This window comes from Giraffa tippelskirchi, chromosome 10 (genome assembly GCF_054371585.1).
Source record: "Giraffa tippelskirchi isolate mGirTip1 chromosome 10, T2T-mGirTip1v1.2.pri, whole genome shotgun sequence".
Taxonomy (NCBI): Eukaryota; Metazoa; Chordata; class Mammalia; order Artiodactyla; family Giraffidae; genus Giraffa; species Giraffa tippelskirchi.
This window is the reverse complement of record NC_137284.1, coordinates 68611593-68755771: the sequence shown is the minus strand read 5'-3', so window position 1 is coordinate 68755771 and position 144179 is coordinate 68611593.

Genomic DNA, 144179 nt, shown 5'->3' with positions numbered 1-144179 from the left:
AAGTCATATCTTAAAATGATTCAGTAATGTGAATGGGGAAACTTGGGTCCTTTTTTTTTTTTTTTAAACTTAACTTATGTTGAAGTCAATGTCATTGCCGCCTGTAATATGGAATTCGTTAGGACCTGTTCAGCACTGTGCGATTTAAATGAAAAATGTATAGAACTGACACATGTGGTTTGCAGATCTATTAACTGGATATCATTCTGTCATGACTAATTTTTAATTTATAAATTTCTTTAAAAATATGTCAACATTCTCTATGCTTATTTAGTCACTACTTGTCTCTTCGTTAATGCTATGCATTCGATATACCCTAACCAACTATTGAACTTACTCTCCTTAAAGTCCTAATACTCTTTTAATTCTCAAACATAACAGCAAGTGAATAGACAGTGATTATCCTCCCAAATCTATCTGAAGCTTGATGTGGCTGCTGCTGCTGCTGCTGCTAAGTCGCTTCAGTTGTGTCCGACTCTGGGTGACCCCATAGACGGCAGCCCACCAGGCTCCTCTGTCCCTGGGATTCTCTGGGCAAGAATACTGGAGTGGGTTGCCATTTCCTCCTCCCATTGACATGGCTACCTTTCCATTTTCATTGAAAATTACTTCTCTCAAAATATCTGTCTTATTTCTTTACTTATGACTCAGACTATTTCTCTCTTTCACATACTCTATTTTCCCCAGCTTATATTATATGTTCTCAAACGTTCTGTTACTATAACTTTCTCTTCATCAATATTTTCCTTTGCTCATCTTATTCTCTCTTTCAATCTCCTCTGGTATTTTTTAACTCCAGCACCGTTTTCCGTGTAGTAGCTTGTATTGTGTTTAATTGTGTACATTTCCTCTAAAAGATTTATACACACAACAGATTAGTAGACCTATCCTAAATAAGCACAACTCATACATATATTGTCATTGTTGTTCAGTTGTCCGGTCATGTCTGACTCTTTGCAACCCCATGAAATGCAGCACGCCAGACCTCCCTGTCCCTCACCATCTCCCGAAGTTTGACAAAGTTCATGTCCATTGCATTGGTGGTGCTGTCCAGCCATCTCATCCTCTGACACCTTTTTCTCCTTCTGCCTTCTATCTTTCCCAGCATCAGAGACTTTTCCAATGAGTCAACTGTTTGAATCAGATGACCAAAATAATGGAGTTTCAGCTTCAGCTTCAGTCCTATCAACAAGTATTCAGGGTTGATTTCCCTCAAGATTGACCGGTTTGATTTCCTTGCTGTCCAAGGGACTCTCAGGAGTCTTCTCCAGGACCACAGCTTGAAAACATCAATTCTTCGATGCACCACCTTCTTTACGGTCCAACTCTCACAACCGTACGTGACCACTGGGAAGACCATAGCCTTGACTATATGGACCCTTGTCGACAGAGTCAAGTCTCTGTTTTTCAACATGCTGCCTAGGTTTGTCATAACTTTCCTGCCAAGAAGGAAACATCTGATTTCATGGCTGCAGTCACCATCCACAGTGATTTTAGAGCCCAAGAAGAAGAAATCTGTCACTACCTCCACCTTTTCTCCTTCTATTTTCCATGAAGTAATGGGGCCACATGTCATGATATTATTTTTTAATATTTAGCTTTAAGCTGGCCCTTTCACTCTCCTCCTTCACCCTCATCAAGAGGCTCTTTAGTTCCTCTTTGCTTTCAGCCATTGATTGGTATCATTCACGTATCTGATGATTCCAGCTTGAGCTCACCCAGTCCATCATTTCTCATGTTGTGCTCAGTATATAGATTAAAGAAACAGAGTGACAGCAACATGTATGTATAGCAACATTCAAGTTTTCAAAATGTTTTTACATTCAGTTTCTCTTTAGAAGTTAAATACCTCATCATTTTTATATTTTATTTTTAATTTGTATCCAAAACACTGGCTTACATCTCAGACTTAAAAACTAGTCATGGGTAGAATAAAAAAGATAAAGCTCTTTTGGCTTTGAAAGAATTTGATGAGGTTTCAGTCACTTGAGATAGCTTAAGTTACTATTTGTGTTCTCAAAGAAACAAAGACTTTTTCTGTATCTGTCAAATATATTTTTGAGAATTACAGAATCCAAGAGAATGAAAACTTTTAAATTTAAACAGCAGCTTGTTTTTATTTTATCTGAAATATATTATGGCTTATTTTTAATGCAAGTAATTACTCATAGTTTTAAAATAAATTAGAAATTATTTTTATCTTTTAGTAAAGCAATTAATAAACTCTCAACCACACGAGAGCAAAACTCTGACCTAATTCAGTAGCAAATGTTTTTTCCTATTTGTTTTTTTTTGTAGCATTTTTTGTAGCATTTGTAGCATTTTTTTTTTTTTTTTTTTGTAGACAGCATTTTTATGAAACATGTATACTGGAGTCTACTAGGAAATATAAAACAGAAATTTTAAAGCATTATTTACAAGTATAGTATCTAATGGCACATGTAAAAATCTTGAGGAAATAATCAGATATACATATTTAAGGTTAAATATATGCTTAATTTCCTTTTTTACCCTTCATTCAGAATACTCAGAATCTAATATGTCTATTTCATCTTCCTTTCGGTGCCTCTGTATTTACCTTATCTTATCCCCAGAAATATACCTACTTTGTAGATTTTATGATTTCAATATATGCTTTTTAGTTAAGATTTTCTTGTCAAGCTCACTTTTTTAAAAAAATAAAGAAAATGGCATAAATGTCTTTCTTTTTGTTAATGTGTATGACATGGAGAATATTTGAAGTCATTCTAGGGACAGCCAGCACAAAGAACCCCATTCTGATAACAAGCAAGGACTCTGCTGAGAATATCAGGTACAGAAAATAATATAATATACATAAAACAGAAAGACATTCAACTAAATGTGCCCACAATGTCTTTCCTTCCCATCATACCCAACTAAGACTTTTCCAGGTTGTAGAGTTTAGAATCAGAGAAATTATTTCAGAAAGGTGACTGACATACTGTTTAAGGGTTCACACGCTACTTCATTTTTTTGTGCTAATTCTGTCTACATTTACTTGCTGAAGCAGCTCCTCCTCCTATTCTTATTTCTCTTCCTGATTCTCACCCAACTGAGCTGTATTATGTCAAGAAAACACACAAAAGTTGGCTCTCTTTTTATGTTTTTTCTAGTTTTCAGAAAATTAGCTGACACCCAATGTCCCACAAAATGTCTATTGACTTTGGCTAATTCCTTGAACAATGCCTAGAAGTTCTCCCACCTAAGTAACCAGATACAAGGAAAGTTACACTGAAGTTGAAAAGAAAAGAAATGGCAAAGTGCTATGAGGCCCTCAATTTTTACAGGCAGATTACGAGTCAAGGTCAAACCATATGGGAAATATCCTTCAGTCTGTCAGTGAAAATGGAACAGATCTTTAACAGACTGGATCAACTGCTTAAAAAAAGCATAAGGTGACCATATGTACATCTGTTTACCTTCACTTCCTAGCTATTCGCATATCCTGGAGAGAGAAACAAGTTTCATATTAGTGTCTTGGCTTCCATCAAAGTAGCAGCGCTGCTTCTGGAGGGAAGTCTTTGTTTCTCCCACAAGAAAACTATTTAAGTTGCATTTTGATTGAGAAAACAAAAACAAAAAATCCTGAACAACAACAACAAAAACCACCACTGACCTGAGAACCAAGATTAAAAACAGCACAATGGTCATGTATATTAGTGTTTAAATATTTAAAAAATAAGCATTGTAAACCTCAAACTCTCAGGAAGAGTTGGACATGACTGAGTGACTGAACAACAACAGCAACAAATCTGGGATATATATATCCCCAGGAGTATACAGTATGGTACTAAAACATGTACAGGTCCACAATGTATACTTGGAATGTATCCTTGAGCACCAGAAAATGAAATTTATCAGTAACTTAATTGGCAATTGATTTAAAATTCTATTTCAAATTTAAATTAGCACAGATAGGATGCCTACATTGGAAGTACCATCGTGTGGGTGCACGCTCAGCCGCTCAGTCATGTCAGATTCTTTGCTACCCCATGGACTGTAGCCAGCCAGGCTCCTCTGTGCATGGGATTTCCTAGGCAAGAATACTGGGGCAGATTGCCATTTCTTACCCCAGAGGATCTTCCTGACCCAGGGATCAAACTCATTTTCTGCATTGGCAGGTGGATTCTCTACCACTGAGCCACCTGGGAAACTGAAGTAGCACCATCAAATGCTAAATTCTTATCCATGTAATTGGATACCAGGTAAATAAATCCACAGCATTTTTGATTTACACATAAATGTGTAAGTAATAAAGTCAAAGCTTTCTCCATGGCTGAGACAGCCCTGTGTCATTTCATAACAAATTATTCTTTGGGTTCTAGGCAATATTACCCTATTTTTCATCTGTCTTTTATAAAATTTGGTGAACATGATCTCAAAATATAACTGTCCCTAAGAAAGGAGAAATTAGATTTGGCGTGGCCTATCTGAGTCTCTACTGATGACATCAGGAAAAATTTCCATTGACATTTCTCCCTATTTTTTTTTGAGTGACCATTCAGACCCTGGTGTTCAGATGGTCATGGTAACACTGAAGCGGGAGTTCTCCCATCACTACAGTTCCTAAACCTGATTCCTTCCTAGATGAGCTGTAAGCAGGGAGGCTATCCACCCTGAAGCAGATTTTAGAATGGAAGGGGTGTTAATAACTGTGTTGGGACAACAGGGATGTCCTGAGGCGGTGGGGGTTGGGGGGAACTGAGATCAATTTTCAACAGCTAAAGAGAGGGTATGAGGAGGAGGAATTAAAATCTGAGTTAATTTGACACAATGATTTTGAGAGTGGTTTTCAAGACAAAATGCATTAAAATAGAAGAGGCTGATGCTTCTCACACTGTATGTATGTTGCAGAAAATGCCACAGTCACGTCAGATTTAACACAGAATACACAGGGGCTCACAGAATATACTTGTATCTCCAGGGTACACATTAGTTTACTTCCCCAAGACCTTAGGGTTGCTCTTGTATTCGCCTTGACCAGAAGAATTGCTCAATGAAAACCTCAAAACACATTAAGAAACTGTAGGAGACAAATAGTAATCATTTACCCTACTCTGCAGCCCCAGACTTTACAGCTTACTAAGGTAATTCTTGCATAACTGTAAAGGAGGAAGGGGCAACTGGTCATTTGAGTTAACGTTATTTTTATGTCTAACTTAATGATCATCTTGTAGCAGAGTCAGTGGCCCTGAAAAAATGGAATTTGGTATACATATGATTTGGTTGGGGCTTCCCTGGTGGCTCAGCGGTAAAGAATCTACCTGCAATGCAGGAGTTGCAGGAAACACAGGTTTGATCCCTGGGTCAGGAAGATCCCCTGCAGGAGGGCATGGCAACTCACTCCAGTATTGTTGCCTGGAGAATCTCATGGACAGAGGAGCCTGGTGGGCTACAGTCCATAGGGTTGCAGAATCAGACACGACTGAAGCAACTTAGTACACACCCACATGATTTGGTTACTATAAAAGTATGAAAAGTTTGGAGTTATGGGCATTAAAGCAGACTTCCTTTGTAAATGTCATTCCCTTTGTGTGGATCTTCTTTTTCTTTTTTCTTCCTAGGCTAACTCTGGTGTGTCCTTTAGGTTTGATTGGCATTGCCTCATCTAGGAAGCATGCTCCAGTGATATAGATGGTGTTAATTTTAGTGCATTTTTTAGTGTTAAACATATAATCTAACACAGCACAGTTGCCACATCTTTTTATAGTATTTAGCATAAAGTGTTGTGTTTACTTGGCTTTTCAGTTAGAATTTGAGCTCCATTTTCACATTGTTTGCTTCTCAACTCTATCACTAAAGTGGTGGTCCTAACTTCTGAACCCTATTCAATGGCTCTAAACATTCACTGAGGTTTTGAGATTACAGTTCACCCTTTGAAAATCATAAAACATGAAGAACTCACAGGATTAGATGGGATCTGAGATCTCCTAAGATGAAAGAGGATGGTTGATATCTCTCCTGACAATGTTTCTTCACTCATACGCTCCTTCTCTTTGTCATGTGACTGAAAGCGATTGACATCTAATAAGGTGGAAGAGCTGGGAAGGCCCTGGGGATGGTACTACAACATGGAATTTATATAATCTTTGCGAAACCTTCTATCTATGAAATATTATTGAAACCCCCAAGGTATAGTACTTAAACTGTCCTGCGATTCTGTCGAACAGAGATCTTGGTTTTTATTTGTATTACCTCAGCAACTAAGGGCCATCAGAGCAACAGCAAGGAAGACATGGACAGCCATAAGAAATATTGTATGTCCAATACTGCACCTTGTTTTCTTACTTAACATGATGACATTTACACAGATAAATTTGCATGAACAGACACAAACCAGGCACTCTTGCTCAGCTCCCATGGGAGAAGAGAAAGGAGGAGGGTTAAACACAAGTGTTTGTATTCCACTGCATCTCAACTCCTGCTTTATTTTGCCACCTCAATGTTTACTCTTGATATCCCTCCCAGGGCTTTATTGGGGGGGTGGAGATCTGGTCCTTTTAGACAGTGTTGTAATATGGTGAAAATTTGGCCACAGATCTTTTCTGTCACCTCATCTTTCTTAGTCACAGGAATACCTGAAGACTGGTGTCCAAGCCTTGTAATTTACATGGTATGACATACCTATGGATTGATCTGTCAACTCAGCATTCTCCCAGAATCAACTGCCTTAAACATGAGGCTGAAGCTGGTAATTATAGAGTTCTTCAAATGGCCAGCTTCTTGTCTGGGAGGCCTGATTACTAGGGTTCAGTCAAATTAAGTGTTACTTGTTAGTTGATTTGCTTAATCTCAAGAGATGGCCTCTAAATCTAATACGCTGTTATGTTAGAAAACAAGCTTATATCACAAGGGTTGTGAGGCTAGTTCCAGGAGGTGCTGGAGACTAGTGAAAGGTGGTCAAGTGACTAACTCCACAGTGTGTTCATGTTCATCTGAGGTAGACAGGGGCAGTGGTAGGGAAAATAATCTGGGAGGGATATTTTATCAGATGGCTGGGTTCCCTATTGATGAACACAAGTATTGTATGGAGTTGCACATGACTGGCGGCGCAACTCTAAGGCAGAGATCAATAAAAGGAAAATGAGGACCTGCAGCATTCCTCCCAAACCTCTTCCAATGACTAGAGATCCTGGAGGTTCAGGGAGCCTGGGGAAAGAGAAAGAGAAGTCCTATGTGACTTATTCAACCACAGGTCCTAGAGTATGGTTGCCCAACACAGTGCATATGAAGGTCCAGAAATACCACAAGCAGGGTGACATCACAGGACACACTGGTATGGTTAACAACTTCCTTTGAGTGATAACCAGTACTGAATGGCAGCTCTGGTCACAGGAAAGATTACCTTACCCAGGGAGTTCACTATCTGTGGGGTCGTCCCAGGTAGCACTGTGGTAAAGAATCCACCTGCCAATGCTGGAAACATAAGAGATGCAGGTTCAGTCCCTAGGCCAGGAAGATCCTCTGGAGGAGGGCATGGGAATCCACTCCTGTATTCTTGCCTGGAGAAACCCATAGACAGAGGAGCCTGGCAGGCTACAGTCCAGGGGGCCACAAAGAGTCAGACATGACTAAAGTGACTTAGCACACACACATGCCACTATCTGTGAAAGATTCACCAAATAACTCAGAGAAGTCTGAGCGATAATCCTTCTTAGGGGTCTAATAGCTATACAGTGAGACATGCTCATTTTACACCTCCAATAGTTTCAGATATTCCATTCTTACAAGGAAGAGGCTCCCCCCACCTTTTTTCCAGAAATAGCCATATCATTTGGCCCATTCCTTAATCTGTCTCCTTGGCAGAGATCCTGAAGTTATTCCATCCCTCCTATACTCTGTCACCCTCCATGGTCCTGTGAAGTTGGAGTACACGCATTGGCACCCCTCCCAGACTTGTGATAAATAGCACTGTTGTAACTGTCATGCCATCTGGATATAGAAGTATAGTGTCACTGTGGTTGAATCAAGTAACTTTAGTGGTTGGGTTCACCAGTAAAAGTCAGACCAGGTCAGCAGTGACTCCTGGTTTGTATTGACACTCTTAACAAAGAATGTTCTGGACTTCCAGACTTCCAAAGGTGTTAGGATAGAGGAAAGAAAACAGGAGGTATGAAAGCAGATGACTATGTCCAATCACTGCAACTGTACCATGCACAAGTGTTTAGAGCTAGATGTGAGCAAATGAGAAGTTCCATGATATGATTGTATTGGGGTTTGTGGTAGGCAAGAAGCTCAACTCATTTTCTAACCGCTTTCAAAGCTTTTTCCTCTGGCTCTTCTTACAACAGTTTGATGCATTTATATGTGGATGTTTCTGTGTTTATCCTAGTTATTAAGTTTCCTATTGTATGTATTGAGTTTCTTGAATGTGTTTCTTATAAAACGTAGCCAATTTTCAACAATTAGATCTTCAACTATTGTTATGGGCCTTTTCCCTCTCCATTCTGAGACTGTTTTTCTGAATATGTTGGTGTTCTGGTAGTACCTCACAGGCTTCTATGGGTCTGTTCATTTGAAAAAAAAGATAAGTGTCTCTTTTTTCAGGTTAGATTCTTTCTGCTGAAATGTATTCAAGATTTTTGACTTCTTCTGCCATGGGAAATATATTTAAGCCTACCTAGTAAATTTTATGTATCAGTTATTGTACTTTGCAACCCAAGATTTTACATTCCACTTTATCTTAAAATTTCTATTTCTTTTTTTGAGGTTTCCTAAATAATGCTTCATTGTTGACATATTTTCACTTAATTCTTTACAAATGACTTCCTTTAGTTCTTGAACAATTTATAAAAATTATGTTACAGTCTTTGTCTGCTAAGTCAACATCTGGACCTGTTCAGAGACAGTTTCTATATCTGCTTTTTTTCCCCGTAGTATGGATAACAAGACTTTAACATTTTGTCAAAAACTAGGCATTTATATAATATATTCCAGCGGTTTTGAGTTCTGATTACTCATAAGGATTGTTGTATTTGTTTGTTTTTGATTTCTATTTGGTTTCTAGTACATTGTGAGGACTAATTTTGTAGAGTCAATATCTCTTGTTTCATATGCAGCATCAAAATCCTTTGTATGGTATATCTTTTATTCTCATTTTAATTTTAAGCCTAGATTCCCAGGGATTTTTTTGCTCTGTCAGCATAGATTAGTGTTTAGTATTTGGATTATTATTGGCCAGATACTGTGTTCAAATACCTGGAGCCATTAAGACATCCACTCTTTCTCCATGGATCTGAGTATGAGTTGAGGAACACAATAATTCAAGCAATTTTCAAGTCTTCTCTATCTTTCCTTTTTCACTGAGCCTTTTTCATGTTTCATATGCCCATACATAAGGTTTCACATTTAGCCAGGGATGTATGAACAGCCAGGGCACTCTAATTTCTCTACTGAGTGTGCCATATAGCCTTCCAGACAATTAGAGATATTTGGGAGGTTTCCAAGACCAAATTTGTTGGTCTCATTTGCCAGGTAACTGTGATAAACTTCTGACTGGTCTACTGATTTGATGTTTGCTCCACCCAGGTTTTCAGTGTTAGACTTCAGTGTTTGTTTGCCACTGAAATCACTGCTGCTTCTGATATAGGGCTTCTGCATGTTCCTAAAATTCATTTCACCTCCTCTAGCAGGGATACTCTAGTTTACATGGCTTGCCCTGACTGTGATATGGAGGTGCCTTGATGCACCTGAGAGGGCAAGCGTGAATTGGGAGCGAGAATGGGAGTGGTCCTATGTGAACACGCAGCAGAATTCCTGGTTATTATGTGAAGTTCACTGAATATCAAAGTGCTTCTCAAAATCTTCAATGCTTTTGATTAATATCCAGAATCTTGAAATGGTTCTCTGACACTTGACTGTTGTCTTTTGGAGAGAGGATTTGCTGAGTTCCTTCTATCATTCTAGAAATTTTCTTTTGCCCCCTTTAAAGCACTTTGCCTGGTAATAGACTAGGTGCCTCACTTGCTCCATCAACCATCAGGATTTAAATAATTTGAGAACACATTCACCAGGTCTTCTAAAATACACTTACTAGAGGAAACAAAAAAAGTAGCAGGTATAGATTCTGGTGGCTTAGTGGTAAGGAATCCACCTGCAAATGCAGGAGTCACCCGTTTGATCCCTGGATTGAGAAGAACCCCTAGAGAAGAAAATGGCAACCCACTCCAGTACTCTTGCCTAGGAAGTCCCATGGACAGAGGAGCCTGGGGGGCCACAGTCCGTGGGATCTCAAAGAGTTTGACATGACTTAGCGACTAAACAACAACAACATAGTTTCCTTATTATTCATTACATTATTGGGCAACACACATGGATACAGTTGGCTGAATATCAGACTCCAGGAGAGGATCACAAATATTTTTCAGAATGTATGGTTTAGGTTTTTTTGTTTGTTTAAGATAGTTCCTTTAGAGTAAGTGCTGGAAAAGCATTATTGGACTAGTGGCAATGAATATTTTGCAGTCTCTTGATAAATGACATCAAATCGAATTTTAAAAGTTTTATTGCTTTATACTTCCAATCAGCAAATAATGGAAGTGTTTATCCCAGTAGATAAAGCCAGTTGAGACTGGGATAAATAAAGTTAAAGACTTTTTTGCATATTTTTCACAATCTGTATTTTTTTTTATATCATTGCTCTACTTTTTTCATCTTTTGTCAAATTAATAATAAATATATTGTAATTTATTTGACACCATACCATTTAAATTCTCAGTATATTTGCTGATTTGTAAATTTGTATACTTACAAATTAGAGTGAATTAAGTTAATGTGATCCAATTACACAGTAATGATTTTATTATTAAAATATATTTTATCATGTAGGAAAAGAGATAAGATATAAGAACATTTAAATGCTTAAATTTAAGTATTGTTACTTAACTCTTACTAGAATTAATTCAAGTATGAATTAGTACATATTAATCAGACATTCTCTATTTCCAACAATGACAGGAGAAACTGACAGAAGTGTATATTTCCATATATGGTAATTAGATTTTAGAGGAGATAAATTTAAGAAAGAGATTGTGCTATTTCTGTCAAATATATATATATATCTTCTCCAACCACTAAACTATGATATTTTTACTTTAGTGGAAACTTGTAACATAGAATAATACATGTTTAGAAAAAAAATCATTTTAGAAATAAATCAGTGTATCTTTCCACTGTAGCTAAATACTTAACTGTACAAAAACACTTTTTGTTACTATTTTAATGTCAACAGATTTCAATTTCTTGGCTTCCAGTGAGGCTTCCACACATTTGCCCCTCACCTATGACTCAGATTACTTTATTTTCTATTAACATTTCTCTCATTATATGGAAATAGGTAGAATCTGCTTCTACATAGATTATACATAATTTATATGTCTACATGATTTTTCCAATATATTTAATCATATAATATCAGCAATTTTTACAATATTTTCAATGAACATAATCATTTTTCTTAAAGGCTGACATGGACATCTGTTTACCCCTAGAGTCAGAAGGCCAGATAAGTCTTTGGCTGGGCATTCATCACCCCTACTGACTTTAGAGGGAATATCTAAAACTCATCCAAGAACAGAATTTAGCTTATTAAAAAAAAATGACATAGCAAAGAAGATTTAGATTTTATACTCATGGTCCTATTTTTGTTATTTTTAGTTATTAAAAAGTTTGAACACTGGAAAGGAAGAAGCTATAAATACATGCACATAATTATTATTTTAACTTATAATTAATTTTTTTGTTCTAGTAGTATTTCTACTCACTGATCTCCCTATCCTAAAATCATATAGTATATCTATTTCATTATAATATCTAATCTGTTTTAAAGTAGAAAGATGAATATAATAGTTTTTTAATGTTGCTTTCTTGACTATTTTTTGGAAACACAAATCTTTTTCTTAGTTTTATCACCCTTCTTTCTATATATTTATCTATTTTCAGAAATTACATAAAAGCATATTTCACGTTTATAGAAAGAGTTTGACAAGTCTATTTGTATAGCTATTTTCTTTTCAGTTGTTTTATTCCTTCCTCTCTTCCTTTGTTCCCTCCCGATTTCCTTGCTCTGTTTTGAAGCATACTTCTCCATATACAAGTATTTAACTAGATATCAACCTCCATAGGAATTATGACATTTCATACGGCATATTTCAGAGTTGAAATCGCTTCACAGGCAGGAAATGTAAATAAAATATTTTGTGTGCTTTTGTGTTCATGTTATTCATCCACCCATATGTAAAAACTGGCAGCTTTGAGCATACTGGTAGGATTTTAGTCATCTGTTTGTAAGGAGTTTACACAAAACTCAAAAGGGTATTTTTCCCTAGATCTAAATCCTAAGTAAAAGTTATGTAATCAGTTTAAGCTAAGTACACTTGGAGAAGAGAACTGACTTCTTAAAATTAATTCATAATTATTTATTGCATTGTTGCTATCTATAATTATTACATAGTGTTTCTGTATTGCTATATTTCCTTTGGGGAAGAAAGGGCAGTTTGTTCTGCACTGGACTTTGCTGATACTTACCTCCACGATTGGTTTCTCCCTGGATGTATTCCTAATAGACATTTCTGTGCTTTATATTTCTTTCTTTGAAGGGCCTATTACCTAACATGTCTTAACTTTATAAAACCTTATATTCATGGAAATGGTCACACCTGGTGTGTATATGGGATGCAGAGAGCCATAATAATAAAATATCCCTTGAGAAAGAAGCAAGAGAAAGTTTTCAGAGAATGGGTTCCATGCTTAGAGGAGACCATGTCTCACTCTACCTTAGAGTGTTGGCCAGTTGGTAAGACCTCAAATGATGCAATGAACCGAGAAGATGACCCTAAGTTAAGAGTTCATGAATGAGGCAGGGCTCACTGCTGCAGAAACACTGAACTGTGAGAAGACATTTCACCAGGCTACTACCAAACAGTAACAACTGACCACCAGAGGGCCTCTCTGCTTTTTGGCACCGCAGAATATCCTGAGATTTATTTAGAATAATTCTAGGGAAGCTACGGTGAAAATTAATTTTTTCCCAACATATGAGGATGCTTGAAATTCAATTTCAATGGATTTAAAGAAAATTCTTGCTATGCAAGAATCGTATTTTTTTTTTCACCTGGGCACTCAGTTCACATGCACTTCTCATGCACATCAGAAGTGAACCCAGGAGTAGTCCTTATGGTCCTTTTTTCCTTATGGAAAGATGGTTCTCCACCTCAGCTTCCACTGAAACCGAAGACTTTCACCTACTGGAAAGACTATATAACTCCATATGCTCCAAAGCTCCCAAATCCCTCTAATTGCAAAGAAACTAACTTTTCTAGATAACTGTAATAAACAGCTGGCACCAACAACCTACCTAATGGTTCTTGCAAAAGGTTATTTTCAAGCTTGCATTATTAAAAAAAAAAAAAAAAGCAAAAAGTGGAGGTTTCTATGCAACAGAATAGAGTGTCCAGGAATAAACCCAACCACTTCTGGTCAATCAATGTACAACAAAGGAGGCAAGAATATACAATGGAGAAAAGATACTCTCTTCAGTAAGTGGTGCTGGGAAAAATGGACAGCTACATGTAAAACAATGAGATTTAGAACATTCTCTAATATCACATACAAAAATAAATTCAAATAGATGAAATACGCAAGTATAAGACCTGAAATCTTCAAATTTCTATACAACAATATAAGCAAAACATATGACATTGAAATAAATCATAGCAATAGGTTTTGGATCTGTCTCTTAAGGCAAAAGAAGTAAAAACAAAAATAAACAAATGGGGTCTGATTAAATTTAAAACTTAAAACCTTTTGCATAGCAAAGGAAATCATTGACAAAAGTAAAAGAAAACCTATAGAAATGGAGGAAACATTTACAAATTAATATGACAAATAAGGGTTTGATATAAAAAATATATGACCAGCTCATAAAACTCAACATCAAAAATGAATAAATAAATAAACAACCTGATTCAAAAATGGGCAAAAGACATGAATAGAGACTTTTCTAGAGAAGACACGTAGATAGCCAACAGGCACATGAAAAGATGCTCACCACTACTAATCATCAGAGAAAGCTAAATCAAAATACAATGAGTTATCACCTCACATTTGTCAGAGTGGGTGTCATCAAAAAGACCACAAGTAACAAATGCTGGTAAGGAGGATGTGGAGAAAAGGGAACTCTTCTACATTCCTGTTGGAAATGTGAATTGGTGCAGCCACTATGGAAAACAGAATGGAGGGTTCTCAGAAAATGAAAAATAGGGCTAGTCTATAATCCAGCAATACTGCTCCTGGGGATATGCGCAAAAAAGGAAATCACTAATTTGAAATGATACGTGCACCCCAGTGTTCATAGCAGCATTATTTACAATAGCCAGGTAGACAGGATATGGAAGCAACCTAAGTGTCCAGCAACAGATTAATGGATAAAGATGTACTCTGTGTGTGTGTGTGTGTGTGTGTGTGTGTATGGGTTTCCCAGGTGGCGCTAGTGGTAAAGAACAAGGCTGCCGATGCAGGAGACATCAGAGATTCTGGTTCAACCCCTGGGTCAAGAAGAACTTCTGGAGAAGGGCATGGCAACCCACTCCAGTACTCTTGCCTACAGAATTCCATGGACAGAGGAGCCTGGCAGCCTATGGTCCATGGGTTCTGAAAGAGTCCAACATGACTGAAGTGATTTGGCATACACACATGTGTACGTATGCATATATATATATATATATATATATATGTATATGCACACACACACACGGAATATTAGCCATAAAAAGAATGAAATACTGCTATTCACAGCAACGTGTATGGACCTAGAGAATATTATGCTTAGTGAAATGTCAGACAAAGATTAAAACATATAGTATCACTTATATATGAAATCTATAAAATAAAGCAAACAAATGTATATAACAAAACAGAAGTAGACTCACAGATATAGAGAACAAACTAGTTCTAAGAGTTACTATATCAAGGAGATATGAATTACTATGTATAAATTGACATGCAACAATGATATATTATATAATACAGGGAAATACAGCCACTATTTTGTAAGAACTTAAAATCGAGTATAAGCTATAATCTCTGCTATAACCCTGAAACTTATATAATATTGTAATTCAACTAGTTGTTGTTGTTGTTGAGACACTAAGTCATGTCTGACTCTTTGTGATCTCATAGACTGTAGCCTGCCAGGCTCCCCTGTCCATGGAATTTCCCAGGCAAGAATACCGGAATGGGTTGCCATTTCCTTCTGCAGGGGATCTTCCTGACCCAGGGATCAAACCCACATCTCTTGCTTTGACAGGCAGATTGTTTACCGCTGAGACACCAGCAAAGCAATTCAACTATATTTCACCTAAAAGCTGTGTGATGGAAGCTTATGTAAGCACCTGAAAAACCTTGATTAAAAACAGCGTTAAGCCAAAAAAAAAAAAAAAAAAAATGTGGAGGGTTCCACTTGGAACAAAATTCGTGATCTGTTCAGGTCTCACTGGCTCCTTATGAAATAACGGCAGACTGGAGACGGAACTTGACCTTACATGTTTTCCTTTTCTCTAATAGAGCCAAAGCCTTCACTCATGCTCTGTGACACTGTAAAAAGATTTTTTTTTAAATTATTTTGATATCTCAGAAGATAGGAGTCACTATGAACAAACTTACTAAAGCATTTTGTTTTTCAGGTAGAGCTGAATTATTGGACTGATATGTATCTTTGATATATATATATACACACACACACACATATATATATATATACATATGTGTGTGTGTGTGTATATATATATATGACTTAGTTACAAGTAAAATGCCCATCAACAAGAGCGGCTTTGTGAATGAGTACATGGTACCACTGGATACAGGACCTATTATAATTCTATGTTGTTGTTCAGTCACCCAGTTGTGTCCAGCTCTTTGCGACCCCATGGAATGCAGCATGCCAGGCCTCCCTGTCCCTCACCATTTCCTGAAGTTTGCCCAAGTTCACATCCGTTGCATCAGTGATTGCTATCCCACCATCTCATCCGCGGACACCCTTTTCTCCTTCTGCCTTCAAGGGACTTTTCCAGTGAGTCAGCTCTTTGCATCAGATGACCAAACTATGGGAGTTTCAACTTCAGCATCAGTCCTTCCAACGAGTATTCAGGGTTGATTTCCCTCAAGATTAACTGGTTTGATCTCCCTGCTGTCCAAGGGACTCTCAGGAGTCTTCTCCAGCACCACAGTTTGAAGGCATCAATTCTTCGGCGTTCCACCTTCTTTATGGTCCAGATCTCACAACTGTATGTGACCACTGGGAAGACAATAGCCTTTACTGTATGGATCTTTGTCAGCAGAGTAATCTCTCTGTTTTTCAACACATTCTCTAGGTTTGTCACAGCTTTTCTGCCAAGAAGCAAATGTCTTCTGATTTCATGGCTGCAGTTACCATCTGCAGTGATTTTAGAGCCCAAGGAGAGGAAATCTGTCACTACTTCCACCTTTTCCTCTTCTATTTGCCATGCAATCATGGGGCCAGATTCCATGATATTTGTTTTGTTTTTTATTTTTTTTAATATTTAGCTTTAAGCCAGCTCTTTCACTATCCTCTTTCACCCTCGTCAAGAGGCTCTTTAATTCCTCTTAACTTTCTGCCATTAGAGTGGTATCATTCACATATCTGAGGTTGTTGATGTTTATCCCCCTTATCCTGAATCCAGCTTGTAACTCATCCAGCCCATCATTTCTCATGATATGTTCAGTGTATAGATTAAACAAACAGAGTGACAGCAGACAGCCCTGTCACAATTCTTTCTCGATTGTGAACAAATCAGTTGTTCCATACTGGTTTCTAACTGTTGCTTCTTGACCCGCAAACAGGTTTATCAGGAGATAGGTTAGATGATATGGTATTCCCATTTCTTTAAGAGCTTTCCACAGTTTATTATGATCCACACTGTCAACGGTTTGGCATAGCCAATTAAACAGAGGTAGATGCTTTTCTGGAATTCCCTTGCTTTCTCTATGATCCAGCAAATGTTGGCAATCTGATCTCTGGTTCCTCTTCCTTTTCTAACTCCAGCTTGGACATCTGGAAGTTCTTGGTTCACATAATGCTGAAGCCTAGCATGCAAGATTTTAAGCATGACCTTACTAGCATGGGAGATGAGAGCAACTGTCCAATAGTTTGCACATTCTTTAGTACTACCCTTCTTGGAAATTGGGATAAGGGTTGATCTTTTCCAATCCTGTGGCCACTGCAGGGTCTTCTAGATTTGTTGACCTATTGAATGCAACACCTTGATGGAATCATCCTTTAAGGATTTGAATGAAAAGTGAAAGTTGCTCAGTCGTGTCCAACTCTTTGCAACCCCTTGGACTATAGAGTCCATGGAATTCTTCAGGCCAAAATACTGGAGTGGGTAGCCTTTCCCTTCTCAAGGGGATCTTCCCAACACAAGGATCGAACCCAGTCTCCCACATTGCAGGCGGATAGTTCTACTGGAATTCCATTGTATGCACTAGCTTTATTAACAGCAGTGCTTTCTAAAGCCCACTTGACTTCACTTTCCATAAGGTCCGGCTCTTGGTGGCTAACTACCTCATTGTAGTAATCAAGTTTATTAAGATCTTTTTTTTTTGTTTACAGTTCTGTGTATTCTTTCCATCTCTTCTTGATCTCTTCAGCATCTACTAGGTCTCTACCATTTCTGTCCTTTATTGTGCCCATCTTTGGGCAAAATATTCCCTTGATAACTCCAATTTTCCTGAAGAGATCTCTAATCTTTCCCTTCCTGTTGTTTTCTTCTAGTTTTGTACACCATTCATTGCAGAAGGCCTTCTAGTCTCTCTGTGCTGTTCTTTGGAAATCTACACTTAGTTAGATATACCTTTACCTTTAACCCTTGCTTTTCACTTCTATATAATTCTATGTAGTAGAGTGTTAAAAATAATTGTAGACAGAAGATAATTAGCTTTAAGTCTTAGAAAACTTTACAGAGGCTTTAAAACAGAGGTTGGCAGATAATTTTTTTTTTTTCCATTTTTAAAGTCAAAAAGAGAATAAAGCAGAAGGGGAGGTAGATAAAGAGGAGGAGGAGGAAATAGATAGGAGAAGTAATAGAGATCAAATGTGGCCACAAACCTAAATATTTACCATCTATCTTTTTACAAACAAAACCCCGCTTTAGAGTAAATAAATCATTTTTTTATTTTAGATAACAATTTAGTATTTTCATAGGATTGTGTATGTGCATTTTATAGGAACGAGAGAAGTGTGGATATATTGCTGCCAAAAAAAATATATTGTATCCCCATCTAGTCAGCATGATAAACTGTAGAGCAAAGTGGATCAGGACACATAGAGGAGGTAGCCAACTATCAGTCTAAAAGCTAATTTGCATTTTAATAAACTTAAGTCTTGAACCCCTTGTCTTCACAACACTTCCTCATGTGCATCAAAGCTCAAGAAGGCTCTCTCTTACCAACACTATGTTAATATTTTCAAATGCTGTCTAAAATAACTCTGTTTCCCTCTCCTAATCCTTCACAGCAATTCAAGCCCTCTTTGTAAATGATGGCACGTTCGGCCCCATGTTCCCTGATAGCTCAGTTGGGTAAAGAATCCACCTGCAATGTAGGAGACCCCAGTTCAATTCCTGGGTGGAAAAGATCTGCTGGAGAAGGAATAGGCTACCCACTCCAGTATTATTGGGCTTCCCTTGTGACTCAGCTGGTAAAGAATCCGCCTGCAATGCAGAAGACCTGGGTTTGATCCCTGGGTTGTGAAGATCTCCTGGAGGAGGGAAAAGCTACCCACTCTAGTATTCTGGCCTGAGAATTCCATGGATTATATAGTCCAAGGCGCCATAAAGAGTTGGACACAACTGAGACTTTCACTTCACATCACTTCAGCCTTATTAGGTTAGTATTTTCAACAGTTAAGTCTAGCTTTAAAAGGCTTCAAATGGTAATAATTGTTCTTTAGGCTTCCAAAATATGTATTTCCTAGTCTTTTGACAGTATTTTCAGTTAGGATATAGGAACATATTTCTTATCTGTTCCCTACCCTGTTTCCAATCTTCTAGAAGGATGACTTTGAATCTTCTCGAAGGATGTATTTGCTAAGTTGCTTCAGTTGTGTCTGACTCTGCGACCCTATGGACTATAGCTTGTCAGTCTCCTTTGTCCAGTGGGATCCTCCAAGCAAGAATACTGGAGTGAGTTGCTGCTAGAAAGATAGGTGGCTTCTATGCTCCCATTTTTGTTAGCAATAGTCCCTGGAATCTTTGTTTCCTAATCTGAGACCTGAACTTTTCTTTCTGTCTCCTTTGGATGACCAGATCTTATAGCTTAGAATTTATTAGGTGAATAAATAGTTTAGGATCCAGCCTTTCCTAAAGCTTAAACTATATGAGCATTTTTTTCTTAATTAGGTACAATGTTGGGCCATAATTTTATGTAACAACTAACACAGTTGAATTTTAGTTATTTGAAATTCATATAGCATTATTTCTAAAATCTGAAGTGTAAATTTTATTTAGAAAACTATAATAAATTTAGCTATTTATTAAGCCAAATTCAATAATTATTTTAGGCCAAAGCTGTGTCATCAATTTTAATCTATTTTAGTGCAGAGTACATAGAATAGGACATTGATAGCTTTTAAAGTTGTTCCACATTTTGAGGTATAGATTGAGTGAGCATTTTTATCTCTTTTTGGAAAATAGAAAATGAAATAAAGTGAGGGAGTATGACTCATCAATTGCCACTTGGAAGGTCAATATATTAAACCTGAGAATGTAATATTTGGTTCATATTCTTTCCCAGAAAGAAAAGGTAGCAGGTACTTTAACCTTACTAATATATGTACTGCTACTAATAAGGGATTAGAATTCTTGCATTTTTTTCTCAGTTAATCAGTTAAAACAATTAAATACAACTAATGATGTTGACCTTGTATATGTAGTTTCTAGATTGAGACTATAAAATCCAGTATACTTGATACAAAAGTAAATGCAGGTCTAGCATATTAGTGGCATGTCAGATTTCTTAGCTGACTTGCAAATTTGATGCTCATCAAGTAACATTCAATTGCTGTTCCTAAATTTGAGTGAAAATCATATGTTTTAAACTTTTAGAACTTGATACTATGTTTAACCTGACATAGGAAGAGTGCTGAATTCACAAAAATATTCCTAGCATTTTCCATTTTCAATGTTTTATATTTGTACAGTCTTCACAATTATTTCATCTGAATTATTTCATTTGATTCTCCAAAAGTCTTAGATGGTAGTAAGGGTATATATATAATTTCCACCTTGCATACAATTTAAGGTACACAGTAAGGATGTATATATTGACTCCAATTATTTTTTCCATTAAAATCCTTTTCTGAAATGGCTCCATTGTATACTTTCCCAAATAATTTGAAAGAAATTATGAAGAACAATTCTTAACATTTTTGTTAATTGAAAAAATAAATTAGGGACATGCATTTAGATTTTAACTGTATTTTTTATTAAAAATATGAAAAAACAATGAAGTTGTTTTTGAAAGTCAGAATATTTAGTTAGATTGCAATGCTGTTAACTGACAGGTGTTACATAGTTCAAGATCTTTTGGAGCTGAAACGTAATGAACAATGAGGAGATTATGGGCACCAAAAATCCATTTATAAATCTTTATAGTTGGCTTTCCCTCTATGAGGCTCCTCTATATAACTGGCTCCTCTTTATGTGTGTTTGATGGCCTAGATTATGCATGATGGTTGTTCTAATTAGAATTGTGAGACACTAAAAAATCAAATCCCTTATGATTATACAGTGAAAGTGAGAAATAGATTTAAGGGACTAGATCTGATAGACAGAGTGCCTGATGAACTATGGACGGAGGTTCATGATATTGTACAGGAGACAGGGATCAAAATAATCCCCATTGGAAAAGAAATGCAAAAAAGCAAAATGGCTGTCTGAGGAGGCCTTGCAAATAGCTGTGAAAAGAACAGAAACGAAAAGCAAAGGAGAAAAGGAAAGATATACCCATTTGAATGCAGAGTTCCAAAGAATAGCAAGGAGAGATAAGAAAGCCTTCCTCAGAGATCAATGCAAAGAAATAGAGGAAAACAACAGAATGGGAAAGACTAGAGATCTCTTCAAGAAAATTAGAGATACCAAGGGAACATTTCATGCAAAGATGAGCTCAAAAGGACAGAAATGGTATAGACCTAACAGAAACAGAAGATATTAAGAAGAGATAGCAAAGATACACGGAAGAACTGTACAAAAAAGATCTTCACGACCCAGATAATCACGATGGTGTGATCACTCACCTAGAGCCAGTTATCCTGGAATGTGAAGTCAAGTGGGCCTTGGAAAACATCACTACGAACAAGGCTAGTGGAGGTGATGGAATTCCAGCTGAGCTATTTCAAATCCTGAAAGATGATGCTGTGAAAGTGCTTTACTCAATATGACAGCACATTTGGAAAAGTCAGCAGTGGCCACAGGACTGGAAGAGGTCAGTTTTCATTCCAGCCACAAAGAAAGGCAATGCCAAAGAATGCTCTAACTACCGCACAATTGCACTCATCTCACATGCTAGTAAAGTAATGCTCAAAATTCTCCAAGTCAGCCTTCAGCAATACATGAACCATGAACTTCCAGATGTTCAAGTTGGCTTTAGAAAAGGCAGAGGAACGAGAGATCAAATTGCCAACATCCGATGGATCATCAAAAAAGCAAGAGAGTTCCAGAAAAACATCTATTTCTGCTTTATTGACTATGCCAAAGCCTTTGACTGCGTGGATCACAATTAACTGTGGAAAATTCTGAAGGAGATGGGAATATCAGATCACCTGACCTGCCTCTTGAGAAACCTGTATGCAGGTCAGGAAGCAACAGTTAGAACTGGACATGGAACAACAGACTGGTTCCATATAGGAAAAGGAGTACGTCACGGCTGTATATTGTCACCCTGCTTATTTAACTTCTATGCATAATACATCATGAGAAACGCTGGGCTGGAAGAAGCACAAGCTGGAATCAAGATTAATAGGAGAAATATCAATAACCTCATATATGCAGATGACACCACCCTTATTGCAGAAAGTGAAGAGGAACTATAAAGCTTCTTGATGGACGTGAAAGAGGAGAGTGAAAAAGTTGGCTTAAAGCTCAACATTCAGAAAACTAAGATCCTGGCATCTGGTCCCACCACTTCATGGCAAATAGATGGGGAAACAGTGACTGACTATTTTTTTGGGCTCCAAAATCACTGCAGATGATGACTGCAGCCATGAAATTAAAAGACGCTTGCTCCTTGGAAGGAAAGTTATGACCAACCTAGACAGCATATTAAAAAGCAAAGACATTACTTTGCCAGCAAAGGTCTGTCTAGTCAAGGCTATGGTTTTTCCAGTGGTCATGTATGAATGTGAGAGTTGAACTGTCAATACAGCTGAGTGCCGAATAATTGATGCTTTTGAACTGTGATTTTGTAGGAGACTCTTGAGAGTCCCTTGGACTGCAAGGAGATCCAACCAGTCCATCCTAAAGGAGATCAGTCCTGGGTGTTCATTGGAAGGACTAATGTTGAAGCTGAAACTCCAATACTTTGGCCACCTCATGTGAAGAGTTGACTCATTGGAAAAGACCCTGATGCTGGGAAGGATTGGGGGCAGGAGGAGAAGGGGACGACAGAGGATGAGATGGCTGGATGGCATCACCGACTAGATGGACATGAGTTTTGGTAAACTCCTGAGTTGGTGATGCACAGGGAGGCCTGGCGTGCAGCAATTCATGGGGTCGGAAAGAGTTGAACACGACTGAACGACTGAACTGAACTGAAAAGATCTCGTATACACTTTAGATATACTGGCTCGATAAGAACTGTTTTAATACAAGCTGTTCCTTAAAGATGCCGTTCAACAGTATCTTTCTGTGCCTTTTTCCTTCTATAACTGCTGAAGTCTTCATTTACACTGAACAAATTATCCTGAGCAAAGAGTAGGAAGCAGTTAGCAAGGTATAGTTGGGAAAAGGTCTATTTTCTTTTCATTACAGGTTGGAAAGGGCCAGGGGACGTGACATTTGTCCAGCCTGGTAAGGAAGTACTCTATCAAAAGGAAAAAAACAGAAAACAGAAACAAAATGAAATAAACACTGTTAAGCTGCTGTCTTGCTGAGAACACAGATAAAGGAAATTTGAGAGCATGTGGTTTATTCTGCAAACATTTTCTGCATATGATGGCAAATTAAGACAAGTCTTTTAGGGCAGATTTTCTTTTCTCTTTTCTATAGGTAATTTCAATTTTACTTTCTCTTAGGGATGCAACAAATTACATTTTTATGTGTAAATAGAGGGAAAAACAGTGGGTAAAGAAACAAATATTCAAAAGAAATTTAGAAAGAATATTTTTCAAAAGATGGATAGAGATTTAGTTCTATTTCTGATAAAAGTAAAAATATAAAAATTAAATTATAAGGTTGATTTGATACCCAAGGCTGCTGACTTCTTTCTGAGCTTTTCTGAGTAACAAGATTGCTTATTCTTCATTTGCTACAGTAAAGAATAACCAGTCAAATCCTGGAAACACTTCATTTCACCATGGTAAAAAACCCACAAAATCTTTTACCCCAAAGTATGAGTAGAAGGGTTGATTCATAACTTTTAGAAATACTACAACTTTTTAAAGTTCATTTTATCGAATTTTTCTATATGAGTTATAGAATCATTATTCTAATTAAAGTAAGAAGAAACCACCAATACTTATTTGGGGTGAATATATATTTTTTGCTCATCCAAGACAATGCAAATTTACTTAAAATGGACATGATAATAGACTATGCTTCATGTAATTCAAGTATCATGTCCTACTATTTATATGGTGAATTTAAAGAAAATTTGTAGGTATTAAATTACACTTAGTGGTAGATTAATCTTCTGTTTTAAGATTTAAACAAAGGAAATTCACATTGAGAGCAGAGATAATTCTACCTTTCTGAAAGCTATTCCAGTATTGGATGGTATTGAACACCAAGTAACAATTTGCGAATGACACTCTACTAAAATACTCTATTGTTTAAAAAGGATTATCTGGAATAACTAGTCTACAAAATTGCTAAGACTAGTAAATGAATCAGAATTTATATAGCTGATTCCTTGTGTTAGTGGCAGGAATTGGAGATAACACTGGATTATTTAGATACAGAGAAAGTCAAAATTGTACTTGTGCTACGTTGATAACTTTAACAAAATTATCTATACTTCTAATTGATATAATTTTATTCCCTGAATCTGATCAGTGACATGAGAAATGTATTCATCATGCCTATTACTAAATTTTCAAAATTTCTTACTATTTCAATCAACATTTCACTTCATTTATATTAGGTTGGGAAGAACATAGCCAATTTCATTTTTATAAAAACTAATTAGTTTTATTCTTTTCATATTTGATATGTGAAGTTACTGTTTGAATGTTATTTTTGTTGTTTTCCTTTTTCTTTCAATAGAAATAATTTTTTTTTAATTCTGTTTAATGCCTTGAGGAAGGAAATGGCAACCCAATCCAGTATTCTTGCCCAGAAAATTCCATGGACAGAGGAGCCTGGCGGCCTACAGCCCATAGGGTCACAGAGTGGGACATGACTGAGCAACTTTCACTTCATTTCACTTCATAACAGGGTCTAGGTTCATGAACAGGTTCCACCTCAGTTCAACTGACTCAAATTCATTCCTTTTTTATCGGTTGTCACAAAGACTCGGACACAACTGAGCACACATATACACATTTAATGTCTGTAGCTGACAACTGTTAAGGAATTCTAAATTTTGTTTCACTGTTTCTTTAAAAAAATGTTTTCAACTTAATATTTTTCTTCATAGCCTTTGTGTCTTATTATTTTAGAAATAAGTATACTTTTATTTCTATAAAACATTTTTATTGTGAAATCTTTTAATTCTATATCAAAAAGCACAAAATGAAATATACACTCAATTCAGTTCAGTCCAGTCGCTCAGTCATGTCCAACCCCATGGACATCAGCATGCCAGGCTTCCCTGTCCAGCACTGGCTCCTGAGGCCTACACAAACTCATGTCCATCGCGTCGGTGATGCCATCCAACATGCTCAATAAATTTTTACAAAGAGAACACATTTCAATCATCACCAAGATCAAGAAATAATATATAATTTACTGCAGATTATATGTGACTAACACACAGAGATTATAGGTTTACCAGCATAAATATACACTCCCTAAATGCTATGGTTTAGTCTCACTTTTACATTTCATATACATGATGCTTTAGAATACATATTATTTTGTATTTGGCCTCTTTCACTCAAAAATTTTTAAAATAGCCATGCTATTTAATGTAGCTATAGTTTGTTTACTTGAATTGCTCCATTGTATTTCTTAAATGAATATCTTACACCACAAATTCTTTATCCATTATGCCATTAATGGACATTAAAATTGTTCCCAGTATTTGATTATTGTGAATAATGACTCATTAAACCTTCTTTTCTTTGGGCACAATGGATATGCATTTCCTTTGTTTAGACCTGGGAGTAAGTTTGCTTGGCTGCAGAGAATACATAGGACAATGCAATAGAGAAGACCAAATGAGTTTTACAGAGTGACTGTGCCAATTTGTACTCCCATCAATAAGACAGAATAGTTGCTTGTGCTAGATCATTTGTCCATATCTGATATTGCTGGACTATTACTTTAATCATTTGGATGGATATGTTGTGGCATTTTATGGCTGACTTTTGGGTTTCCCTGGTAACTAATGATGTCAAAGACCTTTCCATATGTTTATTGCCCATATTGATGTCATCTTTTGTGAAGTACCTGATCAAGTCCTTAGCCATTTTCCTAATTTTGACTAATTTCTTTTTCTTATTAATCTGTAGGTAATCTTTAAAACTTCTCAGTAGAAACCCCTTTTTGGCTGTATATTTTGGAAATGTCTTTGCTTGCTATTTCCCTTTTCATTATTTTAATGGTGTCGTTGGTGAACAGAAATTTTTGATTTTAAAGAAAAGAGATGTATAATTTTGACCTTTAGGTTAGTGTTTTTAGTGTTATGTTTCAGAAAATTTTTTCCGAGGTCATAGACACTTTCTCTTGTATAATCTTCTAGAAGGTATATTGTTCTTTCTTTTACACTATTGTTAACAACCTCACTAGAACTATATTTTCTATGTTACAAAGAAGAGATCATATTTCATATTTCCATGTAAACATCCAAATTCCTGAGTAATAATATTGAAAATACCAACCTTTTCTCACTAATCTGCAATATTTCCTTTGTCAAAAATCACAGATACTTGTATCTGGGATCTGTTTCTAGATTCTTTTTATTGTCTATGACTTATTTCTTTTTATAATTTTATACTGTCAATGATTGTACAAATCAAGTCTTTGTATCAGATAGAAGAAAGACCTCTCACTTTGTTTTGTTCAAAAGCATCTTGATGGTGATGGTGATTTTAATTTTCACATATATTGTAAGTTCATTGAAGTTCAAAAAATATTTTAAGATAATATTGAATTTTCAAATCTATATAGTATATCCTGTTTTATATCACTCTTCTTTAATTTCAGTATTTTATATTTTTATCCATATGGGCTTACATATAATTTATTTTTCATATATATTATATATTTGTAAATTATTTCCAATGTGATCTTTTTTAAATGCAATTTTCTGTTTCTTGTAAGTAGAAATGCCATTTACCTTTTTATTGCTGAACTTGCAACCAGCAATTAAGGTAAACACACTCAACTACTTCACCTGTTGGTATTTTCTGGATTTTATATGAGCATAATAATATCATATCAAATGAAGAAAGCCTCATTTATTCCTTTTCAATTATTTTACCATTAGTCTCTTTTCGCTTGCCTTATTGCACTGGGTAGATTTTACACGTTAGTAACAAGAGCAGATGTTGTTTGTCTGTTGCTTAATCTCAAATATTTTAATTATTCTCTATTAATTATGCTAATGATATAGTTTTTAAAAATAATTTCTTAGATCAGATTTCTCATTATTTCTAGTTTAATATGAGGCTTTGCATAAATAATACTGGCCTTAATGCTTTTATTCTGTAACTACTAAGATGTTATGGAATACTTTCTCCTTTATTTAGTTAATGTGGATAATTACATTTATTAATTTTGAATGTTAAGCCAATCCTACATTTCTACAACATATATAATTAGGCTGTGAAATATTACTAGTCTCATTTCACATGTATAATAATTTAAAATTAAAGATAAAAAATGATTTTCTGAGGGATGGAACAAAAGCATAAATTTGTTTCTTAATCCTTGTTCATTTTACTATTAATTTGCACAGTGAAATCAGCAGAATCTTTATAATTGCATTCAAATATCATATTTGTATATTATAATTTCATAATTTAGGTAGATTTCATCACTCACAGCCTAATTTTTTTTAAAAAATGAGGTTTGTGTTTGGTATTAAAAATAGAAAAGATATAATACATAAGAAAGTAGATATTTTAAAATATATTTTTTATAAATTATGATGGTTTTAACTTCAAATGTAGATATTTTATTTTTAATAACCTAGTAATTATAGAAAACAAGGTATAGTTCTCACAAATGTAAATGCTCCTCCTGTGATTTTAAAATTATATCATCCTTTTTTTTTCTCCTCTTCTATGCACAGATTTTTTTCTGTGCTGAGTTTTTGCTATACCTTATATAGACACTATTATTGTACTATAAGGCACTTTGTCAAAAAAGTGTTTTACACCTTTTGCAAAGACCCTGTAATACACTATGAATTGTATATCACTCAATTGAAAACCAAATATTCTTGGGTGAAATAAAATATAGAAACACTGTGTAAAAGTCAAGAGAGGAAAAACAAAATGAGGTGGGTGATGGGCAACAAGTCAAGTTCACTGATTGGATGACTGAATATTGCTACAGAGGCAATACTACCCAAATTAATCTATAGATTCAACACAATCTCCATTAAGATTCTATGTACCTATTTTGTAGAAATTAACAAGATGATTATAGATTCATACAGCAGTGCAAGGCAACTGAGATAGCCAAATAGTACTGAACAAGAAGAACCAAGTTAGAAAATTCATAATTCCCATTTTTGAAACTAACTACAAAGCTATAGTAACCAAGACAGAATGGTACCACCACAAAAATATACATATAAATCAATGGAATAGAGTTGAAAGTTCAAAACAAAACTTACATTTATGGTCAAATTATTTTTGACAAAGATGCCAAAGTAATTTAGTGGAGGAAGTTATAGTCTTTTGAATAAATAGTTCTGTAACAACTGGACATTCACAGACACATGAATGAAGTTGGATTCTGTCTCACACCATGAAGAGAAATTAACTCAAAATTGCTTGGGATTTAACATGAGTTAAAGCTACAAAACTCTTAGAAGAAAATATTGAAGTAAATCATTATGAATGACCTTAACTTAGTCAACGGTTCTTAGAAAGGAAAACAAAAGCTTAGGATTAAAAAAGAGAGAGCTGATCTTGATCAAAAAAAAAGAGAACAATTTGTGCTCTGAAGGACATTATCAATAAAATGAAAAAACTATAGAATGGGAGAAAATATTATTTGCAATTCATACATCTGGTATGGGACTTGAAAAGACTATATAAAGAATACTTAAAACAATAATAAAATACAAATAACCAAATTTTAAAATGGGCAAAGAATTGAAATAGATATTTCTCCAAAGCAGATATACAAATAGGCAATATGCATAAGAAACAATGCCTGGTAACATTATTCACTAACAAATCTCAAATCTAAAAAATTTGCTATGAAATTAAGTCTTGTGTAAAGCATTCTTACACACACACACACACACACTCACACACAAAACCACACAAGTAAACTTTTGGTAGTGATTGATGTTTATTTACTTGGTTATGGTGACAATATCACAGGTATATACATATGTCTAAACTCATCAAACTGCATTGAACATGTGTAGCATTTTATTCTGCATCTCAAGTATGCCTCAGTAAAACTATTTAACAAGTTGCAAATCAAAACTACAATGGAATACCACTGGCACCCATGAACAAAGAAAAAGAAAAAATATCAAGAGTTGACAGATATGAGAAGTTAGAACCCTCATTTATTGTTGGTGGGATTGTAAAATGATACAGACACTTTAGAAAATTTTGGGGACTTCTTCACATATACAGCTATATTAACCAGCATTTCTAGCCCTACAGGATTGAAGAGAATTGAAAATGTCTCCCTCTACAAAAACTTCTACACAAATATTCATGGAAATATTATTCATAATAGCCAAAATTGGAAATAACCCCAAATCACATTAACTGAATAATGATTCAGCAGAATGTGATATATCCATAAAATGGAAAATTATTTCATCATAACTATGCTCCAATGTAAAATAATTTTTTTTAAAGCAATGAAATACTGACATGTGCTACAGCCTTGAAAACACTATGATAATTTTAAGGATCCAAAAACAAAAGGCCACACTGTGTGATTTCATTTATGTAAAATGTTTATAATAGGCAAATCCATAAAGCAGAATAGTAATTGCCGAGACTAAGGAGGAGGAGGAAATGGGGGAATAATTGTTCAAGGGAACAGATTTCTTTCCAGGGTGATGAAAATGTTCCAAAATGCAATGATGATGGTTGCACAATTCTGTGAATATAATAAAACCATTTCAAAGTGTAAATTTTATTGTATGTAAATTATATATCAATAGAGCTGGGATTTTCAGGGGGAAGGGTGGATTTTTTAAGTGCAGTGAGAGTAGGAAATGTGGGCTTTTGAATTACACAGATTTATTTCATATCCTAGATCTCACCTTATCAATTAGTATTAGCCAAGTTTATTGATATATTTGAGTTTTACTTTATAAAATGATACAATATCTATATGAGAAATAGAAATTTAAATGAAATCTTTTCAATTTTTCCTCCAACTTCCCGATTCAAAACTCACTGCCATAAATGGATAAATTACAGATTTCTAGGTACCCACTCCTGGAGTTGATTCAGTGAATCTGAGGTAAGGATTACACTTTTGTGTTTAAACACATGCCTTTTTTTAAAGATAAATCAGCTTTATCTGATTTAGCTTATGATCAGACAAAGCTTAGGTAAATAATGATAGCCTTGAGCCTTGCTAAATGCCTGCTCAATAAACACTAGTTTTTCTCTATCTTCTCCTATGCCAGTACTCCTGCAAGAAAATATGTGTGACTAACAATGGCAGCCCACTCCAGTACTCTTTTTTTTTTTTTTTTAATAAATTTATTTATTTTAGTTGGGGGCTAATTACTTTACAATATTGTAGTAGCTTTTGCCATACATTGACATGAATCAGCCATGGGTTTACATGTGTTCCCCTTCCTGGACCCTCCTCCCACCTCCCTCCCCATCCCATCCCTCTGGGTCATCCCATTGCCCCAGCCCTGAGCATTTGTCTCATGCATCGAACCTGGAATGGTGTTCTGTTTCACATATGATAATATACATGTTTCAATGCTATTCTCCCAGAACGTCCCACCCTCACCTTCTCCCTCAGAGTCCATAAGACTGTTCTATGCATCTGTGTCTCTTATTCTGTCTCGCATTTAGGGTTATCATTACCATCTATCAAATTCCATATATATGCATTAGTATACTGTATTGGTGTTTTTCTTTCTGGCTTACTTCACTCTGTATAATGGGCTCCAGTTTCATCCGTCTCAATAGAACCGATTCAAATGTATTTTTTTTAATGACTGAGTAATATTCCATTGTGTGAGATGTCCAGTACTCTTGCCTGGAGAATCCCATGGACGGAGGAGCCTGGTGGGCTGCAGTCCATGGGGTCGCTGGGAGTCGGACACGACTGAGCGACTTCCCTTTCACTTTTCTCTTTCATGCATTGGAGAAGGAAATGGCAACCCACTCCAGTGTTCTTGCCTGGAGAATCCCAGGGACAGGGGAGCCTGGTGGGCTGCCGTCTATGGGGTCGCACAGAGTCGGACACGACTGAAGCAACTTAGCATTAGCAGCAGCAACATAATATAATTGCGCTTCCCTGGTGGCTCAGTGTTAAAGACAGGCCTGCTAAGCAGAAGACCAGGATTCGATGCCTGTGTCAGCAAGATCCCCTGAAGAATGAAATGGTAACCCACTCCAGTATTCTCCAGGTTTTCCTGGAAAAGGAAATGGCAATCCACTGCAGTCTTCTTAACTGGGAAATTCCCTGGATAGAGCAGTCTGGTGAGCTACAGTCTATAAGTCACAAAGATACAACTTAGCAACAGATTTTCACTTTTCATTTTCAACATAATATTGCATGTCAACTATATTTCAATAAAAAACAAAATGTGTTTGATGTGTATGTTTATTATGTATATTACATATGTGATTATACACACATTCATATACATCAGAGTTTCGATTTCAAAATTTCTATAAAACTACACGTTAGAGGCTTAAGAAATTCCAAGGTTGAAAATGGACATATACAACTTTAGCTGATATTTTTTAGAGCCTAGAATATGCAGATGTGATGTAGATCAACCTTAGAATGTAACCACGCCTTGCCGGTGGCACATTTTTTTCTCTTTAAAAAAGGCGAACAACTTTGTAATAGGTTTTAAGCACTGCAATCTTAAGCACTCCTTGATCAGATACTTGCTTTCTATATATACTAAATAATTTAGTAACATTAGCAGTCTTTGCGCAATAGATGTCAAGTAATTGAAAAGCAGGGGTGTTACATATTTGCTACAAAGGTCTGTGTGAGTAGAGATTTGTGAACAAACCTGAAGAAGAGCCATATGCAGTTTCCCAAACTTTACTTAGGATTATCAGGACCACACACTCTCATGAGCACCAAATTTTATGAAATTTATTTGTACATAATAAAAAATGTAGAGTCAAATATAAATAGACCAGAATAAACATCTGTGATTACTGAAATCAACACATTTCCTCTATTAAATAGGTTTTCCCTAAAGAACATCTTCCTACAGAGCAAGAAAATTATTCCAAATTCCCTTTAGGTTTGCATATGAAGAAATAACCTCTGTCTTTTCTCAAAGATGCTTGAATGTCTATCAGAAACAGTATTCATTTTAAAAAACACAAACAAAAAATAACATTTCCAAGTTAGTAGTTTCTGGGCAATGTTACAGAGAGAAATATACACAGTGTTCTTTTTTGAAATTCATTATCATATTATATCTGCTTTTAATTAGCTTTATCAGTTAATATAAACAGAAGTGTCTGGATGCATATATCAGGCCTTCATTAACATTAAGCATTCATCTGCTCTGTGGCTTGCTTAGTTTCTGCCATTTGGTTAAGTACCATACTTTTCTTTGCTTTCACCACACCTTCCAAAAAATGTGCTGCATTTTGTGATGCTTGCTTAAAAACATTGGACACAGAACATCAAGGAAACCTGTACATTAGAAACACTGTAGAATGAAGACAAGTGAATCACATGGAAAATTGTGTAATTTTTATTTCGACTGAAAGTCTTCTAATAATCCCTGTATTTTTTTTTTTTTACCAGATTTCAATTATCTCAACACCATTTTCCTCCCTGAACTCACAGAAAAACAATCTTCATAATATGGAAAATCAGAATACAGGAGGTCTCCTACACTATGACTAAAAATATTAAATCCAATTTCATATCATTTGTGCTTTTCTATGTAGACAGAGCCAGAAGAAGCCACACTGAGTATATGCTAAGGGAAAAGTGAAAGTGAAGTTGTTCAGTCGTGTCTGACTCTTAGCGACCCCATGGACTGTAGCCTACCAGGCTCCTCCGTCCATGGGATTTTCCAGGCAAGAGTACTGGAGTGGGGAGCCATTGCCTTCTCCCCACTGAGTATATAACCACACTTTAAAAAAAATTATTTTGACAGATACTGCTTTAAAGCAAATCAGACTTATTTTAAACAGAAAATTGCCTACTCACTCTTTGTAAAATAGGCATCATGTTTAGGAAGGAAGAATATTAGATTATTTAGGATGGAAAGGGAAATTTTAGGTCAAATTATAGAAAATTCACAGTGTTACTAATATTGAGCTTTCCAATATATCTTATTGCTCATTATTAGAAATTCTTTATATCTATTAAAACGGTTTGATCATTAATTATGATCCCTGGGTTGGGAAAATCCCCTGGAGAAGGAAATGGCAACCCACTCCAGTATTCTTGCCTGGAAAATCCCGTGGACAGAGGAGCCTGGTGGGCTACAGTCCATGGGGTCACAAAGAGCTGGACATGACTGAATGACTTCACACACACATCATTAATTATAGACAGCTTTAAACTATCATTAGAATATGTAGTAGGAACAAAGATAGAGATCTCTCTCTCTATATATATATATGTATGGTGTATGTCTTCACGCTAAGTTGCTTCGGCTGTATTGGATTCTGTATGACCCTAGGGACTATAGACTACCAGGCTCCTCTGTCCATGGGATTTCCCAAGCAAGAATACTGGAGAGGGTTGTCATGCTCTCCTCCAGGGGATCTTCCAAACCCAGGTATTAAACCTGGGTCTCTTATGTCTCCTGCATTTGCAGACAGGTTCTTTACCACTAGTGCCAGCTGGAAAGCCCCATATATACCTGTTCAGTTCAGTGCAGTTCAGTCGGTCAGTTGTGTCCAACTCTTTGTGACCCCATGAATCGCAGCACGCCAGGACTCCCTGCCCATCACCAACTCCCTGAGTCTACCCAAACCCATGTCCATCGAGTCGGTGATGCCATCCAACCATCTCATCCTCTGTTGCCCCCTTCTTCTCCTGCCCCCAATCCTCCCCAGCATCAGGCTCTTTTCCAATGAGTCAACTCTTCACATGAGGTGGCCCAAGTATTGAAGTTTCAGCTTCAACATCAGTCCTTCCAATGAACACCCAGGACTGATCTCCTTTAAGATGGACTGATTGGATCTCCTTGCAGTCCAAGGGACTCTCAAGAGTCTTCTCCAACACCACAGTTCAAAAGCATCAATTTTTCGGCACTCAGCTTTCTTCACAGTCCAACTCTCACATCCATACATGACTACTGGAAAAATCATAGCTTTGACTAGATGGACCTTTGTTGGCAAAGTAATGTCTTTGCTTTTAAATATGCTATCTAGGTTGGTCATAACCTTCCTTCCAAGGAGTAAGCGTCTTTTAATTTCACGGCTGCAATCACCATCTGCAGTGATTTTAGAGCTCAAAAAAATAAAGTCTGACACTGTTTCCACTATTTCCCCATCTATTTCCCATGAAGTGATGGGACCAGATGCCATGATCTTAGTTTTCTGAATGTTGAGTTTTAAGCCAACTTTTTTGCTCTCTTTCACTTTTATCAAGAGGCTTTTTAGTTCTTCTTCACTTTCTGCCATAAGGGTGGTGTCATGTGCATATCTAAAGTTATTGATATTTCTCCTGGAAATCTTGATTACAGCTTGTGCTTCTTCCAGCCCAGTGTTTCTCATGATGTGCTCTGCATGTAATTTAAATAAGCAGGGTGACAATATACAGCCTTGACGTACTCCTTTTCCTATTTGGAACCAGTCTGTCGTTCCATGTCCAGTTCTAACTGTTGCTTCCTGACCTGCATACAGGTTTCTCAAGAGGCAGGTCAGGTGGGCTGGTATTCCCATCTCCTTCAGACTTTTCCACAGTTGATTGTGCTCCACACAGTCAAAGGCTTTTGCATAGTCAATACAGCAGAAATAGATGTTTTTCTGGAACTCTCTTGCTTTTTCGATGATCCAGCGGATGTTGGCAATTTGATCTCTGGTTCCTCTACCTTTTCTAAAACCAGCTTGAACATCTGGAAGTTCATGGTGCATGTGTTGCTGAAGCCTGGCTTGGAGAACTTTAAGCATTACATTACTAGCGTGTGAGATGAGTGCAATTGTGTGGTAGTTTGAGCATTCTTTGGCATTGCTTTTCTTTGGGATTGGCAGGAAAACTGATCTTTTCTAGTCCTGTGGCTACTGCTGACTTTTCCAAATTTGCTGGTATATTGAGTGCAGCACTTTCACAGCATCATCTTTGAGGATTTGAAACAGCTCAACTGGAATTCCATCACCTCCACTAGCTTTGTTCATAGTGATTCTTTCTAAGGCCCATTTGACTTCACATTCCAGGATGTTTGGCTCTAGGTGAGTGATCACACCATCATGATTATCTGGGTCATGAAGATCTTTTCTGTATAGTTCTTCTGTGTATTCTTGCCACCTCTTCTTAATATCTACTGCTTCTGTTAGGTCCATACCATTTCTGTCCTTTATTGAGCCCATTTTTGCATGAAATCTTCCCTTAGTGTCTCTAATTTTCTTGAAGAGATCTCTAGTCTTACCCATTCTGTTGTTTTCCTCTATTTCTTTGCATTGATTGCTGAGTTAGGCTTTCTTATCTCTCCTTGCTATTCCTTGGAACTCTGCAAATGGGAATATCTTTTGTTTTCTCCTTTGCTTTTCGTTTCTCTTCTTTTCACAGCTATTTGTAAGGCCTCCTCAGACAGCCATTTTGCTTTCTTGCAGTTCTTTTTCTTGGGGGTAGCCTTGATAACTGTCTCCTGTACAATATCACGAACCTCTGTCCATAGTTCATCAGGCACTCTGCCTATCAGATATAGTCCCTTAAATCTATTTCTCACTTCCACTGTATAATCATAAGGGATTTGATTTAGGTGATACCTCAATTGTCTAGTGGTTTTCCCTACTTTCTTCAATTTCAGTCTGAATTTGGCAATAAGGAGTTCATGATCTGAGCCACAGTCAGTTCCCAGTCTTGTTTTTGCTGACTGTATAGAGCTTCTCCATCTTTGGCTGCAAAGAATATAATCAGATTTCGGTGTTGACCATCTGGTGATGTCCATGTGTAGAGTCTTCTCTTGTGTTGTTGGAAGAGGGTGTTTGCTATGACCAGTGCGTTCTCTTGGCAAAACTCTATTAGCCTTTGCCCTGCTTCATTCTGTCCTCCAAGGCCAAATTTGGCTGTTACTCCAGGTGTTTCTTGACTTCCTACTTTTGCATTCCAGTCCCCTATACTGAAAAGGACATCTTTTTTGGGTGTTAGTTCTAAAAGGTCTTGTAGGTCTTCATATAACTGTTCAATTTCAGCTTCTTCAGCATTACTGGTCGGAGCATAGACTTGGATTACTGTGATATTGAACGGCTTGCCTTGGAAATGAACAGAGATCATTCTGTCGTTTTGGAGATTGCATCCAATACTGCATTTCAGACTCTTTTGTTGACTATGATGGCTACTCCTTTTCTTCTAAGGGATTCCTACCCAGAGTAGTAGATACAATGGTCATCTGAGTTAAATTCACCCATTCTAGTCCATCTTAGTTCGCTGATTCCTAGAATGTTGACATTCACTCTTGCCATCTTGTTTGACCACTTCCAATTTGCCTTGATTCATGGACCTAACATTCCAGGTTCCTATCCAATATTGCTCTTTACAGCATCGGACCTTGCTTCTATCACAAGCCATATCCACAATTGGGTATTGTTTTTGCTTTGGCTCCATCCCTTCATTCTTTCTGGAGTTATTTCTCCACTGATCTCCAGTAGCTTATTGGGCACCTACAAACCTAGGGAGTGCCTCTTTCAGTATCCTATCATTTTACCTTTTCATACTGTTCATGGGATTCTCAATCCAAGAATCCTGAAGTGGTTTGCCATTCCCTTCTCCAGTGGACCACATTCTGTCAGACCTCTCCACCTGGACCTGTCTGTCTTGGGTGGCCCCACAGGGCATGGCTTAGTTTCATTGAGTTAGACAAGGCTGTGGTCCGTGTGATCAGATTGGCTAGTTTTCTGTGATTATGGTTTCAATGTGTCTGCCCTCTGATGCCCTCTCGCAACACCTACCATCTTACTTGGGTTTCTCTTACCTTGGACATGGGGTATCTCTTCATGGCTGCTCCTGCAAAGCACAGCCACTGCTCCTTACCTTGGACGAGGGGTATCTCCTCACAGCTGCCCCTCCTGACCTTGTACATGGAGTAGATCCTCTCAGCTCTCCTGTGCCCAGCACAGCTGGCACTCCTTGGACGTGGGGTAGCTCCTCTAGGCCGCAGCCCCTGACCTCGGACGTGAGGTAGCTCCCCTCAGCTGCCGCCCCTGACCTGGGGCGTGGGGTAGCTCCTCTCGGCCTCGCTTCTGCACTGTCCTTCACAGCCCCCGCACTTCATGCTTTATACATGCTTTAATATATGTATTACCGCTACATATTACATATAATTATATACATTATATTTAACATGTTATTACCATTATGTAATACCATCCTAAAGGAGATCTGTCCTGGGTGTTCATTGGCAGGACTGATGTTGAAGCTGAAACCCCAGTACTTTGGTCACCTGATGCGAAGAGCTGACTCATTTGAACTGAAATGAACTGAACCATTATGTATCATATTATTTTTATATATCATATATATTGCTCTTATGATTAGGCTTATAGTCATTTATTAAATAATCTGAACATCCCATATCTTAGATATCCTAGGTGGGCATTACATATCATGGAATGCTATTCATTTTTGTGCATTGTGCTTACGTCATTGTAATTACCTTAGTTGAAAAAATATTTTTGTTACTACTTTTGGGACTTTGTGTGTAGATAGCTATAGATCTGGCAAATAATCAAGTTATTAGAGTATTGTATGCCAGCTTTTGATCCACCCACTCTATTTTCTGTGTGATAATATGTGTGAAACTCTGAAAACAAGTGTTTCTGCTTTGGCATCTGACTTCCAATTTGGCTCTGTCAATAGACAGAGCTAGATAGAGCCTGGGTAACTGGTGTAGGAAAAAGGAATATACTCTTTTGTGTCTCTACACTATTCTTATTTTATTTTTAATTTTATTTCTCTATTAATATTTCATTACTACAGTAGTAGTTAACCTTATCTGTGGAAGCAACTTATTTTAGTTTGCAACTTTCTACTTTTCAGATACATTTTCAGAGCTCTTGGTCCACTTATAGGATCTCTCCTCTAAGTTTAGAAAAAAATAGTAGTAGTCAAGTTGTACCATTTCACAGAGGTTTAAAGCCCATTCAAAATTGAAACAAAACAAAACAATTTCATTCCTTCATTCTTCAATCCTAATTGTGGTAATTAGAATTTCTGCTCTAATTACTGAACATAATAGCTCATTGCAAAGAGATCCAACCCGTCCATCCTAAAGGAGATCAGCCCTGGGTGTTCATTGGAAAGATTGATGTTGAAGCTGAAACTCCAATACTCTGGCCACCACATGCAAAGAGTTGACTCATCGGAAAAGACCCTGATGCTGGGAAGGATTGGGGGCAGGAGGAGAAGGGGACGGCAGAGAATGAGATGGCTGATGGCATCACCAACTCGATGGACATGAGTTTGGGTGAACGCTGGGCGTTGGTGATGGACAGGGAGGCCTGGCGTGCTGTGATTCATGGGGTCACAAAGAGTCGGACACGACTGAGCAACTGAACTGAACTGAATAGCGCATTGCATTCCACATGTGAGTTTTATCTCTTAACTAAATCCAAGCCTACATAGTATGGATACATAAAGATTATCTGTAAGCTACTTTTCAATTCTTCCAAGTCTTGGCTCTAAATGGTGAAAAATCATTATTATCTTAATGTAGAAACTGGAAGTAAACTGTAAAAATTCTTATTGGTGTTTTCTTCATTATTATTTTGATTATTTGATGAAGGTAATTCCTTTTATTTCCAGCTTTCACAGTTTTTATTCTTTCCCTTTCTTCTTTTTCTTTCTTACTTTTTTAGTTTAATAAATAACCACTGACTTACATTGAATGGATGATTAATTTTTGGCATTTATTTGTATGCTTTTTATCTCATTTATCCTCTAAGTTGAATAATAACTCTAATTCTTATTTGTCTACTCATATGTCAATATCACAATGTCTTAACCACTCTCCCTTAAAATATATCTTGATATTTGGTTAAATAACATTCTCCATTTTATTTTTCTTCTTTACAATTGTCAAAGTTATTCTTTATCTTATCAGTTTCCTTCAGTTCCCTTACTCTTAAACATGAGTCAAAAATATCTGATTTTGTTTGCTTTTATTCATCTAATGTTATTCATTTAACACTTGTCTTTTATAAGACTTGATATGTGGTATTTATATTTTACTTCAAAAATCTGTAATGATCTTTGTGGCTAACTTGTTCAAAATGAATAACAAGACTTCATTTTTATAATTTTTGAGAAATTTAATCTTTGTTTTATTGTATTTTACTTGTATTTACTTGTTTATTTGTATTTTACTAGCTTTTATATTGGAGAAGGCAATGGCAACCCACTCCAGTACTCTTGCCTGGAAAATCCCATGGACGGAGGACCCTGGCGGGCTGCAGTCCATGGAGTCGCTCCAAGTTGGACATGACTGAGCGACTTCACTTTCACTTTTCACTCTCATGCATTGGAGAAGGAAATGGCAACCCACTCCAGTGTTCTTGCCTGGAGAATCCCAGGGACGGGGGAGCCTGGTGGGCTGCCGTCTATGGGGTCACACAGAGTCGGACACGACTGAAGCGACTTAGCAGCAGCAGCAGCAGCAGCAGCTTTTATATATTGATTTTAAATGTGTTGACTGAATTTGTTCTTGTTGCTCAATAATTATTTTCTCCGATGTATCTTTCAGATCACTAATTCTCTTTTATGATTGTCTATTCTTTTACTTATGTTTTTTAAAAAGTTCTATTTGAACTTCTTTTCATATATTCCAATTCTTTGGAGAAACTTTAACAAAGTTAACTATATTGTAAAATATCTTGTCATAGTTTCACCTATTTTTGAACATTGTAATTATATTTCATTTGAAGTCAGTGACTGATAACTCCAACATATAAAATTTATGTGAATCAATTTCAGTTGACTTTATCTTCTTAATTTCCTGATATTTTGGCCTAGCCCTTGGCATGCCTAATAATTTCTTATTTACTGATGGCCATTGCCTATAAAAATAAATGTAGAGGCACTGGAACCATTATATTGCATACAGGATTTAATTTGCTTTTGTCAGGAAGATAATAGCAGGTAAGTCTTCTAAAGGAGATGACAGAGGATGAGATGGTTGCGTGGCATCACCAACTTAATGTACATGAGTTTGAGCAAACTCAGGGAGATGGTGAAAGATAGGGAAGCCTGGAGTGCTGCAGTCCATGGGGTCGCAAAGAGTCGGACATGACTGAGCAACTGAACGACAAGTCTCCTGATAGAGGCAAAACTGGTCTATTTTAACATTTTTCTTACTTCTAGGAATACAACCTCCTGGTTGCAAAGGTCAGAGTATGTTTTTTTTATTTCCCGGGCCATAGCTGTAAGCGACCATTAGCCTTTTCTTCTTTAACCTTATCTTCAAAAATAACTCACCAACCCCTCCTCCTGCTCTGGCTCAGAGAGTAAGGTTGGTTCTGACTCCTCTTCTCTAGGGTAGTCCTTCAAGTCACCTTTTCCAAATGTGGAAAGTAATATCTGTTCACAAACCCCAAACCCTGCTGTTTAATAACCTTTGTCTCTAAAATCACTGTGTTTGTTCTGGTTCTAGGACATGAGTGAAATTATCTTCTTTTCCCAGAAATATTTTCCTAATTTTTCTCTGTGTATTTTACCTGCCCTTACTTTGTGTTTTAAGTAAATCCATGGTGAATAATGTTTTGCATGCTCATTTTTCTATTCCATCTCCTTCAGATCTTCTAAACTTTGAGGGTGGATTCAGATATACTTTACATGAAGTTTATTTATGATTATTCATTATACCTATTACATTATTAAATGATGCATTTAACAGTATGGTTATATAAGTAAAATTCTAGCAAACCAAATTCAACAGTATATTAAAAAAGATAATATACCATGATGAGTAAAATATGTTCCTGTGATTCATGATTATTAAAACATATGCAAATCAATCAATGAGATACCTGCATTTAAAAATGAAACATAAAAATTGCATAATCATCTCAAAAGGTTCAGGGAAAATATTCAACAAAATTCAACACTCTTTCATCAGCAAATTAAAGAATGAAAGTAACTCAACACAACAAAGGCTGTATATGAGAAGCCCACAGCTAACATTGCACTTGATGGGGAAAAATTGAAAGTTTTTCCCCCAAGATGTGAAATAAGGCAAGGATATCCATTGTCAATATCCAGCATAGTACTGGAAGTCCTAGCCAGAGCAATTAGGCAATAAAAAGAAATAAAAGACACCTAAATTAGAAAAAGAATGAAATTATCTCTCTCTGCAGGTAACATGTTTTTTATGCAGAAAACCCTAAAGACTGTACATACAAACACACACACAAACCTATTAGAATTAATAAACAAATTCAGTAAAAATTCATGATACAATATCTATCTATCTATCTATCTATCTATATATATGTATATATAATAGCTGAGTTTCTATATACCAACAACAAACAATCCAAAAGGAAATTGAGAAAACAATCTAATATACTGTACCATCAAAAACAATAAATTATGTAGAAATAAACTTAACCAAGGGTGTAAAATTCTTTTACACTGAAACTAAATCAGTAATGACAAAAATTAAAGCAGACTTAAATAAATGGGAAGATGCTCATGCTCATATATTAGATTGGTAGAATACTGTTAAATGTGCATAATACCTAAATTGATCTATAGAGTCAATGATATCTCCTTTGAACTTCCACTGCCATTTCTCAGAAGTAGAAAAAACTATTCTAAAATACAAGTGGAACTACAAATGACACAAATCTTTTAAGAGAGAAGCACAAAGTCCAAGGCGTAGCTCTTTCTGATTTCAAACTATATCACAAGCTATATTAATCAAAACAGTATGGAACTGGCATAAAACAGATGCATAAAATCACACACAGATCAATGGGACAGAAATGGAGAGACCTCAGATAAATCCATACATATGAGACCAACTAACCTTCAACAAGGGCACTAAAAATACACAAATGGGAAAATAATAGGCTCATTAATAACTAGTGTTTAGAAAACTGACTATCTACATACAAAAGAATGAAAGTGGACCCTTATTTAACATGTTACACAAAAATTTAACTCAACATAATTAATTTTGAGTTAAATGAAAGAACTGAAATGTAGGAACTAAAATCATAAATTTAAGAACTGAAACCATAAAACTCATAGAAAGAAACATTCCTTGAAAAAAAAATCTTGGCAATGATTCGTTAACTATGATACTATGGCACAGGCAACAAAAGCAAAGATAGATAAATTTGACTAAACAAATTAAAAAGCTTTCACACAGCAAAGCGAATAATCAAAAGGGTGATTTATAACCTACAGAATTTAAAAAGTATATTTTAGGCTATATATATGATTAGGGGTTAATCAAAACATATATTAAACTCCTAAAACTCAATAACCAAATGCCAAACAATCTGATGAAAAAAATGAGAAAAGCAGCTCAATACACATTTTTCCAAAGACAAACAACTGGCCAACTGGTATATGAAAACATGTTCAACCCCAGTGTTCATCGCAGCACTGTTTACAATAGCCAGGACATGGAAGCAACCTAGATGTCCATCAGCAGACGAATGGATAAGGAAGCTGTGGTACATATACACAATGGAATATTACTCAGCCATTAAAAAAAAATACATTTGAATCGGTTCTATTGAGATGGATGAAACTGGAGCCCATTATACAGAGTGAAGTAAGCCAGAAAGAAAAACATCAATACAGTATACTAATGCATATATATATGGAATTTGAAAGATGGTAATGATAACCCTATATGCGAGACAGAATAAGAGACACAGATGCATAGAACAATCTCATGGACTCTGAGGGAGAAGGTGAGGGGGGGGCGTTCTGGGAGAATAGCATTGAAACATGTATATTATCATATGTGAAACAGAACACCATTCCAGGTTCGATGCATGAGACAAATGCTCAGGGCTGGGGCAATGGGATGACCCAGAGGGATGGGATGGGGAGGGAGGTGAGAGGGGGGTTCAGGATGGGGAACACATGTAAACCCATGGCTGATTCATGTCAATGTATGGCAAAAACTACTACAATATTGTAAAGTAATTAGGCCCCAACTAAAATAAATAAATTTATTAAATAAAAAAAAAAAGAAAACATGTTCAACATTCTTAATCATCAAGGAAATGCAAATCAAAATCGCAATGTGGGGAAAAAAACATGTTTTAAAAAAATTCACAATATGATATCATCTCATATGTATTAGGATGGATATTATAAACAAACAAACAAAAGAAAAGCCCAATGAAACCAACTTTTTGTAAGAATGTAGAGAAAAAGTAATACTTTATCCTTGCTGGGAGAAATGTAAACTATTACAGTCATTATGAAAAACAATATAGGGATTCCTCAAAAAATTAAAAAAAGAACTACTATATAATCTAGCAATCCCACTCCTGGATGTTTATGCAAAGAAATTAATATATGGATCCCTAAGAGGTATTTGCAACCCATGTTCATTGCAGCATTATTCCCAAAAGCCGAATATGGAGTCAAATGTCCATTAGAAAGCAAATATAAAATGTGGGATATACCAAAAACTGGAATATTATTCAGAAGAAAACGTGCCAATTGGTCAACAACATGGATGAACCTAGAGAGCACTACATTATATGAAGCAAGCCAGACACAGTAGACACCAGACACTTCATGGCAAATAGATGGGGAAACAATGGAAACAGTGACAGACTTTATTTTCTTGGGCTCGAAAATCACTGCAGATGGTGATTCAGGCATGAAATTAAAATATGCTTGCTCCTTGGAAGAAAAGCTATGATCAACCTAGATAGCATATTAAAAAGCAGAGACATTATTTTACCAACAAAAGTACATCTAGTCAAAGATATGGTTTTTCCAGTAGCCATATATGGATGAATTGAAAAGGCAGAGGAACCAGAGATCAAATTGCCAACATCCGCTGGATCATCAAAAAAGCAAGAGAGTTCCAGAAAAACATCTATTTCTGCTTTATTGACTATGCCAAAGCCTTTGACTGTGTGGATCACAATAAACTGTGGAAAATTCTGAAGGAGATGGGAATACCAGACAACCTGACCTGCCTCTTGAGAAACCTGTATGCAGATCAGGAAGCAACAGTTAGAACTGGACATGGAACAACAGACTGGTTCCAAATAGGCAAAGGATTACGTCACGGCTGTTTATTGTCACCCTGCTTATTTAACTTATATGCAGAGTACATTATGAGAAACGCTGGGCTGGAAGAAGCACAAGCTGGAATCAAGATCGCCAGGAGAAATATCAATAACCTCAGATATGCAGATGACACCACCCTTATGGCTGAAAGTGAAGAGGAACTAAAAAGTCTCTTGAAAGTGAAAGAGGAGAGTGAAAAAGTTGGCTTAAAGCTCAACGTTCAGAAAACTAAGATCATGGCATCTGGTCCCATCACTTCATGGCAAATAGATGGGGAAACAGTGGAGACAGTGTCAGACTTTATTTTGAGGGGCTCCAAAATCGCTGCAGATGGTGATTGCAGCCATGAAATTAAAAGACGCTTACTCCTTGGAAGGAAGGTTATGACCAACCTAGATAGCATATTAAAAAGCAGAGACATTGCTTTGCCAACAAAGGTCCATCTAGTCAAGGCTATGATTTTTCCAGTAGTCATGTATGGATGTGAGAGTTGGACTGTGAAGAAGGCTGAGGCCGAAGAATTGATGCTTTTGAACTGTAGTGTTGGAGAGGACTCTTGAGAGTCCCTTGGACTGCAAGGAGATCCAACCAGTCCATCCTAAAGGAGATCAGTCCTGGGTGTTCATTGGAAGGACTGATGTTGAAGCTGAAACTCCAATACTTTGGCCACCTCATGTGAAGAGTTGACCTATTGGAAAAGAGCCTGATGCTGGGAAGGACTGGGGACAGGAGGAGAAGGGGACGACAGAGGATGAGATGGCTGGATTGCATCACCGACTCGATGGACATAATTTTGGGTAAACTCTGGGAGTTGGTGATGGACAAGGAGGCCTGCCGTGCTGTGGTTCACGGGGTCACAAAGAGTCGGACACGACTGAGCGACTGAACTGACTGACTGACTGATGTATGGATGTGAGAGTTGGTCCATAAAGAAGGCTGAGCGCTAAATAATTGATGTTTTTGAACTGTGGTGTTGGAGACAACTCTTCAGAGTCTCTTGGACAGCAAGGAGTCCAAACCAGTCAATCCTAAAGGAAAGCAGTGCTGAAGATTTATTGGAAAGACTGATGCTGAAGCTCCAATACTTTGGTCATCTGATGCGAAGAACTGACTCACTGGAAAAGACGCTGATGCTGGGAAAGATTGAAGGCAGGAGGAGAAAGCAATGACAGAAGATGAGATGGTTGGCTGGCATCACCAACTCTACGGACATAAGTTTGAGCAAGCTCCAGGAGTTAGTGATGGACTGGGCAGCCTGGCATGCTGCAGTCCGTGGGGTCGTAAAGAGTCAGACATGACTGAGTGACTGAACTGAACTGAACTGAAACACTATAAAACAATAAACCAGGTATTTATTTAACCAAGTAAGGTTTGTTGAAAGAGGGAGACTTTGAGCCATTTGAATGAGATATTATCAACATGGTTGACTTTAAACATAATGGGCATCATAGAGGGAAGAGATTGAAACCAAAATAGATAAATCTAAACCCCCTTACAAATTATAGAAAGCCTTTTTCAAACCTAATTTCTGCTATCGTTTCAGACCCACCTCTAACCATAAACTTCCTTAAACACATTTGCAATGTTTCACACTCTTAATGAAGACAAACAGAATAATTTAAACTAAACCCAATGATTTTAAAAAACAACTACTTGCAATTCCAGAACACATCACACTCACTTATCTCTCTGTACATTTTCCACTTGAAGATTTCTGTTAATCTTTAAACATACTGTCAAGTGTCAACAAAAATGCAACCTCCTTGAACCTGTTCTTAACTTCTTAACTCATTCAGTCAGACATGGGAGCTTTTTTATTTTTATATTTTCATCATAAAGTGATGCCATATTTATCACTATTGAGGCAAATTTGCTCTGTAACTGAGAAAAGTATTATTATTTTAGAGGGATTTCTGTGAGTATTATAAGGAAAAGATAAATTTTGAAAATCTGCAAATATAGGCATTTGGTTACTGATGAAGAATAAATATTTAAACTATAAGCAAATTTAAAGTACTCGTTTTGAGATCAAAATATATAAAGTGACGATACAATATGACATATGTGGAAAAATCAACTGAGGAGCACATGTTCTTGTTGGGATTCTAGTTTTTACTTTGATCTCAATAGTTTCATTTCTCTTTCTAGTTCTACTTCTTGTTGTGTTTCTAACTCATATCTGACTCTTTGAGACTCCACGGACTGCAGCATGCCAGTCTCCTCTGGGCCCCACTATCTCCTGAGCTTGCTCAAATTCATGTCTGTTGAGTCAGTAATGCTATCAAACCATCTCATCTTCTGCTCTCTCCTTTTCCTTTTGCCTTCAATCCTTCCCAGCATCAGGGTCTTTTCCAATGAGTTGGCTCTTTGCATCAGGTGGCCAAAATATCAGAGCTTCAGCTTCAGCATTAGTCCTTCCAATGAATATTCAGGGTTGATTTCCTTTAGGATTAACTGATTTGATCTCCTTGCTGTCCAAAAGACTCTCAAGAGTCATTTCCAGCACCATAATTTGAATGTATCAATTCTTCATTACATAAGTGTTCACATATTTATGAATATACAATACATTCATATTTGCATAAAATTTGTCACTTAGATAAAACTTCAAGTTTCTTTGCTTTGAATGTTTAAAATATTTTGAAACTGTTATAAAAATATCATTTCCTATATTGAAACTGTGTTCTCAGGAATAGATACTCATTAGTCAATTAGTATCTGTGAAAATTCCTTTATTACAATTTTTATCTATAACTCATTCCATCTCTATATTATAATTCCTTTCTATACTATAATTCTTATCAATATTATGAAAATCCCAGAGTAAGCATTTAAGCTGGAATTTGGGGGGTTATTTATAATAAAGTTTAATTTGCTTTAAAAGGAATATACAAGCTAATTGGAATAGGAAATGGCAACCCATGCCAGTATTGTTGCCTGGAAAATTCTATGGACAGAGGATCTTTGTGGGCTACAGTCCATGGAGTCGCAAAGAGTCAGACATGACTGAGAGATTGAGCATGCAAGTTAATATTTAGTACCGTTGTTGTTTCATTTAGACCTCCTAAGTTTACCTCATTTTAGTTTTCTTTTCATTTAAGTTGTTAAATTTATTATTTTGTGTTTCACTCTTCTGTTATCAATATAAAGCAATAAATCTATAAAGAAAATTGTGAAAATAAAAAAGTAGAGAAAGATTCACATATAATTTGCAATAACATCAGTCAGTATTTTTATGTATCTAATGCATCCAATTATTCCTAGTCCTTTTTTCTATATACCCACTGTACAAGATATAGACACTCTCAAGCTAGCTTCACACTGAGAGTTCATGAAAACTTCAAACACAGTGTTCATTACAGCAAGATGTAAGCACAACTGTCAAAACCATAGAAAGTTGTCCTCTTCCTTTTCTTACAACTTTTTAAGTTATGAAGGTAAAAGAAAATGTAATTAGAATAATCCACTAAGAGCTTTATTTGCCACCTGCCATTCTCTGAATGCCTGCTGATAAAAGTGAGTTTTTAACTTGCAGATTTTCTTTGATAGACTGGAATTAGGAAAGTTTTCCTCTAAAGTGAGTGCTCCAGCTGCCACATGGGGATAAATATAGAATCAATCAAATCAAAGTTTGGCAATATGGAAGCAAAAACTGCATTTGATCTGTCCCAAAGACTTGTTATTTGCATAGAAATAAAATCATTAACTCATTTGCTTTTTAAATTTTCCAAAGCTTAATTATAGCTTATTTGTTATTTGACCTGATTGTCTCTCACCTTTGGCTAGGAGGGCAGATATAACTGTTCTTATAATTTTCACTGCTTGTGAGTGGAATTACTTTCCAGGCCATAAACCCAACTGCTGATGTATCACGTTTTTTCCAGGTCTATATAGCTACAAGTCACATGATTTTAGCAGTTCTGGTCATGGTCCTGAGAACTCACATTAGAATGAACAAAACTGTCTCATTGTTTCAACAGCTACAGTGTGCAACCTAAAGTTTTGTTTTTGTTTTTTAAATCTAAACAGTAACTCTTTTAGTTTTGCTACTAGGAAAAAATAATCTCTACAAGTGTGCGGATCCCATTCTTCAGTTCTTTTTTAATTTATTTATTTTTTAATTGAAGGATAATTGCTTTACAGAATTTTGTTGTTTTCTGTCAAACCTCAACATGAATCTGCCATAGGTATTCATATATCCCCTTCCTTTTGAACCTCTCTCCCATCTCCCTCCCAATCCAATTCCCCTAGGTTGATACAGAGCCCCTTTTAGTTCCATTCTACAGTTCCTAAAAAGCAAATGAGTGGCATGAAGAAACAGATTCTGTCTGCATCATAAAGCACCATACTTTGAAGCTTTTTAAAATTAAGAAGCCATCTCTAAGAGGCAAGTTGCATGAAGGTATATATGTGTCAATTACTTGTCATTACTCTTGACATTTCTGGATATCATGACTAATATCAAGGCTTCTATGGGGGAAGATGCTCTGGGTTGATTACAGCTAAGAAAATTAAGTTCAGATGTTAAATTGGATACAGATTAGGTAGTTTCCAATGAGATTGGACCTAGTGACTCAGAGTTCTTTGGGCACTTGGCTGCATTCCCTGCTATTTCTCAGAAGCTGCTGCTTCCTTACCAAGCTGAGCACTATTTCAGGAAGTAAACTTTCCTGTGTGTGCGTGTGTGTGTGTGTGTGTGTGTGTGTGTGTGTGTGTTTATACACTATCCTCCCCTTTCCTCATCCCTAGATAAAAGCAAATGAAAAAAAACAGAAAATCTTTACATTTATTTTGGCCTTTTTTAAACCTTTTCAGTAAAAACTGTCAAGATGAACACATGTTGTTACTTATCAGTTATTTTTAAAACTAAAAAAATCTAAGTTATCTAAGTGCTGGTAAAGAATTCACCTGCACGGATTTGATCCTTGGGTTGGGAAGATGCCCTGGAGGAGCAACTGGCAACCCACTCCAGTATTCTTGCCCGGGAAGTCCCATGGACAGATGAGCCTGGCGAGTTACACTCCATGGGGTCACAAAGATTCAGACACCAACGAGCAGGCACACAATCACCACCACATCTAAGTACCCAGAAACAGGAAGTATTATCTTGTTATCATTGCTGTTGCTACAATTTTCCTCCTGTAATAAAGATTGTTTGCTTTTTCTACTCATGTGAGTAAGCACTCCAAGTTCACGTTCTCAGAACGCAGAGACAAGGAAGCAAAGAAATAGAGTTAGGAAATGGGAGAGGGAAAAAGTAGATGGAAAAGAAAGAAGAAAATCATAGGAATATCCTTAGATCATCAGTAATTTCCTTAGGAGTCAACTCTACCAAGAATATAATGTGCCCTATCACCTGGAAAATAATATATTTTCTGTTTCCATGAGAAATTATATGGGGCCTCCAAAAGCACTAATTTCTAGTAGTATCTGTCCTAAGATGTGAAACTTGCTTCGTAAAGTTCAAGACCTGAAATTTTGTGTAGTTGATCAATAATTCATTTCAGTTCACAACACCACTCTGCAATAATGACCCAGGAATTGTCTTCTCTTCATGCAGAGACTTTTAATACATGGATTACACTTTATGACCAATAACTCATTAATCTTTGCAATAACCATAGTCAGTTAAACATTATTATCCCACATTGTAGGTAAAGTGATTGAGGGGAGTTTTTGACTTGCTAAAGGTCAAACTGAAATCAGAAGAAGAAGTCAGATGAGGTATGTGAATGTGATTCCATGACTCTAAATCCTAACTCATGATATTACTTAGAAAAGGACAACATTTTTATTTTTAAATTCTTTTTTTGCCCCCTCAAAACTTGCCCTTATCAGATAGTTATAGCCAAAATGTCATCATGTCATATTAATAAACTTTTAATTGGGAAATCTGAACTAGAGGCTTCAATACTAAACATCATTGCAAAGTAAAATTATATTTTTTTCCATGAGCTTTACATTTTAAAACAGCAACCACAGTAAATGAGGGTTTATATTAAAACATACAGAAATCAGTTTAACTTCATTCTGTTCTTAAAATTACTGACTAGGTACTAGAGAATATCTATATGGGGAGATGCTAGGATAAATGGAAAGTATGACAGAGAAATGCCTTTGAACTGTGGTGCTGGAGAAGACTCTTCAAAGTCCCTTGGACAGCAAAGAAATCAAACCAGTCAATCTTAAGGGAAACCAACCTTGAATACTCATCGAAAGCACTGTTGTTTACGCTGAAGCTCCAGTATTTTGTTTATCTGACACGCACAGCTGACTCACTGGAAAAGACCCTGTTGCTGGGAAAGACTGAGGGCAGAAGAAGAGGATGTCAGAGGATAAGAAGGCTGTATGGCATCACTGATGCAATGCACATGAACTTGGGCAAACTTTGGGAGATGGTGAGGGACAGGGAAGCCTGGTGAGCTGTAGTCCATAGGGTCATAAAGAATTGGACACAACTGGTCAGCTGAACAACAACATGACAGAAATAGTAGGAGAGAGGTGGAGAAAGGGAAAAAAGAAAAGAAAAAAATATCATGAGTTTCTTTCAAACCTTAAAAAAAAACTGTGGAAAAGTTTCTCTCACTGATGAAATGAGCTCTTTACATATAAATGATATTGTAATAACAGAACTCCTGGGTGGAAAAGAGTTCCTTCTCCTGCTGGCAAAAATTAAAATAATCACAGATGGCTAATGATCAAAAATACTGACTGACAGCTCTGAAGTATAAAACACAGAGTGTATTCTTAGAGGAGTGAGAATACTCTCAGAGTTTCTTGAGCCAATACTCAAAGTTGATTTTAAAAAATCTATAAAACTTTTTCCCACTGGATATTCACATATAGGGAGCTCTTCTATTTTGGAAAGTACCGTATAGATCCCTGAGTTGGGAAAATCACCTGGAGAAGGGCATGGCAATCCATTCCAGTATTCTTGCCTGGAGAATCCCATGGGCAGAGGAGCCTGGTGGGCTCAAGTTCATACGGTCGTAAAGAGTCAGACACCAATGAAGTGACTTAGCACGCACGCACCCAGAGACCTCTTTCAAGGAAATTAATGGAAGTCTTTATGATTACATTAGCATTTGGGGATAAAAATGTAAAGAACTTAAGGGGAGCACACAGTACTTTCCAAAATGGTATGAAAAAACCTTTATAATTCAGGCATCAGGAAATATAGGTAGAAAAAAAAGGAGTCTATGCACAGCTGAATCATCTAAGTCTTTATAAAAAATGCCAAACAATACTAATAATAGCAATAACTAATTGTTATTAAAGACTCGTTATGTATCTAAAACTCTTTGAGGCATGTTACTTATTCATCTCAGTTATCCATGGGAAACATTATTATTCACATATTTTAGACAAGGAAACAAACTATAGAAATGTTTAAAAACGACCAAGTTCACACAATCGCATGTACTTAGTTAAAGATCGGCTCAGACTAGCTTTCTAGGTATTCCTTAATTCTAATACAGCTATTACATTAATTACACTATTAGGATATAAATTTAAGAGCATCCATGACGAGACGAACAATCAAATGTCATGTTCTACTCAACTTCAAAAATATTTAAAGACCATTTGATCTCACAACTACTCAGTAAAGCAAGTATGATATTACCAATGGTCAATTATATGATCATTAATTATAGGATTAAGTAATCATGTTCAGTCACTTATTTAAAAATCAAAAAATAAGTAATATATTAAAAACCAAGAAGTTCAGGCTTTTGGAAATCCAAATATGTATGACAGAATCCCTGCTTTTTTAATATTTATATTCTATATGGAGACATATGTGGCATGTATGTAGCATACATTTACGTAAATGGATGATTCACTTAAGATGTGTGTGCCAAGGGCTATAAGTGCCAAATGGAGAGAATAATCCTTTCTACTTAGGGCAGAGTTATCAAAGGATGCAGTGTCGCATACAGGTAGGGACAAAGTAAGGACATAAGATGTAGAAAAGCATTTTGATAAATGTGTGGAACTTTGCTACAGAGAAGGCTGAAAAGGGATTATCTTGGTGCCTGAAATAGTTCTACACATGCTAAACATGCTTATGGAATTAATAATCCTATTATATTTCTATCTGACTTGGCGATTATAATCATAAATATTCAAATCCCTTTGTAAGTATCGTCACATTGCTAACAAAACAAACACTGTGGAATTTCATAAGCAGAAACCCTTTTTAAAGAAGTTTTTTTAAAGGGCTGTTTCAGGTCTTTGGGTGGCAAAGAATATTTGGAGGGGGAGGCATTGTTCTCAGCACCGGCTAAAGGAAATGCAAGTAAATAGCCATTTATATGGTTTCTTTTTTATATTCCTGCCAGAATTGCTTATAATGTGTGATTTCTTCATTTGGATGTTTCTTATTCTGACTAAAACATTTCCAAGTCAATTCACTGTACTTCACAATACACTGAAATGAGTAAAAGTATTAAAAGCATGCCTGAGGCAACAGAAACTTTGAGGTTCATTTCCATTTTGTCAAGTGTATTTGATGAATGATGTGACAAAGGAATCCTAATTAAGGTTGAAATCCTGAATACTAAATAAATGAGAAGTGCCACTACATTCATCTTCCACAGTGATAATACTGCCACTTCTGCTTCTCTTTAGCCTAGCCCTTGACTTTTGGGGAAACCTTTTTTTTGTATATTTTCTTCCTCTATCATTTTTTGAGGGTAGATCATGAGTATCCTACCTAGTTTTAGTCAAGCCAAAAATCTGAAAATCTGTCTTTGTTCTTTCTTCTCACTTACTCATCTATAGCAAAAGCAAATATTTTATTTTACATTTATTCTCAAAAATGCCTTCACTTCTAATATGGCAATCGCTGTTTCTTCTTACGATATCTGAAGGAAAAATTATAAAATGAACATTTTAACTTCTAAGAGATAAAATATAAAACAGCTGGAGTAGTAGTACAAGTTAGCTATTTCATGATATCATACTCACTGTCACTAGTATTATTATTATTACTACTATTATTATGAGTCAACAAATAATGGTTAAAATTTATTCATTTGTCACTCACTGCAGAATCATAGGCAATTACTTGATATTTATGTAACTCTGGTAGCTTGATTTTAAACCACCTCTGCCAATCATGACAGAAAACCCATTAGCCCTGATATTTTGGTTGAATTCTATCCATTTTATTTTGAATATTCTCACCGGAAATGAGATTGTCTCCCTAGATAATTTAGTCTAGAGAAATGAAAACCTACATTCACAAAAGCAACAAATGAAAATGCTTATAGCTCCTACGTTCGTAATTATAATCATTAAATGTTGGATTGAACAACAATGTCCTTCAAAAAGTAAATGGATACACAAACGGTGACCCATCTATACAATGAGATACTTTCCAACATTACACAGGATGAGATTTTGTAAAAACTTGATTCATTTCAAACTAGTGCAAATTCAACTATAAACCCTGATATTTGATTCCGTTATTGTAATGTTTACGTTTTGACAACTTGGCTATATTATTATTCTCTTACAAATGTAAATTTTTAGACATCTCCTATATACATGATCTAATTTCACTTGTTGCATTGAAATGACCTGTAACTGTGAAATACACTGTATTTCAAAGCTAATCCCCCCAAAAAAGAAGAAAAGATATAATGTACCTTATTCATCATTCTAATGTGGATTACATTTTGAAATGATAATATTTGAGATTCAACAGAAATGTTATACAACTCTCCAAAAAGAGATTGTCCCTATTTTCTGCTCTGTTTATTTTAGTCAGGCTCTGATTGAACTTATATTACTTTTATAAAATAATCTGAAGCTTTCCTGCTTTGTTGCTATTGTTTAGTCGCTATGTTGTGTCCGACTCTTCGTAACCCCCACAGAGTAGAGTCCACCACGCTCCTCTACCCTGAAGTAACTGTCCTTCAAAATTAAAACAGCGTGTGAAATTCATCTGATCCTAGTGCCCTGCACCAGTTTGTATTGTGGTAATAGATTCATTCAGGTTTTTAGAATGAATGAACAAGAATCATTGTTCTAATAGAATTGTGGTAATAGAATCATTTCAGATTCTTGTTAGGTCAATATTGAACATTTGCATTTAAATGGAAAACCAGATATTTCTCATGATTTTCAAATTGCCAAGGGTTTGCAGGTAATATTCAAACATAATTCTTTTAAGTTCTTCTGTATTAGAAGTGCTTGTTTTTACATTCCAAATTTCTTGTTTTTCATCTCTCTCTCCTTGTTTAAAACTATTCTCAAGAAGTGTTTATTTTATTCATCTTTTCAAATACCAGTCTTTGAATTTAGTCATTATTTCTGTTTTATTTATTGACTTAGCAAACACATAGCATTTATTCTGCATTAAAAACTGCTTTAAGCACCTTACCAATATTGTTCAGTCACTAAGTCCTGTCCAGCTCTTTGCGACGCCATGGACTACAGCATGACAGACTTCCCAGTCTTTCAATATTTCCCAGAGTTTGCTCAAACTCATATCCATCGAGTCAATGGTGCCATCCAACCATCTCATCCTCTGTTGCCCCCATCTCCTCCTGCCCTCAATCTTTCCCAGCATCAGGATCTTTTCCAAGGAGTTGGCTCTTTGCATCAGGTGGCCAAATTATTGGAGCTCCAGCTTCAGCATCAGTCCTTCCAATGAATACTCAGGGTTGGTTTCTTTCAGGGTTGACTGGTTTGATCTCCTTGCAGTCCAAGGGACTCTCAAGAGTCTCCTGCAGCACACAGTTTGAAAGCATCAATTCTTTGCAGTTCAGCCTTCTTTAGGGTCCAACTCTTAACATCTGTACATGACTGCTGGTAAAGCCATAGCTTTGACTATGTAGGTCTTTGTCGGCAAAGTGAGGTCTCTACTTTTTAATATGCTGTCTAGGTTTCTCATAGCTTTTTTTCCAAGGAGCAAGTGTATTTTAATTTCATGGCTGTAGTCACCATCTACAGTGATTACAAATATTAACTCCTTTAAATCTTTATAATAATTCCATGAGATACTATTATTATCCTCATTTGATTTGTAAGGATACAAAGGCACTGGCTCCTCTTGTATTCCTCTGTTAGTGTCATGCTTTTCTATTATTGATTTCCACCACAAGCAATGTCTAAATGCTCTACAGGCTCTGAGATATTTTTTTTCTATCCACACCTCTCTGCACCACTAATGTCACTCCGCTGTCTTCAGCTGATGTCTTTTACTTTAATTTGTTTACTAACTTTTAAAAATTCTACAAGTATAGTATTAAGGTCCAAAATTACTTCATGTTTTCTTTGGCCCTTAAGTTCATTTATTGTCTATCCAAGTTTTCCTGTGTCTCTTCCGATTGGCTCTCTGTGAAAGCTGAATTTCCTCTCAAGCTACCAAGCTCCTTATTTGTGTTGTTATTTTTTGTTGCTTTTGATGTTATCACTGCTGTTGGCTTCTGAGACTGAGTAATATGAAGTGGGAACAGCCTGTATGGAATATCTCTCAAAAGATGAAAGGATATGGGTTCTGTGTCCCTTTAGCAGTTGCCTACTGTCCTTGATCCCTAGCCTACCCCAGCTGGAGACCTACCTTCCAGGTCCTTATGTTCCTTCCACTATCCAGTCTTGACAATGGGGAACCTAGACTTTTTCATGTAGGTTCGATATACATCCAAGTTGTGCGTTGTGTGTGTGAGACAGAGGGTTTTTTGGATTTGGTGTCCTCAAATCTTTGAGCATCTACTTTCTCTATTAATATATTTAGATCCTAATACTGGAGCTTCTCAGACTTCCCAGGTCATGCTAGTGGTAAAGAACCTGCCTGCCAATGCAGGATACATAAGAGACACATGTTCAATCCCTGGATTGGGAAGATCTCCTGGAGGAGGGCATGGTAACCCACTCTGGTATTCTTGCCTCAGAGAATCCCATGGACAGAGGAGCCTGGCAGGATGCAGTTCATAGGGTGGCACAGAGGTGGACAAGACTGAAGTGACTTAGCACACATACACACATTGGGACTTCCAATAGACCATGGTCTCTAGACTTTTCTCTATAAAGTGAAAACCCCCAAATCCTCCATATCTACCCCATTGATTTCTAGGATGATCATGCATTTTAGGTCCACTAGGTCCACCTAGTTCAGTAGTGGTAGGCAATCAGATACGGGAGAACAGAAACACATTCAGAACAGGCTCCATATTTCCAGAATCCTTCTTCTCTTTTTAATACATATTAGAAGACACATCATAAATATGTATTTGTAATATTATGAATCCAGAAGACCACAATACCAACAAAAACTAGAAAGTAGTAAGAGAGGTGGAAGTATAAGAGCACTAATTTCCTTCTTTTGCATGAGAGAGAATCAGTTCAGTTCAGTCGCTCAGTCGTGTCCGACTCTTTGCGACCCCATGAATTGCAGCACGCCAGGCCTCTCTGTCCATCACCAACTCCTGGAGTCTACCCAAACCCATGTCCATCGAGTCGGTGATGCCATCCAACCATCTCATCCTCTGTCGTCCCCTTCTCCTCCCGCCCCCAATCCTACCCAGCATTAGGGTCTTTTCCAATGAGTCAACCCTTCGCATGAGGTGCCCAAAGTATTGGAGTTTCAGCTTCAACATCAGACATTCCAATGAACACCCAGGACTGATCTCCTTTAGGATGGATTGGTTGGATCTCCTTGCAGTCCAAGGGACTCTCAAGAGTCTTCTCCAACACCACAGTTCAAAAGCATCAATTCTTTGGCGCTCAGCTTTCTTCACCGTCCAACTCTCACATCCATACATGACAACTGGAAAAACCATAGCCTTAACTAGACGGACTTTTGTTGGCAAAGTAATGTCTCTGCTTTTAAATATGCTATCTAGGTTGGCCATAACCTTCCTTCCAAGGAGAAAGCGTCTTTTAATTTCATGGCTGTAATCACCATCAGCAGTGATTTTGGAGCCCAAAAAAATAAAGTCTGACACTGTTTCACTGTTTCCCCTGTTTCCCCATCTATTTCCCATGAAGTGATGGGACCAGATGCCATGATCTTAGTTTTCCGAACGTTGAGCTTTAAGCCAACTTTTTCACTCTCCTCTTTCACCTTCATCAAGAGGCTCTTCAGTTCTTTTTCACTTTCTGCCATAAGGGTGGTGTCATCTGCATATCTGAGGTTATTGATATTTCTCCCGGCAAACTTGATTCCAGCTTGTGTTTCTTCCAGCCCAGAGTTTCTCATGATGTACTCTGCATATAAGTTAAATAAGCAGGGTGACAATATATAGCCTTGACGTACTCCTTTGTCTATTTGGAACCAGTCTGTTGTTCCATGTCCAGTCCTAACTGTTGCTTCCTGACCTGCATACAGGTTTCCCAAGAGGCAGGTCAGGTTGTCTGGTATTCCCATCTCCTTCAGAATTTTCCACAGTTTATTGTGATCCACACAGTCAAAGGCTTTGGCATAGTCAATAAAGCAGAAATAGATGTTTTTCTGGAACTCTCTTGCTTTTTCGATGATCCATTGGATGTTGGCAATTTGATCTCTGGTTCCTCTGCCTTTTCTAAAACCAGCTTAAATATCTGGAAGTTCACAGTTCACGTATTGCTGAAGCCTGGCTTGGAGAATTTTGACCATTACTTTACTAGCGTGTGAGATGAGTGCATTCCAAAGAAGAGACTCACGCAGTTAATGATTAGGGAAACACAGTACAGGACTCTTAGTTCCTTCTGTATGAATATAGATAATAATCTGATGAACATCTTTGAGTTGTTCTACAGAAACCAAGCTCCCCATTCAGGTGGAGGATGGTGACTGCATGCTGACCACAAGCATGCAGACCCCAGACTGGTTGGAATCAGAAGGTTGAGATTCCAGAAATATCACCCTGTTACCTCACCACCAACCAATCAGAAGGGCCGTGATCTGGTCATATATCCTGAGACTTTCTCCCAGAACATTGTCCTTGAAAATCCTTGCCTGAAAGCCATCCAAGGAGTTCAACCCATTTGAGCATGAGCTGCCTGCTCTCCTTGCTTAGTCCTTGCAACAGATCTTTCTCAACTCAAAACACCAGTGTTTCAGTTTGACCTCACTGTGCATCAGGGACATGTGAACTTGGGTTCAATAACACACTAACCAGTCATTGTTGGGTTTTTTTTTTTTTTTGAGCATACAAGTTGTCTCTTGTGATGCCTTTCAATTGTGGTACTGGAGAAGACTCTTGAGAATCCCTTGGAGAACAAGATCAAATCAGTCAATCCTAAAATAAATCAACTCTGAATATCCACTGGAAGGACTGATGTTGAAGCTGAAGCTCCAATAATTTGGCTACCTGATGCAAAGAGCCAACTCATTATAAAAGACCCTGATGCTGGGAAAGATTGAGGGCAGGAGGAGAAGGGGTGACAGAGGATGAGATGGTTGGATGGCATCAGTGACTCAATGGACATGAGTTTGAGCAAACTTCAGGAGAAAATGAAGGAAAAGGACGCCTGGTGTTCTGCAGTTCATGGGTTCTCAGAGAGTCGGACAAGGCTTAGTGATTGAACAGCAACAAAAACACATATACACACAAAATAGTTATCAATATGTGCAAAATATTTCTAAACATATAAAAAAAGTAATGAGAAATTTTCATTCAAAGAGAAATGAAACATTTTACACTTATTGCTAACCCTGGGTTCAATCCCTCAGTTGGGAACATCCCCTGGAAAAGGAAATGGCAACCCACTCCAGTATTCTTGCCTGAAGAATTCCATGGACAGAGGAGCCTGGTGGGCTGTAGTTCACGTGGTTGCAAAGAGTCAGACACAACTGAGTGACTAACACTTTCACTTCATGTTTCAAAATGCATTTCACATTTCTTTCTCCTCTCTTTTCCCTCCCTTTGATTGTGTGTATAGATGAAGGTAATGATGGTTTAAAAAAACAGATTAGCATAAGAAAACATTTCCCAATTAATCCATTATCTAGTTTCGACTTTTGCTGGGGAGACAGGAAAAGAAAGAGAGGGAGAGGAGGAGACAGAAGGAAGGGGGCAAGGAGAACATCTCAGTACTTTCCTAGGTGGATAAAATATTCACAGGATTAGGGGGCTTTTTAGCTTTGACTATACAGATGTTTGTCAGCAAAGTAGTGTCTCTGCTTTTTGATATGCTGTCTAAGTTTGTCATAGCTTTTCTTCCAAAAAGCAAGTGTCTTTTAATTTCATGGCTGCAGTCAAAATCTGCAGTGATTTTGGAGTCCAAGAAAATAAATTCTGTCACTATTTCCATTGTTTCACTGAAATTATACGACAAAGGTCTGTATAGTAAAGCTGTGTTTTTTTCTGTAGTCAAGTATGGATGTGAGAGTTGGACTGTAAAGAAGAATGAGCATCAAATAATTGATGCTTTTGAACTGTGGTGTAGGAGAAAACTCTTGAGAGTCCTGTGGACTACAAGGAGATCAAACCAATCAATCTTAAAGGAAATCAATTCTGAATATTCATTGGAAGGACTGATGCTAAATCTGAAGCTCCAAAACTTTGGCCGTCTGATGTGAACAGCCAGATCACTGGAAAAGACCCTGGTGGTGGAAAAGATTGAAAGCAGGCGGAGAAGGGGATGACAGAGGATGAGATGGTTGGATGGCATTATGGATTCAATGGACATGAGTGTGAGCAAACTCTGGGAGATGGTGAAGGACAGGGAAGCCTGGCATGCTGCAATCTATGGGGTCACAGAGTCAGACACGACTGAGCAACTGAACAACAAAAGAAAACTTTTGCCTCCTGAAAGAACTGTAGTTTGTAGGTTTGAAGACCATCTTAGCTTTGCTCAGTTTCAAGATTAGTATTTGTATGAAATGCTGCTGTCGCATTTAATTTGGAAAAAATATTGAACTATGTATAAATGTGAAACCTTTGAGACTGCACCATCTGGAGCTAATATTTGAAGTGATTTACACATGAAATAGAAAAAGAAAGAATCCACGTGAAATTATGCTCTTAATTTTTTTAAACTAGATTAACAATATACCTACTGCCTCCATGTTATACATAGATTGTGAATAAAAATTGCTCCCTTACATTCCTGGCTGTTGGAATGATCACTAAACAAAAGTGTCTCACATTTTGAGGTATGGAGCTATTACTTGACTCCTGCCTTTTGGCATTATTTGTTATCTGACTATCTCCTAACTCTATTATAACCTTTCCCCACCCCAGTTCATCCAGTATATATTGAGCCTACTAAATACCATGTATTGTGCTAGGATTTAGAAAGTCAATAGTGTTTCTAGACAATCATGTCTGCCTTTTTGGAATAAGAAAATAGTTAATAAAATAGGCATTAGCCAATTATTCTCACAATTATACAAAACATAGGCTAGGAAATAGTTGTATAGGATGCTATAATAACAAACGTTAGAAGAAAATGACTTATTGAGAAGTCACTGGAGGCTTTCCAAAACTGGTCATTATTATGCTAAAATTACTGTCTCAATCTTATTATCCTTATATCTTTCTACAGACAGAGGGTGTCAGAACCAAGTCAAGCCTCAAAGCAGATGTTGCCACTGTTATTAAAAAACAGTAAAACCTTATGAATGAAGACATGTCAGCTGTCTTAGGAGCCACAGGTCAACTTGAAAGTGTGGACCACAAAGCCATCATTTATTTTTATAAGAATTTCAATGAAGACTATAAATACTGATGTCATATAGTAATATGTTCATCAAAATTACATGATCATTGAATGAATAACATCCCTTTAGTGAACTGAAAAATTCCGTATAATTTTCCAGTGGTCATTCTTCCTCTTCAAGTGGAAAATCCCAGGAGAAGCATAATATGTGATTACCAATCCAGTAAATACTTAAGTTTTCAATGAGTCACTATCATTGTTCCATACTGATTCCCCCTAAACCATGGATAGGTACCCAGACATATCATGCAATTTATATTTTGAAACTTAAACTTCTAGCTGGAATTCCAGAACTCTAGAGTACTTCAAAGGGGGCTTTTCCAGAGGCTCAGGAAAGCTTAAGGGACTCAGTTTCAGTTCCAGTATCTTGTCCACACTCCCCCATATTTGTTTATTACTAAGGTTTGCTATCTGCATTACTTTATGCTCTCTTTCAGGAGTGATTGGAGCTTTACATTCTTTCTTTTGCTTGCTGACAGAAAGGTAGTTTTCTGGCTCATGATAATAGGCAAAAGTCCTTATATTCATCTTAATGGGATCAGGTTCCATGTCAATGACTGTCCTGGGGAATGAGATGGGTTGATTGGTTGAAGGAATCAAGCCCACCTCCAGAAACGTGAAGGTTTCCTGAGGAAGATGAAAGCCTGGAGGGAAACCTAGATGCTGTTAGAAAAGGGGGAGGGGTAGAATGCATCCTGTATAGGAATTCAACAACATCCACTACACCAAAGAAATGATCTGTTCTCAAAAGCAAAGGAAGGGAGGAACTCAAGTAGTAGATACAACACTTTCTTCCATCATCTCCCATACAAGGGGGAGCCCAAATTAACAGCTACATCTACCTTTAAACTCACTGGATACTTTTTTTAAAAAATTCTCTCTGACCAAGCCTGGTGGTAATCAATGCCATATACAAAATAGCCAGTTATTGAGGGTCACTGGCAATTTTGAATGGGGAAATGTCCAGCCAGATTTTCAGTAGCTATAAAATGGGATTTACAAGATACGTAGTCATTATTTGGTGGGGAGGGGATTTGAAGAATTCATTCTTTACCTGATAGAGACTGGGCATCTATCCACTACAGTATTGCATTCCCAAGGAATATACCAAAGAGTGGCCTTGGATTCCAAGGATGTCCAGGACAGCTGGACAAGTAATGCCTTGACTACATCTAAGAGAAAGTATTCTAAAGCAACAGTATCATTTTGGTTAAGACTAATAAATCCTATTTTTATTAATAAAAGAGTTAAATTTATCTTTTACAGTTGACACAAGAGAAAGTGGGAAAATTAACACATATGATCCCAGATGGAGAACAAGTTTTTTTTTTTCCCCCAAACTTCAAACATTTTATTTTGTATTGGGGTATAGCCGATTAACAATGTTGTGGTAGTTTCAGGTGAACAGCAAAAGGACTTAGCCATACATACACATGTATCCATTCTCCTGCAAACACCCCTCCCATTTAGGCTGGCACATAATACTGAAAAGAGGTCCATGTGCTATCCAATAGGTCCTTCTTGGTTATCCATTTTGAATACAGCAGTATGTATATGACCTTCCCAAACTCCTTAATTCTCCCTGCCCTCCCCTGGCAACCATATGTTCATTTTCTAAGTCTGTGAATCTCTGTTTTGTAAGCAAGTTCATTTGTATCATTTCTTTTTAAATTCCACATACAAGGGATGTCACATGATATTTCTCCTTCTCTATCTGACTTTACACAGTATGACACTCTGTAGGTCCATCCATGTTGCTGCAAGGGCATTATTTCATTCTTTTCAATGGCTGAATACTATTCCATTGTATATATCTACCACATCAACAGAAATCTTCTTATCTGGTCTTCTGTTGTTGAACATTTAGTTTGTTTCCAAATTTTGGCTATTGCAAACAGTGCTGTAATGAACACTGGGGTGCATGCATCCTTTGGGATCACCTTTTTCTCAGGATATATGCCCAGGAGTGGGATTGCAGGGTCATGTGGTAACTCTATTTTTAGTTTTTAAAGGAACCTCCATACTGTTCTTCATAGTGACTATACAGATTTACATTCCTTCCAGAACGTAAGAGGATTCCCTTCTCTCCACACCTTCTCTAGCATTTGTTGTTTGTGGATTTTTTGATGATAGCTATTCTGACCAAAGTGAGGTGATATCTCTTGTAGTTTTGATTTACTTTTCTCTAATAACTAAGGATGTTGAAGGTTTTCATGTGCCTGTTGGTTACCTATATGTCCTCTTTGGAGAAATATCCATTCAGGTCTTCTGCCCATCTTTTTCAAGTGTTATAAATAACAGTCTCTCCTGGGAGCATTGGACAGGTGGACATTATGAAACTAGGCAACTAATTTGACCATGGCTCAAAGAGATAAAGTAACTTGCTGAACATCTCATGGATTATAAATGACAGATAGTTCACAACAACCCAGAGACCAGACCTCAGAATGATGCTGACATTGGGGAGCAAGTAGAAAGAAGGGAGAAAAAAAATTGAACTATCTCTACCAGGCTCAAAACTCCATGCTCATGTTAATACACCACACATGTAAATGTTTGCTCATTTACTAGTTAGCTCAACAAAATAGGCCTTTTAAATAATGTGTCTGCAATTGTATCCTCTAGAGACAATCAGCAGCTTATTAACCTTAACCATAATAACACATTATCACTATTTTGTTTCAATTGGTTAATTTGCAAAACAATAGTGAAGATCCTACCCAACATGTAAGAATTTATTCCTCAGTGATCAGCACTGAATAAATACAGTGACCCTCACTGGAAATGTCAGGGACTTGGGAGGGAGCTTCAGGATGCTGAGAAGGAGGGAGTCAGGGGGTTCAAGAGCTCATGAGGAAGTCAGAGTTAAAAACAAACATGGGTCAATCCTTAGGCATAAGCTGATGACAATCAGAGCCAGACTCATAGTCTGGGGTGAAGGTCAGTTTGATTTCCTCCAGTGTGATATTCTGCTTTACTAAAGATAGGACGGAATGAGTTATGCATTAATATTTAAAATTATGGTCCATGAGCTAGAAGGTCTCCTTCTGGTAGCTACAGAGAAATTGATGCTGTATTAAGTAGGATATATACCCTCCAGTGATTACTCTCAGAAATAATCAGTTGAAAAATTTCTTTCAAGTCCAACCCAAAAAATAAGTTACTAAGGTTTCCAGACCATATCTTTTATACATTTTTTCTTATTGCTGGCTCAAACTGAAAGCATGGCTCTAAAGCCATTGGCTTTATAAAGCAAATATTTATCTTGTCTTGTCACTAATTGAAAGTCACTGGTCTTTGTGGCAAGCATTTCTCCAAAACATGGTACTTTTACAAAAGTGCAACAAAAATAGCAGTTTCAGCCTGAGGCCCAGCACCTATTTTGCCCTTAGCGGGCTAATAAAAATGAATCAGGAGGATTTAATTTCCTTCCTACTACCTTTCTCTGATTTAGCCAGAAGATATGCATTATTAAAAGGGTGACTTTATATACTCATATTCCATGATATACCAAAGACAACTTTGGAAATTCATTCGAGCAAGTTATTTCTAAAGAGAGGAGTTGTGTACAGTATACTGAATAAAAAGGAAAAAATGGAAGACACTCACAGCATAAGAATTAGAATCTTTGCAGACCATATCCATAAAACACAGATATCGAGACATCTTGGAAAATTCTAGAGGGGAAGCAGATACACATCTGTCTATAACATTTTACCTTGTTGGCAGGCTCCATTTCCACTATTCTCTTGTTTGTTCTCCTCTAGGCAAACTGATTACTTTGCTGTAACTCTAACATGCCACATATTTCTGCATTAGGGCCTCTGCACTGGCTATTTCCTCTGCCCAGAATGTTCTTCCCTCAGAAAATTACTTCCCCACTCTCTTAAGTCTTTTAAGTATTTGCTCAAATATCTCCCTAGTGAGGCTGACCCCAGTCACCTCCCTTCCTGCCCAATTCCCAAGTATGCTCAGGTCTTCAAAAATGTATTCTACCTTTTCTTTATTTCACAGCACTTATCACCATCTAATTTATTATAATTTATATATTTATTATGTTCATTGTTTATTTACCATCTCCTCCTGCTAGATTGTAAGCTCCGAAAGGGAAAATATCTTGAGATGTCCTTTACCGATGTAGTCAACATGCCTACGATAGCCTCATACATAGAAGGCACTCAATAAATATTTGTTGAAACAATGAAATATTTCAGTAGTGTGACAGATAAGAATGTAAGCTGCCTGAAAGCGGGAGCATTATTTTACTCAGCACTATACATTGAGTGCCTATTTCAGTGCCTGACAAATAGTACATGTCTAAGCAGTTTGTTGAATTAACAAGCAAAATAATAGGTAAATAAGTTTTTTTCTTTTTATCAAAGACATGAATTATATGTAATCAAAGATAAAATAAGAAATAATTATATATATATATATGGAAAATGTTTTATAAAACTATTTGAGTTGAGTTTTAAAGTATTCATATAAAGTAAAGTCTAGTAAATAAATAACTAAAACAAAACACCAAGTTTCTATTATAAGAAAAAATGTTCTAAGAAAGCATCATATCCAGCTTATGTATCACTTGCAGTATTTCCAGAGTCATAACAAGTATGAAGCCTACTCAGTTACTATTCAAGAATAGGTCATGAATCCTCAATTCCATAAATTTTGAAAATACATTCGAAAACACAATATTGAAGTAAAAGAAAAGACAAACTGAAACATCACATCTGGAAGAAACCTTCAAAATATGAAATATAATGGAAGTTCTCTCTGGAAAAATCTTCTAAAACACAAAATTAGGTAGCTTTAAGACTGCATGCACTTGAAAAGATGTACTCCTGAAATATTAAGAACACTACCTTAAAAATTTCTTGCATAGTCAAGCAATAATATTTTACTTTTTCTCAGAGGCAATATTTCCAACAATCACAATTTTCCCCCTAAAACTTATGAAGTGTCCACCAAGGCTTTGAGTTTATTATATTAAATCAAAATGTGAAACTGAAATATCAAATATAAAAATCTTAAGCTAAAGTGTTCACCTTTCAGAATCTGGATTGCTTCTATACAAAATGCTTGGCCTTCGATTTTGGGGTGGAAACTTCTACTGACAATGAAATTAAAAAAAAAAAAAAAAGAAAGACAAGATCAATGGAAGCTTCTAGAAACTAAGTCTATACAGTAACAACACTTGGTCACCTCCAATCCCCCCAAACCCTAATAATAGTATCTGCATCCTCTTTTTCAAATGGAGTATTTGAGAGATACACAAGTTATATCACATCATTAAATCTTTCTTCTTTTCTGTCCACCCTGCCTGCTCTCCTAGTTGCAAGCCACTGCTATCTATGCCTAGAGAGCTGCCTGGACTCATATATTCACTGTAAGTTTGAGGTTGTGATTCAGTCAATTCCTTTTCAACAAGCTGACAGCTGAAATTTTTCTAAACACAAACCAAATCACCTTTGCAAGCAACAGTTTGTCAAAGACCTCCGAAGAAATCCACAGGAGTCACCACAGCATGGTTCAGTTCAGTTCAGTTCAGTCACTCAGTCGTGTCCGACTCTTCACAACCCAATGGACACAGCGTGCCAGGCCTCCCTGTCCATCACAAACTCCCAGAGTTTACTCAAACTCATGTCCATTGAGTAAGTGATGCCATCCAACCATCTCATCCTCTGTCGTCCCCTTCTCCTCCTGCCTTCAATCTTTCCCATCATCGGGGCCTTTTCAAATGAGTCAGCTCTTCGCATCAGGTGGCCAAAGTATTGGAGTTTCAGCTTCAACATCAGTCCTTCCAGTGAATATTCAGGACTGATCTTCTTTAGGATGGACTGGTTGGATCTCTGTGCAGTCCAAGGGACTCTCAAGAGTCTTCTCCAACACCACAGTTCAAAAGCATCAATTGTTTGGTGCTCAGGTTTCTTATAGTCCAACTCTTAACATCCATACATGACCACTGGAAAAACCATAGCCTTGATGCGACGGACCTTTGTTGGCCAAGTAATGCCATGTTAGGCGATCCTAAAATGTCTAGCATTATCTTTAAACCCTTCACTCACCATATCATCGTTTATTTGATATAATCACATCACTTGCTCTGTTATTATTTTCTGTTTTCTTGTTTGCCTCACTAACTATGCAACCCTGTTGAAGAGAATATGGTTGTCTTACTCTGGAGTATGATTAAATACTTAGTGCCTAGGGCTTCCCTTGTAGCTCAGGCCATAAAGAATCTGCCTGCCATGCAGGAGACCTGGGTTCGATCCCTGGGTCCTGAAGATTCCCTGGAGAAGGAAATGACAGCCCAGTTCAGTATTCTTGCCTGGAGAATTCCATGGACAGAGGAGCCTGGTGGGCTACAGTTCACAGGGTTGCAAAGAGTTGGGCACGACTGAGTGACTAAAATACACTGTATAAAGAGATGAAGGAACGAGCTGATTTTAAAGAAAGAATTGGTATTTTGTTTTCCTCACTGATTTTACATAATGAAGGGGAGCAGAATATGCCTTTTCCACCTCCTGCAAAATGTACCACTTTGGCACATACATAATGTTCAGTTGAAGGCAATCAAGATCCAGTAGGCTCAGAAAAGCTTTTTGCCTCCCTCTTAGCTGCCTGAAAGAACTTCAGAAGGGGCCCTGTACAAGGAGGAGAGTTATAACCAGAGGTAACTTCATCTGAGAGATTTACCTGCAGAGCAGGGCAAATATTTGTTTACCAAATACATCTTCATCTTTACCAAATACATCTGTTCTCTTCATCTTCCTCTCAGCTGCCTTCTCTTCTTTGAAGTCCAAAACCTATACCCCTTTCCTTAGCTCTGATTGGTATACAAGCGTTACTTGCCTAACTCCCTTTGAATCGCCTATTTTTATGGGCCTCCTCTATGTAAGAAGTTAAATTCATTCCTTTTCTTTTGTTAACCTGTCTTGTGTCCATTTAATTATTAGACCTGCTAAAGGACCTAGAAGTATAGAAGGCAAATTCTTTCCTTCCCTATAATAATCTCTACAGAATGAAAAGACACACACACAAAATTTTCTTATGTCCATAGGAATTATAACAATCATACATTTCTGATTAGATTGAAATTAATCTCTCAGGTATCAAGAATGCTATTTGCCATTATACTGGAACATCTATAAATGAGGTACAGAAATCATCATTTTGAAGATGTACATTGGCTATTGTAAAATCTAATCAACACACAGTGAAAAAAGTTATCTGAAGTTATACCCTGGGTCCACCTTTTTTCATATAGTATTCTTTCATTATTTTTCTTTCTTTTTTTGTATATTGTGGCTAATTTACACACAATAAAATATGGAGATTTTAAGCACAGAGATCAATGAGTCTTGACAAATAATTATACTGTTATAACTAAAATATAGACATCTTCATCATCCCAAGAAATTCCTTTGTTCCCTTTTCTAGTTTGTGGCACAAACTAGAATGTCTCTCATTCCCAGCCCCAGGCAACCACGGCATTGGTTTCTATCATACAGTTTTATTAGTCTGCTTACAAAGTTCATAAAAGTTAAATCATAGAGTGTGGATTCTTGTCTACTACTCTTTGCATGTCCTCTTTAATGCAACACAGCCAATCTGAGATTCCTCCACACTGTCGTTTACGTCCATAGCTCATTTCTTTGTATTGCTGATAAGGATCCCATTGTTTATCCATTTACTCACTTATGGGCATATAGGTTGCTTTCACTTGTAACTGTTATGAATAAAACTGTAGTGAACATCTGTGTACAAGTCTTTATATATACATGTGTTTACTCTTGTCTTGGTTAAAACCAAGGAGTGGAATTGCTGAGTCATTTGGTAGGTGTATGTTTCAGTGTATAAAAAATATCAACCCCTTCTTTTGAAGTAGTTGTGCCATGTTACTTTCTCAGCAGAAACATATGAGTTTCAGTTTCTCTGCATTCTCACCAACACTTCATAATGTTGTTTTATTGTTTGCTCCTTAGCTATTCCAGTGAATAAAGTGTTATCACATGGCAGTTTTAATTGACATTTTCCTGGTATTGTTGATGGATACTGTTGAGCATTTGTATATATTTTTGGCCATTCTTACATCTTTCTTTCAAGTCCTGTGCTCAGCTTTTATTGAGTTATTTATTACTGTTTCTGTTGCTGTTATTACTAACATAGTTCTTTTTATATTCTAGATAAGTCTTTTGTTAGATATTTGTAACACAAATACTCTGCCAGTTCCTGGCTTACCTTTTAATTTTTGTGAACATGAATATTAATGAGTAGATTTAAAATATTTTTCTGATAAAGTGCCTGGCTTTATCTTACATGTAGAATTCTTAGAACCTCAATGGGAATAGTGGAATTGTTCATAAAATACAATTTTGCATTTTGTTTCTTGAACCAAAATTTAATACATATCATCAATTTTTCTTTGCTGGGCATTATTAACATTATACTCTAAATTTTATATAAATTTATTAAATAACATATCTGCTTGTATTTTATGAGGAAAATATAACTGAACAGCACCAAAAATTAAAATCAAGTTCAAGAAATCCATAAAGATTGGGGATTTTCAAAGTTAGACGATCTTTAAAAATCAAGGGACATTATAAAAATTACAGTATATCTAATTGCTTGGCTTTATATATTTTCTTGATACATATTATAAACATAGATCATTCTCAACCCAGTTCTTATAAGTTTTATAATATAATCACTAATGACTACTAAAAAAATAATTTCACATGAAAATGGCAAATAACCTGAGTACTTTAATGTACCAAAATTATCAAGTCGGTAGTTTTAGATGGACTTCTTCCTTTTTCAGAAGTTGGTAACTATAGAAAGAATACAGTTAAGTCATGGTTTATTCCTGCTACTTGGTTAATCAACTATGCAGTCATGGGAATTCTGTAGCCTTCCTTGGTTCTTACTGTTGTCAGCTATAAAATGAAGGCAGAAAAAAATTTATATATATAATTGAAAAAATGAAGGCAGATATCCTCCCAAGCACACATGTTGGGATAACCTTGATAGTTACATTGTAGAAAAATAGCTATTTTCTATCCCTACTATATTTAAATGCATTGTTAAATTCTGATGTATGATTCGCATGTTTAGATAAGTCTTAACACTTAATATGTTTCACAGAGAATTATTAAAAATTCAAATGTATTTTCCAAATGTACCATTCCTTGAATAATAAGCATTGGAAAATGAATGTTTTAACTGAAACTAACTCCTGTAATATGATTACAAGCTCAAAGATGAATATGCTTATGAAATCAAAATATAGTTTTTGATGAAAATAAAGTTTAAAATGTACCCATAAATCAATGCCTTAGAAAAACAGACATATGCATAACTCATTTTAATCATGCACGTGCACCCTTGCCAAAAACATCTGTCTAAGATACACTTCAATATACAATACACCACATATTCATGCAAGAATATGGTGACTAGGGAAAGAGCATCTTTACGCCAATCCTTGAGTTTGCAGTCATTTATTAATAATTACAGGAAATATATTAGAGTTACTGTATTATCTTTTTCATACTTAAGTAGATATCCTCTATGATTATGCTGAAGGACTCTTTTCTTTGAAATTTGTTCACTTAGGCAGCTCAAGAAAAGGAAGAACTCCAAAGTAGAGTGCGCATACTTGAAATCAGAGGTAAGAGGAGTCAGGAGAAATGTCTGTGGGGAGGACTCATTAGGTAAAATCGATTTTATTTAACAAGAAGACAATAAAAATTCTATAACATAATAAAATATTAATTTTGTTTCATATTTCTTATAATTTTCATGTCACACCTCTCTCTAATGTGCTTTTCTTAGGGTATTTTCTTAATATTACCCCCTTTTTCCTTTGACAATCAAAACAGAACTTAACGAATTACTTCTATATAAAACAAGTGAAAATTAGGGTGACGAAAGTCTTCCTTTGGTAAAGTTTAGAGTAAGCTGGAAGATATTTTAGTATTAGAAGCTAGAAGTTTCCAAAAATGTGAATGCTTCACATGAAAATGACAATTACAAAATATGCAAAAATTATTATTATTTATGGGAGAAAGACATCAACTTTGAAAATTATTAAATATACCATCTTTTCTATGAGATTTTCCAACATTGTTGACCAGCAACAGTAACTAATTCTCGGTTAAAATTAATAGCAATTAATGTTATGGTTATTTATGCAATCCATCTGAAAATAGATCAGTTCATTTTAGTATAGCTTCTGAAACACTTTTAAAATTTAATCACTTTCAGTTTCCAAGTTGAAAACCCAAAAGACAACCAGTATATAGTAACAAGTGCAGACTCTCCATGAAATAAGGATGTAGAGTGAGTTTTAATAATTATCTCCAGTTTTCTATGGAAGAGACGGTGATGATTCAAAATCTCTCCTTTCTGGATTCTCAGTTCTAGTCCTTCCTTGACTCAATTGCTGACTTCATGGAGCAAAGTCTTTATGTATATTTTCAAGGGTTTTTCGGGGTTCTCTTAAGGCTCAATAACATGTCTGAAAATGTTGGTTATAGTTCTCCAACTCACCAGTTTTCTTTTTTTTATAAATCTGACTGCTCTCTACCTACATTCTTCCTGCCAATATAAGCATTGATCTATATAATGGCAGTAGAAGAATAGTTAAATATCTTTTGGTAAAAGGAGGCCATTCACCACTGTCTTACTGCTCTTTTATTCACACCCCATACCATATTACTTAATTTCAAAGTATTACAATCTATTGGTTGGTGCTTTAGTGACTAAGTCGTGTCCAACTCTTACAACGCCATGGACTGTAGCCCGCCAGGCTACTATGTCCATAGGATTTTCCAGGCAAGACTACTGGAGTGGGTTGCTATTTCCTTCTCCAGGGGATCTTCCCAACCCAGGGATCGAAGCTGGGTCTTCTGCACTGCAGGCAGATTCTTTACCAACTGAGCTACCAGGGAAGTTCAATCTATTGGTTATGATCATATTATCCTTTTTCAACAGAATGTGGAAATCTCAAGACAAAGACTGTGCCCTATTAATATTAGTATAATTGGGATCTATTCTATTGCTTGGAATTCAGGAGCAACTGAATAATTACATATTATGGTGAGTGAATATATGAATAAATGCATAGTTCTCTAGCCAAAGCAAAACAGAATGAATACATAGAGCTTCCTAATGTTACTGGCCTATAAAATGAGCAGAAAATTCTCTTGATGCCATTGCTTGTATCTATAAATGAGCAATGCTGCTACTGCTGAGTCGCGTCAGTCGTGTCCGACTCTGTGCGACCCCATAGACGGCAGCCCTCCAGGCTCCGCCGTCCCTGGGATTCTCCAGGCAAGAACACCAGAGTGGGTTGCCATTTCCTTCTCCAATGCACGAAAGTGAAAAGTGAAAGGGAAGTCGCTCAGTCGTGTCCGACTCTTAGCGACCCCATGGACTGCAGCCCACCAGGCTCCTCCGTCCATGGGATTTTCCAGGCAAGAGTACTGGAGTGGGGTGCCATTGCCTTCTCCATAAATGAGCAATAGAAGAGGGTAAAATGTTTATTTTATGTTCCTCAATCCCTTCTATTTTATACTTAATACTCTATGGAAAATCATAATGCCCTGGTGAGTCATAATGCTTAGTTGTTGAAAACACAAAGACTAGAAATAAAATACATCTTCTATTCTAGGGACTATATAGAGAATGTTTAGTCTCTTAGGCATTTGTTACTAGAAGAAGGTAGACCATTGTCACTACTAGAAGAAGAGGAAGACAAGGTCAAAAATGAATAAGATTAAGTTGGGCAAGGATGCTCATTGAACAAGCATCTGTGGTCTGTGTTAGGAAGGGGTGGACACAGGCGTGGGCATCTGCCATGCTAACTTGTTTCTTTTCTCCATGAGTCACAATTTGATTGGGTACTTTGGGAAGAAAAGGTGTAGTTTCATCTTCCAAATATGCTTCAAATATGTTTCACTCTCCAAATAGTGGAGAAAGGTGAAGAAGAAAAAGAAAGAATATACAATTCTAAATGAATATTCATTTAGAATTTTTTTCTTTCTCTCCTTCTCTCCCTTCCTTTCCTCCTTGGTTCCTCCCTTCCTTTCTGTCCACTTGTCACTATATTTTTCTCTTCTGTCAGGAAGAATATTCTACATGACAAATTCACATCAATTATAAAGAAGGGTGGGGTGGGAAATCAGCTGATAAGTCTGTCCATTTAATTTAAAGTAAAACTTTAGACCATCAACTCTTATGATTAGGTTAGGTATTGCTTTATGAAACAAACAGAAGGTGCTCACCAGGTTAACTGATTATGTGAGACAGTTTCCTAAATGACAAATAGTGGGAACATGGCATGGAACCAAATTTCTAAGGATAGTTTCCAGCTAATAATTTGAAAAACCTAAGTTGACGGTCAACTCAGAACAATTGACCCTTGACACTGGCTTGTCCTTCCTTTATTCAGTAAACACTGGGGCTAGGTTAGAATAATTGACCTATATTGATTTACAATAAAATAGTAACACGTTACAACATCATAAAAGATTTATGTTTTTATTCAGCGTTGATGTTGATATCTTAAGTAGCAAGCATATCGCACATCGCAATGTAGTGACAAGACCAAATGCGCTTTGGCAGAGCTTCAGTATAAAAATTAGAAGGTGTTGATTTCATTACCACTCTGGCAATACATTTGAAAGAGTGTTAATGACTATTAATGGCCTAGTCCTCAGCCAGAAGAATGCCTGAAGTCAGGGAAAGTGGCGTTTTACCTGCTCTTAAACATTAAAAACAGAGTGGCTCCTACAGTTGCATTTTTAAGTGCCTTTCCTGCTCTACAAGTAATCACATCCCCCACTTAACTGAGCTTTTAAAAATGTTTAAATTCAAGGCAAGCCCCTTTTCTTTACTCTGGAGATTTTACCCCCTTATTCTTATGTCTAACTAATGCATTTGACTTTTGTCAAAAAGTAGTCGGAGGTGAATGAGAAGAAAAGTATTTTTTAAAGGATTTTTGTCTCTTTTCAGCTTTCCGATATAGAAGCTTCATTGTTGTAGGTTTACCAAAAGAGAGTTACTTATTCCCTGTTCTTATTTATTTTTGGAGGCAGATGAGTCCAAACACTCTTATGATGGAATGCCCTATGAATCAATCTGTTTCTGAAGCCCACATGTTTCCACAATTCTCTTTTTTCCCCTCAAATAAGTTTTTTTAGTCCCCGGAGAATCCTAAATCAACACCTTATTAGATGAAGGATGGAAGCTTCTGTTTCAGAAAACACAACTGCAGCTAGACAACAGAAAACAGATGCCAATTATTTGCCAATGGCTGCTGGAAAACAAAACATTTTATGACATTTACTTTGCCTTAGCAGAGCTGCTGCTGATGCCAAAGGAATATAAACTAGTCAAATTACCAGCAGCCGGTTTTCAGATGTGGGGTTTAATGATTTGGAATCTTGCTCTACCTTAGGTCACTTAGTGTCCTACAAATTTCTTTGTACACTGATTCTGCATTCTTGATGTTTTCACAGATGAATAGGAACAATACATATAATCAATATGTCTAAAGAAATATTTGATGTATTTTAATGTTATACCCTATTGTCTTATAATTCCACTGGTTTTTTTAAGGGGAAAGATAATTTTTGATGCTTGCTACTTAAGAATGACTTCCTTGACACATATTTTTATTTCATGTGGCAAAAGCTTCAAATTAAACATCTTTTTTTACATTGGATCCAGCTGAATTATTCATTGTTAATATGATGTCACAAACAATGTTTAAGTATTTTTCCTCCAGTAGTTAACAGAGATTTAATTTAGTCACAATCGATATCCATCTAGCCCCACAAGAATATAAATTTCCCATAAATAATTTTAGATCAAAAGGCTCATCTTTGAAACACATTTCTGAAAAATATCTTGGGCTGACTTCACTGAAACCAGCAGTTACATCAAATAAATTTCTACTTTCATCAGCCATAAAACCATGCTGTGTTAAAAAAAAAACAACTGAATTTGCAAATAAAGTTTCTGAAAGTCTTACGAAATATGTGCTTATATCTCTTCTGTTCTTAGTGATTTGAAGTGAGGATGAAGAAAAGCAATTAATTCACTTTTCTTGATAGCATAAAGTAACCACAAGTAATGGTGTTGTAGAAGTTTCTTAAGTGTCTACATTACCTCCAAGAATCCTGAACAACTGAGGTGAACTAAATTAGTATTTTTATCAATAAGTATTTGTTGAAAGTTTAAGCTGAAAAAAGTGATGATCAAAGTGACAAGAAAAGCCATGCTTCTCACTTTGTAATATGCACATGAATCACCAGGGGCCTTGCCAAATTCAGGTTATGATTCAGTAGTTCAGTGGTGGGGCCTGCAATTCTACATCCAAGGTGATGATTTCAAAGAACTTTTGAAGGCAAGAGTGTAGATGATTTGAGGTGTGCCATTCTTCATTGAGCAACAGCAATTTTCAGAAGCTGTCATAGCCAATCTCAGCTTTCAAGGTAATTGACTAACTCCTAATCAAACATAGGGAACCCTGGGCTTAATGATTGCTATCAATATCCTGGTTCCAGTGTGATGGGCGGATGCTGAATTGATGGACTACATAGAACATGCACCTTATCTTTCTGGATTCAACTGCATTAGGACTTGTATGGTATGTATGTGGGTGTGTGTGGGTGGGTGTGTGTGTGTCTGTGTGTAGAGAGAGTTCAATTCAGTTCAGTTCAGTTGATCAGTCGTGTCTGATTCCTTGTGACCCCATGCAGTGCAGCACACCAGTCCTCCCTGTCCATCACTAACTCCCAGAGTGAACTCAAAGTCATGTCCTTTGAGTCAGTGATACCATCCAACCATCTCATCTTCTGTCGTCCCCTTCTCCTCCTGTCTTCAATCTTTCCCAGCATCAGGGCCTTTTCCAATGAGTCAGCTCTTTGCATCAGGTGGCCAAAGTATTGCAGTTTCAGCTTCAACATCAGTCCTTCCAGTGAACACTCAGGACTGATCTCCTTTAGGATGGACTGGTTGGATCTCCTTGCAGTCCAAGGGAATCTCAAGAGTCTTCTCCAAAACCACAGTTCAAAAGCATCAATTCTTTGGCACTGAGCTTTCTTAGTAGTCGAACTCTCACATCCATACATGACTACTGGAAAAATCATAGCCTTGACTAGACAGACCTTTGTTGGCAAGGTAAAGTCTCTGCTTTTTAATATGCTGTCTAGGTTGGTCATAAATTTTCTTTCAAGGAGTAAGCATCTTTTAATTTCATGGCTACAGTCATCATCTGCAGTGATTTTGGAGCCCAAAAAATAAAGTCTGGCACTGTTTCTACTATTTCTCCATCTATTTCCCATGAAGTGACGGAGCAGATGCCATAATCTTAGTTTTCTAAATGTTGAGCTTTAAGTCAACATTTTCACTCTCCTCTTTCACATTCATCAAGAGGATCTTTAGTTCTTCTTCAATTTCTGCCTTAAGGGTGGCGTTATCTGCATATCTGAGGTTATTAATATTTCTCTTGGTAATTTTGATTTCAGCTTGTGTTTCATCTAGCCCAGCATTTCTCATGATGTACTCTGCATATAAGTTAAATAAGCAGGGTGACAATGTACAGCCTTGATGTACATTTTCCTATTTTGAACCAGTTTGTTATTCCATGTCCAGTTCTAACTGTTGCTTCCTGACCTGCATACACATTTCTTAGGAGGCAGGTTGGGTGGTCCGGTATTCCCATCTCTTGAAGAAATTTCCACAGTTTATTGTGATCCACACAGTCAAAGGCCTTGGCATAGTCAATAAAGCAGAAATAGATGTTTTTCTGGAACTCTCCTGCCCTTTCGATGATCCAGTGGATGTTGGCAATTTGATCTCTGGTTCCTCTGCCTTTTCTAAAGCCAGCTTGAACATCTGGAAGTTCACGGTTCACGTATTGCTGAAGCCAGGCTTGGAGAATTTTGAGCATCACTTTGCTAGGGTGTGAGCGCAATTGTGTGGTAGTTTGAGCATTCTTTGGCATTGCCTTTCTTGGGGATTGGAATGAAAACTGACCTTTTCCAGTCCTGCGGCCACTGCTGAGTTTTCCAAATGTGCTGGCATATTGAGTGCCGCACTTCCACAGCATTATCTTTCAGGATTTGAAATAGCTCAACTGGAATTCCATCACCTCCACTAGCTTTGTTCGTAGTGATGCTTCCTAAGGCCCACTTGATTTCACATTCCAGGATGCCTGGCTCTAGGTGAGTGATCACACCATCGTGATTATCTGGGTCATGAAGATCTTTTTGCATAGTTCTTCTGTGTATTCTTGCCACCTCTTCTTAATATCTTCTGCTTATTTTAGGTCCCTACTATTTCTGTCTTTTATTGAGCCCATCTTTGCATGAAATGTTCCCTTGGCATCTCTAATTTTCTTGAAGAGATCGCTAGTCTTTCCCATTTTGTTGTTTTCCTCTATTTCTTCGCACGGATGACTGAGAAAGGCTTTCTTATCTCTCCTTGCTAGTCTTTGGAACTCTACATTCAAATGGGTGTATCTTTCCTTTTCTCCTTTGGTTTTTGCTTCTCTTCTTTTCCCAGCTATTTGTAAGGCCTCCTCAGACAGCCATTTGGCTTTTTGCATTTCTTTTCCATGGGGATGGTCTTGATCCCTGTCTCCTGTACAGTGTCATGAAACTCCATCCGTAGTTCATCAGGCATTCTGTCTATCAGATCTAGTCCCTTAAATCTATTTCTCACTTCCACTGTATAATCGTTAGGGATTTGATTTAGGTCATACCTGAATGGTCTAGTGGTTTTCCCCACTTTCTTCAATTTCAGTCTGAATTTGGCAATAAGGAGTTCATGATCTGAGCCACAACCAGCACATGGTCTTGTTTTTGCTGACAGTATAGAGCTTCTCCATATTTGGCTGCAAAGAATGTAATCAATCTGATTTCGGTGTTGACCATCTGGTGATGTCCATGTGTAGAGTCTTCTCTTGTGTTGTTGGAAGAGGGTGTTTGCTATGACAAGTGCATTCTCTTGGTAGAACACTATTACCCTTTGCCCTGCTTCATTCTGTACTCCAAGGCCAAGTTTGCCTCTTACTGCAGGTGTTTCTTGACTTCCTGCTTTTGCCTTTAAGTCCCCTATAATGAAAAGGACATCTTTTTTGGGTGTTAGTTCTAAAAGGTCTTGTAGGTCATCATAGAACTGTTCAACTTCAGCTTCTTCAGCATTACTTGTTGGGGTATATACTTGGATTACCGTGATATTGAATGGTTTACGTTGGAAATGAACAGGGATCATTCTGTCGTTTTTGTGACTGCATCCAAGTACTGCACTTTGCACTCTTCTGTTGACCATGATGACTACTCCATTTCTTCTAAGGGATTCTTGCCCACAGTAGTAGATGTAATAGTCATCTGAGTTAAATTCACCCATTCTTGCCATCTCCTGTTTGATCACTTCCAATTTGCCTTGATTCATGGACCTAACATTCCAGGTTCCTATGCAATATTGCTCTTTACAGCATCGGACCTTGCTTCTGTCACCAGTCACATCCACAACTGGGTGTTCTTTTTGCTTTGGCTCCGTGTCTTCATTCTTTCTAGGGTTATTTCTCCATTCTTCTCCAGTAGCATATTGTTCACCTGCTGACCTGGGGAGTTCATCTTTCAGTGTCCTATCTTTTTGCCTTTTCGTGCTGTTCATGGGGTTCTCAAGGCAGGAATACTGAAGTGGTTTGCCATTACCTTCTCCACATTACCTTCTCTGACCACACTTTGTCAGAACTCTCCACCGTGACCCATCCGTCTTTGCTCATAGTTTCATTGAGTTAGACAAGGCTGTGGTCCATGTGATTATATTGGTTAGTTTTCTGCCATGGTAGTTTTCAGTCTGTCTGCCCACTGATGGAGAAGGATAAGAGGCTTACGAAAGCTTCCTGATGGGATAGACTGACTGAGGGAGTTACTGGGTGTTGTTCTGATGGGCGGGGTCATGCTCAGTAAATCTTTACTCCAATATCTGTAAATTAAATTTAAGTTAAGACTCTGTTTATAATAAATAATTATCCAAAAACACTGCTAATGTATGCAAAAATATTTTCTCCCTCATTTTTCATAGGCCCTAGGAATATTTTAATCCTCCTCTTAGGACCTAAGAAATCTGTATACTAGGAAACATGGCAGCTCTTTTTATATAAAATTTTTAAATATAATTTTATACAAAAATTAAAAATGAGTATGTAACTGAATATTTAGATTATGAGATATTCTAATCTAAAATGGGGAAAGATAACATGGAAATTCTTCAAGCAGTGTTTGGATTTTACATCTATCATCAAAGTTAACATTTTAAGAGAAACACTGTGTATCAGTTAAGCATTTTATGAACATGAATAAATATATATTTGCTAGCACTTAGTAAGTTTGAAATTCATATTATGCTGTAGATTTGATAGATATTTTATCATATTTTATTGGCATCCCTACTAAATATCTGCTCATTAAATATTTCTCATATTTATCTCATGCATGTTTATTCAGTGTGTTCTTTCTCTTGGATTTTATTTGTAAAATACATATCATTTACTTGTTTTTCTGAATAAATTATTAACTTTCTAAGATTAAGTTTTACCACTCTTTCTTAATAAGTATTTCTAAGTATCTAATATACTATAGTTTGGCTTATTACACTTTATAGTCACTGTCTAACAGAAATCTTTCTTGATTGCCTGTGGCATAGTTAGTTGCTTAATGCTCTATGCTCTTACACAGAAGCAGAGGAGAGAAAGAGACAAAAACAACTTTTTGAAGAAATAGTGACTGAAAAATGTCGAATTTGATGAAAATAGGCTTGGGCTTCCCTAGTGGCTCAGATGGTGAAGAAACCCAGGTTCCATTGCTGGGTCAGGAAAATCCCCTGAAGAAGGGAATGGCTACCCACTCCAGTATTCTTGGCTAGAGAATTCCATGGAAAGAGGAGCCTGGTGGGCTACAGTCCATTGGGTCACAAAGAATTGGACAATATTGAGTGACTAACACACACACACACACACACACACACAAACACATTCATATTTATACCTATTAAGTTTATCTAATTCTACATAAAATACAAAGAGATTTACATGTAGACAAGACACTTCATAGTTACGCTGGTGAAAGGCAAAGGCAAAAAGACAGTTCTCAAAGCAATGAGATTAAAAACTACTCAGCACATAAAGGAAAATCATAGTAAAATTTACAGCTGACTTCTCTTTGGAGTTTATGGGGGCCAAAACTCAGTGAGATGACATATTCGAATGTCTGAAAACAATCAGCCAACAGTTCTACAACCAGCCAACAGTTCTACAACCAGCAAAACTATGCTTCAAAAACAAAAAATATAAACACTTCTCATATAGCCAAAGAAAATTCTGTATGTAACTGAGATATAGGAAATCATGCATTCAATAGCAGTAGAATATATATTCCCTTAAAGAGCATATATGGGCTTCCCCAGTGGCTCAGTGGTAAAGAAACCGCCTACAGTGCAGGAGATGCAGGTATGATCCCTGGAGAAGGAAGATCCCTGGAGAAGGAAATAGCAACCCACTGCGGGAAATTCCATGGACAGAGGAGCCTGGTGTGTTACAGTTCATGGGTCACAAAAAGAGTCTAACACAATTTAATGACTAAATAATAACAAAGAGCATATGAAAAATTTTCCATGATAAATCATATGCTAGGCTACAACACAGAAATCAACGATTTTAAAGGAAATAAAATATGGTTTTAAACACAAAGAAATTAAATTAGAAATTGACAACAGAGGAAGTCAGGGAAATTCCAAGCATTGGAAAATACATTACATACTTCCAATATAACTTATGGCTCAAAGATGGCTCAAAGGAAAATTAGGAAATACTTTGAACTGACTGAAAATGGAATTACAACAAATAAATTTTTTTTGTACTGTAGTAAAAGTGTATTTAGAGGGAAATTTTTATCTTAAAATGTCCACACTAGGAAAGATAATCTCAAATCCATACAATTCTACCTGAAGAAGATAGTACAAAAATTAAAAAATACAAAGTAATAATGAAACAAATAAGTATCAGAAAAGAATTTGGTAAAATAGAAAAACAAAAAAAATCAATGGAGAAAATCAATGAAATGAAAAGCTAGTTCTTTAGAAAAATTTAAAAATGTGACAAGCTTTATCTAGACTGGTCAAGAGAAAAAGAGAGACACTGATTATTAAAACCAGAAATGAAAGAGGGCATATCATTATGAATCTTACATAAATTAAAAGGACTATAAAGAAATAAGAAAAACTTTATCCTGAAAAAGTGGACAATCTGAATTAAACAGATTAAGTCCTAAAAGGAAACAAACTATCTAAACTGATAGATATAAGAAATTAAAAAATAGAAATAGACCCATAGCAAGGAAAAGAATTAAGCTGATATTTAAAATGCTCCTGACTAAGAAAAACCCAGGCACAGATTATTTTACAGATAAATTCTAGCAAATATCTAAAAAGAGATATAAGTCATTCACAGACTCTTATAAAATTCAAAGTCTAGAACATTTCTAAATTCATTCTATCTGCTACTGTTGGTCTAGTGCTAAAGCCAGATAAGGATGCCACAATAAAAGACACGAATATCAATGTTTCTTGTAAATACTGACCAAAAAAAAAAAAATAGGAATCACAAATTAAGCAACATATAAAAATATACATCATAACCAAATGAAATTTATTGCAAGAATAAAGGTTAGTTTAATGTTCAAAAATTAGTTAATGGAATACAATATTCCTTTGTTAAAGGACAAACCTCAGGCTCATCTCAATAGAGAAAAATAATTTTAACAAATCCATCACCCATTCTTGATTTAAAAAAAAAAAGATCTGTCAATAAAATAGGAATAAAAGGAAATTTTGACCATGGGCATCTATGAAAAACCTGCAACTAATATTCTGTTTAATGCTGAAAGAGTAATCTTTCACTCTCATTAAGATTAGGAATAAGATAGCAGTGTCTACTCTTGTCTCTTTTATTCAACAACATGTTGGAAATTCTAATTACTACAATCAGGTAAGAAAAAGAAATAACAGGTACCTAGTAGGAAGTGGAAGAAATAAAAATGTCTCAATTTGTAAACAATATAATCCTATATTCTTAAAATTTTAAGGAATTTAAAAAATCTAATGGAATTGATCAATGTATTCGGAAAGGTCACAGAATACAAGTTCAATATAAAAATCAACCGTACTTCTAAATACTAACAATAAACAATCTGTATCATAAGGTTGTTGCAGAAAGTAAATGGTTAGCTTAGTTGTTGGCATATAGAAAATCCTCAACAAATACTGTCTTTTACTATTATTGTTTTTGTTGTTACTTGGCATCATGTGTCTACAAATGTTTATTAATTAACTCTTGCATTTAAGATAGTAATACTGCTTATTAAGGACAAATATTTTCTTAATAAACTATGTGGACAGGTCAATAAACTGCTTAGACTCACCCAGGTGATAAGTAGAAGAACAAGCATGTGATCGTAAGCCTATCGGACTACAGAGTTGGGCCTTTCAATCATTCAGCCTTGCTGCCTGAGCTTGTCCTGCTGTTGTTGCTGTTGTTTAGTCACCAAATTCTATCCAGTTCTTTTGCAACACTTTGAACTGCAGCCTGCCAGGCACCTCCATTCACTGAATTCTCCAGGCAAGAATATTAAAATCGGTTACCATTTCCTTCTCCAAGGCATCTTCCTGACCCAGGGATTGGACTGAACCTGTGTCACCTGCATTGGCAGGCAGGTTCTTTACCACGGAGGCACCAGGGAAACCCCCAGCCTGTCCTAGACATGGACAAATGTTTAAATCAGGGCATGCTGTCAAATTATGTGCCATCTGTACCTTCTGCACAATTCCTCTGCTAAGGAAGAATTTCAGAATCCAGAACACTCAAAAAGAGACCCTGTTAATGAAGCCAGGCACATATTGAATCAAACCCATAACCAGAACTCCTAAGGAATTAAAACATTGGCCAACAAGCTTGCATCTCCAAGGCTGCCCTTGAATATAAGCAGTGACTGCAAATTACATTTTTGTTTAAAATATAGTTCATTGATAATGATCTTCATTGACTGTCACATATATCATGCCACATATTTGCAACTTATATAGGAAATAACCAAATCAGGCATTTTTATGTACTTCCACCATCCCAGATAAAATTCATTCCTGATCATGTCTTCATATCATTATACCTATGTGGTTTCTTAGATATAAACTATATTTTATTTTTTAATTTTTTAAAATTTATTTATTTTTAATTGAAGGATAATTGCTTTACAGAATTTTGTTGTTTTCTGTCATACCTCAACTTGAATCAGCCATAAGTATACATGTATCTCCTCCTTTCAGAACCTCCTTCCCATCTCCCTCCCCATCCAACCTCTCTAGCTTGATAACAGAGCCCCTGTTTGAGCTTCCTAAGCCATACAGCAAATTCCCATTGGCTATCTATTTTACATATGGTAATGTAAGTTTCCATGTTACTCTTTCCATACATCTCATCCTCTCCTCCCCTCTCCCCATGTCCATAAGTCTATTCTCTATGTCTGTTTCTCCACTGCTGCCCTGTAAATAAATTCTTCAGTATCATTTTTCTAGATTCCAGATATATACGTTAGAATGCAATATTTATATTTATAGTTCTCTTTCTGACTTACTTCACTCTGCATAATAGATTCTAGGTTCATCCACCTCATTAGAACTGACTCAAATGTGTTCCTTTTTATGGCTGAGTAATATTCCATTGTGTATATGTACCACAACTTCTTTATCCGTTCATCTGTCAATGGACATCTAGGTTGCTTCCATGTTTTAGCTGCAATAAATAGTGCTGCAATGAACAATGGAATATATGTGCCTTTTTCAATTTTGGTTTCCTCAGGGTATATGCCTAGGCATGGGATTGCTGGGTCATATGGTGGTTTTATTTCTAGTTTTTTAAGGAATCGCCATACTGTCTTCCATAGTGGCTGTATCAATTTACATTCCCATCAACAGTGCAAGAGCATTCCCTTTTCTCCACACCCTCTCCAGCGTTTATTGTTTGTAGGTGTTTTGATGATGGTCTTTCTCATTGGTATGAGGTGATATCTCACTATAGTTTTGATTTGCATTTCTCTAATAATGAGCAATGTTAAGCATCTTTTCATGTGTTTGTTAGCCATCTATATGTCTTCTTTGGAGAAATATCTGTTTAGGTCTTTTCCTCATTTTTTGATTGGGTTGTTTGCTTTTCTGGTATTGAGTTGTATGAGTTGCTTGTATATTTTGGAAATTAATCCTTTGTCAGTTGTTTAATTTGCTATTATTTTTTCTCATTCTGAGGGTTGTCTTTTCACCTTGCTTATAGTTTCCTTTGCTGTGAAAAAACTTTTAAGTTTAATCAGGTCCCACTTGTTTACTTTTGATTTTATTTCCCTTACTCTAGGAGGTGGGCCATAGAGGATCTTTCTTTGACTTATGTCATCTAGTGTTCTGCCTATGCTTTCCTCTAAGAGTTTTATAGTTTCTGGTCTTAAATTTAGGTCTTTAATACATTTTGAGTTTACCTTTGTGTATTGTGTTAGGAAGTGTTCTCATTTCATTTTTTTACATGTAGCTGTCAGTTTTCCCAACACCATTCATTGAAGAGGCTGTCTTTGTCCCATTGTATATTCTCGCCTCCTTTGTCAAAGATAAGGTACCCATAGGTGCATGGGTTTATTTCTGGGCTTTCTATCTTGTTCCATTGGTCTGTATTTTGTTTTTAGATATATACTATATTTCTTATTCCGAAAGTCTGCCTTGTATTTCTCTATATCCAGCTTTAGATCTATTTTTACCATACTGGCTATAAATTAGCTTCATTTTCAAGAAACAAGACAAATTCACATGTGTCTTTGATATGCAAAATCAAACCTATACTGTTTTATTTTAATTTCTTCAAAGCTCTTAGTAATTTAATTAGCTGAAACATACAATGGTATTCATTCTGTATTTCTAGTTCCCAAGTTATTATACAATCATAATGACATTCAACTTATTGCAACTTAATTTTGCTTTTATCAGTATTAATCCCAACATACTGATAATATTTTATTAATTATTTTAAGATATAAATCTTATCTATTCTTGATAAAGTACTCAGCTCCTCCTAGTGGATACTCAAGTTTAGCTAATAGTATCAATATTTCTATATTTTAATGATTTATTGTTAGTTTTAAGTATATATTTAAAATTCATACTGCATGAAGCAAATAGTATCTGTAAAGTTGAAACCAAGTTTTGAAAAACATAAATAATTATATTTTAAATAAAATCAGTTGACACTAAGTGGCACTTAATTTTCCCTATGTTATTAAATATATTAAAGAGCCAACATTGAGATTTTGACCAATGAGATATTTCATCTATTTCTTACTCAATTTTACAACTCCCCATCAATGGACAATAAGAGAGAATAATTGGGCTGGATGGGGGGTAGTAAGTGATACTGAATCCTAGATTTTTAAAGATGGGGTAGAAAGGATAAATTTTCTAATTATCATATTAATGAACAGAAATGACATGCAGAGCATAAATTGAAAGAAATACACAGGATAAATGCAATATTCAGCTCTTTCCTGGGGGTGGCGGAGGGGGGGAGTCCCACTTGTGAAGGGAAGCACAGAGCTTGACAACCACACCCAGTGTGCTGGAGGGTGCATCTGCTCAACACAGGCTCAGCCAAAATCTGCAGGTGTCAAGACGCCAGTGGTACACACAAAATGATGGAAATGCAGACAAATTATCTTTTGAAGAGTATCAATATTCCCAAATTTTGTTAATTCTGCATGCATACAGATCTCTCTTGCCTTTCTCTCTTTTATCATGTTGTCCGTGGAGTTTTATAAAAGTCTAAAAATGCACAATGAGAACTGCTCTCTGTGATCAACAGAGCACCCAGAAGACCGGACTGTCACCTCATCCATTCTCCTAGAAAATGCCTGTACAACACCACCACCACCTTCATTTTTCCTAAGAAACAGATTGGAAAGACAAGCTCTCATTAATGATACAGAACTTTGGAAAGATTTTTCTATGATGTGTGCAGAGACTTGCAAATGTTGTGGCCTGTGAAGCCAATCAGCTACAAATTACAGGCCAGATGCCACTCATTCCCTTGCTCTCATGTCTGCAAAATAGTTCCAGATGACTTTGTGAAAATGACAACTTGAATTATTAAAATAAATTTTGCTCCCAATAAACTCCTCTCTAAATCATTAAGATGGGCACTGGATTGAACAGAGATTTGCTATCATACCAGAAAATATAACTTGCAAATGTGGTATCTACACATAGTACTTGAGGCTTTTCTTAAACAATTTTCTAATAAACGCAATATATTTCATATTACTATAATAAAGTTATTCAAAGGTGCTCATTTATTCTTTAATTTTTTATTTGATAGATAGCCTGACATTTGTATTATCTGGTTACAGATGTGGAAAAAATGTAGTGGTTTGTCTAGAGCCACACAGATATAAATGGTAGTGGCAACAACGGAACCCCAGTCTTTCCACTGTTACTCTAATACTCCTCTTATGCTATCCTGTTTTTACTGTAAAGATACTCAATCTTTGTTTTCATAATGTTCATTTGTACCATTCATAGACTCATTATCCAATAATACATAAAAAGCCACCTATTAGGTATACTAATCACATTTATACATTGTCTTTCAAAAATACACAGGCAAATCACAACTCTAGTCAGAAAATGGACCAAACCATCACGAAAACTTAGCAAAGAAGTTAGACAACCAGAAAAGGTTATTTTTTAAAAAAGTGGAATTAGCCATTATTTACTTAATTAGAAGTACCCAAATTACTTATCCAGAAATATCCACTTGTATTATTTTCCTAGGGTGTCCATGACAGAGTTCAACAAACTGTTTTTTTTTTTTCTTTTTTTTTTTTAATTTTATTTTATTTTATTTTTATAAATTTATTTATTTTAGTTGGGGGCTAATTACTTCACAACATTGCAATAGTTTTTGCCATACATTGACATGAACCAGCCATGGGTTTACATGTGTTCCCCTTCCTGGACCCCCCACCCACCTCCCTCCCCATCCCATCCCTCTGGGTCATCCCATTGCCCCGGCCCTGAGCCCTTGTCTCATGCATCGAACATGGAATGGTGTTCTGTTTCACATATGATAATATATATGTTTCAATGCTATTCTCCCTAGGGTGTCCATGACAGAGTTCAACAAACTGTTTTTAAACAAGAGATATTCATTCTCTTGCAGTTCTGAAGGCTAGAAGTCTGAACTCATGATGTCGGCAGGACAATGCTCCCTCCAAAGACTCTAGGTAAAAAATCCTTCCTTGCCTATTCCAGACTGTTGGTGACTTCAGGAGTTCCTTGGCTTGTGACAGCATACCTCCAAGCTTAGCTTCCACCATTTCATGGCCTTTTCCTCGTGTGTCTCTGTCTGGCTCAATTTTCTCCTCTTCTCATAAAGAGACCAATCATACTGGATATAGGGCCCACTCTAATCTAGTATGACCTCATCCTAACTTAACTAATTATATATGCAAAGACGTATTCCTAATTAAGGTCATATTCTGAGGTTCTGGCAAGACATGATTTTAGGGTGGGGGCACAATTCATCCCAGTGCATTCACAACCCTTGCTAGTTACCTACAGGAATTTCTTCTACAACACTGTGATATAGAATATCCTTCTTTCCCTTCTGTCAGGGAGTACTGGAACCCTCTCACATTACAGAGTTCTTTTTAATCTTATTTGATCTAGAGTGTTCTGTCAAGCTACTAAGCAATCACAACATAGGTACAGGAAAACAGAGAAGGAAAGCAAAAAATAAGCTCTTTCTAACAGTACAATTTTTCTATTATTCCAACACATTCCATTTTAAATCCTCACTTCTTCACCTTCCACAAAGTTATCTTTCCCTAAATCCCAACAACTCTTGAGACGTCCTCCTGCTCCTTCACATAACCTACTTTGAAAAATAGCTCAGGATACACAAGAGTAAATCAATATGCATGTTTAAGATCTAACCAAATCATTCTTCAGTAACTATGTACTCAAAGACTCATACATTGTAGTGATTATAGATGGAGAGAAACCCTGACTGGAATACGAGACAGTGGGAGATGAAAGAAGAGAGACTATATCCTGAATGAAAATAACATTTATTTGCTTAAATCAAGCAAGTCTACACACAAACATACAAACCAATCCACATATATAACTACCACTTGTAAAGCAATTATAATGGTTTATGATGTGATCTGAGGCTGTTCTCTGAAAATATCACTCGGGTTTGTGCTGTCTACAGTACTATCATAGACATTAATTCTCAATATAATTCTAGAAAAAGATTCACATATTTAACTATTCTCTGGAAACAACATTCTTGACTCTCTCTCCCACATCCACCCTTTGAATGTCTCTCATGATAGCCATGGAGCTGGAGAAAGCTCTATTCTTTCCCCTCCAAAATCTAGAGTGTGGGGAGATGTGCTCTTGGCACTACAAGCTAGAACAATGAGTGACATTGTCCATGAAAGCCTCAGCACAGTTCAATATGATACGATCATTTTACTTTCAGCAGGATTTTTGAACTGGCCTAGGTATAAGCAATCTAATATACTAAATGTTTTCAGTTTTTAAAAGTGAGACATAGTTTGATAATTTTATGCTATATGTATCTTCTTATTCAACTAAAGTATATGAAGGCAGTATCAAGGACAATGTAAATGTCAATCAACTGTTTTTTGTTGAAGAATGACAAAAGGTTTAATGTTTCAATTGTGTCTTTTCCTAGATAGCAACTGATTTGTCCCACTCAGTTTAATCCTTAAGTACTCTGGTAGTCATTAATATTCTTCAATAACTATTCATTATCTTCCCCATGTATGGCACAGTCCCTGTGAAAGGAACACGCAATAATGTAGGAGAAGAGATGGGAGCAACTTCTGGGCAGGAGTATTTAACTGCCAGTGTGATACCTTTTGGAACTCGCTTTCATTCTTACATAGCCTGGGTTCTGGATTAACTATGATGAGCAGTGCTTTCTACCAACCATCATTAGATGTGTAGCATATGTGTACATGCTCAGTTGCTTCAGTCGTGTCCAACTCTGTGCTATATGGACTGTATGTATATGTAGCTCACCAGGCTCCTCTGTCCATGTCCATGGGAATACTGGAGTGGGTTGCCATGCCTTTCTTCAGGGGACCCAGGGATCGAGTCCACATCCCCTGCATTATAGGTAGATTCTTTACCACTGAGCCATCAGATGTGTAGCATAGAGAAGCAATAAATCTTTATTGTTTAGCACCATAGTTTGAGGTGATGTTTGTTACAACAGAATAATCTACATTTTCTGACTGATACAAATACTACTTAACATTCTTACATGATTATACCTAGGGTCACACAAAAGCTAGTAGATTATGTATTTGTGAAAGATGACAAAAATCTCATATGTTGCTTTTGTCCCAACTGTGACAACTCAATGTTGACAAAAATTTGAGATCATAGCTCAAAACTTTTAATAAACTGAGACTACTTTTATTTTTTAATAATTTCAATTTGATTTTGGCAGTCCTATCTCTCTTTGAAATATCTTCTCAATGTTTTATTTAAAACCCTTATTTTTGAATCACCAAATCCAATCTGCCTAGACAAGAGTCAGTTTGCTTAAGTCTTCAATAGTACAATATATGATTCTATTCCATAATTTGAAGACAGTCAAAGGTGCTTGACTTGTACTTTGTTTCCATTATAATACTACTCAATCATAATTAATTTTGATGATCTTTGGCTAAATTAGAATCAGTGGGTAGCTCTGCAGGAAAGGAAAAGGATAAGGGCACCTTACAAAGTGCCCTGTAGGTAACCTCAACCTAATTTAAGCCCCTCTTGATATGTAGCAATAGACCTTGGTAAAATGACAGGTGATTCCCTGCACAGAATAAAAGTAGCAGTTGTACCCCTGCCCAGACACAGTAAATTTGTATGAACGTGGTGCTTTTCATTAGGCAATCAATAATATATTTTATTGGTTCCAGAACACTGCACAAAGCCCACTAGAAGTCATCTCACTCCACTGTTTTGTGTGAACATGACAATTAACCCAAGAAAAAAATAAATTAGTTTTTTCTTAAATCTGGAGGTTTTCTAATTGTAAAAGCCCAATTCCAAATTAGCAAGCTGTGAATAATCAGATTACAAAATAATCAGCCTTAAAGCAGCAAGTGCTTCACTTGTAAAAGTCTGCAAAGATTCACAAATTTGAAGTTACATGGTAATAATTGATGGCAAATGGAAACAGCAGCAACATTAAATAGAATCACTTTTATCTTAAATGTTAGTAGATTTACTCTATAGATTTTCATATTTATTATTTTGGTTAAAGAAGTACAGATTTTGAAGGAAGGCATATACCAAGTTGAAATAGTTTTTACATATTTGGATTTCAGGTTATTTGGTAAAAAATTACTCTATTTTATGCTGATATTTCCTCACCATTTATCATGTGGTATTATTTGTACAGTATTATTCAACTTCATTTCACATCAGAAAAATCAATTAACAATTCATAATATTGAGGCATATTTGTTCATTTTCCTGTTCATATTATAGCACTGATAAAATTACTCAGTTTGCCCATCATTTTGAATTGTATTACCTTTAGGAAAGAATACATAGGTAAAGGACTTCCCTGGTGACTCAGACAGTAAAGAATCTGCCTGCAGTGTGGGAGATCTGGGTTCAGTCCTTGCATTGGGAAGATCGCCTGGAGAAGAGAATAGCAACTCATTCCAGAATTCTTGCCTGGGAAATCCCTTGGACAGAGGAGCCTGGCAGGCTACAGTCCATGGGGGCACAAGGACACAACTGAATGACACACACACACACACACACATGAAAGTAAACCAAAACTCTTTCAAAAGAAATGTCAAATATTGATACAACTATTTTACTTCCAGTGTTATTGCAAAGGCCTTTGCCCCTGAAACTGGGCTTCCACTAGAAAGAGAGCTTTATTTTTTTTTTTTTCTGATCATTTTACATATTACTGCTTCTGGTGCTTTTACTCTCAACTGAAATACCCTTTCAGATAACGTCTGCCTACCTCAACCCCACTTTTCTTCTGAAATACTACATAATTTTAGGTTGGGTGGGTAGACATGAACAATTACAACTGAATATATGGAAACATTTTGAAATGAAAAAGAAGGATCCATAAATATATTTTTAGAAATGGAATTTTAGATCCCATCTCTAACCTGGAATAGAGATTAAGAATATATTCTACGTGGTTTTGTAATCCATGTTCTAGGGACATAAAGTGGCAATTCTTTACCACCAACCAGAAAATGACAAGAGTGGACATCAGCATTTTAGGAATCAGCGAACTAAAAAGAGTGGGAACAGGCAAATTTAATTCAGATGACCATTATATCTACTACTGTGGGCAAGAATCCCTTAGAGGAAATGGAGTAGCCCTCATAGTCAACAGGAGTCCAAAACGCAGTTCTTGGGTGCAATCTCAAAAACGACAGAATGATCTCTGTTTGTTTCCAAGGCAAACCATTCAACATCACAATAATCTAAGTCTATTCCTCAACCACAAATGCTGAAGAAGCTGAAGTTGAACAGTTCTATGAAGACCTACAAGACCTTCTAGAACTAACACCAAAAAAATAAGAAAGGTGTCCTTTTCATCATAGGGGGTTGGAATGCAAAAGTAAGAATTCAAGAAATACCTGGAGTAACAGGCAAAGCAAGGCAAAGGCTAACAGAGTTTTACCCAGAGAACGTATCCGTCATAGCCAATAGCCACTGCCAACAAGACAAGAGACAACTCTACACATGGAGATCACCAGATGGTCAATACTGAAATCAGATTGATTATATTCTTTGTAGCCAAAGATGGAGAAGCTCTATACAGTCAGTAAAACAAGACTGGGAGCTGACTGTGGCTCAGATCATCAGATCCTTATTGCAAAATTCAGACTTAAATTGAAGAAAGTAGGGAAAACCACTAGACCATTCAGGTATGACCTAAATCAAACCCCTTATAATTACACAATGAAAGTGACAAACAGATTCAAGGGATTAGATCTTATAGACAGAATGCCTGATGAACTATGAAAGGAGGTTAGTAAAATTGTACAGGAGGTGGTGACCAACGCAATAACAAAGAAAAAGAAATGCAAGAGGGCAAAACGGTTGTCTGAGGAGGCCTTAAAAATAGCTGAGAAAAGAAGAGACACAAAAGGCAAAGAAGAAAGGGAAAGATACAGCCAAGTGAATGTAGAGCTCCAAAGAATAGCAAGGAGAGACAAGAAAGCCTTCTTAAGTGAAAAATGCAAAGAAATAGAGAAAAACAGTAGAATGGGAAAGGCTAGAGATATTGTCAAGAAAACTGGAGATACCAAGGGAACATTTCATACAAAGATGGGCACAAAATAAGACAGGAATAGTAAGGATCTAACAGAAACAGAAGTGATTAAGAAGAGATGGCAAGAATACACAGAAAAACTGTACAAAAAAAGGTCTTAATAACCCAGAAAACCATGATGGTGCTGTCACTCACCTAGAGCCTGACATCCTGGAGTGTGAAGTCAGGTGGGCCTTAGATAGAATTACTAGGAACAAAGCTAGGCCAGGCAATGACCAGACTCCAAACTTCCCTAAGTGATAGTTCCTTGATTAGTAAATCTCTTTCTCTCTCTCATTTAGTCACTAAGTCAAGTCTCTTTTGCGACCCCATGGTCTGTAGCCCACCAGGCTCCTCTGTCCATGGGATTTCCCAGGCAAGAATACTGGAGTGGGTTGCCATTCCCTTCTCCACGTAATCTTCCTGACCCAGGGATCAAACAAGCATCTTCTGCTTGGCAGATGGATTCTTTACCACTGAGCCACCAGGGAAGCCCTATCATCTATCTATCTATCTATCTATTCACCTCTCTTTTTTTCTCTCTCTCTATATCATCAAATTTATCTAACCATCCAGCCATTATACCATACTCCTATTTACCCAGACATATATATTAATGATGTGTATAAGAATAAATAAATAAGTGAAAGTGAAAGTGGCTCAGTCGTGTCCTATTCTTTGTGACCCCATGGACTATACAGTCCATGGAATTCTCCAGGCCAGAATACTGGAGAGGGCTTTACCCTCTCCAGGGGGTCTGCTCAACCCAGGGATCGAACCCATGTCCCCCACAATGCAGGTGGATTCTTTACCAGCTGAGTCACAAGCGAAGCCCAAGAATACTGGATTGGGTAGCCTATCCCTCCTCCAGCAGATCTTCCCAACCCAGGAATTGAACTGGGGTCTCCTGCATTGTAGGCAGATTCTTTACCATCTGAGCTATGAGGGACAAAAATCTCTATGTATGGCTTGCGATTTTCCTTTGTTAAGCATGCAGTGCTTTCCTTGAGTGAGAAATTGGAGCCATTGTTTGAAGAGCCTTTGGGCTAAATCATCAATGACTTAGGATTTCCATATATGAAGGTCACATACTAAGGATTTTTTTTGGCTAGGCTAATAAACCAGCCAAATATTTGGTAATATTTTATGACATTGTAAACAAAGACCTATAAAACTCTGCAGGAAAATATCTAGGTTTATCATTTTAAAAAAGGTCATATGACAGCAATATATTGAAAGATTTTCTTTAAATTAAATAATTTATAAGCCAGACAAATGTTGACTGCATCATTTTCTGAACTCCTAAATCTTTAGTTATTAAGTTTAGTTTGAAAATATCATGCTTTAATACCTAATTTGATACACCTACATGTAGTCACGTACTCAATAATTGCTTTACATATGTACTGTTTATAGAAATTGACTGTAAGCTCTTTTCTGAACTGCTTAATTCTTTACTTCACAGCAAGCCAACAGATATGGTAAGATCCCAAAAAATTTGTTAGGAAAATATTGATGAATAATATAATGAGGTTATTGACTATCATTTATAATATTCCTAAATATGAGAAAAAGCAAGCACTGGATACTTCAATGGTAAAACCATAATTAAAGTCACTGATCTTCACAATGATCTTTATTCCTGAGTCTTTGAAAATTTTTCACAATTAAATATTTTTTTCAAAACCAGATTAACATGTGAAACTGAATAGAAAAATATCCCTTTGGAAAGAATGCCTTTTATTAATAAACATAGAACTATAGTCTCCTCCAAACATGCCTTAGAAGTATAATTTTTACTGTGGTCGATCCCAAACATGAGCACTGCTTGGAACAGAGAAAATGCGTCAGTGACAAATAAGATGTTTGCCAATTTCAAGTCATAGTTACATAGTTTCTAATAGCATCATAGCAGGAGGGTATCAGAATATTGAATTCAGTATCCAAGCTACTGGTAAGCTAATTTTGCCAGACTGTAATTTTTTAAGTGCAAGTTATCATAACAGCTCATACAGGCAAAAAAGGCTAACAACTTCTACATTCTATTTTCTGTAGTGGAATCTTGACTGAATATCTCCAGGCCACTGTTCTTGTTTATTTCTACAAAACGAGATTATTTTAGGTTGTGAGAGAAGAAAAGCTTCACTTAATGAACATCATTTGAAGAATACAGTTGCGAGGTGTTTGATTCCGATTGATTGTAAATGTTTCAGTTAGTCACCAGAGGCTACAGACTCACACACAGCCCCACACATGAACATCTGAACTCCTTTATGAGAATACAAGAAGCCTATTATGTTAACCACTTTTTGTGAAGAAAGTCAATTACAGCTAATTCTACGTTGCTCACTGTACAGTTTGGGTAATATTGAGGCAATTGTTGAAACTCTCATAAACTTGAGACTCAAACACCTTGGATTTTAATCCAGGCCCCATCACTTGCTAACTGAGAGACTTTAGGAAAATACAGTTGGTGAAAAAAGAATATCAAGCACTGGCATCCTCAGGTTGGTGTGAAGATTGATTAAGGTGTGGTATACACAATTATTTAAATGTTGAAACTGATAGCAAGCTTTGATTATTGTCATTAAAAGTCTTAATGCTGTCTTGTTTCAAAGCATATTGAGATATCAAAAATAAGGACCTAGAGAGAGAGGGCCAATGTCCCCAATTACCAGGGAGCCCTACAAGGTACCAAAGACTTGGTAGCTTAAAGGACCAAACGCATTTCCTTGTAGTTCTAGATTTCGAAAGTCTAAGATCAAGGTGATGACAGGGTTGGTTTCTTCTAAAGCCTCTCTCCTTGGTGTGTAGCTGTCCATTTTCTCCCTGGGTATACACACTGTCTTTTCATGTGTGTTTATATGTCTGCCCTAATCTCTTCCTTTCATAAGGACATTAGTTACTAGATTAGGGGGCACCCTCATTTTAACTAAATTACCCTCTTGAAAGACCTGAAGTCAAAATACAGTCACATTCTGAAGTATTGGGGGTTAGAACTTCAAAATATGAATTTCAAGGGAACTCATTTAATTCTCCCCAATAATAAAAAATATCACAAATATCAGGGACAAAGGAAAGTGATAAGTGAACTGACTACATATTCCCTGCAAGGTCAATCAGACAACAATCTGTAGCACAATTTAGGACTGAGGGCCTTGAGAACAGAAAATTTATCACAGACACTTTGGAGATTTCAAATATCTCAGACAGTATCTGACACAGAGGCACTCAGTCATTGTTTGCTGGTTACACAGAGCCCAAGTGAACTCAGCACTGATTTGGGTGAGTCCAGATATAAATATATTTATAAATAATAACTTATTTTTCCATGAGTACATATTAGTATATGTACTCATGGAAAAATAAGTTAATATAGGGATGGGAATACCAGACCATCTGATCTGCCTCTTGAGAAACCTGTATGCAGGTCAAGATGCAACAGTTAGAACTGGACATGGAACAACAGACTGGTTCCAAATAGGAAAAGGAGTACGTTAAGGCTGTGTATTGTCACCCTGCTTATTTAACTCATATGCAGAGTACATTATGAGAAACGCTGAGCTGGAAGAAACACAAGCTGGAATCAAGATTGCCGGGAGAAATATCAATAACCTCAGATATGCAGATGACACCACCCTTATGGCAGAAAGTGAAGAAGAACTAAGGAGCCTCTTGATGAAAGTGAAAGAGGAGAGTGAAAAAGTTGGCTTAAAGCTCAACATTCAGAAAACTAAGATCATGGCATCTGGTCCCATCACTTCATGGCAAATAGATGGGGAAACAGTGGAAACAGTATCAGACTCTATTTTTGGGGGCTCCAAAATCACTGCTGATGGTGATTGTAGCCATGAAATTAAAAGACGCTTACTCCTTGGAAGGAAGGTTATGGCCAACCTAGATAGCATATTTAAAAGCAGAGACATTACTTTGCCAATAAAAGTCTATCTAGTCAAGGCTATGGTTTTTCCAGTGGTCATGTATGGATGTGAGAGTTGGATGATGAAGAAAGCTGAGCGCTGAAGAATTGATGCTTTTGAACTGTGGTGTTGGAGAAGACTCTTGAGAATCCCTTGGACTGCAAGGAGATCCAATCAATCCATCCTAAAGGAGATCAATCCTGGGTGTTCATTGGAAGGACTGATGCTGAAGCTGAAACTCCAATACTTTGGCCACCTCATGAGAAGAGTTGACTCATTGGAAAAGACCCTAATGCTGGGAAGGATTGGGGGCGGGAGGAGAAGGGGACGACAGAGGATGAGATGGTTGGATGGCATCACCAACTCGATGGACAAGGGTTTGGGTAAACTCCAGGAGTTGGTGATGGACAGGGAAGCCTGGTGTGCTGCAATTCATGGGGTTGCAAAGAGTCGGACACGACTGAGCGACTGAACTGAACTGAATTGAACTGATGTATGGTATATGATATTACATTAAAATTATATATACACTATAGATAATATTATAGTATTATCTTAGTATGTATAATACATGAAATGAGGAGGGCATGGCAACCTACTGACATATTCTTGACTGGAGAATCCCACGGACAGAGGAGCCTGGAGGGCTACAGTCCATAGGGTCGCACAGAGTCGGATACGACTGAAGCAACTTAGCATATACACTCACACTATAGATGAAATATATGTTACTATATTAAAATTATAATAATATGAAATTACATTGCCATTGTATAATACATATCATAATGTATCTCATATGATAATGGTATTCTGGAGAAGGAAATGGCAACCCACTCCAGTATTCTTGCCTGGAGAATCCCATGGAAGGAGAAGCCTGGCAGGCCACAGTTCATGGGGTGGCAAGAGTCAAACGTGACTTAGTGACTAAACAATGATGATAATGGTATATACATAATATAATATATTAATATATATACTAATGTGTGGAAGTGGAAAGAACTTGCCAGTTGAATAAAAAATGATAGTTGAAAAACTACATTAGCATTTCAAAAAAAGGAAAGCTGCATTTAATTCATATTTAGGAAATAAAGACTTAAAGATGTGTTGGATATTACAGTTCATAAATGCAGGAACCACTCCTACATTTCAGGCTTGTGTAATTGGATGAATGGTGGTGCTATTCCTTAAAAGGGACAAATTGCTGTTCATGAGTACCTTTTAGGGAAAATATACCGAGTTCAGTTTGACACATGTCTTGAGGTACACTTGACATTGTCAAGTGGATATTTTAATTAGGTAGTGTATACACACACACACACACACACACACACACACACACACATATGTGTTTATATATATGTCATTAAAGTAAAAAATTCCTCTGAGCTAAAGAACAATATTTTTGCCTGATCATATATAGTTGTTAATTTTAGGCTTAGACATTTGGCTATCTACCATGTTCAAGAGTACTGTTATGATAGAATAAAAGATAATCTCTGGTGCTGGTCTAGTGACAAGGTAGACATCAATCAAATAATCACGTGAAGAAGTATAAAGTGATACCTATGCTAAGAGTGTGAAGAAGTCCATTAGATTTATTGGTTATCATTGTTATTGATAATCACCCTCTAGAAGTCCCTTCACTCACTATCACTGAACTTACTCCCATAAGACTTAGTGTAAATTAAAGTAAAACTGGTGGGTGACAAAGTAGGTCCTGTGAGTCTCTACATGTTTACACATATTTGGAAGATTTGGCTTTATTCTTCTTTCTCTAGTTACTTTAGGTGTAATGTTAGAGACAAGCAACTCAAAATAATTGTGTGTGTGTATATATGTATTTATGTGTGTATAATATAGATGGCCAGATTGAAACCTCATGAGAACTGCAAACCAAAAATCTACAGTAGATACACACACAAAAAGGAAAATCAACCCAAACACAACACTAAAAATAGTCATCAAATCACGAAAGAATTAAACAAAAGGGGAAGGGAAGAAAAAAGACCTACAAAAACAAATCCAAAACAACAAAAATGATGATAGATATCAATAACTGCCTTAAATATAAATAGATGAAATGCAAAAGACACAATGTGGCTGAATGGATACAAAAACAGGACCCATGTATATGTTGTCTAAAAGAGACCCACTTCAGAGCTAGGGACACACACAAGCTGAAAGTGTGGGTCTGGAAAGAGATATTTCATGCAAATAGGAATCAAAAGAAATCAAGAATAGTAATATGCATATCAGACAAAACAGACTTTAAAACAAGACTGTTACAAGAGACAAAGAGGGACACTACAGAATGATCAAGGGATCAATCCAGGAAGAATATGTAGCAATTGTAAATATATATGTACCCAACATTGAAGCATCTCAATATTTAAAGCAAATACTAACAGCCATAAAAGGAGAAATTGACAGTAACACAGTAATAGTGGGGACTTTAACACCTCACTCTCATCAGTGGACCGATCATTTAGACAGAAAATCAATGGGAAACACAGGCCTTAAATAACACAGTAGACCAGATAGACTTAATTGACATTTATAGGACATTCCATTCAAAAGCAGAAGAATACACTTTCTTCTCAAGTTCACATGGAACATTCTCCAGGATAGATCACATCTTGGGCCACAAATCAAGACTCAGTAAATTTAAGAAAACTGAAATCATATCAAGCATCTTTTCCAACCACAAGGTTAGGAGTTTAGAAATCAATTACAGAAAAAAGGAAAAAAACCTAAAAAACACAAACACGTGGAGGTTAAATAAGATGTTACTGAACAATCAATGTATCAATGAAGAAATCAATGAAGAAATAAAAAATATGTATCTAGAGACAGATGACAACAAAAACACAACAATCCAAAACCTTATGATTTCAAAAATGAGGAGAAAACTGAAAGCATGTAGGTGGAAAGAGATATAAGGTCAAATGAAAGAAATACTTTTTTTGATTATTATTTTAAGGGTAGACATTCTGTGCAACTTTAACAAATTCACTGAAAGGATCCAGCAGAGAACAAAATGAATATATGATAATAGAGAGGGTAATGTTGCTGATAAGTTGTATAGAAATGGGATGCAAAGCCCATTTGAAGAGTTGGCTCTTAGATGGAAAGAAGAGTGCTACCTATTCTAACAAGACAGAAGGAAAATAGCTCATTTGCATGTGTCAGAAGATTTGTATTATGCCTGTAGTAAGACACAGAGAGACTTGCTTTGTGAACTTTTCTAATTAAAACATTTTTTGAAATAATTGTAGATTTACATGGCAGTTGCAGAAAGATGTAGTAAAGAATTCCTGTGTATCATTCATCCAGATTTTCCCAATTGATAACATCATACATAATCAAAGTATGATTAATAAAACCAGGAAATTGGCATTGGCTCATTACTATTAATTACAGGCTTGTTTAGATTTCAACAGCTGGATAGTTCATTCAAATTTTACACATGTATATATTAATGTAAATAACCACCACAAATCAGAACACAAACTCCAGCCATCACCCCAAAGAAATTCCCACAGGTGACTCTTTCATAGTCACAAATTCCACTCCTCATCCTAACCCCTGGCAAGCCATGATCTCATCTCCATGACTATAATTGTGTCTTATCAAAAAAACATATAAACAGATGCATGAGATTCTTTTTGTTTTTCATTCAACACAATGTCCTTGTGATAAATTCAAGTTATTTATCAATAATTAGTTCCCTTTTTTCCCTAGTAGTAGTTCACTGTATGAAGGAACCAAAATTTGCTTATTTATTCACCCAATGAAGAACATATAAGCTGTTTCCAGTATTGGTTATTACAAATAAAGCTACAATGAACACTCGTGCACACTTTATTGTGTGAACATAAGTTTACCATAAATGCAATTTACACACCTGGTAAAATTCCAGGAGTGGGATTGCTGGGTTAAAAATGTAAGTATATGTTTGTCTTTATTATATAATAAACTGCTGAATTGTTTTCCAGGAAAGATTATATGCTGAGAATGAAAGGGGAGATGAGGGGTATGGTGGCAGATATAAGTACCCAAGGTAGGTAAACAAGTTTTGAAACATATGCTAGCTCTCATACAAAACTAATATTTATTATTTACCACTGAGATTATTCAAACATATCCCCACCAAAAATATATACATGTACTGGATATATTCAAATAGTAAATAATTTTGGTGTATGTTTTGTGCCTATCTAGAGTTTATCATGTACCCTTCTATACACACATTGATCACAGAATAAATACAGAAATCAGTGGAAGAGACTCTGTTTTAAGAGATATGTGACTGCAAAATGCTTTTAAAAATATATGTATTCCCAGTTTTTTAAGGAATCTCCACACTGTTCTCCATAGTGGCTGTATTAGTTTCCATTCCCACCAACAGTGTAAGAGGGTTCCCTTTTCTCCACACCCTCTCCAGCATTTATTGCTTGTAGACTTTTGGATAGCAGCCATTCTGACTGGTGTGAAATGATACCTCATTGTGGTTTTGATTTGCATTTCTCTAATAATGAGTGATGTTGAGCATCTTTTCATGTGTTTGTTAGCCATCTGTATGTCTTCTTTGGAGAAATTCCTTAAAAAACTGGGAATAGAACTGCCATATGACCCAGCAATCCCACTGCTGGGCATATACACCGAGGAAACCAGAATTGAAAGAGACGCGTGTACCCCAATGTTCATCGCAGCACTGTTTACAATAGCCAGGACATGGAAGCAACCTAGATGTCCATCAGCAGACGAATGGATAAGGAAGCTGTGGTACATATACACAATGGAATATTACTCAGCCATTAAAAAAATACATTTGAATCGGTTCTACTGAGATGGATGAAACTGGAGCCCATTATACAGAGTGAAGTAAGCCAGAAAGAAAAACAACAATACAGTATACTAATGCATATATATGGAATTTGAAAGATGGTAACGATAACCCTATATGCGAGACAGAATAAGAGACACAGATGCATGGAACAATTTTATGGACTCTGAGGGAGAAGGTGAGGGTGGGACGTTCTGGGAGAATAGCATTGAAACATGTATATTATCATATGTGAAACAGAACACCATTCCATGTTCGATGCATGTGACAAGGGCTCAGGGCCGGGGCAATGGGATGATCCAGAAGGATGGGATGGGGAGGGATGTGGGTGGGGGGTCCAGGAAGGGGAACACATGTAAACCCATGGCTGATTCATGTCAATGTATGGCAAAAACTATTACAATATTGTAAAGTAATTAGCCCCCAACTAAAATAAATAAATTTATAAAAAAAAAAAAAGTTAAATAGAAATGCAGCATGTTAAAGCGAATATTCTAAGTAAAGAAATTGCTTTTATAATTCTCAGAAGTCCATATAGATAATACTACAATGGAAAGTTTCACAAGATAAATAACAGTTACATAATTTTGCTTCTTAAAAATTTCATTATACATACAGCATTACTTTAAGCTAGATTTACAAATTTGAAAGCAGAGAATTAAAACAATTATTTGGAAAAAAATATATATATATGTAAATTTGTTTGGATGGGATCTTCACTAAATTTCAATGTCATCTAAATATTATAAATTCTGAAACAAAAAAATGACTGGTGCTTATTGGAATATACATTTATTTATTTGATATTATTTAACTTCTCAACATTATGAAATAAATATCCTATCTACTTATTAATCACAGTTACAAAATATAAAAGTGACAACTGCATTGAAATGATGGAAGAAATTGAGCTTATTCCAGCCTAAACTCAACTCCTGCTGCTGCTGCTGCTGCTGCTAAGTCGCTTTAGTCGTGTCCGACTCTGTGCGACCCCATAGACGGCAGCCCACCAGGCTCCACCATCCCTGGGATTCTCCAGGCAAGAATACTGGAGTGGGTTGCCATTTCCTTCTCCAGTGCATGAAAGGGTAAAGTGAAAGTGAAGTCGCTCAGTCGTGTCCGACTCTTAGCGACCCCATGGACCGTAGCCTACTAGGCTCCTCTGTCCATGGGATTTTCCAGGCAAGAGTACTGGAGTGGGGTGCCATTGCCTTCTCCGACTCAAGTACCCAGGTACAGATAAATGTATATATTTAGTAAAAGTCAAAAGTGATAAAATGCTTTTGCTAAGAGAATACTCTAAAGAAAACCAAAGTTTGGAACATGTCTCTTCACACAGTGCTCTTTGGTTCTCCAAAAGGCTACTTTACTTTTCAATATAAGTTTCTCAAATAAATATAAAAACAGCTCTTCACCTTGAAAGTAGGATATAGGTCAGTAACACAACCACTTACTGTTTATATTAAAGGCATTGAAGTTTAGAGATGAAGATTACTTGTTCTCTTTTATTGGTTTGCTTGTTTGTTTGTGTTTTAAAATGGTACTGAACAGGGCCGGGATTTTAAGATATTAATACTAACATTTCGTTTTGGTTTCAAGAGTAATTACATCAGGAAAGCCAAGTTATCTACCTGATTACATTAAATAACCTATCAAGGTGTGATTATTAGTTTTAAGCCTGCTTTCTAATATGTGTGTGTGTGTTTTAAGCATACTAACACTAACAGTGTCTTTATGTAACACATATGAATTATAAAGTGTTCTGGATCATGCAATTTCCAGACCACAAAAATTTTTCCTTTTCCATCCAAAACCGTTTTTAATTAAATTTTGGTATCTTTCAATAACATCAGATATTTGCCTATCTCAACATATTTATGATAATGAAAATTATCTTAATCATCTATTAAAAGGAATTGGTAATATAGTCTGTCTCTATTTTCAGTTGCTGTATTATCATTCATCATTTCAGGATACTATATGACAATTTCTTTGCACTGGGCCAATCAAACAGATTTGAGTTTTCTTGAATTCTTTCTATTTTGAAGCAAGAGAACAGGAACTAAGTTATTATAAATAACTTCAAATTGGTTCCTGATTGAAAACTCACAAAGTAAGTAATTACCTTTTGGATCATGGATTCTAAATTGGCATTATATACAAGAGAATTAAAACACTGAAAAACTGACTTTAATTTGGATATCTTTGGAGGTAAAAATGAGCAATCTTAAATATAATGGCTAAACCGTATAGTTCTTAAGAAGTCACTGAGGTCAGAGTGCAATGAAAACTCTTCTGGAACTCCACTGCTTCCCTGTAAATAGGTTCATTAGTACCTTCTTTCTAAATTCCATATGTATATGTCAGTACAGAATATTTGTCTTTTTCTGACTTACTTCACTCTATATAATAGGCTCTGTGGTCACTATTGGGGAAGGAGAGGGTGGGACAAATTGATCGAACAGCATGGAAATATATACACTTTTAAAATTAATTAACTTATTTTAATTGAAGAATAATTAATATACAATATTGTGATGGTCTTTGTCATACATCAACATGAATCAGCCACAGGTAGACATGTGTCTCCCTCCAACACCCCTCCCACTTCCTTCCCCACCTATCCCTCTGGGTTGTCCCAGAGTACCCGCTTTGGGTGCCCTGCTTCATGAATCGAACTTGCCTTGGTCATCTGTTTTGCATATGATAATGTACATGTTTCAACGTTATTCGCTCAAATCATCCCACCCTCACCTTCTCCCATTGAGTCCAAAAGTCGGTTCTTTATACCTGTGTCTCCTTTGCTGCCCTGCATGTAGGATCATTGGTACCATTTTTTTAAATTTCATGTATATGCATTGATATATAGTGTTTGCCTTTCTCTTTCTGACTTACTTCACTCTGTATAAGAGGCTCCAGGTTCATCCACCTCATTAGAACTGACTCAAATGTGTTCCTTTTTATAGATGAATAATATTCAACTGTGTATATGTACCACAACTTCCTTATCCATTCATCTTGCCAATGGACATCTAGGTTGCTTCCATGTCCTAGCTATTGCAAAGAGTGCTGCAGTGAACATTGGGGTACGTGTGTCTCTTTCAATTCTGGTTTCCTCAGAATATATGTCCAGCAATATGGCAGTTCTATTCCCAGTTTTTAAAGGAATTTCCACACTGTTCTTCACAGTAGTTGTACCAGTTTGCATTCCCACCAACAGTGTGAGGGGGTTCCCTTTTCTCCACACCTTCTCCTGCATTTATTGTTTGCAGACTTATTGATGATGGCCATTCTGACCAGTGTGAAATGATACCTCATTGTGGTTTTGATTTGCATTTCTCTAATAATGCATGATGTTGAGCATCTTTTCATGTGTTTTTTTAGCCATCTGTATGTCTTCTTTAGAGAAACATCAGTTTAGGTCTCTTGCCCACTTTCTGATTGGGTTGTTCATTTTTCTGGTATGTAAAATAGATAACAAGTGGGAATTTGCTATGTGACACAGAGACCTCAGCCCAGTGCTCTGTGACAACCTAGAGGGGTGTGATGGGGTGGGAGATGGGAGGGAGGTTTGAGAAGGAGGGGACATATGTATACCTGTGGCTGATTCATGTTGATGTATGGCAGAAACCAACACAATATTGTAAAGCAGTTACCTTCAATAAAAAAATTTTTTTTTAATTCTTCTGGAGGAGTTCTTTCTTACATTTTGGGGTACATTTGCTACAATTATTTAAGGCAGATTTCCTCTTTTAATTTCAGAAATTTTATCATGCATCCTGTTAGAATAATTCACCTTCATCCACTCTCTCACCCTCTACATCATTAGCACCTTGAGGACAAAGGCTTGCTTACTTCTTTATCCTTACACCTCCTGGGCACCTTCCATGGTACTTCACTGATGTTTCCTCAAATGAATGTGTGTTGAATTTGAAAAACTGCACAACAATTTTAAAATGTGTTAAGACTAGAAGTGAGTGACCACCTCCACAGGGACAAAATCTTGTTCTCTCTGGAAGCCTCCCATTCACCATGCAGCCAGGAGTGAGGTTCATCAGCCTTCCTGTGGCTCACAGAAATTCTGTTTCCCCAAATTTGTACTCTTCCAAGGAATGTACAAAACAAAGATCTCTTCTTATATCTAGAAAGATTGTTTCACCTAACATCTCTCTTCCTGGGACTTCTCTGGCGGTCCAGTGGCTAAAACTCTGTGCTCCCAAAGCAGGGGGCGCAGGTTCAATCCCTGGTCAGGGAACTAGATCCCACATATCACAATTAAGACCCAGTATAGCTAAATCAATCAATCAATCAAAATACATAAATAAATATTTTTAGAAAATTAAAATCCCTTTTCCTGAGTTCTCCCATGGGACAGGGAGAAGTCAATGTAAATTATGTTAAGAACATTCCTCTGGAATTCCCACAGTTTCCTCAAGGAGATATCAAACAAACTCTAATACTGGGAAGCATACACATATCTCTACCAGGGTATGTACAGACATACCTAGACATGTTCCTAAAGTTTGATAAATGCATCTATCAGACTGCAAACACTTCCAGATATTTTGCCTTTGCCAGCTTCATTTTTGAAGGAATTTTTAGTTTGTATTTTCTTCCTACAATATCCAGAGTGTGGATAAAATGAAACAAAAGTATCCTCGACTAAAAACAACTTAAAATGTTTCTTAATGAGAGAAAGATTTAATAACTATGATATCATCTCTTTATATCATAGACGCCTACAAACTGAACAGAAATACAATAAAACTCAGGCAGCACTGAAAAGCCATTTGTTAGCTATTTTCAGCTTCAGAGAATGGAGCCAAACCTATGAGGTTGGAATGCATTAAGTAAAATCCTGAAAGCTTTATCAAGAGTTTACTTTGACATGAATATTTTGCTTCCCCAATATTCAAATGAAAGATGAGAGATGGCAATCCAATTGGAGAATCAGAATATAGCTTCCTATATCCCTCATATTTATAATTTATTTTTTAAAATATCTTGCTGCTGAAGGAAGAACAGCAACTAAAATCAACTCTAGAGTCACTAATGTCTATCAACCAATTTCTTACTGTGGCTAACTTACTTCCTCTCCCTAAAAGGAAAATGGACAGATAATGCAAACAGAAAAATTCTGTCTCTATGAATTTTGAATTTATTATCACTCCTAATAAACAAATACATTTTTGGCAACAGAGTAGAAATCCTAAATTCATGGCCCCTGAATCTTTACATAACCCACAGATAAGAAGCAGAGAGGTGAGATTCTGTTGGAAACCTTGGAAAATTTCAATGTATTTGTATATATGCACTTGTCTGAAGAGAAATTTCAGATTTTCAAAATATCCATGATGCAGAATGTTGAGAATCACTGTTTCAGAGCATAATTAATAATTTTTTAGCATTTTAATAATTTGATTTATAAGCTTTTCAATACAGGTTAAGATGAATTTAAAAATTAAAAGGACTTCCACAGTCGTCACGTCCAACCCTCTGAAGGGTTGCTGACATTTAAATCTCAATCACATGTAAACTAATTATAGACTGCTGCTGCTGCTAAGTCGCGTCAGTCTTGCCCGACTCTGTGCGACCCCATAGACGGCGGTCCACCAGGCTCCCCCGTCCCGGGGATTCTCCAGGCAAGAATACTGGAGTGGGTTGCCATTTCCTTCTCCAATGCATGAAAGTGAAAAGTGAAAGTGAAGTCGCTCAGTCGCATCCAACTCCTAGCAACACCGTGGACTGTAGCCTACCAGACTCTTCCATCCATAGGATTTTCCAGGCAAGAGTACTGGAGTGAGTTGCCATTGCTTTCTCCGAATTATAGACTACTGTAGGACAATGTCAGCAAACTTTCTTAAAGGACAACCTAGCAAACCTCTTCGGCTTTGAGAGCCAAGAGACCACATGAAGGACATTACATAGATAATTTAAAACATAGAAATAGTTAATCACTCAGTCGTGTCCGACTCTTTGCAACCCCATGAACTGTAGACCTCCAGGCTCCTCTGTCCATGGAATTCTCTAGGCAAAAATACTGGATTGGGTAGCCATTTCCTTTTCTAGGGGATCTTCCCAACTCAGGGATAGAACCTGGCACTGCAGATTCTTTACCATCTGAGCCACCAGGGAACCCCTTTAAAATATAACCATTTAATAAATGTAAAACTAAAAATAGGCAGTGGCTTCAGTTTGGCCTACATGTCTGTCTACATTTTGTAGAACCCTGCTGTACAAGAACAGTGACAACATTATAATGTGAAATGGGTATTAGCTTCATGGTTGAATTAACAGAATTATTTCAATTTTAAAGGAAAGGAGAAAGGGAATAGTTACATATCTTGTAGTTATGTGAAACGCTGCATTAAAGGTTTTATGAATGTTTTCTATTTAAAAATACAAACAACCTTATTAGTAATGTGTTATTGTTATAGTGAAGTTATACATCAAGAAACTCTGAAATGTTTAGTAATTTCTCCAAGATTATTTATCCAGATTTTTTGAGTCCACATCTTTTGTGCTGAGTGTGAGGGATGCAGAGATGGGTTTGAAACTAGGCTTGACCTTAATGCCTATGAAAGGATGAAAAGCAGGAGAATAGGAGCTAATCCATAAAGAGAGGGCCAGGGAGGCTTCCAGGAGGAGGTGGTGTCAAAACAAGCACGCAGAGGAAGTGTAGGAGTTTGAGAGAATGAGAAAAAATTGTTTCTGACAAATATAAATGTGTCTGTGAATATGTGCATATAAGAGGCATGTTTGGGGAACAGCAAATAGTTCATTACAGATGGAAGAGGAGAGGAAAGGATACTAGTGTCAAAAAGAGGTGGGCTGGACAGGTGAGCTGGCACTAGATCATAAAGAATTTGGCAGGTCTTTGAGGTGGACATCTGGCAACTTCACTGCTGAATGCTCATACCCCTGTATTGGAAGCAGTACTTAATTTTCAATGGACCATCTTTTCTTAATTTCAGTTCATGGATTCAAGTGAGTTCATCCTCATTACCAAGTTTTTGGAGTGGGTCCTTATCCTAGCTTAATAAAGTGTGCATGAATTAAGCTAGACTTTTATGAAACAGTTTGGAAAGAGAGTATTTATACTCTATATTTGAAACTGGTTGACTAAAACCATCAGATTTTCATGTGCATCTTTATCTTCTTTTGAGAAAAACCTTCTTGACAACAAAGCTAGCACAGAGTAAACAGCTATTAGAAAAACTCAATTTAATTGACTGAACATGGAAATTCAATGATGGCTGAAAATTATCCTGGAACTTTTGTGTTATGATAGCCAACAAATTCTCCTTCCCCGCTGAAACTAATTTGAGCTGGCTTCATGGGTTCGCAAAGAGTCGGACACGACTGAGCGACTGAACTGAACTGAACTGAACTATAACCTATAACTGAAATATTTCTCATTACTACAGCCATGATAATTTTTTTAAAAAGTTAGTCCAGAGAAAGCCTCTGCAGGGTTGTAGGCAAACTGTAACATTAAAAGACTTGTGCTTTTAAAATAATATTCTGCAGCATTCTTTGGAAAGTAATGATTAGGTGAGAAAGACTAAACAAAAGAGAACCATTTGATGTCGTGTTGCAGTCTAGACACAAGATGATAGGTAATGGTAGGTAGGAATAAAAGTTACAATATTTATGTAAATACAAAGTACTAATGCTTAGTACTTGGTGACTAATTAGAAATAGGTGAGGGAGAAATAGAGGTCACGGGTGATGCTCAGATGTCTGATTTAAGTTACAGAGTTGCGTTAAGATATGGAACATGTACTAGATGTGGGTATCATCACTGCAGCAATATTAACTGAAGATATAAGAATAGATGGACTTGCCTAGAGAAAAGAGAATCAGAGGAGAAAGGAGCCCAAGCCCTAATTCTGAGGAATATCAATATTTAAAATGTGATGATAAAGAAAAATATTTACAAAGGAAACTGAGAAGGTGACCAGAGAGTAGGGTGGAAAGGTGACAAGGGTGGAAATGGTCAAGGATGATAAATGCTGAACTCAGGGAAACTACAGGATGACACGTCCATTGATTTAAGCAGCACTGTGGTTTGCAGTGACTCGCTTCTTCCTTTTGATCCTGTAACTACCAATATTCCTGGCTAACTCCAACCTGTCCCTTGAACAACAACTTAAATGCAACCTCGGTAGAGAGGCCTTTCCTGCAGAGCTTTACACTGAATTTGCAAAAGCGGTACACCTTCTCAAAGACCTTTGCTAAATTTATACTAATGTCTGCCTTCTGCAGGAGATTCTGTGAAAGTTGAATTATATTTATTTCAGCAGTGTTTCTCTAGTACCTGTTAGATTGCCTGACCCCCAATAACTACTTTTTAAATCAATAAGAGTCAGACATGACTTAGCGACTAACAATAACATGTGCTCAGGCAGTCATTCTTTGCGATCCCATGGAATGTAGCCCACCTGGCTCTCTGTCCATGGAATTTCGCAGGCAAGAATACTAGAGTGGGTTGCCGTTTCCTCCTCCAGGGGATCTTCCCGACCCAGGGATCAAACCCATTTCTCCTGCATCTCCTGCATTGGCAGGTGGATTCTTCACCACTGTGCCACCTTAAATAGATTAAAATTAACCTATAATTTCTGGCTTTTCTAACAGAGTGCTGAATATAAAAGATGGTTTGGGATAGTCAGAAAGTTATCATGTAAGAATAGTCACTTTTCTTGTGGAAGAATGAGGAGAAGGACAAGGCTACCCACTCCAGTAGTGTTGTGTGGGAAATCAAATGGAAAGAGGACCTGAGTGGGCTATAGTCCATAGGGTTGCAAATAGTCAGACTTGACTAAGGGACTAATACTTTTACTTTTTTCACTTGGGGGTCCACATGAATATAAGAATAGAATTAGCTCAACGGTTAATAACAAAAGATGATCTATATTTGGAGGAAAAGGCACAACTTCTGGACCTGCATTTCCTGGATTTAAATCCCATCTTTACCTAGTCGGCTGTATTACTTAGGCTAATTACTTACATTCTCTGAACCTCAGTTTGTTTATCTGTAAAATACAAGGACAAAGATAGTACCTATTCCATAAAATGTTCTGAAAACTAATTATGTAAAATATAAAGACACATATTAGAGAGCCAGAAACATACGGATATATATTCAAATATTTTATGTTATTAATATTACTGATTTGATCATGACCAATTATGTTTCTAAAGGTCTGTCATCAAGATAATTCATTTTTCACTTAGTTTTACATTTTTGGATTACATCTGAATTGTCCTGAAAGAACTGCAGAACTGGCTGATTAGATAAAACAAACGTAGGATTCAAATTTTGCCTTAAGCTTTCCAACAAATATTTATTTTGTACATTCACATGAGAATAAGCCTTTTTCTAAACATTTTTTTTCTCTATCTGTATAAAATAAGCATATAACTATATGATTTACAGAATGTAAAATTCCTTTCCCATTGTCACTACCCAGGTTGATCTTAAACCCTCCATTTTTCTTTCCCCAATTATAAATGGAAAAATGTAGGTCACCTGGCTTCTCAAGATACATATGAATGTTAAAATGCAGCTTCAAGTTTAGATAGTACAGATGGCTATTTCCAAAGACATCTTTTGCTTCTTCATGCTTGGGCAGGAAGCTTTTTAGTATTGTGTTTATTTTAAATGTCTATAGGCTTTTCCCCATAAGAGTATGATTTCATTTTGGTCCTTCTGTAACCATGTGCTTACTCTTTTAGTTGTTCCACTATGAAGAAATTTGGTGAGTGTGAAAACCCTACAAGTCCCTCTATGGCCTGTGGTCCAGAAGGAAAGCCTTGCTCAATCACTGTAATTCAGTGAACATCCAACTGATAGTGCACCAGTCTGAGGATGTTGCTAAGTGACCTCGGCCTGTTGAAAGGTACACTGGTTTAAATCTTGATAGATTATCACCAATCCCCTCGGGGAGGACCAAATTTTCAGTGCACACCTGACAGCCATTAAGCAGGTCTGGCTGCCTAGAAATACTTTACTCAGTTCCTAAGGTTGATGAAATGTCTGTTCTTAGTAGAGTTGATGACATTTTGTGTCTAGCCCATTTTTCATCACTAGTAGAATGACACATGATTTCATAATTAGTTCCGTATCATTCACTTTCCCTTATGTGGCCATTAACAAGAAAACAATAAAACAGCTGGAAACTGATTTGAAACATACATATCGTGTTCTAAGAAACACTTTAACTTAGTGTACATGTTGCCCCAAGCATCTCTAGTGAACCAGGAAATGTGTTCTATTTGTGACTGCTATATAATAAATGCAGGTACACATAACTTAGAGTAAATTTCAATAAACCAGATTAAAGACTTGGTCAAATATTAGGGGCTAATATTCTTAAGAGGAGTAAAAATATTATTCAGCACAAAATAAAAACATTCACCAGAATTTGTTATAATGTGGGGATTAAAATTAACTTCTGCCATCTAGGTAGCACTAGGCTAAGGATGTACTAACAGAGATGTAGAAAGTTGACCCAATGTAGCTGACACACATTTCAGTGGATACTAGTGTAAACCTTTTAAGCCCCCTTTTAAAATGACATTGTATTCACTCAATTCAATTCAACAGATATACATCAAAAATTTTTAATGTTAGGTATCATACAAAGAGAGTCTCAGAAAATATGAATGAGACAAAATTCCTACCCGCAGTTACCCAATAATTTGGCAGCAGTCAGAGAAAATACAAATACACCTATAATTCTGAAATGAAGTGGCTGAAAATCCAGGGCAATGCAAATAGATTTTTTCATTTTATGTTTTTAATACCTCTCATGTCCAACACTAGAAGGTCAAAACAGCTACTCAGTTAGCATTTGTACTATGAAAGGAGAAGTAGCTCATCTTTGAAAGGAGATGGTTTTGAGGAGGATTATTGAAGCTTTATGATTCATGGGGAAAAATGAGAATATCACTAATTTGACAGAAAATTATTTTTTTAGTGATTGTGCACAGATCTATCCTGTTTTCACCAAAACTGAACTGATTATTAAACAGACAGGAGTCTCACTTCTGCAATGTTTTCTAATAATTCTGTATCTTATTCACTGCTATCAGAAAATCCACTCTCAGAGGACTACTGAGAAAAGAAACCTTGTAAACTTCAGTAACAGAGTATTCACACTGCCTTTAGCTACTTCTGCATTCAGGGCAGCCAGAGTTTGCATGCCAGGGCAGTAGGGCATGGATCCAACAGCCAGGCAGAACCCTTAACTCTTGCAAGTTCTGAAAATCCAGAGGGGTAAGGCTAGGTACATGACTGCTTTGAACACCTACGCCTTCAGCTGATTCTGGAAAGTAAGAGAAGTGGTAATAATAAATGGGCATATTTTAAAAACATCCAGGTAGACAATCTCAAGGTATTTATCTTTGGCCCATGATGCTCAATGATATTGTGAACTAGGAACTTGGTTTAAAATTTTAACAATGGAACATACTTGTTTAATAGATGGAGTCGAACACACACACACACACACACACACACACACACACACAACTTGTTGTTCTAGGCTTAATGTCATCCGTAAAAGAAACTCCTAAATATATTCACAAATTATAAAAGCTAGGGTTTGGGGGTATAACCCAACTTCATTTTCTTCATTGTTCAAACATTTAGCTATTATTCTATAATAAGGTCTTCCACTACCACATATGGAGAAGGAAATGGCAACCCACTCCAGTATTCTTGCCTGGTAAATCCCATGGACAGAGGAACCTGGCATTCTATAGTCCATGAGGTCGCAAAAGAGTGGGACATGACTTAATGACAAAACAATGATAAGAATGCATGCTCAGTCATGCCTGACTATTTGCAACCCCATAACTGTAGCCCACTAGCCTCCACTATTCATGGGATTTACCAGGCAAGAATACTGGAGTGGATTGCCATTTCCTACTCCAGGGGATCTTCCCAACCCAGGGATCAAAGCTGTGTCTCCTGAGTCTTCTGTTTTGGCAGGCAGATTCTTTACCACTGTGCCACCTTATATAGATTAATATTAACCTATCGTTTCTGGCTTTTCTAACAAGAGTACTGAATATGAAGAATGATCTGGGATGGTCAGGAAGTTATCATGCAAGAAGAGTCACTTTACTTGTGGATGGACAACTAGGTTAAATTGCTAAAGACCGAGAAGGATAGGAGTAAGAGTTCCTGGCACAGAGAACTCTCTGAACTCTGGCACAGGCTCAGCAAGAAAGCAAAGAGCAATGCTCTGAAAGTACTGAATGTTTTATCTTTACTTTACAAGAAGGTTTGCATTGGAAAATTACAGGAAGAAGACAGTCATAGAGGTTAATATAAAGCTAAGAAGAACCTAGAATTTTGAGCTATGGAATATGGATTTATTGGAAAGTTAAGTGAGGAGATACTAAGGGAAGCTGAACAAAGTGATGATGGCATCATTTAGGCAAATGACTCAGAGAGTAGAAATCAGGATATGTTGAAATATTTTAATTTATGGAGAGACAAACATTTAAATGCTAAATCACTAGTGAGGATGAGTTTGATTTAAAATTATTAAGTTTACTTGCCTGATATGGTCCATATTCAACCCTTAAAATATTTTACACACTCACAAAGATTATTGACACACACATATACCCTAGTTGAGCATAATTCAACATGTTGCAACATATTAAATATATTCCAAATATACCCAGTTTACTATAATATCAAAGGAGTCTACTTATGAAACTTAGCTATAATTATTTTGTTTAGAACTTTCCTCTTTGAGAAAGTTCAAATGGCGGATAAAGGAAAGTATATTCTGTCCTTTTTAACATTTTCGTGGTGTATTATAGCATTCTCTTGATATGCTTTTATATCTAATTCTTCTCTAATCTACTCATCAAGTAGCTGTCAGAAGTATTTTCTTTAAATACAGTTCAAAACCTTCTAGTTATATAAAGAATAAAACTGAAAGTAGTGTCATCTTAGCCTAGGTATTTAGACATGATAATCAAGATAATATCACTTTGAACTTGAGTTTTTAAAAGCACATTCCCATCCCTGGGTGTCAAGCTTATCCCCTAGGTGTCCCCCTTTCCTGTTAATGCCCAAAGCGTCAATGCTAGCAATCAGATCACAAGAATGCACAATGCACATTACTGACAACTGCAATTTTGATCTTTCCTGAAGTGAATCGCCTTTGTACCAGTGATCATTACTTCTCTCCACCTGGAAGAATGTTGCTACAATCTTTCAGTTTCAAAGGAAATTTAACCCAACCATTCTCCTTCCAGCAAAAATATCCCCCATCTTGTAGCTTGCTGCCTCCCTCCTTCCTTTCTTCTTTCTTGTGTCTTTGTCTTTCCTTCCTTCCCTCTCCCCTTCTTCTTTTCTTTCTATTTTCCTAGCTTGATTTGTGGATTTCTGACTTGAATTCTTTCTTGCGGAATTTTTTGTTCTCTTCCTCTTATCAGATTCAACATCCATAACTGCTACAAATCAGCCTTTATTTCAAGTAAATTTCATATCCATCTATGACAGTAAATTGTGACATCCATGAATGTACATTAACCACAGTAGCCTGAAGCTTATTAGTGTTTATTAATAGCCTGTTCTATTATGTGGGGGGGTCAGCTATGAAAAACACTACTGATAAAGTTAATGAGGGCTTAAAAGAAACCAGCTTAGAAATGGTTAAAGTGCTACATAAATATCATTGTTACGCTGTTCATAGTCTTTCCTCAGTATAATCAAATTGCATTTTCATCTATTGACATCATTCCTTCCAAACCACTCGCATACCTACAAATGAGAGGGTGATTATTTATCTGCTTGATTCATCCGTGCAAATGTTCCTTAGCCCACGCAGAGGCTAGATTCAGCTGTGTGGTTTCAGAGATTGGGTGGAAAATATAATGCAGTCCACACATTAGAAAAAAGGAAATCAGAACATTAAACCACTTGTTTTACCATCTCTGATCCCCCTGAGGCTCAATGACATTTGGTGCATTTATCTTTCTTGTTAAAACCAGATTCTCTAATTCCTCATAGCAGGTGGAGGAAAGTTGTAGCAGAATGTTTACAACAAGGAATATAAATCTGTTACATGTGTGTATGTCTGAAGGAAGGGAAGGTCACTGCTTAAATTTCAGTTGACTTCAATTTTCAGTGAAATCTTTGCTCCAGTGCTCTGCAAATTAAATGTCTCAGAGGACTACTCTTTTAAAGAAAAACAAAGACGGACCGGGGGTGGTGGGGGAGGACAGAATCAGAATATAGGAGAAACAGCAAATGTAATGCTGGAATGGAGAATAAAATTCTTTATGAAGTAGAGAAGTTGTACATATATTGCTTTTTAGGGATTTCATTCCCTAAGTTTTCAGTTCACACTTGCTGACCTTTCAGTTTTTTAAGTATCATTATCAATTTTTTACACTTCACTGGATTTGCTTGTACCGGGAAGAGTTAATGGTGACAAAGCTCCTTCCCCTAAGACAGGGGTCCCCAACCTCTGGGATCTAATGCCTGATGATCTGAGGTGGAGCTGATATAATAATAAAAGAAATAAAGTCCACAATAAATGTAATGTGCTCGAATCATCTGAAACCATCCTTGGTCCATGGAAAAATTGTCATCAACAAAACTGGTCCCTGTAAAAAAGGCTGGGGACCGCTGCAAAAGATACTACTCTGCTCTGGGTTAGAGGTGTGACTGGTAACTTGATCTTTCATATTTCAAAAAGCTTTAACTGGGCCATGTTTCAGCTTCCTTTACGAGTTCACATGCTTCTGAGTCCAGATTTTCCTCTTCCTCTCGTCTACTAAAATAACTACATTCTTCCAGGAAGCTTTCAATTTCTACTGCTTTCTCTCACACTTGCTTTCTGCATAGAAATACACAGACCATGTTATAATTCAAGGAACAATCTATCTTTACCAAACAGTCCTCACCTACTAATTTTCTCTTTTTCTCATTCAGTCTCTCAGAAAATTCTCATGACTTTCTTGAATAAGGCTCTTTCTAGGCTTTCCTCAGTGAATGTAGTTTACGTAATCAACTCTTTTTGAGCACGTAAAAATTTATTTGAAAGTAAGTCTGTGCTAGACCCTGAGGAAAAAAAAAATTAATAGCATAATTCATGACCATAGGGAAAGTCCAGACACATAAACAGAAGATTTCAAAGTAATGATATAAAATCTTGGCAAGGTGGTTTTCAACTTTGACTGTTCATTAGCATCACCCAGGATTCTTTCAAATGTCCAGTGCCCAGCCAGCAACCCAGACCCTTTAATAGACAATCGTTGAGTATGGGGCCAAAGCTCCTTACATGATTTCAATGGATGATCAATGTTGAGAACCACTGTTGAATAAATAGGCTTAGGAAGCTAATGGAACACAGGGGTGAGTGTTGTAACTCAATCAGGGTGAGTTAGGGAAATACAAAAAGTATTAACATGCACAGAGCTTGAAAGAATGTGTTGGTCTGTGTCAGCATCTCCACTGGTGGGGGAGGGAGTAGGTGGGGTGATTTGAGAGAGTAGCATTAAAAAATATCCATTATCATGTGTAAAACAGATAGCCAGTGGGAATTTGCTATATGACACAGGGAACCCAAAGCTGCTACTCTGTGACAACCTAGAGGGGTGGGATGGGGAGGGAGGTGAGAGGGATGTTTAACAGACAGGAAAGAAAGAAAGAAAGTGAAGTTTTCAGTCATGTCCGACTCTTCGTGATCCCATGGACTGTAGCCTACCAGGCTCCTCTGTCCATGGAATTTTCCAGGCAAGAATACTGATACCTGTGACTGATTCATGCTGATTTATGGCAGAAACCAACACAATATTGTAAAGTAATTATCCTACGATTAAAAATAAAATAAAACTTAGAAAAAAAAATGGGCAGGCCAATTAAAAGTTTGGAAGAAGGATCTTTGGGATCAAATGTATAGTTTAAGCAAAGTACACAGTGGTGTGTCCATCTATGTGCTTTTAGAGAATTAGAAGGAGGTGCGTCATACTAGAAAATAAGTTATGAGGCAGAACGTTGAGGAATATAAGCCTTAAGATAAAGACAGAGACCTTTATGAAAAGGAGCAGTGAGACTGAATACTGTGAATGAGACTCCAATCTTCCTGAAGCTTTAGAATGATTACTCAACAAAACCTTCCCTATATTCAGTAAAAATCAAGGAGGAGGGGTCCCAGGTTTTTCCAATATTTTCTTATGGACTTTTCAATATTATGCCTCGTAATTCCCAATCTGTTTCTCTGCCTTTGAAATTTGGCTCCAAAATATATGTTACCTCCAGCAGCAGATCCCTTCCAGATATAATCTATTCCACACTAGTCATCCCTTTCCTGAAAAGTTATTTTACAAGTACAAATGGGACAGCATTTATTTTTAAGTTTCCTAGATCTCAAAGAAGCTTTCATAACCAGTTTTTAAGAACTTAGTGTATGCTTTCAGAGCAGGACTTCAGAACTTCTTAATTGCTTTCAAAGGAAGCAAAACTACATTTGGACAATGTAATTATGCTATGTAATGGCTCTATGTATTATGTGTTATTATGTACTTATATCATGTAATTATATAACATAAAACAAACTTTCATACACATTGTCACAAAGATCCATTTGTTGGTTAGGCAGGTAAGTTTGTTTACTCCTGAGTTTAATTCCAAATAACAAAATACAGAATGATATCATGTATCAAAAAAAGATATTTGGAGCCATGAAGTGTTTGGCCCACAGTCATGAAACAATCCATATTTGAATCCCAGCTTCTCTATATTGCTGACATCAACAATTCTAATCAAGTTACAACCAAGAATGTATGAGTGAAAAAAATCTAACACATCTCATTTTTCTGCCTCAAACAAACATAATAAGGTATTATACTGTTTTATTTTAGCACATCGTATGTAACATGAAGTTAAGATAATTAAAAATTAAAAGACTGCAATCCAATTTTATGATGATGCTTATCTAATCAGTATTTGGGTATGGAGCTTCCCTGGTGGCTCAGATGGTAAAGAATCCACCTTCATAGTGGAAGACCTGGGTTTGATCCCCAGGTTGGGAAGATATCCTGGAGAAGGGAAAGGTTGTCCACTTTTGTATTCTAGCATGGAGAATTCCTTGGCCTGTATAGTCCATGGGGTCTCAAAGAGTCGGACACAACTAAGTGGCCTTCACTCACTCACTACTGTATCCCAAAGTCTGTCCAGTTCTTGCAGCTGAATATAGGATGCTATCATGGGAAATCTAGGTGAGTATAAGTCTGTTAGGAGGAAGAGCGCTCAGGTTGCTGAAAAAGATCCCTATGAGTGGGAACACCTGACACTTTGAATAAATAAAGCTTGATTACAGATTTTACAGGGTCTAAGTTCCTATTCTCAGAGGGAACATTGGCCTTTTGAGACATTTTAAGTTGCTATATAACACAGGGAGACCAGGCTGGTACTCTGTGATGACCTAAAGGGGAGGGTTGGGGGGAGGGGAGGAAGACCGAAGAGGGAGGGGATATGTATATAATTATGACTGATTCGCGTTGTTGTATAGCAGAAACCAACATAACATTGTAAAGTGCTTTTCCTCCAATTAAAAAATAAAAATAAGTAAGTGTTTATTTTTTCATTAAACAAATCATCATTAACCTCTTCTGTATGGTCGGCCATAAACCAAATACTTGGGATCCCATTGTGAGAAAGTGAAGAATAAGGACCCTAAGTATTCACACAATTAATTCAACATCACTTGCTGTCAGAGAGCAATCTCTATTCATCCACTCATTCAAAACCTATTTACAAAGTTTCCACTCTGGGTCATGCCCTGAATTAGGCACAGGGGCTCAGTGGCAGACCAATGCCAGTCTTTGATCTGAAGAAGCCTATGGTCTATTGTAGTTTCCCAGCCTGGACATCCTGAGAAACTCTTGGACACAGTAAGTCACCATCTCTAAGGTTCTATAAGAAAAACAAAGAAGAAAAAAACTGTTTCAGATGGCTGATAATTTACTTATGAAATCTTTCTCCAGTCCAACAAGAGAAAAAGAAAATTAATGTTATCCTTTTATTGAAATTTGGCATTTGGAAAATATTTTCCCAAATTTACTCAGATTTTTGTCTCCTATATTTATGACACCTGGCAAATGTTGCAGAGTGGTCATTTTACTGCAATGGAAGTTAAAGTTCCCATAACTTTAACATGTTAATGAGAGGAACAGTTCTTTAACTGCCTGGTAAAATAAGAAAGAATGAAAATATTGTATATAAAGAGGGTTCTGAAAAGTATAAAACAGCATAACATGTAAGTGTAACATATAATTGTTAGTAAATATCTATTTTTATTATGGAATTGGATCAGGTAACAGGATATTTTCCCTGGATTATAAAAGATACCTCTTGGAATCTGAATTCTTGGTTATAGTTCTGATCAACTATTAAATTGTTTATTGGATATGACACTTTCTACCTGGATCCACATTACAACCAACAGCACCTAATTCTTTTCTCTGCATCTGTGCTAATAAAATGTTTCTTTCTATTTCGTTTCAGTCATAACATAAAATTCAAATAAATTAAAATAATTATCTTAAGTAATCAAAATTTTAAGCCTACATTTTTTAACATACCAATTATTTTTTGATGTAGAGGTTTTCAGTGGCATTTACAAAATAATCCTAGGAATCAACGCAAGACTATGTGATACATTTGAGACTCTTAAGCTACTTTGACTCTGGCACATACATATGGTGTTGTGTTTGCAAAATGTTAAATTATCTCGGCAAGAGTTATTCTCCATTCTTGGACAATAACACTGGAAAAACTGCCCAAAACTTGCAACATCGCCCCTGGCATCAAAACTCAATCACTTTGCCCATCTATTCATAGACATTCTTTATTTTTAATCATTTTTTCTTTTAAAATGAGTTGCCAATATGGACTCTCAAGATAAACACTTGAGCAAGAGGGCCAAAATCAGATCCTGAAAGTGTTATATTTTGATGTATCCATTGACTGGCATTTGTTGACATAATTTCATGTAATTTCTAATACATCTGTCATTGTAATGCTACCTGTTTTTGATTAGCTGAAAGGTGAGCAAACATATGTAACACAGGGATGCTAACATCCATAGAGATCATTAATTTCAAGGTATAGGTGAATTTGTTCAAATACTGAGAATTAAGAAATTTGAAACCAGTCTTTCAAGCCTGCAAGGTCACAAAGAATCCATGATAGTGTTAACCCAGGTGCCCTAAGAAACAGGTTGAATTATACTCTTAAGAGTTACAATTAAAACAAAGTGACCTCACTGGAGTTCAATCCCATCCTTCGATTGCTGCATGCTATATTAATTTTTTTTCACCAGTTCAGCTATTCCAATATAACAAATTGGCTTTCTCTGTATCGGTCAGCTTCTTCCTCTAAGGCAGACAACTTAATGGATTTTAGTTCTAAATAGAGTATGGTTTGTTTCTAAGTATTAATTTCAACTTTAGCTATCGTGAAAATTATGCCCTAGCTTAAAATTGAACCACGTTGACCACTAAAACAGAGAAGTCTAATATATGACTCAAATTAGCAAATTTCACCCAGACAGCAAAGTTAAGCTGGCTTGATTTCTGCATCCTTAACATACAATTTAACAAAGCAAGTTCTCCATCTAGTGGTTGCAAAGTTCACAATACGATCCTATCTCGTTATTACTGATTCACTGCATGTTTATCCTTTAAAAGTTAATAAATCACATATACATGATGGTTGAGATTTTTCCCTGCCTTCTACACTATTTTGGTAGAAAAGACCAGGACATGTCCTATTAATTTTATATAAAGCTGGGAACTTTAACATGTTAGTGAGAGGAACAGGTCTTTAACTGCCTGGTGAAATGAGAAAGAATGAAAACATTGTATATAAAGGGGGTTCTGAAAAGTATAAAGCAGCATAACATGTCAGTGTAACATATAATTGTTAGCGAATGTTTATTTTTATTGTGAAACTGGATCAGGTAACAGGATATTTTCCCTAGATTATAAAAGATACCTCTTGGAATCTGAGTTCTTGCTTATAGTTTCGATCAACTATTGAACTGTTTATTGGATACGACACTTTCTACCTGGATCCACATTACAACCAACAGCACCTAATTCTTTTCTCTGCATCGCTGCTAATAAAATGTTTCTTTTCCTTTCATTTTGCTGGTTGAGTTCTCCTTGTGTGTGCATACCCAGTTGTTCATTCATATCTGACTCTTTGGACTGTAGCCTGCCATGCTCCTTTGTCCACGGAATTTTCCAGGCAAAAACACTAGAGTAGGTTGCCCTGCCCTGCTCCAGGGTATCTTCCCCATCCAGGGATCAAATCCACGTCTCTTATGTCTCCTGCATTGGCAGGTGGATTCTTTACCACAAGGGTCACCTGGGAATCCCAAGTGGCTCTCCTTACGATCTACTAATCGACACATCCTAGGGTAGTTTTCATTCCAGAAGATGAAGAAAAAAAGCTTTACTTTTATCCGTAGGAATATTTAACAGTGCTACAGATTTGAAGAGGGTATTGCTATTTTCACACAAATATAAATGCCTATTATTTTTATCTGGAAATGCCTGAAGGATTTCCCCTGCTCACTTGCTAAGTGTTGCTGTGAGAAAGTAAAGATTCCTCCCTGAACTCTGGCAGACTCAGAGAGAATTGAAAATATTCCCTTCTAACACAACAAGGGAAAGTCTCAGAATCAGAGGAGGTCAGAATCCATATTCTCTACTCTGCCCACTGACAAAAAGATGGAGCCGGTACAAAGCAACTAAAGTATGAATCTGAGAAAAAGTGGGCTTCAGACTAAGAAGTTTCAAAATACATACATCTGCCACTTACAAACTGTTATCCCAGGCAGGTGACTTAAACCTACTGAATTACAGTTTCCTGTTTTATAAAATGGGAGTAATATTACCATCATGCTAAGTCATTTCAGTTGTATTCGACTCTTTGCTACCCTATAGACTGTAGACCACCAGGGTTCTGTTTATGGGATTCTCCAGGCAAGAATACTGGAGTGGGTTACCATGCCCTCCTCCAGGGATCTTCCCAACCCAGAGATCAAATCCACGTCTCTAATGTCTCTTGCTTTGGCAGGCTGGTTCTTTACCCCTTGCACCACCTGGGAAGACCCAATATTACCTGCAGAGTATAGTTATTATTTGGGCTTCCCTGGTAGCTCAGCTGGTAAAGAATCCGCCTGCAATGAAGAAGACTTTGGTTCAATTCCTGGGTCAGGAAGATCTGCTGGAGAAGGAATAGGCTACACACTACAGTATTCTTTGGCTTCCCTGGTGGCTCAGATGGTAAAGAATCTGCCTGCAATGCAGGAGACCTGGGTTTGATCCCTGGGTTGGGAAGATCCCCTGGAGAAGAGAAAGGCTACCCACTCCAATATTCTGGCCTCGAGAATTCCATGGACTGTACAGTCCATGGGGTCACAAAGAGTCAGACATGACTGAGCAACTTTCACTTCACTTCATAGTCATTATTTACACAAGGCAAGATATAAATTAAAAAGTGCCTATAATAGGACCTGAGTCATACAAGAGTGTCAAAACAAACAAATTCATTGCAGAGTAAGTTAAGTAGACCCAGGTATTCAATCTGTTTTCTACCTAGAGTTTCCACTATGTCACATGACTAGACTGTGATATTCTAAAGGGTTCATGATAAAATTAAGCTGAGCAAAGAAAGTGCTTATGGCTATTGCTGACTTAATAACTTGAAGTCTTTAAAAGTTAAACAATAAGGAGAAAAATGAAATAACTGTTTAACAATTGAATAAATGTTTATTCTTTTTAAGCTGAACAAAACTCTAAATTAAAAAGTTGCAATGTTTCAGTTATATCTCAATAAAAATTATAACAACTGTATTAGTTTTATACATGTATATACACATGTATATACAATACATCACACATTTCTCTAGGTTATTTCAAAATGTGTCAGAAAATTGTTTATCTCTCTTAATACCACTCTAGGTAAGTTTCCATGTTAAATAAATATTTTCATCATTATGAAAAGTAAAAATGGTAGTCAATAATTAACAGATATATAAGACAGTGTGATAAGCTATTAAAAATATGTATGGAACTTTTTCAAGTTAAGCACGTTTTTCTGTCCATGCTACTCAAAGTCCTCAGTTAATTATCAGTCTTAACACTTCTTTTATGGAGAATGACAAACTGAAAGAACATTATAATCCATGTCTTCAGTTTACTGATATAATTGTGGCTAATAACAATTTGACACTAATGAAGAAAATGAAAATATTTTATTAAACAATTGTAGACATTTAAAAGAGCTGTTTCAAAATGCAAATGTTTCTGGATAGATTTATTTTGCACTTCTTTTACTGGGACAAAATTTGCCCATTCATCTCTTTGTAATTATTTAAAGCCAAAACCATTCTTCTGTAATTGAAAGAGATATTCTCTGGAAACCAGGACTGTAATATGTAAATATGGATATGCAATTGTAAGAAATGATTTATGGTTTATTCTATAAAAATATCCATGAAGTTTTTCTTTTTAATCAGTGGATTTAAAAGAATGCAATTCTTGAAATTTGACTTATAAAGACTGTCATGTTAATGTTTAATATTTGTATCATTTTCTTGGTTCACTCCATTTAAACTGAATGGGATTTCTAACTTTCCAAAATATAATAATGTTATTTTTTTCATAGTCAAATATTTAAAGCTCTTTTGTCCATTTCCTTTTTATAAATATAATAAATTAGAGACACTGGGTATAAAATAATTTCACCAAGAACATATTAAAAATTTCAAGGACCTGGTGCTAGTAACATGATTATGAAATCCAATGTTGCCATCTACTGGCTACATGTGAGAAATGGGATTCAGAAGATTAAAACTACAGTTATTCTTATATTGCTGTTCAGTCACTAAGTCCTGTCTGGCTGTTTGCAGCCCCCATGGACTGCAGGATGCCAAGCTTCCCTGTCCATCACCAACTCCTGGAGCTTGCTCAAACTCATGTCCTTCAAGTCGGTGATGCCATCCAACCATCTCATCCTCTGTCGCCCCTTTCCCTTCCTGCCCTTAATCTTTCCCAGCATAAGGGCCTTTTCCAATGAGTTGGTTGGCTCTTCCCATCAGAGAGCCAAAGTATTGGAGCTTCAGCATCAGTCCTCCCAATGAATATTCAAGGTTTATTTTCCTCAAGATTGACAAGTTTGATTTCCTTGCTGTCCAAGGACTCAAACAATCTCCAGCACCACAGTTTTTCGGCGGTTACCTTTCTTTATGGTCCAGCTCTCACACCCATACATGACTATTGGAAAAACCATAGCTTTGACTATATGGACGCTTGTTGGGAAAGTGATGTTTCTGCTTTTTATTACATTGTCTAGGTTTGTCATAACTTTTCTTCTAAGGAGTAACTGTCTTTTAATTTCATGGCTACAGTCTCCATCTGCAGTGATTTCAGAGCCCAAGAAAACAAAGTCTGTCACTCTTTCTGCTTTTCCTCTGAATTAAGACAATTCAAATAATCTAAACATATTTGGCTGTGCGCATTTTTAAAAGGTGCTGAAGAATTCAGTGGTGGAAAGATAATCTTAAGTAATGAGGTTGGAGCAACTGGACATTCACAGGCAGGGAAAAAAAGGGACTTGCCTTAAACCTCACACACAGAAACAAAAAACACCTCAAAAAAGATCAGACTTAAATAAAAAACATAAACTGCACAATTTTTAGGGGGAAAACAGAGGAGATAATCATTGGGGTTTAGGACTAAGAGTTATTTGACCTGACTCCAAAAGCATGATCCTACAAATTAGACCTAATCGTAATTTAAATATAACACAATTTTAAAAAATCTTTGCTTTTTTGGAAGACAGAGAATAAATTTTATCCTATTAAGAGGATGAAAAACTAAGTTACATAGAGGCTGGGAGACAATAGTTTCAAACCATAAATCTGACAAAAGACTGCTATAGAATATACCAAGGAATCTAAAACTCAATAGTATAAAAATGAAAATATGCAAATAAAATGAGCAAAAGACATGAACAGACATTACACTGATTGAGACAAAGAGATGACAAAGAAGCACATGAAAAAGTGTTCAGCATCATTAGTCACAAGGGAAATGTAAATTAAAACCTCAGTGAGATACCATACATATTTACCAGAGTGGTTAAAATAAAAATGGAGTGACAACACAAATATTGGTGTGGACCTGGGAGACTAGAGCATCCATCCGTTGCCAGGGGAGATACAAAATTGCAGAGCCAATATAGAAAACAGTTTGGTGATTTCTTAACAACCTAAACTTCCAACTACCATACAACCATGCAACTGCAATCTTAGACATTTAGCTCAAATAACATAAACATATGCTCACATAAATATCTATCCACATATATTCATAGCTTCTGGAGGAGGAAATGACAACACACTCCAGTATTCTTGCCTGGAGAATCTCATAGACTGAGGAGCCTGGCGGGCGGCAGTCCATAGGTTTGCAAAGAGATGGACATGACTGCAATGACTTAGCACTCACTATATGCATGTTCTTGGCAATTTTATTCATAATAGCTGAACTGGAAGCATCCCAGCAGGAGACTGGTTACACAGATTGACACATCCTTATCATAGAACACAATTTAGCAATAATAAGTAGTGAACTACTTATATGCACAACAAATTGGATGAATCTCTCGGAAATTACTCTGAAGAAAGCTGATCCAAAATGTCATATACTGTATGCTTCTATTTGTATAACATTTTGAAATAAGAAAATTAAAGAATGGGACAACTAACACATTAGTGGTAGTCCCCTGGAGTAGGAAAATGTCAACCAATATCCTTGCTGGAAAATCTCATGGACAGAGAAGCCTGGCGGGCTACAAGCCATGGGGCTACAAAACATTGAATACAACTAAGCGACTGAACCTACACACACAGAAGATTAGAAAAGGTGGGAGTGTCGGAGAAGAGAGCTGGGAGTGGAATGAAAGGGCAAAGAGGGATCCTGGTCAGGATGAACTGCTCTGTAATCTTGACTATAGTGGTTGATGTGAGAACCTGCATGTGTGATAAAATCATATGAAACATGATATATACACACATGTATACATACAAACACAAGGAAAAAATGGAGCAAATCTGCATAAGACTAGGGGATCATGTCAAAATTAACATCCTGGTTGTGATTTTCTACCATAGTTTAGTAAGACATTACTACTGGAGAAGCTGCATAAAGAGTACTTAGAATTTTCCTGTATTATTTCTTATGTGAATTTGTGATTCTGTGATTCTCATGTGAATCTGTGATTCTTTCAAAATAAAATATTTAATTGAGACAAATTTCTGCCTCAAAAAAAATACAACAAAGTAGTGACTATAACAAAAAAGAGGCAGACTCAAAGATATAGAGAACAGACTATTGATTACCAGTGGGGACAGAGAGGAGGGGAGAGGCAGTAAAGGGGTAAGGGACTAAGAGGGACCAACTATTAGGTACAAAATAAGCTACAAGTTTATACTGCACAATACACAGAATAGAGCTAATATTTTATAGTAACTATAAATGGAGTATAACCTTTAAAAATTGTAGATCACTATATTGTACACCTGTAACTTACACAATATTGTATAGCAATTATATGTCAATAAAAATATTGTAATATTAAAGAAAAAAGATCCTGCCACTTCATTGTTACAGACTAGAAACATGACTTAAAAGGTTAAAAAGCTAATCTCTATTTTAAATCTCAAATAGTTAATCTCTATTTTAGAACATTTCAAAAATCTAAAGATATAAACTTGTGGATACATTGATAAATTAATTGCACCAAGTCCAAAGTTGAAAGTGTTCTTCATGAGTAAAAAAATTTTATGGGAAAGAAATTGAACGTGTATTTTTCATATTCCATAGTTATTTTCCTTTGCACATGTGAGAATTGAGTGGAAACAGAGAAGAGTAATATATTTGATAAATTAGTAGGCAGATAAAGAAGTGTCAATATCCAGACTGCATAAAGAGTAGATAACAGAAGAAATTTTCTAGATGGCTTATGTACATGATTTCTCAAATAATTTACAGTTACGAAATTTCCCTGGGATGAAAATTATTCTCTCTCTAGAAAATGTAGAAATTGGCTTGATTTTACATCTATAAAAATGTCATTCACTCTTCTTAACAGGAAGAATATAGTATATTTTTCTTAACTTCTTATTTTCTTCCCACAGTAAGAAAAAACTATATTTATATTTTCATATTTGAAGTGATATGCTACCAGAATCAGAGCACTTTGGGAAGAATATGCAGGATAAGCACTTTTATTTATGAAATAATATATTAAAATATATAATAATATCTATTTGATAAAATTCTAATTAAATAATTAACTTCTTTAGGGAAGTGATGTGATTTTAGAAATAGGGAGCCTGGCTTCATCATTAATTTATGTGTAAAATAGTAATAAATATGAAACGAACTCTTGACTTCAGTGTAGAAAGCTTAGATTGGAGGTTTAATTAGTATGGAAGTAAACGTATGACAGTGAGCAAGTTCCTTAACCACTCCGGGCATCACTTTCCATGTCCCTTTAAGGAGGGGAAAGACTTCGAAACTCCTAATGCCCTTTCCAGCTTGACTATTACATGAAACTGAGACAGAAACTACTCAATTGGAGAGCTTCATGTTTTGAACATCTAAGTGTTTTGTGATCTTGTCACTACGTTTTCTCCAATGAACATAGGTGCATTTGCAAGAGAGGGAGAAGGAATTTTGATTCAGAGGATTAACTATTTGGGTTTTTTTTCCAAGTTTCATCCAAAGATTCCTTATTGTTGTTATTGTTTAGTCACTCACTTTGCGACCCTGTGGACTGTAGCCCGCCAGGGTCCTTCTGTCCATGCGATTCTCCAGACAAGAATACTGGAGTGGGTTGCATTTCCTTCTCCAGGGGGTCTTCTCGACCCAGGGATTGAACCCACATCTCCTGTGTCTCCTGTGTTGGCAGACAGATTCTTTTCCACTAAGCCACCAGGGAAGCCCAAAGATTCCTTATAAATACATTTTAAATAAAACAAGCCATTATTAGTTGGCATGTGAGTAATTTTGGCATGTTAGTAACTAAATCATCATAAAACACTGGACTATTAAAAATAATTTACATATTAGCACATCAGTGTCTGATGAAAATAAAAAGATACTTTCATTTAAAGAAGGGAGGTCTTTTGAACAGTGGCAGGAGGCCCAGATATCCATGTGAGGGGATGAGCAGACTATTTACTCATTTGGAGAAGCCACTGAAATGAGTGGTAGACAGGTAAGATGAGATCTCTGGCCCATGGAAACTGTCTCCAATGCTAGTAAACCAGGGCCACAAGACAGAACCGCCAAGAAGCGTGATCAGTAAGAAGCTAACTGGGAGGTCAGGACCAATTATTATTTAGAAAAAAGTAACTCTCAGAGGCAACAAGACAACAATCAGAACAATGATGGAAATATTATGAAAATGTTCAAGCACACCTTGAGAATTCCGAGATATCACCAGGGGACATTTTTCGGGGGATTTTTAGGTAGAGACTATCAAGTCAATGAAATATCAACACCAGGAAAAAAGAGAAAATGTATTTGCTCCTAGCTTCTGATTCCTCTGGGATAGCTAACTTTTTGGTATTCAGACTCTCTACCACTGTTGTGAACAATTTTGGCTGACTATAATTTTGTGGATCCTTTGAATTGCATAATAGAATGGGATTTCTTGTTTGAAATATTTGCTATTTTGCTTAGAGTCTTAAGTGGCATGCTTCTAGTAAGTGTACATGCTACAAGACCACTTTTTATATAAGCCTATTTCTTGGTTCTGTTGTATGTCTTAGCATTTTTAGTTCTTGCTTTTGTTCTTCTTTCTTCAACTCTTTACAAGTTATGCTCTTTTCATGCATTTACATATTGCAAGCCATCCTAGATTCTTTCTAAACAAAGGGTGACATAAACAACTCCCCCAATATTCACACTTCAGGGAGGCTTAATGCCCTGCATAACCACTGTAGAACATGCATATGGCCAAGCTACATTTACTAGATAAAAGAACCCCGCTACCCCAAAAAAGCCTGGTAGGGTAACATTCGGTGACAATCTCAGTTCATTGGCCTCTAACTTGGGCACTGCTGTGATGGAGGCAGGTTGGATAGTCACATACTGCCATTGTCCAAAGACAGACCCCTAGCATGGGTGTATTTATCTGATGGGTGCCCTTCCCAAAGGATATAATTCTATGTATCAAGAAATCGAGAGATTAAAAATCAAATACAATATCAAACACTATGCCAAGTATACTCTAACACTGTTATAAAAACATAACTAGGCAAAGTGAAAGACTACTCTTATCATAAATCTATGAGGATGTAAAGTGAAAGCACTAGTTGCTCAGTGATGTCCAACTCTTTGCAACCCATAAATGGTAGCCTGCCAGGCTCCTCTGTCCATGGAATTCCCCAGGCAAGAATACTGGAGTGGGTAGCCATTTCCTTCTCCAGGGGATGTTCCTGACCCAGGGATCGAACCCGGGTCTTCTGCATTGTGGGCAGATTCTTTATTATCTGAGCCACCGGGGAAGCTCCAATTCAGGATACCTGAATGTAATCCCCATTCAGGATTGAAGATACCTAAATGCAATTAAATTTCACAAACATTTTTGAGATCTTAAGACAGATATTATTTAATAACATTTTGATGATTTATATTCATACATTATATGATGACAACAACCATATATTATTATATGGCATATTGTTTCAAACTCAGGCATTATATTAGCAAAAGGTATGCAATTCAGTTCAGTTCAGTCGCTCAGTTGTGTCCGACTCTTTGCAACCCCGTGAACCGCAGCACGCCAGGCCTCCCTGTCCATCACCAACTCCTGGAGTCCACTCAAACCCATGTCCATTGAGTTGGTGATGCCATCTAATCATCTCATCCTCTCTTGTCCCCTTCTTCTCCCGCCTTCAGTCTTTCCCAACATCAGGGTCTTTTCAAATGAGTCAGCTCTTCGCATCAGGTGGCCAAAATATTGGAGTTTCAGCTTCAACATCAGTCCTTCCAAAGAACATTCAGGACTACTGGAAAAACCATAGCCTTGACTAGATGGACCTTTGTTGACAAAGTAATGTCTCTGCTTTTTAATATGCTGTCTAGGTTGGTCATAACTTTCCTTCCAAGGAGTAAGCGTCTTTTAATTTCACGGCTGCAATCACCATCTGCAGTGATTTTGGAGCCCAGAAAAATGAAATCAGCCACTGTTTCCACTGTTTCCCCATCTATTTGCCATGAAGTGATGGGACTGAATGCCATGATCTTAGTTTTCTGAATGTTGACCTTTAAGCCAATTTTTTCACTCTCCTCTTTCACTTTCATCAAGAGGCTCTTTAGTACTTCTTCATTTTCTGCCAACAAAGGTCCATCTAATCAAAGCTATGGTTTTTCCAGGAGTCATATGGATGTGAGGGTTGAACTATAAAGAAAGCTGAGTGCCAAAGAATTGATGCTTTTGAACTGTGGTGTTGGAGAAGACTCTTGAGAGTCCCTTGGACTGCAAGGAGATCCAACCAGTCAATCCTAAAGGAAATCAGTCCTGAATATTCATAGGAAGGACTGATGCTGGAGCTGAAACTCCAATACTTCGGCCACCTGATGTGAAGAACTGACTCGTTGGAAAAGACAATGATGCTGGGAAAAATTGAAAGTGGGAGGAGAAGGGGACAGCTGAAGATATGATGGGTGGATGGCATCACTGACTCAAAGGACATGAGTTTGAGCAAGCTCCTGTAATTGGTGATGGACAGGGAAGCCTGGCGTGCTGCAGTCCATGGGGTAACAAAGAGTCAGACACGACTGAGTGACTGAATTGAACGGAAGATATTTTTCTGGAGTTCTCTTGCTTTTTCTATGCTCCAATGGATGTTTGCAATTTGATCACTGGTTCCTCTGCCTTTTCTAAATCCAGCTTGAACATCTGGAAGCTTCACAGTTCATGTACTGTTGAAGCCTGACTTGGAGAATTTTGAGCAGTATTTGCTAGTGTGTGAGATGAGTGCAATTTTGCAGCAGTTTGAACATTCTATGGCATTGCCCTTCTTCGGAGTTGGAATGAAAACTGACCTTTTCCAGTCCTGTGGCCACTGCTGAGTTTTCCAATTTGCTGGCATACTAAGTGCAGCATTTTAACAGAATCATCTTTTAGGATTTGAAATAGCTCAGCTGGAATTCCATCACCTCCACTAGCTTTGTTTGTAGTGAAGCTTCCTATGGCCCACTTGACTTCACATTCCAGGGTGTCTGGCTCTAAGTGAGTGATCATATGATTGTCATCACCTGGGTCATGAAGATGTCTTTTATATAGTTCTCCTATATATTCCTGCCATCTCTTCTTTACATCTTCTGCTTCTGTTAGGTCCATACCATTTGTGTCCTTTATTGTGCCCATCTTTGCATGAAATGTTCCCTTAGTATCTCTAATTTTCTTGAAGAGATCTCTAGTTTTTCCCATTCTATTATTTTCCTCTATTTCTTTGCACTGATCACTGAGAAAGGCTTTCTTATCTCTCCTTGCTATTCTTTGGAACTCTGCATTCACATGGGTATATCTTTCCTTTTCTCCTTTAGTTTCTATTCTTTTCTCAGCTATTTGTAAGGCATCCTCACACAACCATTTGGAGGATAGATTGGAGTATAGATTCATCATTTTTAACATCCTTCTAGTAAAGGGTCCAGAAAGAGCTAAGAAAGAAAATACTAAAGAAAATAGAAAGTTAGAAATATTTTTTTAATTCCCTAGTGCTGAAAACACATATATATGTTCAGTCAAACCGGATGCCTACCAAGATGAATATTAGTAATAAATTCACAGCCAGACAGATCATTGTGAAAGCATGGAGAAACTGTTAAAAGTTGCAGAGGAGTGAAGTTAAGAAGTGGAGACAAGTTACAAAAGAACAAATATCCAATTTACATAAAGTTTCTCATTAGAAGGCTAGAGAGAAAGAGCAATTGTTACAAAAAATCATTTAAAGCAATATGAAAGAATAGTTTTGACTTCATTCTGCACTCAGCTAAGCTGAAACTGAAGCCCAAACAAGGGGAAAAAGAGCATTGTTAACAATGGCAGTTGCTACATGGTACCCGAACACCGCCCAGAGAATTTTCCTGGAGTTTTCTGTTCCTCACCTCACAAAAAATGGCAGTTTTACATGTTCTTTTCTTCTCAAAATAATTGGGGAAAAACGTGAACATATTCTGTACTGCCAGGTTTGTGTTTATCTGGTCTGTCTTTTATTTAAGACAAAACTGTGTTTTGGTTCAAAGCATGAAATACATGAAACAAACTTCCAATTTTTAGTAGACCTGCTTACTCAAAAATTATTTTTAAGTGTGTCTTCCTTTGACCACCAGGAGTCAGTATAGCTCTATAGGAGAGATGCCTTTTGACACCAGTTGTTCAAAATCTGCTATGGTAACTGTTACTAGAAACCAGAAATAACTGACTGAATAAAGACACACATCTTCTATCTTCCTTCACAGCACTTCTCTCATCAGCTACTCATCTGTACAGGAATCTTCATTAATAGGGTGTGCTAAGTGACCAAGGAATCTTTGTCTTTTATAAACTGTGGGAGCTGCTTTACTCCTGTCCTTTCCAAGGGGAAATGACCGGATGAGAGGGGTGAGTGTAACCGAGAAATGACTAATGGCATTTCCATGCTGGTCATTCCATGAAGTGAAAATGTAGTGGAATATAGGAATTGTAATTCAGGAACATGTCATGTTAGGTTGTGCAAAGCTGTGTTTTGCTGTGGTATGTTATGTTATGCTATGTTCTGTTCTGTTCTGTTAGTCGCACAGTCATGTCCAACTCGTTGTGACCCCGTGGATATATGGCTGGTAGCCCACCAGGCTCCTCTGTCCATAGGATTGTCCAGGCAAGAATACTGGATTAGGTTGCCATTCCCTTCTCCAGGGGATCTTCCCAATCCAGGGACTGAACTCTGGTCTCCTTCATTGCAGGCAGATTCTTCACCGTCTGAGCCACTAGGGAAGCCCCAGTTTAGGAACGGGCTACTTGAAGTACTTCATAGTCTTGATGTGTTGTAAAGGCCCTGAAATACATAATCCCTTCTCTACCAGTTACATCTCATTATTGCTAAGAAAGAGAGGCAGAACATACTGTCACCTATAATTACTATGTTTTTGCAATGAAACAACTATTGCAAAGGACTAGGATTCTGTAGAAATGCACTCCTTCACCATTCACTGACTCCAGTGTCCAAAGCAATCATTTAATTTCCCTGAACTTCATCTCTATAAGAATATGCTCTGTCCTCTCTCTTTCAGGGCTATTTTTTCATGTCCTTGCAATGAAGGGAACTAATTGAGGGAATGTCATTTCTCAGCCCTTCAAAATGCTGCAGGGGCCAGAATATCTCCACGCATAATTCAATCTAAATCATATTCTCTTCCTGCCAGTGCCTGAAGCTTAAAAATGAATTTTGCCTGAGGGAAGCTGCGGGGCAGGTGATTTGAGGAGGGGATGAGTGACTCAGCAGTGTGACTTCAATCCGAGTCCCTCCCCCATGAGCAGGGGTCCCAGTCAGCCTTCTGCTCCTGCTAAAGCACTATGCAGAGAGGAGTCACACAGAAAAGGTTGTTATATTTTACCTACACTTGCTGCTACACTTGGAAAGAGCAAAAGAGTGTAGTAAGTCATTCCTGGAAGTCAGGCAAGAAGCATAAAGAAACAGAGATGGTAGTGGCAGGGAGGGGTCTTCTCCCTAGAAGTTGCAGGATATGGACCACTCCCAAAGAGGTGAAGACCTTTTCCAAGGAGACAACTCACACACTGGCCAGCTATCTATTATTTCAATTCTAAAAAATAGGTAATATTGCCCAGAATTGGGGTGAAAAAAGGGTAAAAATTAAGTCTTGAAAAGCTCCCAAACAATACACTGCCATTCTACTGCTACCACATTTTTTTTTTTTTGCTTCAAACACTGAATTCCTCCAGAGAACTTTGATTTTTTTAAAATTATATCCATTTACCTGAACATGCTCTTTAAAGTACACCTAAATAAATACAACTAAGTTCTATGTTTTCACAAACATAGATTCAGAAAAATTTTTTCCACATTTCACCCAATCTAAACTCTTGGCACCCTTGTATTACATTGGGGAACTTTTCCTCAAGATACTTGGTTGTCTCTTTCCTGGCTTCTCTCACCGACGTGTGTGTGTGTGTGTGTGTGTGTGTGTGTGTGTGTGTGTGTGTGTGTGTGTGTGGTATTGTTGTTTAGTATCAGGAGGCAGTTTTATCTAGGAAAAAATAACCTCAGGTTATTTATAAACCTATTTATAAAAAACTAAATAGTTCGTTAAATACTATTTAACTAACACATTAAACCTTCCACAGTGCGGTACAAATTTGACCTGATAAATGACTCTTCCTCCCCCATGCTAAATAACGTTTGTTGCTGTGATAATATAAGCAAAAATAAATAAGTAAAAACCTTAAGAGGGCAGGGATATTTCAGGATTACAACAAGAACATAATACAAACCCCTGAACAAAAGAACAAGGTTATGATTGAAGGCAAAAGGAGAAGAGGGTGGCAGAGGAGAACGTGGTTAGATAGCATCACTGACTCAAAGGGCATGAATTTGAACTAACTCCAGGAGGTAGTGGAGGACAGAGGAGCCTGGAGTGCTACAGTCCATGGGGTCACTAAAAGTCAGACACAACCTACCTTCTTGAGCATCAACAAATAACAACAAACCTGATGCGTTCTTGCCATAGGCAGTGACACAGGCATACCCAAGCCGTGAGCCCCTTTTCCCGAGGGAAACTCAGGAGACACAGGAAATGCTGCACAAGGCACTGCCGCCCTGCTTCCACTGATCACTTTGGGCTGTTATGAGATACAGGCATTCACTGGGGCCTATTTTACACTGAGTGACATTTTGCCCTAGCTGCCTTTATATAAACTTGCCCTTGTGCAAAGGACTAATCCTGATTTCCCTACTCTTAGTCAAATCTAAGTCTGCTCTATAATGTTCTAAACAGATTTTAGTTGAGCTGAATTTGCGGGTAGGTGATGGGCACTATGACCAGAAAATTTGAGTGAAAGAAAATGCATCGAGAACATTTCCTTTTAAGTTTTTTTTTTCTTTTTTTTCCATCTGTTTTTGGTTTCATTTTTATCCTCCCCAGACTTTAACATGATCCTACAGTGCATGAAACTATGCAGGTCCCTATATACATGACACGCTACTTGAGTTCAAGAACACTTGGACCGGTCCGTGCCCTGTTCAGTGGATGAAGTCACTGACTATGCACAAGAATGCCAAGACGACACCAAATGGCTATAGACGCTTCTCACAGCTTACTTGAAATCTCTGCACTTGCTGAATGCTGAAGACTGAATACTTGTGTCACCCCTTAGCAATCCTACCAAAATTCATATGCTGAAATCAAATCCCCAGTGTGATGGTGTTTGGAGATATGGTTAGGTCATGGGGGTAAGCCCTCATGATGAGATTAGTGTCCTTATAAACAGAGGCCCCAGAGAGCTCCGTCTCTCTTTTTGCTCCATGAGGAAAGAGAGAACACAGCCATCTATAAGCCTAGAAGCAGGTTCTCACCAGATACTGAATCTTCCAGCACCTGATCTTGGACTTCCAGCCTCAGTTCAGTTCAGTTCAGTCACTCAATCATGTCTGACTCTTTGTGACCCCATGAACCGCAGCACGCTGGGCCTCCCTGTCCATCATCAACTCCCTGAGTCCACCCAACCCATGTCCATTGAGTCGGCGGTGCCATCCAGCCATCCCATCCTCTGTCGTCCCCTTCCCCTCCTGCCCCCAATCCTTCCCAGCATCAGGGTCTTTTCAAATGAGTCAGCTCTTCAAATCAGGTGGCCAAAGTATTGGAGTTTCAGCTTCAACATCGTCCTTTCAATGAACACTCAGGACTGATCTCCTTTAGGATGGACTGGTTGGATCTCCTTGCAGTCCAAGGGACTCTCAAGAGTCTTCTCCAACACCACAGTTCAAAAGCATCAATTCTTCGGCGCTCAGCTTTCTTTATAGTCCAACTCTCACATCCATACATGAACACTGGAAAAACCATAGCCTTGACGAGACGGACCTTTGTTGGCAAAGTAGTGTCTCTGCTTTTTAATATGCTGTCTAGGTCAAGAACTAGGCAAAATACACGTTAGTTGTTTTAAGCACCTGATCTATGGTGTTCTGTTACAGCAGCCTGAGCAAGCTGAGACACCACGTCTCAGAGCAGCAGCATGTTGGCTTCAGACCACATATTGGATAGGACCATTATAAGACAACACAAGACTGTGTTACTATTAGACCAAGGTCCAGAGAAGAATCTGCATGGAGTCATAAGAATCTTCTCTAGAATTGCACTGACAGTTACTGGATTCCAGCTCCACTACTTATAAGCTATGTGACTTCAAACAAACTGCCTAACTTTTTAACTTTGGATTTTACTTGTATTATTTATTATTCCAATTTATAAAACTGTGGAAATCATTCCATCAACCTAAACTTGCTCTGAGTGTTCAATGGCTACCTACCAAGAATGCAGAACAATGCCTAAAACAGAATAAGCAATCAAGGATTTTTGTGCAAGGGATTGTTGATGAAGGGAGCGCTCTCAGGGGAAACCTGTAAGAAAGTGAGCAAAGCTGGATGGAGTAGGGGGAACAACTGAGGGAGTCTGATTTCAGCCTGTTCGCACACGGAACTGTGGATGGAAAGCGCACCACAAATTTTTTCCCATCCCCAATATTCCATATCACCGACCGTGGGCTCCCCCTAGCGGATGTACATAAGGCCACAGGAATTCCCCAGATGGGTGACCTAGTCAGTTGAGGGAATTCATGGAGGAGGAATCACGAGACACTGCCAGCCTAGAAAATGTGATTTAAGCTGAGCACCACAGCTAAGACAACACAGACATCACCAATGGGACAATGGTGACACTAGTCATTAGTGAGTAAGAACTCATCAGGACCTCTCTCCTTACTGATGTCGGTTATCTGCCTTCCAGCATTGTGTGTATGAGATGTGGACTTTTATCTGTATTACATTAACTGTAATGTTACCTTCTTATAATTTACTGGTTGCTAAAAAGTCTACCCAGTCATGGCACCCACTGCCAAACAACTTGTAAGAGTGATGATGCCACCTGCTTCCAAACTCCTCCACCTTCTGTCTTTCACTCTTTTCCTTTCTACCATTTAAACAGGCAGAGCTTTCATTCTTTGACACAGTGGTACAGATGAATGCTTCTCCATGGGGCTGAAATACCTTAACCTTGCCTCTACTTATTTTTTTTTTTTCTTGTGGGAAAATGACTTTGATATATACATTTTTAGGGAATGTGCTTTGTCAAGAAAGTGGTTCATGATTTCACAGTGAGTAATATGTCAGGAGGAGAAGGCAATGGCACCCCACTCCAGTACTCTTGCCTGGAAAATCCCACGGACGGAGGAGCCTGGTAGGCTACAGTCCATGGGGTCGCTAAGAGTCGGACACGACTGAGCGACTTCCCTTTCACTTTTCCCTTTCATGCACTGGAGAAGGAAATGGCAACCCACTCCAGTGTTCTTGCCTGGAGAATCCCAGGGACGGCGGAGCCTGGTGGGCTGCCGTCTATGGGGTCGCACAGAGTCGGACACGACTGAAGCGACTTAGCAGCAATATGTCAGGAAGATCCCCTGAAGGGAGGGCACGGCAGCCCACTCCAGTATTCTTGCCTGGAGAACCCCATGGACAGAGAAGCCCTGCAGGCTACAGTCCATGGGGTCACAAAGAGTCAGACACAACTGAAGTGACTTGCCACACACACACAATGTGTACATAGATGGTCATTTAAGGTAGAAATCAATACAAATGGTTCAAGAGATATTGGTACCACATTTTAGAGGAAAGTAAAGATTCTTGATGGACAGTTTCAGAGGATTGTTTGAGGACATTAAATATTCTTAATATGTACATTAAGTAATATTTCCTTATTCCTATATATTGAATTTTTAGAATAGAGCCACTTTAGTGATAAGCAAATATTTGCTTGAATATAGTACTGAAATTTAAATAATAAATACTGAAGACTTTTACATTACAGTGGAAAGGTCTACTTACCATTTTGCTTACTTGCTTTCTTTCCTTTCCCCTGCTGACAAATTATTGCACAATTTCTTGTGCTTATTGAAGCTGTAGATGTAGATAGGTCTTTGACAATTTGACAGGCTAACACGGAGAAAATAAGTTAAATTACAAGGTTTCAGACATGAGTTTATGATGAAATGCCTTTTTTCATCTTCAGATATATTATACAAATTATACATTTTCTACTATCATGGCTCTCTGTAAAGATTTGATACTCCTTATTTATAAATAAGCTGTATATCTTCTTAAACTAATGAACAAATACGTGTGTAATATGAATTTAGGGTTGATTACTACCCTTCTTTGCATTCATTCAACTGACTTTTGCAAAAAAGGAAAATGTCAAATAAATGTGGATGAGAAAGACATAGCCCCCATAAAGGATGTTCCCATAAACACATCAAGGCTAACTATTGTTGTTGTTTAGTCAATAAATCATGTCCAACTCCTTTGTGATTTTGGAAGCCCACCAGTCTCCTCTATCTACGGGATTTTCCAGGCAAGAATACTGGAGTGGGTTGCCAGTTCCTACTCCAGGGGATCTTCCTGACCCAGGGATTGAACCAGTGTCTCCTGCATTGCAGGCAGATTCTTTACCACTGAGCCACTTGGAAATGCCCAAAGCTAACTAGTCCTACAGAAAACCTAATGAAGGCTCATGCATCCAACTTCTACTTAGCTACTCACGAGTTACCCTCATCACCTCAAGCAAATCAAATGATCTCTCTACCATTCAATGTAATCACATAAACAACAAAAATAAAAAAACCTTTCTTTCAGATTGGCCTTAGTAAGACATACATGAGACAATGCATTATAAGATTAAAGTACTACATGAATGAACGATATTACTGTTATTTCATAAAGCAGGGAAATGGTATGGACCTAACAGAAGCAGAAGATATTAAGAAGAGGTGGCAAGAATACACAGAAGAACTGTACAAAAAAGATCTTCACGACCCAGATAATCACGATGGTGTGATCACTCACCTAGAGCCAGATATCCTGGAATGTGAAGTCAAGTGGGCCTTAGAAAGCATCACTACGAACAAAGCTAGTGGAGGTGATGGAATTCCAGTTGAGCTATTTCAAATCCTAAAGATGATGCTGTGAAAGTGCTGCACTCGATATGCCAGCAAATCTGGAAAACTCAGCAGTGGCCACAGGACTGGAAAAGGTCAGTTTTCGTTCCAATCCCAAAGAAAGGCAATGCCAAAGAATGCTCAAACTACTGCACAATTGCCCTCATCTCACATGCTAGTAAAGTAATGCTCAAAATTCTCCAAGCCAGGCTTCAGCAATACGTGAACCGTGAACTTCCAGATGTTCAAGCTGGTTTTAGAAAAGGCAGAGGAACCAGAGATCAAATTGCGAACATCCACTGGATCATCGAAAGGGCAGGAGAGTTCCAGAAAAACATCTATTTCTGCTTTATTGACTATGCCAAAGCCTTTGACTGTGTGGATCACAATAAACTGTGGAAAATTCTGAAAGAGATGGGAATACCAGACCATCTGATCTGTCTCTTGAGAAACCTGTATGCAGGTCAGGAAGCAACAGTTAGAACTGGACATGGAACAACAGACTGGTTCCAAATAGGAAAAGGAGTACATCAAGGCTGTATATTGTCACCCTGCTTATTTAACTTCTATGCAGAATACACCATGAGAAATGCTGGGCTGGAAGAAGCACAAGCTGGAATCAAGATTGCTGGGAGAAATATCAATAACCTCAGATATGCAGATGACACCACCCTTATGGCAGAAAGTGAAGAAGAACTAAAGAGCCTCTTGATGAAAGTGAAAGAGGGTAGTGAAAAAGTTGGCTTAAAGCTCAACATTCAGAAAACTAAGACCATGGCATCCGGTCCCATCACTTCATGGGAAATAGATGGGGAAACAGTGGAAACAGTGTCAGACTTTATTTTGGGGGGCTCCAAAATCACTGCAGATGGTGATTGCAGCCATGAAATTAAAAGACGATTACTCCTTGGAAGGAAGGTTATGACCAACCTAGATAGCATATTGAAAAGCAGAGACATTACTTTGCCAACAAAAGTCCGTCTAATCAAGGCTATGGTTTTTCCAGTGGTCATGTATGGATGTGAGAGTTGGACGATGAAGAAAGCTGAGCACTGAAGAATTGATGCTTTTGAACTGTGGTGTTGGAGAAGACTCTTGGGAGTCCCTTGGACTGCAAGGAGATCCAACCAGTTCATCCTAAAGGAGATCAGTCCTGGGTGTTCATTGTAAGGACTGATGTTGAAGCTGAAACTCCAATACTTTGGCCACCTCATGCAAAGAGTTGACTGATTGGAAAAGACCCTAATGCTGGGAGGGATTGGGGGCAGGAGGAGAAGGGGACGACAGAGGATGAGGTGGTTGGATGGCATCACTAACTCTATGGACATGGGTTTGGGTAAATTCCAAGAGTTGGTGATGGACAGGGAGGCATGGCGTGCTGCGATTCATGGGGTCACAAAGAGTTGGACACGACTGAGCGACTGAACTGAGCTGAACCAGGAGAATGCCACATGAGGACACAAGTTTTTCTTCTAGGACTCCATTCGTTACTTCAGAATTCAGGCAAAGGGACTCACATTCTCTTCAAATAAGGGTACCTTACTAACCTTCCTCAAAACACAATTTAACTAAAACAAAATTAACTACAGAAGAGATGCTGCAACCTACTTGAAGGGATACGAATGTAGTTTTATATTCAAGACAGAACTCAGTAATGAACTTCTAAGCCTCCAATAAAAACACAGGGATTATATTCTCCTAGTCTTAACTGTTTCCTTGAGGAACAAAATTAAAATTAATTTTTTGAATACATGAGTTGGCTTGTAAGTATAGAGAAGCTTAGGAGAACTATAGAAAATAATAGTAAATGTGGCTAACTAGGAGGAAAGAATTTAGATGCCTCTATTTAACATATAATTATAGCAGAAAATGTAAATCTCATTTTGATTGATTTCGATCTTCAATTATCATTCCTAAAAATCTCCCAAGGGCAGGGATGGCTGTAAGAATATTCGTGAAAGTGTAACCATAAAGGAATGCACTTGGAAGAATATTTAGAAGAGTAAACATATCTATTAAATATACACTCATTCAGTGCACACACATAATATGAGCCCTGAGTTCATGTTTGTGAAAATGTAGCCATAAGGGAAGTTAATATTTCAAAGAAAAAGTGCTTATAATGTAGCAATATATGAATTGATATATTAATAGTATGTAGTGTAAATTGTCTTCATATGTATTAATATATTTAATATGGATCCAAGACTCATTTTTTTTTATCAAAGTATATGCACAGGATCCTTAAGTATATGTAATTATGAAGTACTGGGGTAAAAAGCTTTATAGCTTGTACCATGCTGTTGGTTATTAAAAAGCAAAACAATATGCAAACTTGGAAAGTAAAAATAAATATAATACTATAAAATTATTATGCCTATAATCTAATATATAATTCTTCCATAGCTAAATATATAACAATTCTACATTAGTTACCTAAACTCATATAAACTAGTGAACCACATATAAATGTTGTGCATATACAAATGCATGTATATACAGAAGTTAGAACAAAATCTGTTGAGCTCTAAAATGGAGTAACATTAAAAATTATTTTCTTATGAAACCTTTAATTCATTCAATTTGCTTTTCTTAACCTGATCTATAAGGCAGGCTGGAAAAAATGTTATTGCTCAAATCTCTTGATACTAATAAATTACCCATTTCTTTTATTCACCAAAATAAAGTACAGAAATTATGGTTCTGAGGGCTGAGTCTTTCAGATTTTTCTATTTCTAAAATTTCTCATGTAAAGTTCCATATAGTCAAAGTTATAGTTCTTCCAGTAGTCGTGTACAGATGTGAGCGTTGGGCCATAAAACAGGCTGAACACCAAAGAACTGATGCTTTTGAACTGTGCTTATGGCAAAGATTCCTGAGAGTTCCTTGGACAACAAGGAAATCAAACCAGTCAATCCTAAAAGAAATCAATCCTGAATATTCATTGCAAGGACTGATGCTGAAGCTGAAACTCCAATACTTTGGCCACCTGATGCAAAGAGTCAACCCACTGGAAAAGACCTGATGCTGGGAATGATTGAGGGCAGGAGGAGAAGGGAAGAGAGAATGAGATGGCTGGATGACATCACCGACTCAATGGACATGAGTTTGAGCAAGCTCTGCCAGATGGTAAAGAACAGGGAAGCTTGGCCTAATGCAGTCCATGGGGTTGCAAAGAGTCGGACATGACTGAGCAACTGAGCAACAACATGAACATCTTTTATTTTGATTCTCCTTCTTCTGGTGGGACATTTCCTCATTAGCCACAAAATTAAAATCCAGGAGCTCAGTAAGATGTGTTACTCATAAAGGTTCCATGTTTGCCCTAAAATCTTGAGCCATTCCACTGTGGCTAATATCCTTAGCTTCTTTGCAGAGCCTCATGTTTGAACATCACTCCTGCTCCCTTCCCCAACATTGACCCAGTCTTTTTTATCAGTTTCTAGGTTTAGAGCTTTTCTTGGGTGATTCTTTTATTACACAGAGCTGGGGAAATGTGCATGCTTCGATTTTGTATTTCTGAGCTCATGAGCAAACAACGAATCAAATTCTCTTTCTCTGAAGGGACAAAAAGTGTTTCCTAAGGAAAATGATCTGTATAGGATTTACTATATTAAAAGTTTGTGGCCTAATGTTCAGTTCAGTTCAGTTCAATCTCTCAGTTGTGTCCAACTCTTGAGAGCCCATGGACTGACTGCATGCCAGGCCTCCCTATCCAATACCAACTACCAGAGTTTACTCAAACTCATGTCCGTTGAGTTGGTGATGTCATCCAACCATCTCTTCCTCTGTTGTCCCTTTCTCTTCCTTCCTTCAAGCATCAGGGTCTTTTCAAATGAGCCTGTTCTTCGCATCAGGTGGCCAAAGTATTGGAGTTTCAGCTTCAACATCAGTCCTTCCAATGAATATTCAGGACTGATTTCCTTTACAATGGACTAGTTGTATCTCCTTGCAGATCAAGGGACGCTCAAGAGTCTTCTCCAACACCACAGTTCAAAAGCATCAATTCTTCAGTGCTCAGCTTTCTTTATAGCCCAACTCTCACATCCATACGTGACTACTGGAAAAACCATAGCCTTGACTAGACGGACATTTGGGCAAAGTTATGTCTCTGCTTTTTAATATGGTGTCTAGGTTGGTCATAGCTTTTCTTCCAAGGAGAAAGCATCTTTTAATTTCATGGCCGCAGCCACCATCTGCAGAGAGTTTGGAGCCCCCCAAAATAAAGTCTGTCACTGTTTCCACTCTTTCCCCATCTCTTTGCCAAGAAGTGATGGGATCAGATGCCATGATCTTAGTTTTCTGAATGTTGAGTTTTAAGCCAACTTTTTCACTCTTCTCTTTCACCTTCATCAAGTGTCTCTTTAATTCTTTGCTTTCTGCCATAAGGGTGGTGTCATCTGCATATCTGAGGTTATTGATATTTCTCCCAGCAATCTTGATTCCAGCTTGTGCTTCATCCAGCCCAGCATTTCTCATGACATACTCTGCATGTAAGTTAAATAAGCAGGGTGACAATATACAGCCTTGACTGTATATTGTACTCCTTTCCCTGTTTGGAACCAGTCTGTTGTTCCATGTCCAGTTCTAACTGTTGCTTCCTGACCTGCATACAGATTTCTCAGGAGGCAGGTCAGGTGGTCTGGTATTCCCATCTCTTCAAGAATTTTCCACAGTTTGTTGTGATCCACATAGT